At 43.9% G+C, this 124,565-nt stretch overlaps 4 protein-coding genes, 1 long non-coding RNA gene and 1 pseudogene across 11 annotated transcripts; 3 read left to right on the top strand and 3 right to left on the bottom strand.

The window, feature by feature from the left end:
• Positions 1–10,246: 10,246 nt before the first annotated feature.
• On the bottom strand, positions 10,247–25,008 carry LOC133381385 (zinc finger protein 160-like). 3 transcript variants are annotated; one of them, XM_061620454.1, is made up of 5 exons: positions 24,919–25,008; positions 21,416–21,510; positions 19,858–19,930; positions 15,308–15,501; positions 10,247–14,522 (listed from the first exon to the last, which is right to left on the bottom strand). In XM_061620454.1, the coding sequence occupies exon 5, from the start codon at positions 13,812–13,814 to the stop codon at positions 12,132–12,134; it is 1,683 nt and encodes a 560-aa protein (XP_061476438.1). In that variant the 5' UTR covers positions 13,815–14,522; positions 15,308–15,501; positions 19,858–19,930; positions 21,416–21,510; positions 24,919–25,008; the 3' UTR covers positions 10,247–12,131. The 3 variants fall into 3 exon arrangements, with proteins under 3 accessions (XP_061476438.1, XP_061476439.1, XP_061476437.1); XM_061620455.1 differs by lacking the exon at positions 24,919–25,008 and adding an exon at positions 24,795–24,875; XM_061620453.1 differs by lacking the exon at positions 24,919–25,008 and adding an exon at positions 24,724–24,806.
• LOC133381403 (uncharacterized) lies at positions 21,842–38,875 on the top strand. Of its 2 annotated transcripts, none has more exons than XR_009761673.1 (4): positions 21,842–21,914; positions 26,261–26,457; positions 30,704–30,816; positions 37,601–38,875. It is a non-coding gene; the product is annotated as an uncharacterized LOC133381403 (long non-coding RNA). The 2 variants fall into 2 exon arrangements; XR_009761674.1 differs by lacking the exon at positions 21,842–21,914 and adding an exon at positions 24,219–24,368.
• Positions 38,876–49,869: 10,994 nt separating this feature from the next.
• LOC133381372 (zinc finger protein ZFP2-like) lies at positions 49,870–61,540 on the bottom strand. The gene is made up of 6 exons (XM_061620420.1): positions 61,450–61,540; positions 57,978–58,728; positions 57,565–57,646; positions 57,167–57,249; positions 56,780–56,906; positions 49,870–51,607 (listed from the first exon to the last, which is right to left on the bottom strand). The coding sequence occupies exons 2-6, from the start codon at positions 58,410–58,412 to the stop codon at positions 50,313–50,315; spliced, it is 2,022 nt and encodes a 673-aa protein (XP_061476404.1). The 5' UTR covers positions 58,413–58,728; positions 61,450–61,540; the 3' UTR covers positions 49,870–50,312.
• Positions 61,541–68,602: 7,062 nt separating this feature from the next.
• On the bottom strand, positions 68,603–90,112 carry LOC133381401 (zinc finger protein 571-like; annotated as a pseudogene).
• A 130-nt stretch (positions 90,113–90,242) lies between these two features.
• Positions 90,243–97,773, top strand: LOC133381397 (gastrula zinc finger protein XlCGF49.1-like). 2 transcript variants are annotated; one of them, XM_061620483.1, is made up of 5 exons: positions 90,243–90,907; positions 91,259–91,710; positions 93,927–94,049; positions 95,620–95,740; positions 96,770–97,773. In XM_061620483.1, the coding sequence occupies exons 3-5, from the start codon at positions 94,020–94,022 to the stop codon at positions 97,387–97,389; spliced, it is 771 nt and encodes a 256-aa protein (XP_061476467.1). In that variant the 5' UTR covers positions 90,243–90,907; positions 91,259–91,710; positions 93,927–94,019; the 3' UTR covers positions 97,390–97,773. The 2 variants fall into 2 exon arrangements, with proteins under 2 accessions (XP_061476467.1, XP_061476468.1); XM_061620484.1 differs by having other exon boundaries at positions 90,243–91,710; positions 93,927–94,095.
• A 9,916-nt stretch (positions 97,774–107,689) lies between these two features.
• LOC133381355 (zinc finger protein 883-like) lies at positions 107,690–120,873 on the top strand. 3 transcript variants are annotated; one of them, XM_061620384.1, is made up of 5 exons: positions 107,690–108,298; positions 111,382–111,903; positions 114,806–114,925; positions 115,158–115,284; positions 118,199–120,873. In XM_061620384.1, exons 1-5 carry the CDS (start codon positions 107,972–107,974, stop codon positions 119,827–119,829), a joined length of 2,727 nt encoding a protein of 908 aa, XP_061476368.1. In that variant the 5' UTR covers positions 107,690–107,971; the 3' UTR covers positions 119,830–120,873. The 3 variants fall into 3 exon arrangements, with proteins under 3 accessions (XP_061476368.1, XP_061476367.1, XP_061476369.1); XM_061620383.1 differs by having other exon boundaries at positions 114,803–114,925; XM_061620385.1 differs by lacking the exon at positions 111,382–111,903 and having other exon boundaries at positions 114,803–114,925.
• The last annotated feature ends 3,692 nt before the right edge of the window (positions 120,874–124,565 follow it).

Raw genomic sequence — 124,565 nt, 5'->3', positions numbered from 1 at the left:
CCTTAAGGGGAGTGGTTTAAGCATAGCAGGCTGAGAACATGCATCTTTTTTCCAACCGCTAGATTCATTGCTTAAGTAGCAACATATGTAATCAGTCTAATTTTACATCAAACTGCACTTTCAGATTCAACTGTTAATGTACCCAAAACAGAAATAGAACGTAACCTCCAGTTTGAAACACAAAAGGCTGTCTTCACCATCATATGGCATTGAGCAATAAAAAGGCTTTAAAATTAATAAAAATAAATTTGATGCAGATTTCTGGGATGAATAATGAGAGAAATATAATTTTCTAGGTTAGATTCTCTGTAGAAACAGTAGTAACACAGGACAGAAACAATGTAAGAACATCAATAAACATACAAAAAGTTAATTCTCCATCTTTGGAGATGCAGTCCTGATTGCAGGTGTTGCCACCATTCACCATATGCTCAGAGGCACATGTTACCAAATATCTGTCGGCTATAGATACGCTCTTAAATTGCAAGGGTTTTTTTTTGCCTACTTCCCTGTTTTTTAATCTGAGGTAAGAAATGGGATCCTGTGCAAGTTTGCTGAGAATGGATTGATCATTTGCAAGCTTATTGAGTTGAATGGGATGTACTCCCCTGCAGTCATGCTTGGGATAAGTGAAACTGATCACAGGGAGGGGGAGAGAGGGCAGGGGAGAGGAAAGACGGGTCTGATCATTTATATACTTATTGAGTTCAATGGGATGTACTCCCCTGCAATCATGCTTAGGATATGTGAAACTGACCACAGGGGAGGAGGAGAGAGGGGGAGTCAGGAAGAGGGGAGGAGGGGGGATATGAGCAGGAAGTAGAGGGAGGGGAGGAGAAAGTCAGATTTGATTATTTACATGCTTCTTGAGCTCAGTGGGATTTACTTCCATGCAATCATGCTTTGGATAGGTGAAACTGACCACAGGGAGGAGGGGGAGGGAGGGCTGTAGTGGGCAGGGAAGGAGGAAGAAGGGAGGGGAGGGGAATGATGGGTCTGATCATCTGTATGCTTATTCTGTTCAATGGGATTAACTCTGATGCAATCACTATTAAAATATAAATGTACTGCCTTCAAGTCGATTTCCCCCACCTTTTTATTCTACAGAAGACACATGTAGTCTCCCACCCATATTTAAACCAAAGCTGTCCTTAGGCACATTCACACCAGACATTTATTGCACTTTAAACAGTCATGGCTTCCCCCCCCCAAAATCCTGGGAAGTGTAGTTTGTGAAGGGTGCTGAGTGTTGCTAGGAGACGCCCTATTCTCCTCACAGAGATACAATGCCCAGAAGAGGGGCTGACTGTTAAACCACTCTGGCCACTGGAGCTCTGATGATGATGATAACCTCCTCTAGGATGCACACCTTAATGTGGTGAGGGGGTTTGAGAGCATTGAAAAACCTGAGAGCAATGCCATCAGGAGCCTAGACCAAGAGGAGACACCAGACTAAGATGCATCCAAACTCGGAGGAAGGCAATGGTAAACCACCTCTGAATTCCTCTTACCACAAAAACCCTATGAACAGAGTATCCAAAATGCAACACGAGATAGTGCTGGAAGATGAGACCCCCAGGTCAGAAGGCACTCACCAAACTACTGGGGAAGAACAAAGGACAAGTACGAGTAGAGCTATGACTAATGACGTAGCTGGGTCAAAGCCGAAAGGAAGCCCGGAGGCTGATGCGCACAGATGCGAAAGGAGAGTCCAGAGTTATACGACACACATAATAGGAACATGGAATGTGAGAAGCATGAACCAGGGAAAGTTAGAAATTGTCAAGCAAGAAATTGAACATATCAACATTATAATACTTGGGGTGAGTGAATTAAAATGGATGGGAATGGAACATTTTCAATCGGGCAACTACAAAATATTTTATGCAGGAAATGAGAAATTAAGAAGAAATGGGGTTGCTTTAATAGTGAGAAGTGATGTAGCAAAAGCAATTTGGAGCTACAACGCAACGTCTGAGCGAGTGATATCAATGAGATTAAATGGGAAACCTATTAACATAACCATCATCCAAGTCTGTGCTCCAACGGCATAGTTGATGCTTAAGGTATCATGCTTAATGACATCAACAGAGCCTGCCCCTGTGACATCACTAAGGCCCATCCCTGTGACATCACTTGGTCCCACCCCTGATATCTCAGGGTTTAGGATGCTTCTGACCTGGTACAGGCCTGTAGGCAAATGTATAGCCGCTTCTAGGCATGGAGGCCTGTATCTCCTCCAGAGCCTTGGCATCCTTTAGCATTTAGCCTCTTTCTGGCAGCTTGGAAGATAGGTCAAAGAACGGTCAATATAAATAGTTAGCTCATAGCTCACCTGGTACCTTATCTAAGGGACTAACGAGTTTACATTTCAGGTAGCAGTCTGATGCTCTGCCAGGAAACTAGCTCTAGGATGCCAGGATACTCCGCTTACCAGCAGTACCAATTAGTGCAATGACTTACTATGCTGAGAAAGTGATAGCGTAATGCTCTGTAGCAATTAATTGCTTGTATGATATCACTGCTGTGCCTGTAACAAAGTATACTATATAAATCACTCTTGTTGCCCAGTTCAGGGTTCAGACTGGTCAATAGTTTGTGCAGGACTTTGCAGTCTGATCCGCCTATTGGGTACGCCTGTGAGCTGTAAGTTACTCATTAAACTTCTCCTTGTAAGCAAACCTGGAACTGACTTACCGCTTCCTTGGCATCCCTAAAACCTGGAAGCCCACGGCTGGGGCAACTAGGGTTGCCAGGTTCATGGCCTGAGACTGATCCTGTATCTTTAGGAGAAGAGAAAGTCAGCCAAGTGCAGGTGTTCTTGCAACTCTGTAATGGGAACTGGGGCATCACCAGCAGGGTGTGGGGGGTGCGGGTCGCACCCGGGTGACACCATGGAGGGGGGTGACACCCAGAGCCGCCCTGCCCCTAGGCACCAGTAAGAAGCAGGGCAGGCGGACGCCACGGAGGCCGGCAAGAAGAGCTGTCCCTGCGCGCGGGGGTTGCGGTCTCTCTTCCCAAGGCGTCTCCCCCATTTTGCTTTGCAGTGGGAGGCGGCAGCGGCAGGGAGGTGCAGGCGAGAGCTTTGCCGAAGCACCGCCTCTTCTTCACCTGGCCCCTTCGTGGGCAGCCTCGCTTGCTGCGATGGAGGAAGAGGCCCCGCTGGCCCCCTTGCAGAAGCCGCCGCTGCCGATGAGCGCCTTTTGACGAAGGGGGTCTATGGAGCACGCCATTCCCCGTTGCTCAGCTGCGGTAGTCCGGGTGGGGCTTCCATTCGCCTCCCCCCACCCAAGGACTCACATGCGGGGGGGGGGCTTAGGTAATTTCCTGAGTGAGGGCGCCTCCTTTTTCTCCCCTCCCTGGGCAAAATCTGACCGCTGGTGGGTAAGAGCTCCACCCCGCATCGCCTCAAGGTCATTGAAGGGTAGTGGGGGGGCTTTCACCAGGGCTTGCTTTCTTTAAACCCGGGAGAAATGACTAATGGGTAGAGTGCATAGGGTTAGGAAGGAAGGAAATGTTGTCAAGTGGATTTCCAAGTTTACTTGTTTTCTTTGAAGTACAACTGACAGTGCACCTCAGTGCACATCTACTCAGAAGTAAGCCCCATTGAGTTGAGTGGGACTTACTCCCAGGTAAATGTGTGCAGGACTGCAGCCAGGTAAGAAGGCTAATCCCACCCCAAATACGGGGCCTGTTGGAACTACAATTGTGTGTGTGTGTTGCAGAGCAGAACTGTTGTGTTGTTCTGAAAAAAGGCATTCTTAAAGATTTTGCTCTGGCTCATGCATTAAATCTTGTCTATTTAAAAAGACTTCTCATATTCCTTAGGAATATGAGAACGTCCATAGCTCTTTTTCTCTCCCCTCTAATCCTTTGTTTCCCATTGCTGACGTTTTTAGGGTACCTAAGCATTGAAAATAAGCCCCTGTTGTTATTTTTTTCTTTAATTGTATCTTTCCTAAAGCTGCTTGCATACTTTTGCATTATAATTTTTTAAAATGCAATAGATCTCTTCCCCCCTTTTGGTGCAGTTAAAAAACAACACATTTTGACTTCTCTTCCCCCCTCCTCAATTTTTCCCCACAGAAGGTAGTCTCCCGCCCGCCGAACTGCGAGTTGCTTTATAAAGTATTATGCATCCCTTTTAATTGAAATGCACAGTACGCGACCAGCAACTCCATTAGCAGAATTCATTTGAATAGATGGCACTAAACACGCAAGATGGGGGGGAGATTGAGAGAGCAAGACAGCTGGCAGGTAAGGTTTGACTGGCACGTGTGCACACGCACACCAGCATAAGGAATTGGCCCACAAAATATTTGGGGGGGTTGAATGAAACGCTGACATACATAAAAATATAATATAAATTTGACATGCATAAAAATGTAAAATGTATCTGCAGTTACAGTGTGGAGGGAGGGGGGGAAATAATGTTCCACCCAAAGAAAACGTAAAGGGACATGGAAGTAAAGTGTTACCGGAACAGCTTTGAGAAGACAACTGTTGCCAAGGTAGGAAAGGAAAGGGAGAGACAGAAAGAAGAGAGAGGGGTGGTGACATTCAGGGTATTTTAAAACACCCTTGGATTAACTGGAATGACATGCTAATCCCAGCTGGACTTCAGTAAAGCTGCAGCCTTGGTGGGTTATGCAATGATATTTTTCTCCGTATGGTCACTGTTGCAGCCTCCTGGATTGACAAAGTGCCCCTCTCCACCCCACCTCTTTGTTGTTGTTGTTATATGCCTCCAAGTTGACAACGACTTATGGCGACCCTATGAATCAGTGACCTCCAAGAGCATCTGTTACAAACCACCCTGTTCAGATCTTGTAAGTTCAGGTCTGTGGCTTCCTTGATGGAATCAATCCATCTCTTGTTTGTTCTTCCTCTTTTGCTACTCCCTTCTGTTTTTCCCAGCATTATTATCTTTTCTAGTGAATCACGTCTTCTCATGTCCGAAGTATGATAATCTCAGTTTCATCATTTTAGCTTCTAATGACAGTTCTGGTTTAATTTGTTCTAACACCCAATTATCGGTCTTTTTCGCAGTCCACGGTATGCGGAAAGCTCTCCTCCAACACCACATTTCAAAGGAGGTGATTTTTCTCTTATCCGCCTTTTTCACTGTCCAACTTTCATATCCATACATAGAGATCAGGAATACCATGGTCTGAATGATTCTGACTTTAGTGTTCAGTGATGCATCTTTGCATCTGAGGACCTTTTCTAGTTCTCTCACAGCTGCCCTCCCCAGTCCTAGCCTTCTTCTGATTTCTTAACTATTGTCTCCATTTTGGTTAATGACTGTGCCAAGGTATTGATAATCCTTGACAGGTTCAATGTCCTCATTGTCAACTGTAAAGTTACATAAATCTTCTGTTGTCATTACTTTAGTCTTTTTGACGTTCAGCTGTAGTCCTGCTTTTGTGCTTTCCTCTTTAACATTCATCAGCATTCGTTTCAAATCATGAATGAATCTGTCATCCTGACATCTCTTTTATAGAGTTCTTCAGTGTATTCCTTCCATCTTCCTTTTATTTTATCTCGGTCAGTCAGTGTGTTCCCCTGTGGATTATTCAACATCCCTACTCTTGGTTTAAATTTCCCTTTCATTTCTCTAATCTTTTGAAATGGGGCAGAGCATCGTCGCTTTGCTCGCTTCCCTTTGCAAGGGCAGCAGCTGCTTGCACCAAGCTGGCTCCGGTGCGGGTGCAAGTCACGTGTGCTCCTGATGCCAAACACACGTGCCACACACTTTTCGCTTTAATCGGCTGTGCTTCCTGTCTTTGACCTCTCAGAAGCAGGGCAGACCCTTAAAAGCGAAAGTGCTTTTTTTGCTAACATGTTCTTTTAAAAAAATGATTATGAGGCTGATGAAATCACCTCTCTTTTTCTCATTGAAATGTTATCTGCGCATTAAAATAAAAAAAGCTAAAAAGGTACCTCTGGGTTTCCTGCGGGCCCATGTGTGTTTCAGTGGCACACATGGGCTTTATAAAATAGCCAGTGGAGAAATTGGGACAGGCACGGTGCCCGCCCAGTCTTACTTAAGCCGAGTGAGGGGGTGTGACTAGTTGCTGAGTCAATGTCTCATTGCAATGAAGACGTCCCTAGTTTAACCTAGAGAGATGCTGAGTTCTGAGTAAGCCGTAGGTGGATTCATGAAGGGCACTGAACTGAAACTTTCTCTTACTTCAATAAATGAAAAAACCACAGCTGTGTCGGAGTTGGAGTTCTTTGAGTTCGGGCACGGCACCGGCATCCTATTTCACAGTGGCCAACCAGATACGTATGGGGTGGCCACAAGTAGGACTAGAGTGCGAGAGCCCTCTCACCTCCTGTGGCTTCCAGAAATTGGTATTCAGAGGCATTTACTGCCTGTATCAGTGGAGGCAGAACTGTTAGTTCTGTTAGTTCATTAGGATTAGTAGCTACCGATAGCCTTATCCTCCATGAATTTGTCTAATCCTCTTTTAAATCTATCCAAGTTGGTGGCTATCACGGCCTCTTGTGGGAGTGAATTCCAGAGTTTAACTATGTGCTGTGCAAGGAAGTGCTTTCTTTTGCCTGTCCTGACTCTTCCAACATTCATTGGATGTCCCAACCTGACTGAATTCTAGTATTCCAAGAGGGAGAAAATATTTTATTCACTTTCTCGACACCAGGATTAATTTTATAGAGTTCTATCATGCTTTACGACCTTCCATGCTTTACAACTGCTTCTCCATTCCTGATACCTTAGAGTAGCAAAACAAACAGAATCCAGTTTGCCAACCCTGCGAAAAAGAGGAATACCTCTGAGCATATGCATTTTTGCATTTTTAAATCTCATCTAAATTGCAGCACTACCATGACTACAGGAATAAAATGGGTGTTGTGCTGGAGGGAGAGATAATTGATTTAATGCATTTACACTTAAAAGTTTTTAAACTGGTGTTAAACTGAATACTGTCCAGTCCTCAGGTACAGAGGCTGATCTTAGCAGCATTACATATTTTTGGCAGACAAACAGCAATTTCACATTGGAGTTCTCTAGGAACTCTTGGGTGGATGCCACCTGGACTGGTGGTCAGCTGACCCCACCCACCTGTCAAAAGAGGTCCATGGAAGGTGGGCTTATTCTGGATCTGACCCACTGGTAACATCCAATTTCCCACCTTGGATTAGTCTTCTTATCAGTTTCCTGATGTTTACTAATATATCCATGTATTTAAACGGATTTATTTAGTCAGCTCATACCTAGTGGTCTCTAAGTGACTTACAACACATTTTAAAATCATGCAGTATAAAACTAATTTTAAAAACATACAATATACAAAAAAATTAAAAACAAAGACTAAGACAGCATACCCAAGGCCTGAGTGAAAAGGATAGCCTTTCCCTTGCATGTAAAGATGAATAAAGAAGGTGCCAGGTGCCCTGGGGACAGCATTCCACAGCCGAGTGGCCACCACTGAAAAGGCCCGTTCTTGTGCTGCCACCATCCAAACCTCCTGTCGAGGGGGCACACAAAGAAGGGCCTCAAATGACAAACACAGGGCTCAGGTTGGTTCATATGGAAAGATACTATCCTTGAGATACTGAGGTCTTCAGACACATATGGCTTTATAGGTCAAAATCAGTGCTTTGAATTGAGCCTGGAAATTAATCAGCAGCCAGTGCAGTCGTGGCGGAATTGGTGTTATATATGTGAATCGACCTACCCTGGTCACCAATCTGACCACTGTGTTCTGCACTAGCTGCAGTTTCCAAACTGTCTTCAACAGCAACCCCATATGACTTCCCAGGAGGATCCCTCCGCCTGTGCAGCTCTGAGACGGGCCCCCGTCTTGGATGAAACTTTTTCAGTAATAAATCCAGTCAGAAGGTTGTTTTTGACTGGGGATAATTTCTTCCGGATAAGGAAGAAACGTGAGATTTCCCACACAGCTTTGTTGTGATTGTTGGAGACTGGAATTCGTCAGAATTGTCTGTGAAAGAAGGTCTTCCAGCTGCTCGGGCAGAGCAAGGATTTATAGCCAGCTCAGCTGAAAAAGTGACCTTTTTTTTTCTTTAAAAAACAACGGATTAACAGGCAAGAATTCTCCTGTCTATGCTTATCACTTTCTTATCTATACAGCTAAAGAGATTTGTCAAAGACTCAGCAATTAAGATAACCTGGGTGAGCCAAAACTTTCCTTCTTTTTTACTCACGGAATTAAGGGGGAGGAAAATAAAAATAGCCTATCTTTTTGTTATTGCAAAAAGCTGACATGGAAAAAAGCTTTATAAAGATTTCAACGGATGAGGGGTTTCTGATTGGAAGAGATTTTTGATTTATAAGACTTTTGTGTGATATATGTCTGGGACTACTTTTTGATCTACTTGGTTTTTTGGGGGTTTTTTTTTTGACGAATCTGCTCATTCTTTCTGCTACTAGTTATTTGTACGCTGTGAACTAAAGCTGTTTTTGCACTTCTGGGCATATAAGAGATAAGAGCTGTCTAGAGTGTGACGTAAGTTGGTTTGAAAGATTAACTCCTTTGTAACTGGATAAAGAAATAAACTGCTTTTTGCTTGGAACATTGAAAATTGAAGGAGTTTTGTTCCTTTGGCTCTAAGAATGACAATTAAGAAGATTATGGATGTACAAGAAGGAACTTTATCTTTAGACATGTTTCAGAAAATAATGAATGGGATTAAGTCAATAAAACAAGAACTGAGAAATAATAGACAAGCGTTGAGAATTGAATTTGAAGAAATGAGACAGGAGCTGAAAGAAATTCAGGATTCTATGAAAAAGGAGAATAAAGATAGATCTGGAAAATCAAAAAAGGATGAAAGAGAAATTAAAGGCAAGGTTCAAATTATGGAGATTGGATTAAATATGGACATGAAAAAATATTTGGATTTCCTGGCTGTGATGGATCCTGGAGACAAATATTATGGTTTGGAACTCAGCGCTGTCCCTGAAGGAATTGAAGAGATTGGAGATAAAGATATTATCGGTTCAAAAAAATTCCTGGACTGGAAGGATTTGATGGAACTTGAAATGGAGAAAGTTAACAGAATTAATCCCTGCTTTGTGTCAATGGAAAAATCTTCAAGAGATGTGCTAATGTATCATGTAAAAAAGAGGAACAGAGATGTGGCTTTGCAACAATACTTCAGTGATACGTTCGGAATTGATGGCAAGAAAATATCTATGATAAAGGAAATTCCTATCAGACTTTTATTATATGACTATGACAGCAAGATTATTGGGTGCGTAAAGTTGGAAGATGGAACTAATACGGATAATGGAAGAAGAGCGATTTGAAATTACTGGACTTAGTAGACTTGATGAGTTGGATTAATTGACATGTTTATCTAGAAAAAAAATTGATGGACATATATCTCAAGGATTGGAAACTTCTCTTTGACTTTTTGTGGAAGAATAAAATGATATGATGTTAATGAGATTTGAAACCAATTAAGATAACCGCTGGAGGAAGGTGATTTTATAATCTATTTAGAGTCAGGCTTGTTATATATTATAGATTTATAGCTGAACTACGACAAATCGGAAGTCAATATTTTTATATATTTTTTCTTTTTTTATTGTGTTAGTTGTTGATTTGTGTTTTTCCTTTTTGTATTGTTTTGGTTTTTGAAATTTAATAAAAATTGAAAAAAAAAAAAACCAGCAACCCCATATATAATACATTGCAGTAGTCTAACCTAGAATTTACCAGAATATAGACAACAGATGTTAGGCTATCCCTGTCCAGATATGGGCACAGCTGGGCCACCAGTTGAAGCTGGTGGAAGGCACTCCGCGCCACTGAGACCACTTGAGCTTCAAGCAACAGTAATGGATCCAGAAGGGCCCCCAAGCTACGTACCTGCTCCTTCAGAGGGAGTGTAACCCCATCCAGAGCAGGCCATAATCCATCCATTCGGTCTAGCAAACCTCCATTTTTTCTGTTTCATAGATGACCATGTAAAGTGGTCTTCCTACTCTATGTCTTTGTGGTATGAAGTAAGGATTGTGTGTTGACTGATGATCATTTCACACTGTAAGCATTCTTTCCTGTACAGTAAGGCTTCTGTGTTTTTTTAAGACTCCATTTATGTGGTTTCTCCCACTCGTGGACTGTGTTGCTGAAGCCCTTCCCATTATCCATGAACTTATATGTGAATGTGAGGTTCTTAATTTGCCTCATTGGGCAAGAGGGTTGTGACCAGACATGAGCAAAGGCTGGAATCAGTTTGGAAATATTATTTAAACTATTTCAGTCGAAGATCATGAATTTCATTTTATTAAAGATTAAAACCTCATCTGCAAAGAAAAAGCAAAATCAAAAGCACATGATATATAGATGAATCTTGGGGAAGGTAAAATATATGGAAACAGAGTATGCAGGCAATAGTAGACTTACATGGCAAAATAATGTGGGAAACACAGTGTTAAAACATCAGGTAAAATGCCTATTACAGGGGTTGCCAATGTGGTGCCCGTGGTGCCAGTGCGCCCAACAGCACCTCATATGGCACCTGTGAAAGATCTGAATATATAGCCCCTCAAAGATCCACAATATATGCGAGACTGTCTGCTCTTCCAGCTCCCTGTTTGTACTGGCTCACCTTTTCCTACACTGAGCAAGACTCCTCAGGCATGTCCACATTTCACTGGATGCCAGGATTGGACATGCACCCTCCCACCCATTCTAAGTACAGGAGAGGTGCCGTCTTCCCACTGATGGTGGGATATGCCTACAGATTTTTATGGCCTACCTTTCCTTGATCCCCAGCCCTCTGAGAAATGACAGCCATTTTATGCAATGCCATCCCTCAACAGCAGCCATTTTTGTGATTGGCACCCCAGCACTTTCTCAGAATTAAACGTGCCCATTGGGCCAAAAATGTTGATGACCCCTGGTTACACAATTACAATTAATTACAGCTTCCATTGCTAAATTCTCCCTAAATTCTATCAGCCCTCTGGTTGATGCATACTACATTCCCAGCTATCCTAGTACAGGAGGCATAGTAAAACAACAGCACGTGGGCCACATTCGGCCCAACAAGAGTCATCATTTGGCCAATGAGGCTGTTCTCCCCTAAGGACACCTATGTAAACTCACAGATGAAAAGAAATGATTGGGAACCTTAGAGTAAGCTCCTGAATGTTCTTCTGCAAGCGGGACCGTTCATACAATACATCATTCATTCATACAGTATAACATGGAGTACACCAATATATATAACAAAATATAATACACTACAAAATATAAAAACATTACAAAATGATAATAAAAATGAGTAGCTATTCTAAAAATTATATAGTTACCTAGGCCTGTCTACATAAAAAGGTCGTCAAGAGATGTCTAGCTGGAGTTTCAGGACCAGGCCAGAGATTGGGCCACCACAAAAACACCCTGAGCTACTCTCCCACCTCATATTCCCAACCCATTGTGCCTTCCTGATTATGGTAAAGATATGGACACAGGTTATAAATTGCAACAACCCACAAAATAATTATTTTGGCAGCTCCCCAAGGGCAGATTTCCCTTAAGCCTGGCAGAAAATCCCATTGTTTACGGTTTGGGACACAAGGTGGAGATCTGAGCTCCAAAGTGCCTCTGCGCTCTCAAGGAATGCAATACAAATCTGGAAGGGGAGTCTGTGTCTCCGTGCAAACCTTGATGCAGAGAGATTCCTTCCTGCTTTTGGTCACACCTCTTTGAAATCAGAGCTGGACTTCACTTGGCCTAGTTAGGTCATTTCTGCCACCTGTTATTTGTCATAGAAGTAAGGGCTTTTTATCTCTTTAATTCAGAGGTATGTGTTAGGATAATTAATGTTACAACATACGCAATGTATGAAAATGGCTGTGCCACACATTCATTTAAGCAGTTTCTCCTGCGTGTGGGTTCTTTGATATCACGTAAGCTTTCCACTATTCCTGAAGCTCTGCCCACAAACCATGCATTTATATGGTTTCTCGCCAGTATGGATTCTTTGAAGTAAGGTAAAGCTACTACTCTGACTAAAGCTCTTTCTGCACTCCATTAATTTCTATGCCTTCATCCCCATGTAGGTTCTTTGATGTGTAGTAAGGCAATTGCTATGACTGAAACTCTTTCCACACACCACACATTCATATGATTTCACCCCGCGTGGGATTTTTGATGTCTAGCAAGGTTTGCTCTTTGACTGAAGGTCTTTCCACACTCAACACATTCATATGGCTTTATTCCTGTGTGGGTTCTTTGATGTATATTAAGTTGTCCACTAGTACGGAAACTCTTTCCACATTCCACACATTTATGTGGTTTCACCCCTGTATGGATGCTTTGATGTGAAGTAAGGCCACTACTATGACTAAAGCTCTTTCCACACTCAATACATTTATATGCCTTCATCCCTGTGTGGGTTATTTCATGTTCAGTAAGGTGATGTCTACGAGCAAAACTCTTTCCACACTCCAAACATTCATATGGTCTCACCCCTGTGTGGGTTTTTTGATGTCTAGCAAGATCCCCTGTTTGACTGAAGGTTTTTCCACACTCGACACATTTAAATGGTTTCACCCCTGTGTGGGTTCTTTGATGTTTAGTAAGGCTACTCCTGTCACTAAAGTTCTTTCCACACTCTACACATTCATATGGCTTCAACCCTGTGTGGGTTTTTTGATGTGAAGCAAGATGACTTGTTTGACCGAAGGTTTTTCCACACTGGACACATTTAAATGGTTTCAACCCTGTGTGGGTTTTTTGATGTAAAGTAAGGTTTCCCTTCTGACTGAAACACTTTCCACATTCCACACATTTAAATGGTTTCTCCCCTGTATGGGTTCTTTGATGTGAAGTAAGGCTACTCCTGTCACTAAAGTTCTTTCCACACTCCACACATTCATATGGCTTCACCCCTGTGTGGATTCTTTGATGTACAGTAAGGCTGTATCTCTGACTGAAACTGTTGCCACACTCCACACATTTAAATGGTTTCACCCCTGTGTGCGTTCTTTGATGTGAAGTAAGGTGATGTCTACGGGTGAAGCTTGTTCCACACTCCACACATTCATATGGCTTCACTCCTGTGTGGAGTTTTTTATGTGTATGAAAGTTTGTTCTGTTACTGAAGGTCTTTCCACACTCCACACATTTAAATGGTTTCACCCCTGTGTGGGTTCTTTGATGTGTAGTAAGACTATCTCTTTGAGAGAAACCCTTTCCACACTCCACACATTCATATGGCTTCACCCCTGTGTGGGTTCTTTGATGTGAAGAAAGACAGCTACTCGAACGGAAGCTCTTTCCACACTCAACACATTTATGTGGTTTCGCCCCTGTATGGATTCTTTGATGTACGCTAAGGGTTCCACTTTGACTGAAGCTCTTTCCACAATGTACACATTCATATGGCTTCACTCCTGTGTGGGTTCTTTGATGTATATTAAGGTGTGCACTAGAACGGAAGCTCCTTCCACACTCTACACATTTATGCGGTTTTACCCCTGTATGAATTCTTTGATGTAAAGTAAGGGCACTACTCTGACTAAAGCTCTTTCCACACTCCATACATTTATATGCCTTCATCCCTGTGTGGATTGTTTGATGTATAGTAAGGACATACTTGCGAGTGAAACTCTTTCCACACTCCACACATTCATATGGCTTCACTCCTGTGTGGGTTCTTTGATGTATATTAAGGTGTGCACTAGAACGGAAGCTCCTTCCACACTCTACACATTTATGCGGTTTTACCCCTGTATGAATTCTTTGATGTAAAGTAAGGGCACTACTCTGACTAAAGCGCTTTCCACACTCCATACATTTATATGCCTTCATCCTTGTGTGTGTTCCTTGATATGCAGTAAAGCTATAGCTATGAGTGAAACACTTTCCACACTGCACACATTTAAATGGCTAGACCCCTGTACTGGTTATTAGTCATAAAGCTAGCTATGACTGAAGCTCTTTACACATTCCATAAGTTTGCATGGCTTCTTCCCTGCATGGGTTTTTTGAGGCAAAATAAGTTTCCTGCTGTCACCAAAGGTCTTTTCCTACTCAACACATTAAAACAGTTTCACGCCTCTCTGGATTCTCTGATGTGAAATACAGCTTATGCTATGATTGAAGTTCTTTGCACACTTCATGCATTTAATTCATGCAGATTAATTCATGCCGTGTGGATTCCTTTATGCTCAGTTAGGCTCTGACTGTGACTTAAGCTCCTCCTACACTCAATTCACTTACATGGTTTTCCTCCCATGTGAGTTATGCAGCATCTATTGAATTTATATTTGAATATTTCCCCCTCACACTGAACACTTTTCCCTTCTGTTTTCTTTCCGGTCTTCCTGCTGGATCAAGCTTTCGTGGATGTCATCACCCTAAGGAGTAGAAGATTTCTTCCTCTCAAACGTAGGCTGATTTCCCTTGTGCCTTTTAAATCCCTTTGATTTCCAAACATTCATTTCACCATGTTCTACTTGCTTGTTCCCAATGACGGTGCAGATGGCTCTCAATAATTCTCCTTCTCCTGCCCATTCACTGCATGTGATGGGAAAAAAATTAGGAGTCCAAATCAGAAACCAGGGATTGTATCAGGGATCAAGCCCAATAAGCGGCTTCTCTTTATTCAGTTTTCCTTCTTTTGTCACTCCACTAACACTACAGAGTTTTACTCTGCTGTTCTGTACTGTAAGGGGAATCCCTCACCAGTTAACACCCAGTAAGGTGTGTATTTCACCTGCAATCTGTGAATCTAGTCTATTAAAGGCAAGTATTTATTTATCGTCCATATTTGTTAGTTGTCTCCCAACATATGTAATATCAAAATACATTTCAAAGAAAAAGTTTACATAATGTATAGTAATATAGTTCAATAATAGTTTGAATTCAATGAGAACTGCGAAAGAGAATTTAAGAAGAGCCTGACTGCTGGATCAGACATACTTAGCCTGGGTTATTTCCGGTTTATTGCAAAGTGCATGGATCCTTCAGAGTTATTGGCTGCCACAATATCATGGCCACTTACTTAGAAGGCTTGCCAAAGAGCCATCTAGTCCAGCATCCAGTTCTCACAATGGCTAACCGGGTGCCCCAATGGGAAGCCCACAAGCAGGACCTGAGGGCAAAACTGCTCTCCCTGTTTGTGATTCCCAGCGACTGATCCTCAGAGGCATAGTGCCTCCAGCTGTGGAGGGAGAACAGAGCCACTGTTGCTAGTAGCCATTGATAGCCTCCTGCTCCATGAATTTGTCTCACCCCTGCCGTAAGGAAAATGCTGTGCCAAAGAATATAGCAACTTAGGCTGCAATCCAATACGTGCTTACCTGGGAGGAACCCAACGGAGCTTACTTCTGAATAGACATGTACTGGACTACAGCCTTAATCTTCTTTTAAAACCTTCCAAGTTGGTGGCCGTCACTGCCTCTTGAGGGACGAAATTCCATAATTATGTTGTGTGTAGTTTCATTCTTCTGTCTTGAATCTTCTAACATTCAGCTTCATCGGATGGCCTCCAGGTCTATATTATGACAGAAACTTGTCTCACCCCACCGTCTCCACACCGTGCATCATCTTATACACCTCTGTCATTTCCACCCTTCCTCTTCTTTTTTCTAAACGAAAAAGCCCTCAAAATTGTTTCCTCTTTCGGGAATTGCTCCAGTCCCTTGATCATTTGGGTTCCCCTTTTTGGAACCTTCTCCAGCTCTACAATATCCTTCTTGATCAGAGGTGACATGGACATTCCTAAGCCAGGTTACCCAGAATTTGGCAGTGAGCAGGAGGGGCTTTGCACAGTTGAGGCTGATGTGCCAAGTGTGCGCCCATTCCCAGAACTCTTCAGATCTGGACATACTAGCACATCCCTTAGTTCAATCTCATTTGAAATACCTTGGGCTGGGGAACCTTTTTCAGTCCAAGGGCCACATTCCCCATTGGGGAACCTTCCAGGGGCCGCATGCCAGTGGTGGGTGGGTTCAGAGGCCAAAGCAGGCAGAAGAATGGATGTGGCTCTTCCCTTTCTACAGTAGGCTGCATTCCCACTACACAAAAGTTGGAGGCGTCTACACACACACATAATTCTCCATCCTGTGTCAAGCAAGCCAAAAAGCATTATCACAGTTCAAGGACACCTTCAAGCCATCCAAAATCACTTCGGAGGGAGAGGGTCAGGGTCAGGGAAGTGTGTGCCTTGGAGAAGTGGCATGGCCTGGGAAGAGTCCCAAGGGCCAGATAGAGAGGTCTGGGGGCCACATTTGGCCTCCAGGCTTGAGGTTCCCCACACCCGGGTTACTCTAGAGTGCTCCCTGTGGGGCTGCCTCTGAGGAGTGATCAGAAACTTCAGCCAGTTCAGAAAGCAGTGGCCAGACTTTTGACTTGTGCCAGTTATAGAGACTGTGATTACAGCAACTGCAGTGGCTCTTGTTCCCAGACACAATTACAGGGGGCTGCCTTTGAACAATGTTCACAAGCTGCAGCTTGAGCAGAGTCCCCCACAATTGCTGACAGGCTTGAGGTGAGTCAGTCACATAACGCTGATCCTGGCACAGCTGCACTGGCGGCCTGTATGTTTCCGGGCCCAATTCAAAGTGCTGATTTTGACCTATACAGCCCTGCACGGCTCAGGAACCCAACATCCCTCAGAGCGCCTCTCCCGATGTGAACCTACCCAAACCCTTCAATCTCCATCTGAGGCCCTCCTCTGGGTGCCTCCTGGGAGGAGGCCACAAGCCCCTTCAGCCCTGGTTCCCTGCCCGTGGGATGCTCTCCCCAGGGAGGTCTGCCTGGTGCCATCATTAACACCCTTTCGCCACCAATGAAAACCTCGTCTTTCCTCCCAGGTGTCTGGCAGATTGTGATGATTTTGATGTCTATTGATGGAATGCTTTTGCTGCTGAAGTTTGTGCTGCTGTTCAATTGGGTCTGTTTCATCGGGATTGCATGGCTTGTACTGATATGTATCATTCTTTTTTTATTTTATGTTATGCTCCATATCAGGGATGGGGAACCTCAGGACAGGGGCCAAATTTGTCCCTCCGGGCCTCTTTATCCAGTCCTCCCCCAGGGTCACACCCCTCACCTCCTCGCTTTGCACCCTCTGTTGACTTTTTTTGCCTGCCTAAAATGTGTCCTTGACCTCTGAAAATGCTTGGATGGCAGATAAAGAGGAGCGTGCGAATGTATACAGAAACTAGTCACGTATATCAAAGAAAGATTCACATTTGCTGCTCCGCCCACTTCTGCATCTGGCCCCACCCCCCACTGGCATATGGCCCCTGAAGGCTGCTTAGAAAGGATTGTGGCCCTTGGGCTGAAAAAGGTCTCCATCCCCAATTACACAAGTCACTTGGAGACTCATGCGGTCAGTGATTAATAAACTGAATTCATCATCATCATCATACACAATGTTGATCATGACAGTGTGATGAGCCGCAAGGGTTTGACAGTCCTTTTCCGGCATCTTGCCCTTTAGGAAGGCCCTGATCCACACTACCAAGTATCAACCAGGCCATGGCTTCTGACCATATGTGGGAACTGTCTGGAGGTTCCACCGGTGCTAGAATGAGCTGGGCAGGGCCCTCTCGTTTATCCGGAAGGGAGAGGAAGGAGTGTAGCTGCAGGATTTTACCTGGAATGAATGGAGGGAACGCCTAAAGGATATAAAATGTCTCAGAGAGGCGAAAGAAGGGCAAGGAAGTCTAGGAGAGAGGCTAGAGTCACTAGGTCTCTCAAGAGAGGGCCCCCCACCAAAAGAAGGCTTGGCTCTCACCCTAAGCTCCACTGGGTGGGGCCAAAGTGGGAATAGCTGCATGTCAGGTTCACCCAGCCACTTTCCTCCCCAGGAAGACCCTGGAGTCCTGGACTTGAGCCTGCCAAGGCCAACAGCATGGAAGCCTGTGTTTTATCTGATCTGCCTTAAGAACATAAGAAGAGCCTGCTGGATCAGGCCAGTGGCCCATCTAGTCCAGCATCCTGTTCTCACAGTGGCCAACCAGGTGCCTGGGGGAAGCCTGCAAGCAGGACCCGAGTGCAAGAACACTCTCCCCTCCTGAGGCTTCCGGCAACTGGTTTTCACAAGCATGCTGCCTCTGACTAGGGTGGCAGAGCACAGCCATCATGGCTAGTAGCCATTGATAGCCCTGTCCTCCATGAATTTGTCTAATCTTCTTTTAAAGCCATCCAAGCTGGTGGCCATTACTGCATCTTGTGGGAGCAAATTCCATAGTTTGACTATGCGCTGAGTAAAGAACTACTTCCTTCTGTCTATCCTGAATCTTCCAACATTCAGCTTCTTTGAATGTCCACGAGTTCTAGTATTATGAGAGGGAGAAAAGCTTTTCTCTATCCACTTTCTCAATGCCATGCATAATTTTATACACTTCTATCATGTCTCCTCTGACCCTCCTTTTCTCTAAACTAAAAAGCCCCAAATGCTGCAACCTTTCCTCATAAGGGAGTCGCTCCATCCCCTTGATCATTCTGGCTGCCCTCCTCTGAACCTTCTCCCAACTCTATAATATCCTTTTTGAGATGAGGCGACCAGAACTGTACACAGTATTCCAAATGCAGCCGCACCATAGATTTATACAACGGCATTATGATATCGGCTGTTTTATTTTCAATACCTTTCCTAATTATCGCTAGCATGGAATTTGCCTTTTTCACAGCTGCCGCACACTGGGTCGACATTTTCATCGTGCTGTCCACTACAACCCCGAGGTCTCTCTCCTGGTCGGTCACCGCCAGTTCAGACCCCATGAGCGTATATGTGAAATTCAGATTTTTTGCTCCAATATGCATAATTTTACACTTGTTTATACTGAATTGCATTTGCCATTTCCTCCCCCCCCCCATTCACTCAGTTTGGAGAGGTCTTTTTGGAGCTCTTTGCAATCCCTCTTTGTTTTAAAAACCCTGAACAATTTAGTGTCGTCAGCAAACTTGGCCATTTCACTGCTCACTCCTAATTCTAGGTTATTAATGAACAAGTTGAAAAGTACAGGTCCCAATACCGATCCTTGAGGGACTCCACTTCCATTGGGAGAACTGTCTGTTTATTCCTACTCTCTGCTTTCTGCTTCTTAACCAATTTCTTATCCACAAGAGGACCTCTCCTCTTATTCCATGACTGCTAAGCTTCCTCAGAAGCCTTTGGTGAGGTACCTTGTCAAAAGCTTTTTGAAAGTCTAAGTACACTATGTCCACTGGATCACCTCTATCTATATGCTTGTTGACACTCTCAAAGAATTCTAATAGGTTACTGAGACAGGACTTTCCCTTGCAGAAGCCATGCTGGCTCTGCTTCAGCAAGGCTTGTTCTTCTATGTGCTTAGTTAATCTAGCTTTAATAATACTTTCTACCAGTTTTCCAGGGACAGAAGTTAAGCTAACTGGCCTGTAATTTCCGGGATCCCCTCTGGATCCCTTTTTGAAGATTGGCGTTACATTCGCCACTTTTATCTGCTCTGCATTTTATTGTGGTTGACATTTACATTACTTTGTGCCTTTATTGCTTTTGGTGCTCATAGGCACCCTCTGTGCTAAATGCAATAAATCTAGAGAAAATGAAATCAACAGATAAAATGAAATCCACAGGAGATTCCAGTCCATCAATATTTTGTATAAATACTACATTCATTTCCCACCTTTTCCTCCAAGGAGCTCCGGTGGCATACATGGTTCCCCTCCCTCTCCATTTTATTCTCACTACAACCCTGTGAGGTAGGTTAGGCTGAGAGACTGTTAATTGGCCCAAGGTCACCCAACAAGTTTCATGGCTGAGATGGGGATTTGAACCCTGGTCTCCCAAGTCCTAGTAAGAAGCTCAATAAACAGCTTGTCTGGAGGGGCCCATAGTGTATCTTGAAGGACTTACATGCCACAATAGTTTTTCTTGTTCTTCAAGCCAGAAGATGATGTCAGATTTGGGCATCAGAGGCCCTTTTGCACTGGATAATTAAAAAAAAAAATCTGTTATCCATGGCACCTGTGATTGGGAAAATACTGAGAAATTCACAACTTCTCTCTTCCCCATCCGAACCAAAAGGCAAATGGACTGAAGATAAGTTACTTGAAAACAAGCAACATTTGGGCCCTTTTTATAATTCATTCATGAGGATTTGTGCTCATGATGCTATCGGGCAGTGATACATGACCCCACTTTCAATACTATTTGCACCTGCAAAAGTTTTTGGGCCATCATACTGCTTCGTTCCCAATCAGGAGCGTTTCCATAACTTGAAATCCCATAATTTTTCATATCGCAAATGTTTTGGGTTGGTGGGTTTGTTTGTCCCTCTTTTGTTGCACAATTGCCCTTCTGGACAGCAGTAATGCAGAATCATTGGGGAAGCATCACAGAACAACTAATATAGCAGAGTGATGTGCAGACTGCCCAGCATAAATCCACCACTACTAATCCACTATTATTATGTCAAGAACACCTTGCAGAATACACCTGCAAAGACCACCAGTCTGGAGGGACCCACTGTCAGCCTTTAGGATTTCAGTTTCATGGTAACGTGGCATGATCCAGGCCTCTTTAGTGTTCATCTTTTAGTGGGGGGGGGGCATTCTTATTGATGGGCCTTTTTGCTGTCAACTTTCTTCTTGTACTAGCACTAAAGTTAAGCGCTCTCCTCCCGCCCATGTGCACCCCGCACCATCCCCAAATCTGCTCAGGAGGGTTGGGGGAAGCCCCAGAAAAGATTTAGAGAGAGCGCAAGTGGAGGAGAGGGGGAGGTTGTTCCACCACACAAGGAGAAATCCTTGTGCTGATGGAACAATTGTGTTAGTGCTACATTGAATACAACCTTATTTGTATGTTTTTTTTCTGCGTTTTGGATTTTATATATTTGGTAAGATGTTCTACATTTTAACATTTTTTGTAATCATTGGCTCAGAAACTTGCAACTCCGGGGGTCATAATGTATGTACATATAATATCCTGGAGTGCTTCTCTGGGAGGGGGAATGTCCTTTGACTGTCCACTCCCCATTTCTCATTCACACCAGAGACAAGGAAGGACAACTTTCACTCCAATTGGTCCCCGGCAGTTATTCTTCCACCGTCCGCCCTTGCATCCCAGATTCTCTGGTCAACAACCTTAGGTCTAGCAGAGGTCTGTTGGCGGCTGCGAACGGTTTCGGAATTCACTCTGGAGCCTCTAAGTCAAGGACCAGAGAGCGAAGTCTGTCTCTGCACTTTTCTCATTCACACAGGGTCATTCGCACTCTTCCCGTCCCTCAGACCAGCCTCCGAACCAGATCCAGCCCAGCATAGACTAGACAATGTATACAAGATGGATGCCCAGAGGTGAGTCTGGACTGCTTGTTGATTCAAGGTTTGGGAGGCAGTAAGCCTACGGATGGATTTGGAGCCTACAGGCAGCCTCCCCTCAAAACCCCACAACAGAGATTGAAAAGGTCTCTCACCTTAGATGTGATGCACTGTGGTTCGAGAAGGAGTGGTCTGTGGTCCTCACCGGTTAGTCTCCAGGTGCTTGCATTCCACTGCTGACACCAAGGAACTATTGTGGAAAAAGAGGCACACAAGATGCTTATGGTAACAAGCTAGCCAGAGGCACCTTTTATTGTTGCAACAAGGGGTCAAGCACGCAAGCAAACACTGCCCGACGGCAGGGGCGCCCCCGCTGTTCCAAGCAGCTCTGACTAACAGCGAGGATTTTGTCATCTCTCAGCTGAAACAAAGCAAGGCTGCAAGGCCAGTTTACTTCCTCTTTTTAGCTACCCAATGGAAATTTCCACAGCATCAAGCACTGAAGCATTTTACTAGTTTAAATCGGCTTCTTTGTGGTTAGTGCAGTTACAGAACATCTGTGGTTTAACTCCTCCCCCCTCCTATCCATCCTGTCACATACACAACACATCCCTACATAGAGGCAATGACCGCAGGGGACTTTGCTCTTCCACAGTAAGATGTTCTATATTTTAATATTTGTTGTAAGTGTCTTTGAGACTTTTGTAAAAAGTGTTGAACAAATATATTTGGGGTGGGGGCGGGAGCAGGTGAGGCCGGGAGGTTAAAGCAATTGGCTAGGCAGCTGCTGCAAATGGAAGCTGATCCTGGGGATGAGTGAGCAGGCAGCTGGCTGGGCTGGTTAAGGCCCTTCTGAGTCCTGAGGCCCTTGACCGGTGCCTGACATGAGCAACTGCTGGTGCCAGGCGTCATTAGCAGAGCCATAAAACACAAAAGCCCCCATTCTTAAAGCGCTGGAACACCCCAGGAAAGGGTCAACAGCATCACTCATGCACATCCCAGGAGATCAAGGCGCAAACCGCCTCTTCTTCCTTCAGGCACTGAATTGCCACAAACTTTGGAGGGGGCAGGAGCAAAGCCTCCTTGGCATCTAGGCTTTGTTCTAGGCTTAATGGACAATATAAAAACTGACAAATCACCAGGCCCAGATGGCATCCACCCAAGAGTTCTCAAAGAACTCAAAGGTGAAATTGCTGATCTGCTAACTAAAATATGTAACTTGTCCCTCGGGTCCTCCTCCGTGCCTGAGGACTGGAAAGTGGCAAATGTAACGCCAATCTTCAAAAAGGGATCCAGAGGGGATCCCGGAAATTACAGGCCAGTTAGCTTAACTTCTGTCCCTGGAAAACTGGTAGAAAGTATTATTAAAGCTAGATTAACTAAGCACATAGAAGAACAAGCCTTGCTGAAGCAGAGCCAGCATGGCTTCTGCAAGGGAAAGTCCTGTCTCAGTAACCTATTAGAATTCTTTGAGAGTGTCAACAAGCATATAGATAGAGGTGATCCAGTAGACATAGTGTACTTAGACTTTCAAAAAGCATTTGACAAGGTACCTCACCAAAGACTTCTGAGGAAACTTAGCAGTCATGGAATAAGAGGAGAGGTCCTCTTGTGGATAAGGAATTTGTTAAGAAGCAGAAAGCTAGAGTAGGAATAAACGGACAGTTCTCCCAATGGAGGGCTGTAGAAAGTGGAGTCCCTCAAGGATCGGTATTGGGACCTGTACTTTTCAACTTGTTCATTAATGACCTAGAATTAGGAGTGAGCAGTGAAGGGGCCAAGTTTGCTGACGACACTAAATTGTTCAGGGTTGTTAAAACAAAAAGGGATTGCGAAGAGCTCCAAAAAGACCTCTCCAAACTGAGTGAATGGGCAGAAAAATGGCAAATGCAATTCATTATAAACAAGTGTAAAATTATGCATATTGGAGCAAAAAATCTGAATTTCACATATACGCTCATGGGGTCTGAACTGGCGGTGACCGACCAGGAGAGAGACCTTGGGGTTGTAGTGGACAGCACGATGAAAATGTCGACCCAGTGTGCGGCAGCTGCGAAAAAGGCAAATTCCATGCTAGCAATAATTAGGAAAGGTATTGAAAATAAAACAGCCGATATCATAATGCCGTTGTATAAATCTATGGTAAGGCCGCATTTGGAATACTGTGTACAGTTCTGGTCGCCTCATCTCAAAAAGGATATTATAGAGTTAGAAAAGGTTCAGAAGAGGGCAACCAGAATGATCAAGGGGATGGAGTGACTCCCTTACAAGGGAAGGTTGCAGCATTTGGGGCTTTTTAGTTTAGAGAAAAGGCGGGTCAGAGGAGACATGATAGAAGTGTATAAAATTATGCATGGCATTGAGAAAGTGGATAGAGAAAAGTTCTTCTCCCTCTCTCATAATACTAGAACTCGTGGACATTCAAAGAAGCTGAATGTTGGAAGATTCAGGACAGACAAAAGGAAGTACTTCTTTACTCAGCGCATAGTTAAACTATGGAATTTGCTCCCACAAGATGCAGTAATGGCCACCAGCTTGGATGGCTTTAAAAGAAGATTAGACAAATTCATGGAGGACAGGGCTATCAATGGCTACTAGCCATGATGGCTGTGCTCTGCCACCCTAGTCAGAGGCAGCATGCTTCTGAAAACCGGTTGCCGGAAGCCTCAGGAGGGGAGAGTGTTCTTGCACTCGGGTCCTGCTTGCGGGCTTCCCCCAGGCACCTGGTTGGCCACTGTGAGAACAGGATGCTGGACTAGATGGGCCAGTAGCCTGATCCAGCAGGCTCTTCTTATGTTCTTATCTGCTCTCTGGAAAAGGGAAGGGGAACCTGCGGCACTCCCAGAGGAGGATCGGCTGCAACTCCCCTCCCCCCCCTATCAAGACTTGAGCTTGCAAAGCCTAGAGATGAGCCTGGTCAGCTTAAAGCTCGCTCCGCTTTCCCTTGTCCAGCAGAAGGGGAAACTGGCAAGGCTCTTCGGAGGGGAAGGAAATTCAGAGCCTGTGAAATCCTCCAGCTCTCTACAAACTAAAAGAAGCACCGTTCTGCCTCCCCCGCTGCCGCCCCCCGCAAGTCTGGTGGTTCCTCTGCCTAAACTGCATAAAAATGTGAGATGTAATTTCCCCATTGCCATTTTCCAAACATTTTTATATATCACACAACCGCATTCAGTCCCTCCAGGGATCCCCATTCCTGGGCTAAGGATAAACATCCCGCTGTTACGAGAAAAGGGAGCAACGCTGTCCCTTGAACCCTTTCCTCGGTTGGTTTCTTTGAGAGAGAGAGAGAGAGAGAGAGAGAGCGCTGCCTCCCCCAGGCAAGCACGGCCGGTTCCTCTGCCCCAGCGCGCCCCCCCTCATCCCAAGGGACGAGGCTGATCATAAAGAGGGGGGGCTTCAAAGAGGACCGTGCAATGGAAACCCCGCAGCACTTTGAGACCCCGTTGCATGGCTCACCCCCTACCTGTAACTCCGAGGGGAGGATTTCCCCTTTTCCCCCCCAAAGGATCTTCTGACTCTTTCCCCCACGTTTACCTCCCTCTCCCCTGTCCTTGCATCAGCCTCGTCCAAATTTTCTCCCCAGCCCGACTTCCCTCCCTGCCTACTCGGAAGGAGGGGGCATTCCTTACGGGTTCTCTCCACTTATCAAATTTCCTACCTCTCTAGGAACCGGAGCTCAATCACCTTTGGAGGACTGAGGGGCAGCAGAGGTATTTCCATGCTCCCCCCTCTACCAAACCTTTCCCCTGCATTCAGAGTGGTGCAGACGGAGGCGGAGTTTGGCACCGTCAGCTGGCAATTAACTGGCACTTCCTGCTAAGATCTGACCCAGCTTTGGAAATTCCTATGTTCTTGGCTAGAGCGTTTTTCCTTGTGGCAAGGAGTTCCATAGCAGACTTCATAAAGAATAGAAAAACATTGCTAGACATAGTAACATCTTAGATATGAAAGATGGGGTGCTTAGGATAACAAAAGCCAGGAACATCTCACCTTTCTTCAGGCATAGGCTTGCCTAGTTTATACGACCTTGAGATAAGCACTCAGAGCCAGAGGAACAAAGGGTAGATAGGAGCAGGGGAGGTTCGGTTACAAGTGGGATCATTAAACTAAGAATTACACTCAGGTTACATTTCTGCATTTATAAGCATATGCATGTCAAGGTCTACAACCATGTAAATGAGGCATAGGCATTCTTTTGTGATACAGTTGGTAACATCATATAAGACATAGAGTATAGATATGCACAAGGAAATGGGAGGGGAACACATTTCCAGTTCAATCAGGCTTTTATTCACTTAGCCACTGGAATGTTTGGGGTCAGGTCATCGGGAAATAAACCGATATCTACTTTGTATCAAGTCAGTAATATTTCCATACCCAACAGTACAGACATTCGCTCTGGAAGTGTTGTGGCTCACCCCCCCCATTTTAGGAAGGATTTGCTCATCCTGCAGTTCTAAGTATGTACGTTTCTTTCATATTGCTCCCTTTTTGCCTCCACTTGCCTCTCACGTCCAGTCGATGCAACGATTTCTGCTTGTGGAACAGGACTTCCCCCACCTTCTTCTCCTCTCGCTCCCTAGTCCCCCCCCCAATCTGTTCCAGGGGTTCCTCTAACTGTCTGGAGCAGATCTGGGGAAAGCAGGGGGTGGAGTGGAGAGGGGTAAAAGACCCATTGCTCTGATGGGACCCTGACCTAGGCTGCAATCCAAGATATGTCTACTCAGGAGTAAGCCCCACTGGGTTCAGTGGGACTTACTCCCAGGTAAGGATTGCAGCCTTAGTGCTACTTTGGATAAAGCCCAACATATTTTCGTCCATCCTTATATTTTCCTGGCTCCTAATCTGCGAATAGGCACACTTTTCCATCCCTTCTTGGTCCTTTGACATTCACTTCTTCCTCCTAGAATGCCTTTCCTCTCTTATCCCCTCTCTTCTGTTTGCAGTTTGTTTATTATTCCCAGCTGTTTTTTAAAAAAATACCAATATTTGCCTTTCAGCTTCCTTTCTGATTTCCTGCAACACCTCCTCTGGTCCATTCTGCTGAGAAGAGGGAGACCTTTCTTCCCACCCGCCTGATCGCCCACCCACCCAGAGCTTCTTGGTCTCCAGGCCCCCTTTATTCTGCTTCCCAGGAGGGGTTGATGCTGGCATTGGTCCAACCAGAAGGCTGCGGGATGCCTAGTGGATGGTACAGGTAAGGGAGGTGGCGCAATGGGCAGGCTGTGGTGCTGGGACCCACCTGGATATAGCCCAAAGCTCCCTGGTGGCTCCTGCCTCCCCCCACTGAGAAACTCCACTCTAGAGCTCTGCATCAGGCTAGATAGTGAGCTGGGAGTTTGGGGAGTGTGTGTTTTAGATAGCCCTGCATTCTTTCTAAAGTTGCATCCCCACTGACACAAATTAAAGCCTAGTATCCCTTTTCGGTGCCATCAACAGTGATTTTGGGGTCCCCTGGGCTGTGAACATAAGGAACGTAGGAAACTGACGAATAGGAAAACAGATCATTGTTCCATCTAGCTCAGTATCGCCTACACGGACTGGCAGCAGCTCTCCAGGGTTTCACATGCAAGTCTCTCCCAGCCCTACCTAGAAATGCTGGGGGTTGAACCTAGGACCCTCTACATGCGAGGCAGATGCCGTACCACTGAGCTATAGCCTTTTCCTTAAGACACAGCCTCTAGCTCAGCATTGTCTATACTGAATGGCAGTTGGCTCGCTGTCTGCTGCAGATGGGAGCTTTGATTTGGATTCCTGCACTGAGTGGGGGGTTGGACTCGATGGCCTTGTAGGCCTCTTCCAACTCTGCATTCTAGGACTCTATGCCTGGCGTTGAGTGAGCAGGCAGCAGGGTGGGCTGATTAAGGGCTGAGTCTGAGTCCTGGGGCCCTTGAACAGGGCCTGACTTGGGCAACCGCTGGCGCCAGGCAAGCTTAGCGTAGCCATAAAACTCCAAAGGCCCCAGGCGCACAACCCTGGAACACCCCAGGAATGGATCAACAGAGTCACTCAGGCGGGGTTCAGGAGCCTCACAGTGCAAACAGCCTCCTCTTCCTTACGACGCTGAAGTTGGTTCCTAGTTCCCAGAAGTTGCTGTAGCTGTCAACTTTTCTTCTTTTGTAGTGTTTTGAACTTTCAAGCAAATAAGGAACTGGGAACTAGGAACCAACTTCAGCGTCGTCTCTTCCTTCAAGAACATTTATAGAGAGATCTCCCCTCCTTTTACTTAAATACCACCACCCGTGGAGGGGGCAGGAGCAAAGCCTCCTGGGCATCTGCTCTCTAGAACAGGGACGGGGAACCTGTGGCCCTCACAGAGGAAGATGGGCTACAACATTTGGCTGCAATGTCATCAGTATGCGGATGACACGCAGCTCTATCTCTCATTTAAATCTTCACCGAGGTTGGCTGTAGAAACCCTGTCCAAGTGCCTGGAGTCGGTAAGTGGCTGGATGGGAAGGAATAAGCTGAACCCTGACAAAACTGAGGTACTGTTTGTGGAAGACAAGGGAAGGCTGGGGGATGTGGACCTGGTGCTCAATGGGGTACGATTGCCCCTGAAAGACCAGGTCCGCAGCCTGGGGGTCATTCTTGACTCCCAGCTGACTATGGAGGCTCAAGTCTCGGCGGTGAGCCGGGCGGCGCTGTATCAACTCCATCTGATACGGAGGCTGCGCCCCTACCTTCCCAACCATCTGCTCGCACCGGTAGTACATGCCCTGGTCACCTCTCGCCTAGACTACTGTAATGCGCTCTACGTGGGGTTACCCTTGAAAACGGTCTGGAAGCTGCAACTGGTACAGAATGCGGCGGCTCGTCTGATTAAAGGCAGCCGCCGGCAAGATCACATCACTCCAGTGCTGAAGGAGTTGCACTGGCTACCGGTTGTTTACCGGGCCCAATTCAAGGTGTTGGTTTTGACCTTTAAAACCCTATACGGTTTTAGCCCAGTCTGTCTGAAGGAGCGCCTCCAGCATCGTCAGGGATGCCGTTCAACAAGATCAGCCTCAGAAGACCTTCTCTCGATCCCACCGGTTAAAACAGCTAGACTGGTGAGGACTAGAGAGGGCTTTTTCAATAGTGGCCCCCACCCTGTGGAACTCTCTCCCAAATGATCTCTGCCATGCCCCTTCTATGATGAGCTTCCGTCGGGCCTTGAAGACCTGGCTCTTCAGGCAGGCTTTTGGGGTGGGTTAGGTTTTTTACTGTTATGGTTTTAAATTTTAATGTTTTAATGTATTGTTTTATCTTGTACGTCGCCCAGAGTGGCTGGACAACCAGCCAGATGGGCGACTAATAAATTTAATAAATAAAATAATTTAATTAATACAACATCCTTACTACTCCTAACCATCGTCTGCCTTGAGACTGGAGCTTGAGATGGGCAGATCAGGGCCTGCTCCCAGTTTCCAGCTCCCACCACTTTCCCTTGCCCAGAAGAAGGGAACCCGGCAAGGCCCTTTGGAGGTGAAGGGAAGTCAAGAGGCTGTGAAGTCCTCCAGCCCTCTGGCAGACTAAAAGCAGCAGAGCTATCCCCCCTCCCCTCTCTCAAGCAAGTCTGGTTCCCAGTAGAGGTCAGGATTGGAGCACAGTAACCTGTCTTATACTGAATCAGACTGTTAGTCCATTTAGCTCAGGATTGTCTGCACTAACTGGCAGCTGCTTTCAGGCTTTCAGATGGCAGACATTCCCAGCCTCCCCTGGAGATTCCGGGGACTGACCCTTGGAGCCAGTGTTGTAGTTGTGCCAGGGCACTCTGGATCATCATTTTTGGCAGCAGGAGCCCAGCCGAGCCCTGTGTCTCCTACAAACCAATCAGCATGAAAGGGGGAGCCTGTTAGCCACTGAGAACAGTTTCCTCCCTTGTTCCTTGTCAGTTCATGCTGATTGGAGCCAATCAGAGTGGAAGGGGGTGTTACAAAAGGGCCAGACCTTATGTTTTAGGCCTGCCAATGTAGGCCCTAATTCCTTGTGCTGCTGGTCAGGAATTAGAGACGAGACCAAGTTAGCAAAAACTTGCCTTTATTGTACCTTTGCAAAGGGAGAGCACGATCTAGTGAACTCTCTCTCTTAAGCTGGCAGCCGTTACATTTATAGGCTATTACGCGTCACATACATAATCAAGCTGTTGTGTCATAAACATAATCATTAAAGCATTACAGCATCAAAGGATATTACTAATCAGGAAAGATGTTATTTTGGGTACTTTCCTATCTTGACTTTTTACAGACATCTGGTTTCTCATGGTCAGCTTCCCGGTTCTTACTCCCAGTTCCTCTATCCTTGACCTTCAGTCGATGCAACCTAATAAAATGATAGCCAAGATATGTCCTCGAGCTAAGCCTTGTGCTGCCTTAGAAGCATTTCTAGTAAGCAAAGCATCTTTATTTAAAATATAAGCAAAAAGCCATTTATATTTATGAATGCTACAGAATAAAGAGCATTATTCTACAAATTCCCCCTTAGATACTTTATTATTTCAAGAAAGTATCTTTTTATTATTCAATGGTGGCATATATGTTAGGATCTGCAGGTAGCAGGCCAGAGTTTTGAGACACATATATAGTTTGGTCTCCTGGTTCCTCATGGACCGGCGCCATTTCAGTGTATTCTCCCCTCATTTCTTGTAAAACTAACTGCTGGTACATCATCATTTTACCTTTCCTTTTCATGACTCTCACAAGCATGCCGGATACACAGGATATAATGCATGGTAGGCACATTAGCACAATCAGTATGATACAGCCAATAACAAACAGATGCTTTAGCCATGCCCAATTGGGCAACCAGTTGGTAAGCCAATCCCAGCTTAAACCTTTCCAGTGTTGATCCCCCACATATGCTGTTATTTCGGCATGATCCATTAATTGGTTAATCACTTGTGATTGATCACCAACCTCCACACAGCAATCACTGCTGGTGTTCAAGACTGCACAGAGCCCACCTGAGTTGGCTAACAACAGATAGAGACCCTGCTGGTGGATAACTAATTTCTTCCATATCTGCTCAGTCTCCTGAGCATTATTCTACAGGGGTGAGTCAGCCACTGAGGAGACCACATGCCTCCCCTTCCATGCTGATTGGCTCTTAGGAAATATCTGTTGTACCAGACAAGGGAGGAGGAAGACGAGGGGAAGTAGAAAAGGAGGAAAGTAGGATTTTGAGATGCATATAGGGTTGCCAGGCCCGGCCTCCAAGAGGTCTTCTGTATCTTTAAAAGTTGTGCAGGGAGAAGGAAGAATTCCACCTTGTGGTTTTTCCCATTACAGGGTTGCAAGAACATCTGCACTTGGCTGACTTTCTCTTCTCCTAAAGATACAGGATCAGTCTCAGGCCATGGACCTGGCAACCCTAGTTGCATAATAGCATTTTACTTCCCCCAGTACCCAAAGTAAATGTACCTTGGACAGTTAATAAACTTAATAATAAACTTTAATTTATAGGCCGCCTATCTAGCCAGTGGCCACTCTAGGCTTGGACTGCAGTGTTACAGCCCCTTCCTGTGTATGCTTACTCAGAAGTAAGTCCCACTGGGTTCAACGCGGTGTACTACCAGGTAAGTATCTATCTCAATAACAACCAGAGGAAGATTATAAGAAAACTTTGACAATGCAAAGCTCCAATCTAAAGCAGTAATTAGAAACTTTCTCCTACCTTCCTCTTTTGGAGCAATTGTAGTGGAAATTCCTTCTTATTCCACGTCAAGATGGTTTGACCCCAGGAAATTAGCGCACACGAGACTTCCAGACAAAAAGCTAGCTTTTATTACTTACGTGAGGAGACAGCGATCACGCAGACATCAGCACAGTCTTTTTTTTTTACAATAATTTTTATTCAAATTTTCATAAAACAAACAAAACAAAATCATAAAACATTCAAAGACAAAAAACAAAACAAAACAAAAATGATTAAACAAAAAAATAAAATGTTGACTTCCCATTTGTCGCAGATCAGTTATAGGTCTACAATATATAACAATCCTGTCTCTTAAATTATATTATAAAATCACTTTCCTCCAGTAGTTATCTTAATTAATCATCAAATCTCATAAACATTACTTTATTCTTTCCACAAAAAGTCAAAGAGAGGTTTCAATTCTTTAAGAAATATATCTATCAATTTTTCTCCAAATAAACATGTCGATTAATCCATCTCGTTAATAATAATAATAATCTTATTGTCATAACCATAGTCCAAATAAACATATCGATTAATCCATCTCATCAAAATCTGTTAGGTCCAATAATTTCAATAGCCATTATTCCATTATCCCTATTAATTCCATCTTCCATCTTCAATAGTCCTGTTAAGTCCAGTAATTTCAGTGTCCAATCTTCCATTATCAGTATTCCATAATAATCTTGCTGTCATAGCCATAGTCATATAATAAGAGTCTGATGGGAATTTCCTCTATCCCAAATATTTTCTTGCCATCGATTCTGAATAAGTTGCTGAAATATTGTTGTAAAGTCATATCTCTGTTCTTCTTTTTTACAAAATGCACTGGCTCATCTCTTGAGAGTTTTTCCATTGTCACATGGCTGCAGTTAATTCCATAGATTTTCTCTATATCAAGCTCCATCACGTCATTCCAGTCCAGAAAATTATCCAAGCCATTGATAACTTTATCTCTAATATCTTCATTAATTTCTTCAGGGATAACGTTAAATTCCAAACAGTAGATTTTATTTCTAATATCCATAAACTCCAGATCTTTTTCCAATTCCACATTTGTTCCAATCTCCAGGGCTTGTATCTTCCCTTTATTTTTTCTTTTCTCATCTCTGATCTCATTCTCCTCTCTCACAGGATCCCCTATTTCTTTAAGCTCCTGCGTCATTTTGCTCAGTTCAATTTTCAGCTCCTTACTGCCCTGTCGCAGGGTTTGTTTCGTTATCTCAATCTCATCCATTATTTTCTGAAACATAATTACTTCCAGATTCTCAGCCACTTTCTTGATTGCCATTTTTAAAACCACGAAAACAAAACAAAACAAAAATAAAGAAGAACCACTTCTTATTTCAGCAACAATTGGGTTAATATTCCAGGCTTGATGACATCATAATATAAACAGAGCAGCCTGCCTTATCTCTATGTTCAAGAATACAAAACAAATTTAGTTCCCAGCATCAAAACAGTTAGTGGCGTCGTGAAGAAGCAGATTCGTCAAAATAAAATAGACCAAAAAGAGAATAGTCCCAGACAATATAATGTTCCAAAGGTCATATTTTTTATTTTTTTCTCCTCGGAATAGAAATCCCTCTTCTGTTTATATCTTTAAAATGCACTTCCAAGACAGCTTTTTGCAATAGAAGCAGAGATAAGCTGTTAATTTCGTGAATAACAGAGAAGAGTTACAGCTCACCCAGAAGTTCTTTAAAGCTGATTCATTTGACAAATCTCTTTTTGCTGCAACAATTTAAACCAAGTAAAAAAAGAATAGAAAGAAGGGTGCTTGCCTGTTAGTCCGTTTTCTCTTTGAAGAAAAGATAAACGTGTCGCATTAATCAGATAGAGCTTGTTCGGAAGTCCATCCGGCATTGCTGGCTGGACCTTTTCTCATAAATTAATGAAATCCAGTCCTCCCAACAAAAACAGGCTTTTGAGGTTGATCTCTACATTTCTCCCTGCCCGGGAGAAATTTCATCAGTCAAAAAAAAAAATGTTCTGACTGATTTATATCTGAATAAGCTTCTTCTGAGGCAGGAGCCCGTCTCAAAAGCAGGCACAAGCGAAGTCACCCTTCCCGGAAGTCCAGACATCAGCACAGTCTTACATACCCTAGTGACTTTCGAAGACATGTGATCCCATACAGCAAACAGGAGAATTCTTAGCTACGTCATGCACTGCAAAGGTTGGGCAGTAATTCCCTGTTAGCCATTAGACACGGCGGGGAGTTTGAAAACTTATGATGACTCTTCAAACTCTCCACCCTTGTCTCTGCGTACCAGTACCCACACCCATCATAACAGTTATGTGGAATTTTCCACATCACAATCATGCCTTGGGTTGCAACGTTCATTCATCAGTCAAGAGCTCTTGATCACAGAATCATAGAATAGTATTTTATTTATTTTTATTCAATGTATATCCTGCCCTTCCTCCCAGAAGGAGCCTGGGGCGGCAAACAAAAACACGAAAAGCACTTTAAAGCATCTTAAGAACAAAAGACTTTAAAACATATTAAAACAAAACATATTTTAAAACGTATTAAAACAAAACATCTTGAAAACAACTTTAAAAACAGCTTAAAAGCAAGTCCAGCACAGATGCAGACTGGGATAAGGTCTCTACTTAAAAGGCTTGTTGAAAGAGGAAGGTCTTCAATAGTCACTGAAAAGATAACAGAGATGGTGCCTGTCTAATATTTAAGGGGAAGGAATTCCAAAGGGTAGGTGCCACAGTATTAAAGGTCCACTTCCTATGGTGTGCGGAACGGACCTCCTGATACGATGGAATCTGCAGGAGGCCCTCACCTGCACAGCGTAAAGATCGACTGGGTATATAAAGGGGTAAGATGATCTTTCAGGTACCCTGGTCCTAAGTCGTGTAGGGCTTTGTACACCAAAACAAGAACCTTGAACTTGGCCCGGTAGCAAATGGGCAGCCAGTGCATTTCTTTCAGCAGTGGGGTGACATGTTGATGATACCCTGCCCCAGTGAGCAGTTGCGCTGCCGCATTTTGCACCAGCTGCAGCTTCTGGACCAACCTCAAGGGCAGCCCCACATAGAGCACATTACAGTAATCCAGCCTAGAGGTTACCAGTGCATGGACAACAGTGGTCAGGCTATTCCTTCCAGTCCAGAAATGGCCGCAGTTGTCTTACCAGCCAAAGGTGGTAAAAGGCATGCCTAGCCACTGAGGCCATCTGGGCCTCTAGCAACAAAGCTGGATCGTGGAGCATCCCCCAGACTACGAACCTGCTCTTTCGGAGGAAGTATGACCCTATCCGAAGCAGGCAACTGATAAGTTATCTCAGCTTGGAAATCACCAGCCCACAGCATCTCCGTCTTGCCAGGATTTAGAGTCACGTTTATTGGACCTCATCCAGCCCGCTGCCAACGGTTTTTGGGATATATTTTGACCCCGATGAGATTTCTAATGGTAAGATGGGATTATTTTTTATCCCCAGAAACCATGGGGGGGAGTGTCAGCACAAGTGTCCTTGACAATACCCAAAGCCCCAGAGCCAGAAGACACTTATTTAGAGGAGGTGGGATTGTTCTGAGCAGTGAACGCTTGCCCCTGCATTACGCATACTGAGTAAAAAACAAAATTGCTGGACCTTTAAAAAGCTATGATTGTTATTTTTAATAACAATAACAATGTTTTAAGGTACAAAAAAGTCATGAAAACACTGTAAACTGTTTAGAAACAACATTAATTGGTTACAACAGAAAACTAATGTTGATGGTTTACTGGAGCATTTTCTGACCTCATTAATCAACATGCAAGAAACCTGCTGGCCCTGGGTGCTCTCTGATGATGTCCGTGGTTGTTCTGTGGTGGTCTGTTCCTAGAGATGTCCTCCAGGCCCTTCCATTTCTTCCTCTGGTATGCCCAGCTAGATTGGCATAAAAATTGAGGGGGGGAGACCCTACTTTTTCCAGAACAGTGGGCAGGACAGAGCTTGGGCAAAGAAAGGGGTTTATAATTCCCACCAATTCTAAAATAAGTTACTTTGCATAAAGAAGCCACGTTTTCTTCTTCCAAGAGCCAAAGTCTGTCCTTCTGCAACAAAAGGACCTTAGAGATGCAACTGCAAGTTTGTTTACTGTTTTGTCATGTGAATGCAAGCTTGTCTGCCCTTACAAAAGTGGAAGGGACAATTCCATTCCTGTGCACTCTGGCTACCTATCCCCGACCTTTCTTTCTATGAAAAAACAATTTTTTAAATCCCAATCTGCTAACATTGGCTGGGGTCAAAATGGACCCCAACTGCTAAATACAATGCATTTCTGTGGTATATTTTGACCCCAGGTGGTTTGTTAGTTTGTTTGTTTCCTGAAGGAAAATGGTAAGTGGTAACTGGCTGAAATCTGGGGATGTTGTATGGCTGACAGTTGGTAAAACACAAAATTAGATAAGCCCTATGGTCTTGATCTTTCATACCCACACACTCATGCAAGTAACTGGGGGCCAGCCAGTACTGCAGAGAGGGAGAAGAGACTTTCAGAAGGAGAGAAGGTGTATTCACAGAGTCTCAGGTGGTAGAAAACTTCTCAAATCTTCTGGCGAAGTTGGGGTGTGTTTATAGTCAGATAATGTTTTGATATTCTTTTGATATCTTAACGGAGCCCCTGTATTTCATCCATCAATCAGTCAGCTGGCACTTGTAGTGATGTCAGTCTCTTGGCACATCTGTGTTCTCAGATCTGCATCCCTTCTTTCTCATACCAGCTGGTGCCTATCAAGGGCACTGGTCATGAGATCTCTTTTAGGGTACTCAGACTTACATTAGAATTATAACATTTGTTTATGTTTGAGGTATTCCAGACACCCCCCAGTGCTGTTTGTGGGAGACAAGGGAAGGTTGGGAGATATAGACCTGGTGCTTAATGGGGTATTATTGCCCTTGAAAGACCAGGTCCGTAGCCTGGGGGTCATTCTTGACTCCCAGCTGTCTATGGAGGCTCAAGGGCAGCTCTGTATCAACTCCATCTGATATGGAGGCTACGCCCCTACCTTCCCAATCATCTGCTCCCACCGGTGGTACATGCCCTGATCACCACTTGCCTAGACTACTGTAATGCGCTCTATGTGGGGTTACCCTTGAAAACGGTTCAGAAGTTACAATTGGTACAGAATGCAGCGGCGCATCTGATTGCAGGCAGCTGCCATAGAGATCACATCACTCCTGTGTTGAAGGAGTTGCATTGGTTACCGGTTGTGTACCGAACCCAATTCAAGGTGTTGGTTTTAACCTTTAAAAAACTATACGGTTGTGGCCCAGCCTATCTGAAGGAGCGCCTCCAGCATCGACAGGGATGCCGCTCAACAAGATCAACCTCAGAGGGCCTTCTCTGGATCCCACCAGTCAAAACAGCCAGGCTGGTGAGGACTCGAGAGAGGGCCTTCTCAATAGTGGCCCCCGCCCTTTGGAACTCTTTCCCTAGTGACCTACGCCATGCCCCGTCTATAATGAGCTTCCGTGGGACCCTGAAGACTTGGCTTTTTAGGCGGGCGTTTGAGATGGGCTAGTTTTCTACTGTTTTTAAATTTTAATTGTTTTATATACTGTTTTATCTTGTATGTCGCCCAGAGTGGCAGGACAACCAGCCAGATGGGCGACTAACAAATTTAATAATAAATAAATAAAATAAAAAACAACAACCTTCAGCACCTCCTGGCCTCCAGTTTCAGACATAGCCCTAGAAAGAGAAATTCATTCACACCCACACATCCTCTACATGTTATCATAACACAGACCACGCTGTCATCAGTGGCCTTGGGTAACTAGCTGGTTCCATAGTACGTACAGGCAATGTAGCAGGCACTGCGCTTTGTTTTGCAAACAAGATGGAGAAAGTTATGAAAATTCCTGGCTTTATCTCAAATACTGTGTTTCTGACAGTTTCAGTACTAAAAGCATTTCTGATATATATTTTAAAGATACATTCATTCATTCATTCATTCATTCATTCATTGGTGATCACTCGTGGCTGAGTAAGAAGATTGTCTTCCAGGGTAAGGTCTTTAACAGTGGGTCTGTAAGTAACTGTGGAGGCCAATTCTGGATCCACACAGCCTCCCACAGTGAGGACATAGGTTTCCAGATGGAAGATGGTCACGATGAGGATTTGCTTGATGTGCCTTCCGCTTAGCTCGTTTGTCCCTTTCGCCCTGTACTCGTGCTTCTTCAAAGTCCATAGCACCTTTGATAATGGCCGACCTCCAATTGGGACGCTCATGGGCCAAGGCTTCCCAGTTCTCGATGCTTATGTTACATTTTTTTAGACTAGCTTTGAGAACATCTTTAAACCTCTTTTGCTGTCCACCGATATTCCATTTTCCATCCATAAGTTGGGAGTAAAGTAGCTGCTTTGGAAGACGGTGGTCAGGCATTCGAACAACATGGCCAGTCCGGCGAAGTTGATGTTGGAGGATCATTGTTTCAACACTGGTGGTCTTTGCTTCTTCCAATATGCTAACATTAGTCCACCTATCTTCCCAAGTAATTTGCAGAATCTGGGAAATCACTCTTTTGGAGAAGCGATTGGGAGATGGAAGTCTGGGCCCTTTCAGAAGTGCATTCAGCCTTTTTAAATAGTTTGGCTCGCATCAGTTTTGGAACTTCTGCACTTTGGTCCTGTTTTAATTTTTTACTTTGTCTTTACAGGTTTTAGCTGGAGCAGCCAGCCTAAGCGCATCCTGATTTGTGGCCACAGCATCATTTTCTGGGCCCCTTGCAGGACTAGGGAATCCGGCCTGGGTTCGCAGCTCGGCCTTAGTTGGATTGTTTGCATTGATTGGGCTGGCAGGCATGGTGTGGTATGGAGCCAGCTTCTCCCAGTTCTGCTGCAGTGGTAGCACGGTGGCTTCCTGCCCCAAGTCTTATTAGTTCACCTTGAAGAGAATGTAGAGCCAGTGTGGCGTAGCGGTTAAGGTGTTGGACTACAACCTGGGAGACCACGGTTCAAATCCCCACACAGCCATGAAGCTCACTGGGTGACCTTGGGCCAGTCCCTGCCTCTCAGCCTCATGAAAACCCTATTCATAGGGTCACCATAAGTCGGAATCGACTTGAAGGCAGTACATTTACATTTATTTACATTTTGAAAAGAATGACCTGTTTGTCAGGTAGAGCTTGTCCGCTTCCAGGCTGAAAAGGAGTTTGCTTCCATCCATTCTGCCTTCCCAGGGGTTAGAATCATCTGGTCTGACATGCTTCAGCACAGACTAGGGACGTATGGTGCCCCTAAGCAGATGGATGAAGCCAGGAGGAAGGGGAATTGTTCCTGGAGGCGTGCTCTGCTGGCTGGTTGGGATGGGTTCATTCTTCCATTCAGACATCATACACTCCTTGCCGCACCTGTACAGGGATGATGGAGTGTACGTCTCTGATGAGGGGCACGACACCTTCCTTGAAGATCTGCAGCAGGGTATCAGGCATCCCCCTTGCCTCTGGTGGAGCATGAGGTGATCTAAGCAAGGGCTAGGCCCCCTCCATGACAGGGTCAGTACAGGGTTAGGCAAAAAGGGGGTAAGTGGAAAGTTGATGAGAACCTTGAAGCACCTTCTATATGATGAAAGGGCGCTTCCTCAGAACTATCCATCAAAGCCTCAAGGCCAGATGGTGGGGACAGGAGCCCTCCTTGAGGACTGCCCAGATCACAGGCTTAGTACCTCAAGGCTGGAGCGGAGGGTGAGATGGACAGAATTCCCTACACACAGTTAATGTGCCAGCAATGAAAGGCCAGGAGTAGATAGTTCATACCACTCTGGGGCCTTGAGCCAAAGTAGCTCACTCAAAAATCCGAGAGGCTGGTTTAAGTTTCATTGCACTTAGATTTATGGGAGCCTGCACTGAGCATTAACAAAGTTTCCCTTTGCAGATCTTAATTTGGATAATGGGCTTAATTGCTTTCATTTATTATTCATTTAATTGGCTGAATTGCTGAAGAGTTCGATTGTTTTAATTGGTTCATTTGGTTCAATTTGCTTTAATAAAAATTTGCCCATGTTAAACCCATATACTGTGTTCATTTCATCATTTTGGGTGGGTCCAGGTGCAAATAAACTGCCCTATTCAGCAGTCCAGGAAGATTTAAACTTGTATGTCTCCTTATATTTAGAAAACTATAAATGGCATCAAAAGCTACATGTACACCTTTTTATTTCTGTTCAAATATTATTTCATAAAAAATGTATAACATACTATTTTTGCAAGTAGTTTTTTAAAAACCTGCGTGTACACTTTTATTATCATTATTACTGAAATTGTTTACAGTGCATGCCTAACAATATCCTGCTGTGCTGTGTGTGCTTCTTTGATCTTCTCTTTTTGACCTCATGCTAGATGTGCACAGAGATAAATAAGTGGGCGGGCAGGCACATGTGCTGCTACTGACAGATGTAGGTTTACTTTTCTCATGATATGTGCAGATGCAGACCATTAACCAATATGCAGAACAAGCAGGAGAAGGCAGCTATTTTCAGAACTTGCAAAGGGGTTTCAACAAATCCCTTGTCAATCACAGCTCTGACTTACTTTATTGGCTAAAAACCTTAAAGGGTGGGTTTTGGAGCAGCCAGCTAGCTCACTTCATAGAAACTGCAGGGGAGGGGATACAAATTTCCCTGTGTATCTTTTGTTGTAGACCACTTAGAAATGTGGTTTTTAAAGAAAGAGAGAAAAAAAGCCAGAGCTTGGAAGTAACTAGTTACAAGTAACGAATTACTTGTAATTCATTACATTTTTGAGTAACGAGTGGGTAATTCCTTTACATTTTGATTGCAATAGAACTAGGAGTAATTTTACTACTTTTGTGAAGTAATTGTAACGTTTCCAGAATTACTTTGGGGCATTACTTGGGGGGGGGGACCAGGGGAAGTCTTCTGCTCCTCTGATTTGTGGATGAAAATCATGTGCCTCAAATTGGGCTTCTGTGCAGTGTCGCTCTTTCCTCATGCGCTGTGGATGGGTAGGAGGCGATGAGGGAGGAGGCACAGAGTGAGATGGGGTGGAGTAGAAAAAACAATGATTTAAAAAATGGATAGTGGTGGTGAAGAATGGAGGGGAGGGCGAAAGGATCCGGAGGTCAAGAACATGGATAAAGGAGGAGAAGGAGGCAGCAGCAGAATGGAGATAAAGAACTGTGGAGGTGAAAGATGACAACGTGTGTGTGTGAGAGAATACTGTGTTTGCACTTGGCTCCCAAAGTGGCCTCCACCACCCTCTCTGGCTACTGTGCTGCATTTGTAGTATTTTAACTTTTTTGCATCTCAGGGGGAAATGTGTGCTTGGTGAGTGTTCCTTAGTTGGTGGCAGGGCAGGGTCTGGGAGGTGGTTAAGTGAGAGAGATTATGCTGTCTGGCTGAGTGGGGGGGATTGCACTTGGTTTGACGTGCAAAGATCTGAGTAGTGGCCTCAGCCTCAGCCTCAGCCTCCCCCCCCCTTTACCAGCAGAGAGATCACCATTGCTATCTTATGAATAAAAATAATTATTCTACTACCTCTGTATGTGTTTGTTTATTTTTAATGTTGTTTTAGGCTACTTAGATGTGCAGCAGCCAAGGCCAGCACCTTGTAGGCGTTTTTTAAAAAAAGTAACTGAAATGTAATTGTAGTGATTACTTTGGAGGGAAAGCAAAGTAATCAGTTACTTTCAGAGCAATTGTAATTGTAACGATAAGAACATAAGAAGAGCCTGCTGGATCAGGCCAGTGGCCCATCTAGTCCAGCATCCTGTTCTCACAGTGGCCAACCAGGTGCCTGGGGGAAGCCCGCAAGCAGGACCCGAGTGCAAGAACACTCTCCCCTCCTGAGGCTTCCGACAACTGGTTTTCAGAAGCATGCTGCCTCTGACTAGGGTGGCAGAGCACAGCCATCATGGCTAGTAGCCATTGATAGCCCTGTCCTCCATGAATTTGTCTAATCTTCTTTTAAAGCCGTCCAAGCTGGTGGCCATTACTGCATCTTGTGGGAGCAAATTCCATAGTTTAACTATGCGCTGAGTAAAGAAGTACTTCCTTTTGTCTGTCCTGAATCTTCCAACATTCAGCTTCTTTGAATGTCCACGAGTTCTAGTATTATGAGAGAGGGAGAAGAACTTTTCTCTATCCACTTTCTCAATGCCATGCATAATTTTATACACTTCTATCATGTCTCCTCTGACCCGCCTTTTCTCTAAACTCAAAAGCCCCAAATGCTGCAACCTTTCCTCGTAAGGGAGTCGCTCCATCCCCTTGATCATTCTGGTTGCCCTCTTCTGAACCTTTTCCAACTCTAGAATATCCTTTTTGAGATGAGGCGACCAGAACTGTACACAGTATTCCAAATGCGGCCGCACCATAGATTTATACAACGGCATTATGATATCGGCTGTTTTATTTTCAATACCTTTCCTAATTATTGCTAGCATGGAATTTGCCTTTTTCACAGCTGCCGCACACTGGGTCGACATTTTCATTGTGCTGTCCACTACAACCCCGAGATCTCTCTCCTGGTCGGTCACCGCCAGTTCAGACCCCATGAGCGTATATGTGAAATTCAGATTTTTTGCTCCAATATGCATAATTTTACACTTGTTTATATTGAATTGCATTTGCCATTTTTCCGCCCATTCACTCAGTTTGGAGAGGTCTTTTTGGAGCTCTTCACAATCCCTTTTTGTTTTAACAACCCTGAACAATTTAGTGTCGTCAGCAAACTTGGCCACTTCACTGCTCACTCCTAATTCTAGGTCATTTATGAACAAGTTGAAAAGTACAGGTCCCAATACCGATCCTTGAGGGACTCCACTTTCTACAGCCCTCCATTGGGAGAACTGTCCGTTTATTCCTACTCTCTGCTTTCTGCTTCTTAACCAATTCCTTATCCAGAAGAGGACCTCTCCTCTTATTCCATGACTGCTAAGCTTCCTCAGAAGCCTTTGGTGAGGTACCTTGTCAAACGCTTTTTGAAAGTCTAAGTACACTATGTCCACTGGATCACCTCTATCTATATGCTTGTTGACACTCTCAAAGAATTCTAATAGGTTACTGAGACAGGACTTTCCCTTGCAGAAGCCATGCTGGCTCTGCTTCAGCAAGGCTTGTTCTTCTATGTGCTTAGTTAATCTAGCTTTAATAATACTTTCTACCAGTTTTCCAGGGACAGAAGTTAAGCTAACTGGCCTGTAATTTCCGGGATCCCCTCTGGATCCCTTTTTGAAGATTGGCGTTACATTTGCCACTTTCCAGTCCTCAGGCACGGAGGAGGACCCGAGGGACAAGTTACATATTTTAGTTAGCAGATCAGCAATTTCACATTTGAGTTCTTTGAGAACTCTCGGGTGGATGCCATCCGGGCCCGGTGATTTGTCAGTTTTTATATTGTCCATTAAGCTTAGAACTTCCTCTCTCGTTACCATTATTTGTCTTAGTTCCTCAGAATCCCTTCCTGCAAACGTTAGTTCAGGTTCAGGGATCTGCCCTATATCTTCCACTGTGAAGACAGATGCAAAGAATTCATTTAGCTTCTCTGCAATCTCCTTATCGTTCTTTAGTACACCTTTGACTCCCTTATCATCCAAGGGTCCAATCGCCTCCCTAGATGGTCTCCTGCTTTGAATGTATTTATAGAATTTTTTGTTGTTGGTTTTTATGTTCTTAGCAATGTGCTCCTCAAATTCTTTTTTAGCATCCCTTATTGTCTTCTTGCATTTCTTTTGCCAGAGTTTGTGTTCTTTTTTATTTTCTTCATTCGGACAAGACTTCCATTTTCTGAAGAAAGACTTTTTGCCTCTAAGAGCTTCCTTGACTTTGCTCGTTAACCATGCTGGCATCTTCTTGGCCCTGGCGGTACCTTTTCTGATCTGCGGTATGCACTCCAGTTGAGCTTCTAATATAGTGTTTTTAAACAACTTCCAAGCATTTTCGAGTGATGTGACCCTCTGGACTTTGTTTTTCAGCTTTCTTTTTACCAATCCCCTCATTTTTGTGAAGTTTCCTCTTTTGAAGTCAAATGTGACCGTGTTGGATTTTCTTGGCAATTGGCCAGTTACATGTATGTTTAATTTAATAGCACTGTGGTCACTGCTCCCAATCGGTTCAACAACACTTACATCTTGCACCAGGTCCCGGTCCCCACTGAGGTTTAAGTCCAGGGTTGCCGTCCCTCTGGTCGGTTCCATGACCAACTGATCTAGGGAATAGTCATTTAGAATATCTAGAAACTTTGTTTCTTTGTCATGACTGGAACACATATGCAGCCAGTCTACGTCCGGGTAGTTGAAGTCACCCATTACTACCACATTTCCTAGTTTGGATGCTTCCTCAATTTCATATCTCATCTCAAGGTCTCCCTGAGCATTTTGATCAGGGGGACGATAGATCGTTCCCAGTATTAAGTCCCTCCTGGGGCACGGTATCACCACCCACAACGATTCTGTGGAGGAGTCTGCCTCTTTTGGGGTTTCGAGCTTGCTGGATTCAATGCCTTCTTTCACGTATAGAGCGACTCCGCCACCAATACGTCCTTCCCTGTCCTTCCGATATAGTTTATATCCAGGGATAACCGTATCCCACTGTTTTTCTCCATTCCACCAGGTCTCGGTTATGCTCACTATATCAATGCTCTTCTCTAAGACCAAGCACTCCAGTTCTCCCATCTTGGTTTGGAGGCTCCTAGCATTAGCGTACAGGCACTTGTAAGCAGTGTCTCTCTTCAAGTGTCTTTGGCACGATAATTACTACTTTTTTGGGCCATGTAACTGTAACTGTAATTTATTACTTTTAAAAAGTAATCTTCCAAGCTCTGAAGAAAGCTTAGAGTCTGGAGTGCCTGCTGGCCCTGGGCCCAATAGAAACAGACTCTTTCTACCTGTCTGTCAGCGGCCCTGTAAAGGCTCTTATCTCATGATGGCTAAACTTATTCTGTGTTTGTGGTGAAATATTTTATCAGAAGCTTTTTGACTGTACACAATGTTGACTGGATCACCTCTATGTTTTATTATTATTTATGCTATTTATTTGTCGCTTACTACAATTTTTTTGCCTCAAAGTGACATTCACACACACACACACACACACACACACAAACCATTCCTCCCAGTAGGTGCCCAGGGCAGCAAACAAAAGCAGTAAAAGTACTCTAAACACTTAAAAAAAAAAAACATACAATGCGAAATTTAAAATACAGCAAAAGAGAAAAGAAAAGTATTAACATAAAAAGGACAGCTGCACCCAACTAAAAGATAAACAGCATTGAAGAGCGAAAGGTCTGGGTGGATAAAAACATCTTCACACGGTGCCTAAACGTTGATAGCGATAGCACGAGGCACATCTCTCTGAGGACAGCATTTCACAGTCTGTATGTTTTAACTTTATGATCTTCATTGAGTTTATAAGCATTAAAAATGTGATGAGATGTTAACTGAAATATGTTTTATGTGTGTTGAAGGACAACTCTTCACAATTAATTTAGGAGAAACTGTCGAATGGACAGATGTTTATTGCAAGATACTGATGGCCATCAGGAGAGAGAGGTCTCAGTGAAAACACAGTGATCACAAAGAAAAGTCTCTCTGCCAATTGACTGGACACACACACACATAGTCACTCCATACTCACCTTCACATTTCCATATATAGCAGCACAGTTTACCCAACAAAGACTCGGTGAGGTGGGGTCTTCCCAGATGGATCAGGGTATACATTATTACTCATAATCATGCTCTTATGACTTCCCATATTAAATAAACGGTGTTCTTAGGATTGCAAATCTTTCTTTAACCACTTCTGCTTTTCAGCATGCACAGCTTACAGAGGATGTTTCATCCTCCACCCTCTATGTCCTAATCAGGTGCAATAATAAATGCAAAGCATGTCAAGTTGGATTAATATTAAGGGCCTGGGTATTCAAGGAAGGTTGAGGCTTTCCTTCCTCATATGCAATAGCTCTTGTGACCAATGGAACACCACAACGTGCAACTTAATAAATAGCATAAATGTGTTGTCATGTGTGTCATTTAAATCCCTTTTCAGGACTGTCATCATTCTTTCCCTCATAATTTAGTAATTGTTAGGCATAAGATTTGTATCATAGTTTTATCAAAAAGAGACAGGTCCCTGCCCTCAAGAAGCTTACAATCTAAAAGACAAGTCATAAGAACAGGGAGGGCATATGTTATTCCTTTTAGAAGAAAGATAATATGGTTATATGTTGATATATTTAGTAATTAGATAGAACTTTAGGTTAATTACTAGTAAACTTCAACCTAGGTGTGGTTTACAAATTTGTAGAACTGATATTTCTCTACTAGACCCCCACCCACTTTCTAGAAGCATGTTAAAATTTCTACTAGCTTTCTCTCAGGTGTATCAAGGAGGCAAGCCTGTCCTGATTGGCTGTCCTTAGCTATGCTGAATAGGTGGGGTCAGGGGCACCAACCTTTCTGGACCAGAGGGCACATTTCAAATTTTGAGAAGGGCTGGGGGCACCAGTCATAAAATGGCTGTCCTGGGGGTTGGCATAACACAAAATTAGAGTAGTCATGCTTGAAGCTTTTCCCATAAATGTATTTCTACACTAGAAAAGGCTTGACCTATCACATTTCTGCCTGCCACACAGCTATTAAAGGCAAAAGAACCCTGTTTCCCCCGAATGCCAACCCTAATCTTTGCAAAGTTTTCAAATTTGCCCATTTGCAGGAAGGGGATTATTTAACATTCACCCACACTTATTGTGTAGCAGTATTTGCAGAAAACAATTTGTAGGCACTACCTGTCATGACACAAACCCAGCACAGGAAAGATGCATCCTGGGTGCTAGGATAAAAGGAAGGGCAACCTATGGCAATTCCAAGGACAAAAAAAAAAAGACAGAAGCAGAACAAGTGAACTAAAAGGGAGGGCAAAACAGCAGCTCTTAAGGACCCCAGATGGCTATTATTGCCTGGTATCCAAACACCTCACTTAACAATCACAGCTCTGACTTCGCTCACTGGCTGATTACGACTGACAGGCAGGAGCAGCCAGGCGGGCTCATTTCACAGAAATCATTTAGAAGGGTATCTGCACATTTTGCTCCATAACTTTCTTTCCAGAGGAGCTAAAAATGGAAATGGACTGCCTTCAAGTCAATTGCGACTTATGGCGACCCTATGAATAGGGTTTTCATGGTAAGAGATATTCAGAGGGGGTTTACCATTGCCTCCCTCTGAGGCTGAGAGGCAGTGACTGTCCCAAGGTCACCCAGTCAGCTTCATGGCTGCATGGGGATTCGAACCCTGGTCTCCCAGGTATTAGTCCAACAGAGTCATACTCTTGTTTTAATAAAAGCTGGGCTTTCATGGGTTGGCAACCACTGGGAGGGGTCAACTAGAGATATAAAAGTTCACCTCAGGAGCTGAAGGTCACTTGCCTTGCATCAGAGGACAAGTAGAAGGTTGAAGGCAGTCTTGAACACAAATTAACTCTTCACAAAATGTAAAATAAACACCACAAATCCGCGGAATAATGCCCTTATGGGAAATGTGATTATCCTGAGCGAAAGCGCAGAAGCAGAAAGATCCCGGGAAGTACTGTTGTCAATGGAAACTTTGTTATTGTTGAGTTTGAGACAGGGAAATTGAAAAGAAAATTTACTGGTAAAAATTTGTTGTGCAAATTTGTTGGATGATCATTAATATTAAATCCTCTCCTTTAAAAAGGGAACTTCTGTGACATTCGTCTTCCCTGAAAATGATGATAAATGTTGGGTTGAAAAGAAACAAATAGCGAGGGTGTTACCATAGCAAGTATAAATTCCCATGGACTTTACGCCTTCCTACATGGACTTGATGCTGACCTGCAGCTTGTGAATGCTTAGCAAAGTGACATATGCACCAGGTCTTGCTTATGGAGGCACTTATTTGAGAGCCGGTGTAGTGTAGTGGTTAAGGTGTTGGACTACGACCCGGGAGGTCAGGGTTCGAATCCCCATGCAGCCATGAAGCTCACTGGGTGACCTTGGGCCAGTCACTGCCTCTCGGCCTCAGAGGAAGGCAATGGTCAACCCCCTCTGAATACCGCTTACCATGAAAACCCTATTTATAGGGTTGCCATAAATCAGAATTGACTTGAAGGCAGTCCATTTCCATTTCATTTGTGGGTGTCCGTCATTGTCATGTTATGTTGGTAACATTATGTTGGCCACCGGTCATTTGCCAGAAAACCTTTTCCCCCCAGTTTCTGATAAACATTACCATAAGTTTGACACTTGCCGTGAAACATTAGCTGTTCATGTATGTAGCTGCTGATGGATTTTATTTTTTAATTTGTCTCCAGGTCTAAGTTAAGGCGCTCACGCTAGTGTTTAAAGCCCTAAATGACTTAGATCCCAAATAGCTGAAAAATCACCTCCTTCCCTACAGACCCTCTTGGGGGTTGAGATCAGCAGAGAGGACCCTTTTGGTAGTTCCACCTGCCTCAGAAGCTCAGGTGATGGTGGCCTGGGAGAGAGCATTCTCTGTGGCAGCGCCTAATTTGTAGAACTCCCTCCCCACCAAGGTGCTTCTGGCAACTTCACTGTACAGTTTTAGGCAAATGCTGAAGGCGCATCCCAATACTCTGGACTTATGATGCACCCTACTTTGTGATTTTGGAATGCTTTTCTTTTAATGCTGTGTTTTAAAATTTTTGTAACCCACCCCAGGACCTCTGGGTGAAGGTTGGGTAATTAATGTATTATTGTTATTATAACCCTAATAATGATGATGATGAAGTACCTGCCACTTTATTTATTTATTAATTATTTGATTTATATTCCACCCTTCCTCCCAGTAGGAGCCCAGGGCTGCACTTATGAAACACAGGAGAGGGAGACTAATCCGGAAGCAGGAATAATGACCCATCTTGCAAAAATGAGAACAGTTAAGAAAATGAAATCCCCACAGAAGAATGGAGATCCAGCAGGAGAACTCAGGGACAAGGAATTTCTCAAGCCTCAAATCATTTTGGGCACCCCTATCACTGAGCATTGAGAGATGTCAGGGGTGCCAGCACATGCCTCTGCTTTCTTCTCTGTAGAATGAAGGCCGCTGGAGACGATGGTGTCTTTGGGGTACATGGTTTTAATTACAGTTATATTATATACAGGCTCCATAGAAGGGCTCACAGCATTCACACTCCCAACAGATCCTGCTCCCCCATTAGGTTTCAAGGGCCCCCTCAAAGCCATTGTTTTGGACTCCGCACAGAGAGCAAGTCAAACCTCACTCTCCCATCTCCAGCTCAAGGCAAGACTGGTCCCCAGCCTATTTTTCTCCAGGATTCAGGATGCCTTTTCCTCCAGCCAGAGGAGGGGGAAAGGCCTGTCCTCTTCTTCTGGAAGCATGACCAGGTAGGCATGTCTATGGCAGCACACACCCCGGCCAACTCGTTTTGTCATGTAAATAAATGGCTAACAGACTTGGTGGTGGCCATTAACAAAGGGCCTGGAACTGTAGCTCTGTGAAGAGGTCTCCTAATAACTCTCAGCACCCTGAACAATTCTAAAGAAACTTGGGGAGGAAACCCTGATTGTTAAAGTGGTATAAGAGTACATCAAAGGTATGCTGTGGATATGTTCTACGTTTGTAGATAGTCAGTAGCTAGCACACTAATTTTATTTTTTCCTTAGCTCCAAATTTTTCCTTTTTCCAAGGCCTTTGTTCACTTTCTCTTTGAGAGAAGGGACGTCTTGCTTTGAACTCACCCTTTCTTAAATTTTGAAGCGTTTTGTCACAATTTCCCTATAAACCAGTCATCTAGGGATAAACACTGTCCCATCAGCAATCTTGATAAATACAATATTCTTATTTTATTTCCTCTTATTTCCCGGTGAGGCTCAGAGTTGAGTTTTATTCTAATTTTGCACGCACGCACATACACACACATTTATATATCAGATTTTCAAGGAACTACCAAAAGAGGAAAAAGATTCAAGATGATCAGCTGTGCAATCCTGTTGTACAGCATACTACACTGGCTGTCATGTGCCACAGCTTTCTCTGCATTTGGAGGTTCTTTCACAGAGCAAACATATGGGGGGGTGGTGTTACTTCTAAGATCTTCCACAATACTACACAGGTTCACAGTTGGACCACTTGATCTGTTTGTTACAAAAAAGCCAAAATCCATCCCATGTTACAGTTGCTGTCCTCTTCCTGTTTTGAAGTGTGTCTCCACTATGGCTAACACTATTTTATTCCTAAATGATTTACCTGATTTCCTGTTTACATTTGTCTGAACCTTGCATCTGGGATACCAGACTGATCTCACCTAAAATGCATCCAAAACCACCAGGGCCTGTCCCCTGGAATTCCATTCTAGCCATGTTCTAATTTTAAACTAACAGACCATGTACTTTGGTAAGCATTAGCCTCATGTTTGACTACCAGTGTTGGCCCATTGGGGCACTTAAAGGACTTCACCTGCACGAGCATTTATACGGATTCTCCCCTCTGTGTATTCTTTGATGAGAAGTGAGCTGCATCTTCTTTCTTAAAGGTAAAGGTGTTCCCGCACTTATAGTGCAAGTTGTTTCCGACTCTTAGGGTGATGACTTGCAACGTTTACTAGGCAGACCGTATATATGGGGTGGGATTGCCAGTTCCTTCCCCGGCCTTTCTTTACCCCCCAGCATATGCCGGGTACTCATTTTACCGACCACGGATGGATGGGAGGCTGAGTGGACCTCGACCCCTTTTACCAGAGATTCGACTTCCTCCTTCCGTTGGAATCGGACTCCAGCCGTGAGCAGAGCTTCGGCTGTGTTACCACCACTTACCACTCTGCGTCACAGAGGATCACTTGCATCTTCTTACTGACACTAATATTGGTGTGCTGCTTTTCCAAGTTCAGCTCAAAGGATCTCACAACAATAGCAAACATGTACACATAAAAACCACACTTCCTAGTTAAAAAGCACACAACAAAAGCATAATGAATTGAAACAATATTTAAAAAGAAAAATCACAAAATACAATTGAATCACATTGGATATTCACTAGGAACACAAATAAGAATATAAGAAGAGCCTGTTGGATGAAGCCAACCAGAAGCCCCTGGGAAGCCTGCAAGAACACTCTCCCCTCCTAAGGTTTTCCAGTAACTGGTATTCATATTGATAATGTGTCAAGAAACAGAACTACCATTGCTCAAGTCACCCCATCTCTCAACTAGAACATATTTAGTCCTTTCCCATCTCTCACCTTGGAGACAAGTTTTCTATACTCCCTCTGTGAATTTTTGGATGATGACATTTGTTTTGTTTGAAGCTCTCTGAACAATTCAAGCACTATTTAACAATTTCTCTCTTGTGTGAATTCTCTGATGGGAAGTGAACGTTTTCTTGTAGCTCAAGCGATTTCCACATTCTAAGCATTTCTATGGTTTCTCACCAGTGTGAATTCTGTGATGGGAAGTGAGTTCGGAGCTCTGACTGAAGCTCTTTCCACATTGCAAACATTTATATGGTTTCTCCCCAGTGTGAATTATTTTGTGAGAAGAAAGGTGAGAACTGACTCTGAAGCTCTTCCCACATTCCAAGCATTTATATGGTTTCTCCCCAGTGTGAATTCTTTGATGCAAAGTGAGAGATATCTTGCGAATGAAGCTCTTTCCACATTCCATGCATTTATGGGGTTTCTCCCCAGTGTGAATTCTTTGATGATTAGTGAGATGCATCTTCTGAGTGAAGCTCTTTCCACACTCCAAGCATTTATAGGGTTTCTCCCCTGTATGAAGTATTTGATGCAAAGTGAGAGATGCCTTGCGAATGAAGCTCTTTCCACATTCCATGCATTTATGGGGTTTCTCCCCAGTGTGAATTCTTTGATGATTAGTGAAATGCATCTTCTGAGTGAAGCTCTTTCCACACTCCAAGCATTTATAGGGTTTCTCCCCTGTATGAAGTATTTGATGCAAAGTGAGAGATGCCTTGCGAATGAAGCTTTTTTCACATTCCAAGCATTTATATGGTCTCTCCCCTGTATGAATTCTTTGATGATTAGTGAGAGATGCCTTCTGATTGAAGCACTTTCCACACTCTAAGCATTCATACGGTTTCTCTCCAGTATGAATTCTTTGATGCAAAGTGAGATTCCCCTTCTCACTGAAGCTCTTTTCACACTCCAAGCATTTATACGGTTTTTCCACAATGTGACTTCTTTTGTGAGAAGAAAGGCGAGAACTGTCTCTGAAGCTCTTTCCGCACTCCAAGCACGTATATGGTTTCTCCCCTGTATGAATTCTTTCATGGATAGTAAGTTTAGAACTGGAAGGAAAGCTCTTTTCACACCCTAAGCATTTATACGTTTTTTCCACTGCATTAATTCTTTGATATGTTGTAAGTTTAGATCTGGAAGGAAACTTCTTTCCACATTCCAAGCATTCATACGGTTTCTCCCCTTTGTGGTTTCTGCTGTGGGCTTTGCAGTTTATTGTAAAATTGAGACTCTTCCAACCACCAAAAGAATTACTGGTTTTGTTTCTTTCGTTTGTTTTTTCTCGGACTGAAATCTCATGGCAGTCGCTGTCCTGGGAAGGAGAGGATTCACCCCTCCTCGTCTCTTCTGCTTCGGTTTTCCTCCTCTGCTCTTCCCTCTTTCGACATCTGTCTCTTTCCCGTGTCTCTTTCCCACATAATTCTCCCTTATTCTTGGCTTCCCATTTGTCACCTTCTGCAATGAAGAGAGGAGCAGATAAGAGCCTGAGGAAGAAATGGCATCTCAGATCATTAAACCACTTCAACATTTGTGATAACACACTCACTGAAAATTCTGTGTCACCAAAGCCCAATGCCTGGCTGAATATGAGATATTTAGAAGAAAAGGAAATTGGTTCCTCAGAGAGGATATCTGTTTCTGCAGTTCTCCCAACAACTATCCCAAGACCAGTCATCTCAAATGTCAGTAGAATGAGTCCATCGATGGAGGTAATTATATCCTTAGAGGAAGAGTCAGATGATCCAAGGAAGGGCATACAAAAAGATTATAAGCGATTAGGACATTTGAGTGCTCCTTCAGCTAACTTGATTCAACAAGGATTATTCTATAAGGAATCTGTAAATATAGGGCAGTCATCCTCCATAACAAAGGATTTGACTATCTCTTGGAACTCTATCCAGGGAGAGATACCAACTAATTCAGGATGACAAAAATGCATCCAACCAAACAAGTTTTCATCTCTTTCATGGGATATTGCTGGATGGTTAAATGAAGCTCCAGACTCCCATTTTTGGGATTATACTAATAATCAGATCGCCTTTGCTGATTTAGTTTTTCAGTACCAGGCTTCTTTTAACATGCATTGGGGCCGGAGTAGTCGGGAGCCTGGCATTGAGGTCATTCTGGGTAGGAGACGTTACAGCAGTCGGAGGTTGATTAGCCATCACAGGGGAAGGGATGTAAGACATCTTCATGCTTGCTTCCCTCCCAGTCCCCCTCCCAACCCACGGGACACTGGCAGTCATGCTGGGAACTCCCTGGATTTTACTGTTCTGCTGATGAATGCAAGGTCAGTGACTAATAAAATCACTTTAATCGAGGACTTAATCCTGGATGAGTGTGCTGACATTGTGTGTATTACTAAAACCTGGCTAAATGACCAGGCTGGAGTGGGACTTTCCCAGCTCTGCCCCCCAAGTTTTGCGGCATTCCAGGAGCCCAGATCCAAGGGACGGGGAGGTGGGGTTGCAATTGTCTGTCGGGAATCTATCTCCCCTGTCAGGTGTCCTGTCCCTAACTCCTCTGCGTTTGAGTGTGTGTGCCTGGCGTTAGCTCAGGGTGACAGAGTTGGGACTCTGTTGGTGTACTGTCCAACCCGCTGCCCAACAGTCTCCCTCCCTGAACTGGTGGAGCTTGTCTCGGAGTTGGTGTTGCGGTTTCCCAGGCTGATGGTCCTGGGTGATTTCAACATACATGCTGAGGTTAGTCTCATAGGTCCAGCTCAGGACTTCATGGCTGCCATGACAACCATGGGGCTGGCCTTAATATCTTCTGGACGAACTCATGTGACAGGATACACGCTCGATCTTGTGTTTTGTTCAGGACAAGAAGCTGGTGATCTGAGGGTGGTGGGGTTCTCGGTGACTCCGCTGTCATGGTCAGTTCACCACCTGATTCGGTTTAGACTTTGTGCCTCTGATAACCTCCACAGGGGTGATAGGCCGATTAAGATGGTCCACCCCTGGAGACTTATGGATCCTGATGGTTTCCTGAATGCTCTGGGGAATGTTCCCAACATGGCTGGCGCTACTGCCGAAGCCCTGGTCAAACTCTGGAATACGGAGGTGACTTGGGCGGTAGACATTATTGCTCCAAAATGCCCTCTCCCACCAGGGAAGGCCCATAATACACCTTGGTTTACTCAAACTTTGGGCCTGATGAAACGGCAGGGCCGATGGCTAGAGCGACGATGGAGAAAAACTCAACCTGTCTCTGACTGAACACTGGTTAGAGCTCATTTTCGAGCCCACCATGTGGCGGTGATGGAGGCAAAAAAAGCTTCTCTGCCACCATTGCGTCTGCCCAGTGCCATCCAGCAATGCTTTTCGGGTGGTCCAGGGTCTTTTGGGCTCTGGCCCGACAGCAGACTCTGAACCACCAGTTGCTCGCTGTGAAATGTTTGTGAGGCACTTCACAGATAAAATTGCTTGCATTCAGATTGACTTGGACTCCTCTTTAATTATAGTTGTGCCAGACATCCCCGTTGCTCCCTCTGGTCACTTTTCCATGGATACTTTTCTGCTTGTAAAGCCTGAGGATATGGACAGGATTCTGGGAGAAATGAGGGCCACTACCTGCTCGCTTGACCCTTGCCCATCCTGGCTAATTAAATCCTCCAGATTGGGAATAGCTGGTTGGTTGACATATCTGATTAACACCTCCCTAAGGGAAGGCTCTATGCCAACATTGTTGAAGGAGGCTGTGATTATACCTTTGTTTAATCCTTCACTAGATCCTGCTGATCTTAATCTCCCCTTTCTTGGCAAGGTGATTGAGAGGGTGGCAGTGGCTCATCTCCAAGTTTTCATTCTGTCTCCCATGCTCTTAACATTTATATGCAACTACTGTGAGAGGTCATCCGGAGATTTGGAGTGCAATGTCATCAATATGCTGATGACACTCAACTCTATCTCTCCCTTCCATCTAATGGCAAGGTGGGACTGCTCATCCTAAACCAGTGCCTGGAGGCTGTGAAGGGCTGGATGTGGGCGAACAAATTGAAACTTAATTCAGACAAGACGGAAGTGTTGCTGGCCAAGGGAAAAACTGCCCCAGGGATAGGGTTGCAACCTGTTCTGGATGGGGCTGCACTCCCCTCGAAAGGGCAGGTCCGCAGTCTGGGAGTTCTTCTGGATCCTGCCCTGCTGCTGGAATATCAGGTGGCTGAGGTAGCCAGGGGTGCTTTTGGCCATCTCAAAATGGTCTACCAGCTGTGTCCATTCCTGGAAGCAGCTGACTTGACCACAGTGACACATGCATTGGTGACATTGAGGCTTGATTACTGTAACGCACTCTACGTGGGGCTGCCTTTGAAAATGATTGGGAAACTACAGTTGGTTCAAAATGCAGCAGCCAGAATGTTAACTGGAGAACGACACAGGGAGAATATCACCCCTGTGCTTTCTCAACTCCACTGGCTCCTAATTTGTTTCCGATCCCAATTCAAAGTGCTGCTTTTGACCTTTAAAGCCCTAAACGGCCTTGGACCAGTGTACTTAAGGGACCGCTTACGTCCATATGTTCCTAGCCTGGATTTAAGGTCATCTAGTGGCTCTGGTCTCCTCTACGTGCCTGGAATGAAAGAAGTTAGATTGACAGGCACGTGGGAGAGAGCCTTTTCAATTGTGGCTCTCAGATTTTGGAATTCCCTGCGCCAAGCAGCCCGCTTTGCTCCCTCCCCGATGGTCTTCCGGAAACTTGTAAAAATTGTTTTGTTCCGGAGAGCCTTTGGTTGGGACTGATGGGTCAGCCTGACACTGTTTAAAGTCTTTTTATCTTTTATTTTTATCTTTTAAGTTCTTTTATTCTCACTCTTTTATATGTGTATGCACATATATGCATGTATGTGTGTATGTATATGCATAATGCATTTAATGTATTTTAATAGTATTTTATGCATTTTAATTTACATTTTAATTTGTGTTTTTATTGTATATTTTATTACATGTGTGTGCTATTTTATTGTAGCTGCCCTGAGTGCCCTGTTGTAGGGTGGAAATATTTTAAATAAATAAACAAACTGCAAGAGATGAGATACTGATCTTACCACAGGTTTAATGGTCTCTGTTGACTGGCATCCACTGACAATTGGATTGCTATAGACTGTTGGATTTGGACTATGGAGATCTGGGTTCAGCTCCCAGTCAGAGGTCAACCTCATTGGGTGTCTTGGGCCAATCACTGTCTTTCAGCTTAGCCACAAGGCTGTAAGATCAACCCCCACTTCAGCATCTAAAGGACCACAGAAGGAGCCCTGCTAGGCATGGCAGCTTGGAGAGACCTTGCCAGTCAGAGCAGCCAATCCTGGACTAGCCGGACAATGACCATGGCAGAGGTGCTGAGTCAGGCGCCTGGGATTCTAAGATGGTTCTCTTCTGTATTTGTACGTAGTGCAACTCTTAATGTTTCCTCGTGCTGATTAATATATTGTTGTTTTGATTATGTTGTGGTATTAACATGTTGTATTGATGTCTGAGCATTTTGTTTTTACTTCTTGGAAGTTTTGTTCAATGGAAACTGGGGGTATTAATCTTTTAAATCAATTAAAATAGATAAGTCCTTCTACACTGAAAGAAGACAGCTTGAAGTGCTGAAATTCAGGATACCAGAAAAAATGCTGTGTGTGTATGGGCATGTATAAACACACTCAGAGACTCATATTGCAGGAGGTGTGGTTCTGTATTAGACAAATCACTATCCTGTGAGAGTTCCTCTCCCCTCCCCCATGATAAATCTTGAGATATCCTGGAAGAAAACGTGAAGGGTTGAAAGAGGGGAAATGTGCAGATGTAGGGAGGCCTCTTCTTAGTGGCCAACTCCCTTTCCAGAGTGGCGCTCTCCAGAGCTTCCTGGATTCCCGTTTCCATCAGCCCCAGGCAGCATGCGCAGCCATCATGGATGATGGGAGTGTGCAGTCCTCCCCCCCCCAAAAAAAGAACAATGTGCTGCCATCACCCTGCTCCAGGTCTACAGAAAAGGATAAACTAAGAGGGAAGCTTTGTCTTCCCAAAGCCCAAAATGTCAAACGTTACATCTCGTGAGCCATCTTAGAAACCAAAATGGAGCTTAGCTATGCTGTGTTAGCAAATGGAGAAACGTTTTAGAGAGAAATTTCAGAGAATTGTCTTTAAAAGGAAATGTGAAGCGAAATATCAAAGCGTAAAAGTAATATTTAATGGGGAGTAAAGGGAAAAAAATGACAAGCAGGTTCTGAAAGAACATCTTTGAACTCCTGATCAGATGTTTCTAGGATGTCTATATTTGTGGAAATCTGAGGGCAGTAAAAACCAGTCCCTTCTTTGAGATCAATGGTTGTTGGGCCCAATCACACAATCCACCCCACCTCTCATGTCAATTGGCTTGTTGGCCAACCAGAAAATGACCAAGAGGCTAGTGCCACCTCCCTAACTACTCTGAAACATACCTCTCAAATGATATGACCAGTTTAAACCAGTTGGGCCACTGGTTAAAAAGGCATATCTGGAAGATGAGCGCTCAGAGAAAAAAGTGCAGAGAGGTAAGAATCCCAGATGAAGTAGGTGGCACTACATCAGAATATTTGGGAGCATTACATGAAGAAATGTTGGAATTTCAAAAGAGATATCACGTTCCAACAGGGAGCCTTACCAAGATAGGCCAGAGTCCCCCGATTCTCCTCCATGACTTCCTTGTGCAGAGCTCTCTGGTCAGGAGCCAGCAGGGCCCACTCCTCTTCCGTGAAATACACAGCCACATCCTTAAAGACCACTGGACCCTAAATGGAAAAAAAAATTTTTTTCTCCCCCTAGATAGCATGAAGATGATCTATGACCTACTTGCAAAAGTCAGTTAGGGTGACGTGGCTGTCATTGTTCTCAGGACTGAAACCTTAAATGGCATTCACAGCTTTTGTTGTGGGCAATTTTAAGAGAAGCAAAGAGAAGGAGAGAGATTCACTGAGGCCCAGGAAAGGGAGCAGGGTACAGAGGCACCCAGGCTGCCCCCAGCCTCTCCCCTATTGAGTCTTCCCCCTACCTGATCCGGTGTGACAGCAGCAGCTTCCCCTCCACCAGAAAGAGAAGATGGTTTAGTAGGTCTTGCCGACATCATTCCATCACCTGTGAGAAACAAAATGTGCCCAGAAGTCTTTACTATATCCTTGTCTTAGAGGTCAAGCAGTATATATCTAACTGCACATGGATCTCATCTACTGTTTCCGATTTTTGTTCACAGTTTATATTTCAGTTGTGTGATGAAACATCTCTCCCCATTTGAGATCTTGGCCACAAATCAAAGTGTTGGTTTCCATGTATAAAATCATGATGGGATGTAAATAAGAGCATTTTTTCAGCTGTGGAAAAGGCTGGAGACAAGATGAAAGGAGTCAAAATCATCAGAGAGACCAAATGGAGATACACCCCATACATCCTTACCTAGTGGCCTCTGTCTTGTGTCTGATGGAGTCCTCTCTGCCTCAGGGAAATCAGTTCCTACATCCGCAAAAAGACCCTTTCCCTGAAACAGCAATAAGAACATAAGAGTCTACTGGATCAGGTCAGTGGCCCATCTTGTCCAGCATCCTATTCACACAGTGGCCAACCAGTGGCCCATGCAAAAATAAGAACTGAAGTCATCTAACAGGGAGAAGGAATAGAAAGGGACTGACAGAGGCAAAACCCTTTGCGGGATACTGGATATCAGGGTAGCCAACGTGGTGCCCTCCAGATGCTGGTGGATTCCAACTCACCCAGCCAATATGAGTGGTCAGCGATGATGGGAGTTTTACTACAGCAACATCTGGAGGGCACCACATTGGCTTTCTCTGATCTAGATGAAACCCTCTCACCTGCTGCTCTTCCTGCTTCTTCTCCACTGCCTGGCTCAGGAGGAATCCTTCGGCCAGGGCCACCGCCTGGGAAGTGGTCTCCGCTCCACATTCCCTCACCCAGCTCGCCATCTCCGGTGGAAGGATCATCATGAACTGCTCCAGGATCACCAGGTCTAGGATCTGGTTCTTTGTGTGTCGCTCTGGCTTGAGCCACCCATGGCAAAGAAGGTGGAATCGGCTGCAAACCTTTCGAGGGCCCACCGCCTCCTGGCAGTGGAAATGCCTGAACTGCTGGCACTGGGCATCTGTGCTGAAGGTGTTCTCCCCCAACATCTTCTGCACGAATTCCAGCCCTTGGGTCCCAGTCTTGATGGCATCAGGGCCTCTTCCTGCTTCAGAGGCAGCTGGTTCTTGCTGATCCATCTTTGATCTGTAGGTAAGAAGCAGCAGCATCTGTCCTATTCATCTATGCCTTACAACTCCATTGGTTTTTTTGGAATTATTTTCTTGTGTCTGGGGTGCTGTAGAGTATGAGCTGAGCCATTTATTGTATGAGCCAAAGTTTGATTTCAGGAAGCCTTGGGGATCATTAAGCCCAGGCCGAAGGCTGGAGGAGCAGGAAGAGGGCTGGTGAAGCATCCTTGAATATGAGGATCATTTTTCCTACCATGTAATCTTTGAGATAAACCCAGTATTGGGGTGTATATCTTGCTCTGAAGACGGATGGCTGCATGATTGACAGCTCTCTGATAGAAGCTCCGAATGGGCCCTGAAAAGAGCACAATCCTGATTACCCCCATTCTTATTTTTAAAAACCCATGAAAAAGGACAAAATTCTTAGGGGATGAACCATAGCTGAGAAGTAGGACAGTATCTTGGCATGCAGAAAGTCCCAGGTTCAATCCCCAGCATCTCCAGGTAAGGCTGGAAAAGACCCCCTGCCCATAATCCTGGAGAGACGCTGCCAGTCAGTGGAGACAATACTGAGCTAATGGGTCAATGGTCTCACTCTGTATAAGGCAGCTTTCTATATTCTCTGACTTATCTCTGTGACCTATTCTAGTCTCTGCTGAAACAGAAGAGTTTTTTGTTTAATTGGGAATGAAATACCTTATCACGTTGATCCATTGATAACTTTAGTTACCTTTTGAACTACCTCTTTTCAGAGTTAAGAGTTAGGTCTGGGTTGTTTGTTTTTTAATAAAACTGGAATGCCACAGTTCCTGAGATTTATCACCTGGTTGTGATAAAGAAGCTGAAGGGTCTTAGGGTATAATGTGGAGGAAGGGAACAGAAAATCCCAAATTTTGGGATTGTCATCCTAAATGAATGAAGGACTAAGTTTGCCTTCACCCCAGCCAGCATGAGCGATGGGGCTGTCCAGTCATGCACTGTGAATGACCATTGGGCATTTGGATTGCTCTCTTCACCTATCTACCCATCTACCACAACAGGTTTTTTCCCAATTCCAGTCGAGGTCTCCTCAGTCTGATTCCTTTGATTAAAAGATTGCCCATTTTCCGTAGCACTTTCTATTCAATCTCAGAAGATCCCTTCTGCATCCCAGGGGTCTCATGTACAAATGGACACCTGTGCGTCAATCAGGAGGACTAGTAACACCAGTCACTGTATGACTAATGGGGGCATGAGTACACCTGACTAATGGGGGCATGAGTACACCTACTTGGAGTGGCAGCTGATGGCTCTGTTAGGGATAAATTGAAACCCCCAGTGCTTGTAAAACTATAATTCACTTGTCCTACCTAAACCAGCTTGGGCTTCACGGGAAATAGAACCAAAGTGGCCTTTATTTGACTTTTGATATAAAATGTCGGTTTATTTCCTGGTGACCTGACCCTTACCTACATTCCAGTGGCTCGCATAATAAAAGCCGGTTTAAGCTGGAAACTTCCCTACTATGCATTTCTGTATCACATTTATGCTTATGGCCTTGCTTATTGTTACAAATGAACCTTGCATAGAAATGTCAAACGCTATTCCAGTGTCCCACAAACCTTGACTTGTAATACTCCTTTGATATGTAAGCAAAGTAATATCATGTCTGTCTCCAGTTTAGGGGGCACCCGGTTGCAGCTGGGCCTCCCCTTGATAGTTGCCTTTGTCTGTTTCTGCATAGTGCTTATCACAAGGACATGCAAAGTATGCAGACATAGAGTCTGGGAGATAGTCTTAATGTTTCCACTCTTGTCCTTCCCCCTGTACCCCTTTACCTCCTTTCATATGCCCCAAAGCTATAACAGTTAGCAATTTCTTCTTTTGTACTTTATGACGTGAACCCGATATTGTAAACTTCGGGGTAAGCCTATATAAACTCTTGGACACCAATAAACGAGGTTCCCATGCTGGCCTGCTTTGGCTTGTAAGTATTGGGTCCCCTTTGCAAAGGTTTTTGTCTCGTGTTACTTGATCTCTGATAGTGGGTTCATTTGCACTCAACTCTGCACTCTTCCCGGGTGTAATGAGCGAGTTGGGGTTGACAGGGCGACTTGCGTGTTAGGTTTGGACCTAACAGCTCCATGTCAGGTGGGTGGTGGAATCCACTCTGTGGAGCTGTCCAAGGCGCTGAAACCAATATGTTTCAGCCCCTTGGACAGCTCCGGGGGAAAACCTGGAGTGGATTCCACTGGCTACTTAAAATCCCTCCTCAATTCAAAGCGGTGTTCTGAATTTGCAGAAGGAAGGAGGGAAGAAGCTCTCCTCCCTGATTTGGGGAGATCAGGCGAACACACCTCTTGTGCACCTCCTCTTCTGTGGCCTTTGGGAAACCCTCCAATCAAATGTGCAAAGGGGAAGGGGGCTCACCAGATTTCAGAGGGGGCCACCAGTGCAGTGCTTGGGGAAAACAGTAGCTACTTCCCCCAAGTGTGAAGCCAGGCAGGAAGGGACTTTGGACGGGGGTGCTGTTGCTTTTGTTGACAGAGCTCCCTCCCCAGATTAACTTCCTGTCTAGGAATCCCTACCCAAAACTAGCCCCGTCACACACACCACCCATTTGCAATATCATCTCTGCCCCCAATAGTTCACTAAGTGAACCAAGATCTCTTCTTTTTTCTTCCCCTTTTCTTTCCTTTTCCGTACATTACGCAGATTCATCGGCCTGGCAAAAAAAAAAACCCAAAAAGAAACATGCCACATCTCATCTCCCCAACCCAGAGTCCCGCTGCCATCATATGCACGTGTCATTAACTAGGATTGGTTTGTAAGCGGAGGGGGGAAAGGAAGCTCTGCTCCCTGATGGTGAGTGTTGCGGAGGATCCTGAAAGGGGCGGATGAACGCAGCCCACCTCCTTATGGGGTGAGGGTCTCTCCCTTGCAGCTTTTTCTCTGCCTTCACCGGCTGGAGCTTCCGATCTGGGCACCTCCCCATCTCTGCAGGGGTCTCCCAGCCCCCTCCTCGCTCCCCTGCCTTGCCGTTCCTCCTCCGCACCCTCGGGACGCCCTTTCGCCCCAATCCACAAGGGGGACTCACCAGACCCCAGAAGGGGCCGCCGATGCTGCAGCCCTTGACGCGGGGAGAGCGAGAGCGAGCCACTTTCCTCCCAGGGAAGATCCAGGCAGGAAAGGACCTTGTGCGGAGGGGAGGTGCATTTCCTTTGAAGGACACAGATGCCCTCCCTCCTCCTATATCCTTCCTCTCTAGGAATCTAGTTTCTTTCACTTTAAGCCTTAGAAAACCCAGCAGCCAAATCACCTCTCAACACAGCAGCCAAGGGGGAAAGTTGCATCTCACAGAACACAGGACGCTGCCTTATACCGAGTCGGACCATTGGTCCATCTAGCTCAGCATGGTCTACTCTGACTGGCAGCAGCTCTTTAGGGCTTCAAGCAGGAAGTCTCTCCCAGCCTTACCTGGAGTTGTCCTCTGGGGTTGAACCTGGGACCTTTTGCATGAAAGGCAGATGCTATACCTGCAGAGGTACGGCCTTTCCCCACGATTTTTAAAATTCAGATTGTTTAAATACAGCTACATTGAAGGGGACCTCCTGGCTTTGCAGAGAAAAGGAGTGAGCTGGCCTGGTCCTGCACAAAGCTAGGTAGGCTCAGGCTGATAGGCTGATTCCACACAAAGCAGCTTCCTCCGTTCCTATTTAAACAGCTCTTCATTTGGAACCATGAGGACTGGAATTGTGCTTTGTCTGTAAGGGATGGGACCACAGCTCAGTTGGGAGAGCTCCTGTTTTGGATGCAAAAGCTCCCTGGTTCGGTCTCTGGCATTTCCAGGTATGGTTTGGTAGGTCTCCCTTCTGAGACCCTGGAGTGCCACTGAATGTTGTGAATGGGGCAGGTGAGGGGAGAAAAGGAATCAATCAGCAATCTGGAGAAGATCTTGGACTTTATCACAAACTTGAAAATGAATGGAATCTCAAGAGCAAGTCAGTCCAGTTAGTTTTGTCCCTTAGAGAAGGTTAAACTCATTTTAAACAGAACAAAACAGCCATCCCCAGGAGAGTAATGTCCAGCGTACAGCTTTGCTACAAAATCTAAAGGGATGCTCTGAAAGCCTGAAAAGCCATACGCTTGGTACTGAGGGATGATGCACCCTTAGCTCTCCGCTGGAGGCAATGGCCAACCCATGAACAAGGATTACAAACAGGGAGCAGCAAACTAATTCCGCCTGGTTTCTTGTTTTCACCATCTCCTTACAGAAACGCTGAGACACATCATGTCAACCATCTATTAGTGATAACATATTACTGGCCACTCTTATGAAATACAGGAGAAGGAGATTATTCCTGAGCAGGAGTATCAACCCACCTGGCAAAACCCAGAACAGCTAAGAAGATAAAACCCAGCAGAAAAGCTGAGAGGAAGAATTTGTCAGGCCCCAAATCGAGGTAATCGGAGACAATGGTGTCTTCGTGATGAATAGGCTTGTTTACACATATACACAGGCTCCATAGAAGAGGGGAGGGCTCACAGCATTCACGCTCCCAACAGATCCTGCTCCCCCACTAGCTTTCAAGGGGCCTTCAGAGCCATGACTTTCAACTCTGCACAGAGAGAAAGGCAAGCCCCTGTCTCCCATGAATCTCAACTAGAGGCAAGCCTAGCGCTTGGCCTAGTGGTCTCCAACACTCAGGATGCCGTTACCTCCAGCTAGGGGAGGGGGAAAGGCATGTTCTCATGTTCAGGAAGCATCACCAGCTAGTCATTTCTATGGCAACACACACCTGGGCCAACTCTTTTTCTCACGGAAATAAATGGTTAACAAACTTGGCTGGGGCAATTAAGTGGACAAAAAGCCTAGAACTGTAGCTCCGTGAGGGGTCTCCTAACAACTCTTGGCATTCTGAACAAACTACAGGTCCCAGGATTCTTTGGGGGAAGGCATGACTGTTAGAGCGGTATAAGAGTACTTTAAATGGATGCTGTGGATGTGTCCCACATTTGGAGGAAGTTAGTAGCTGGCACATACTTTTTTTATTTTATTTTTTGGATTAGCTCCAAGTTTTTCCTTGTTCTAAGGCAGCGGATCCCAAACTCCCCCCCCCCATGGACCACTTGAAAATTGCTAATGGTTTTGGTGGAGCACTTAATAATTTTTCTGCTTGATGTAGCAATTGTAATTTGCCGCGCTTGATGCTGTATGATTTTTCATAGCTTTTTTTATTTCTTATATTGTATTTTATACTATTAGAACTCACGTTCCATAGAATTCAATTTGTAATAAAATTAAATACAAGATATAAAGGAAGCAATAAAAATACAATTAAAATAAATATGAATATTTAATGTGGACATGCCACAAACCACCTGGATGCTCATGGACCACAGTTTGGGAACCCCTGTTCTAAGGCCTTTGCTCACCTTCTCTTTGAAAGAAGCGATTTCTAGTCTTGAACTTGTCCCTTCTTCAGTTCTGAATTTTTTTTTATCACCATTTCCCTCTAATCCAGTTCTCAGGGGCTCAAATTATGCTTCATAATTTTTAATACACATATAAATATTTTATCTTTGCTTATTTTCAGGTGAGGCTCAGAGGTCATTATTTTATTCTAGTTTCACATATCTTCCTGTATCCATAAAAACATAAATGTCACAATGCAGTTCGCTTAGCCACAGACAGGTGGTGCTGTGAACTATAGCGTGATAAGAGTGGTGAACGGGTGGCCAAGGCAAGCCGCAGAGGGACATCCAGATTAGGCTGCAGCAGTTGCCACCCTGCTCCACTGGCTGCTTGGCCTGCCAACCTCCACATTCTTCAACCAGCTGGCGCTGCTACTGGCCATTTTCCCCTCCCTGGCAACCTTGCTTCTGCCACCTCCACTGATTAAGATGAATAGGTGGCCCAGCAGCAAGGGAAGGAGAAAAGTGGTCAGAACCAGTGGCCAACTGGCCTGGTAATCTGCTGCCACAGGGGCAGGGGGAGATAAAGGGATTATTAACCTTGTCGCTTCACTGCCAATCTGATGCTGAAGGTAGTGGGGGACCTTGCAATCTCTGAAACTCGCTTGCATGTGAAAGTTGGAGACACTGTGAGGATGATTTCCTCAATCCCTTTGCCACTTGCCTGCGTGCTGCTGAAAGCGGCAACAGGATCTTGCAAAACCCGAAAGGGCTTTTTCTCTTTGCCCTGGAGAAGCAATTGGGTTGGGTTCCCAGATTGCTTCTCTTCCGTCCGCTAGCCTGGAAAGGCTTCTGCAAGAGAGCAATGTGTGGTTGTTCCAGAAAAGAGAGAAATGCAGTTGGGTAAATAAAGAGAGGATGTGTGTGTTGTCTGTATGTCAAGCAAATCCTCATCGTGACAATCTTCCATCTGGAAACCTACGTCCTCACTGTGGGAGGCTTCCCACTTTACAAAAGTGGCGCTAAGTCCGACCCCAAAAATTTCAGGCCGATCAGTCTATTGGACATTGTGTCCAAACTTTACACTAAGTATCTTCTAGCGAAATTGGACAGGTGGGCTAACGAGAACGCCATTACTGCACTGGAACAGGCTGGGTTCGTTAAAGGTAAATCTACGATTGATCACTGTTATGTTTTATTTAATCTCATTCAGAAATATGCATTCCATAACAGAAAAGAACTATTTATTGCCTTCGTAGATTTCTCGTCTGCCTTTGATTTGGTAGACAGAGGACGCCTCTGGCAGAAACTTGGCACTACAAATATAGCCGCATCCCTTAGGGTGAGACTAGGGGCTAATGGTCAACTTTCAGAGGCGATCCCTACCTATCGTGGGGTTCGCCAGGGCTGTTTACTAGCCCCCTTTCTTTTTAACTTTTATATAAACAATATCGTACAGGAACTTTCAGGCTCAATGTATTTTCCACCCTCAATTTTATCTGTTAAACTTTCTGTTTTACTTTATGCTGACGATCTGGCCCTCATCTCAACCACTCAAGTTGGAATGAGGAGGCTGTTACACAGCCTGGGCCTATTTTGTGCTAAGGAATGTCTCTTCATTAATTACTCTAAGATGAAAGTGGCAGTGTTTGGGAAAAAATGAACCAAACACGTCTGGAGACTTAATAACAAGATTATACAACAGCAACGGAGTTACCGTTACCTGGGCCTTAATTTTACTTCCAATTTGTCCTGGAATTCCCATCTTGACTCTGTCAGGCTGAAGGCTGCCCATTCTATACATCAGCTATGCTGTTTTTTCACCCGCAAGGGAGGTAGTTTGGTTCCCCCTGCCCTGGAAATCTTTCGCAGGAAGGTAATTCCACAGCTCTTATATGGGGCAGAGATCTGGGGTTATGGCAACATCTCTTCTCTTGAAAAAGTTCAGAACGCTTACCTCAGGTTTATTCTGGCTACCCCCCGTGGCACACCAGCTTCTCTATTAAGGTTAGAGACTGGCTCGCACCCGATAGAATCGCTGGCTCATGCCGCTTTGGCTTCCTACTGGTTGCGGCTTGCCGGCATGGATGATTCCTGTCTACCTAAAAAGTGTTTTCTCGAACAACTCCAATCATCTTATCACTCTACTTGGTTAAATCGAACCAAATCTAAATTGGCCGCTTACGGGATCTCCATAGCCCTTTTACCTTCACACCTTTCTTTGAGGGCAAAAAAACTGCTGAAGGACAGGATCTTTTTATATGCCCAAAGATGGACGCTTTATTCAGCTTCCCAAACGTCCTTCTCCTTATGGTACCCTTGGTACAAGACGACATTTAGTATGGAGTCATATTTTTCCTTCCTTTCTGTTCCATCGTTGAGGAGGTCTTTTACTGCCTTACGCCTCCAAACCATGCCCTCGGCTGGCCTTGAGGGTCGTTATGCTAACATTCCCCACCACTCTCGAGTTTGTATATGCCATTTGGGTGAGGTGGAGGATGTGGCCCATTACCTTCTGAGATGCCCTCTTTATAAAGATCCCAGGTCTAAAATTTTATTTCCCATAATCCACCCTATGTCGGATAGGCCTGTCCCGGAACTAATATCCATTCTTCTGGCTGGTACAGATACTCATATAACATTTTGGGTCACCATGTTTGCTTTGGCAGCCGGGAAGATCAGGGGTAATTATGTAAAACAATTAGAGTCGGTTTGATATTGTTTTCGTTGATTTAAATTTACATGCATACGTCTACTAACGTAGGTTTTTATGTATGAATGTATATATTTATTTTTGGATGTTTTTGGTGTGTTCTGTAGTGTTTCGTGTATTTTATGCATTTTTGGTTTTTTGCGGTGGCTAATGGCTTTGAGCAATAAAGGTTATTACTTACTTACTTACTGTGGGAGGCTGTGCGGATCCAGAATTGGCCTCCACAGTCACTTATGGACCCACCGTTAAAGACCTTATCTTGGAAGACAATCTTACTCGGCCAGGGATGAATGATGTTTGAGCAACAGAAGGCGAGTCTTGCTGGGTGTGTGTTGTCAACCTTGCTTGGCTGCAAGACATTTGAATTCCCGCCCTTCTCCATTGTTTGTTTAGCTTGCTTTCGTATTTATTTCTTCAGTGAGATTCCCCTCCCACTTTCAGTCATGGTAGCAGCCTACAGAATGTGATGCAATTGGTAATCTCCATTTAGAGATTACAATTATGCCAGCTCTCAGAACCAAATGTGGAAAAATTAAATTAGAAAGATTAAACATAAAGGAAAGTTGGTGCTGCCTGCATTCGGATAAATAGCCATTCAGTTGAGTAACACTTACTCTCAACTTAAGTGGTGCATTCATTGCAGCCTAAGGGTTGTTGTTATTTAGTATGGAGTCATACTAGTTACTACTTCTATTCCGAATATATCCCATCATTTTGTCAAGCACCTCAAGGTGGCATACATAGTTTTCCTCCTCATTATATCCTCACAACAACCCTGTGAGGTATGTTAGGCTGAGAGTCATGTGAACATAATGGCTAAGTGGGTTTTTGAACCCTGATCTGTGCTGATGCTGTGTTATATAGAATACCACCAATTTTTGTCAAGCCACAGCCCTGCAGCCTGGTGCCCACGGTACTCTCCCAGAATTACCAATGTGTTTCTGCGCCCAAAAAGCTTGGTGACCACTGGTCCAAGGGGTTGGGGGGCTGGCAAGGGCTGGAAGGAGAACAGCTGTGATACTGAGGGTGCAAAGGAGAAGCGAAGAACAGCAAAGGGCTTTGCAATTATCTGCTCTTCTCCTTTGCACTTCTAACATCAGTGCACCCTTGTAAGTGGGTTGGTGAATGCAGCAAGCAGGGGCACAGCCCCTATTATATACAAATATTTCAGATTTTCAAGGAACTACAAAGCCGGGGGGGGGAGATTTAAAATTAACAATTGTATATTACTTTTGTACAGCACACCACACTGGCTATCATGTGCCATAGCATAGGTTCTTTCGCAGAACGAATGTATGGGGGTGTTCCTTCATAGATCTTCCCCAATATTACAAAGGTTCACAGAGTTTGATCTGTTTGTATAAGATACCATCCCATTCCTGAGTACTGCAATCCGAGTACTGCACTTTAAGGATGCAGACAAACTGGAACAGGTTCAGAGGAGGGCAACAAGGATGATCAGGGGACTAGAAACAAAGCCCAATGAGGAGAGACTGAAAGAACTGGGCATGTTTAGCCTGGAGAAGAGAAGACTGAGGGGAGATATGATAGCACTGTTCAAGTACTTGAAAGGTTGTCACGCAGAGGAGGGCCAGGATCTCTTCTCGATCGTCCCAGAGTGCAGGACATGGAATAATGGGCTCAAGTTGCAGGAAATCAGATTTTGACTGAACTTCAGGAAAAACCTCCTAATTGTAAGAGTGGTATGACAATGGAATCAATTACCTAGGGCCTGTTGCCTTGAATTCCATTAGCAGCAATGCTCTTCTTTTAAACTATAAGGCCATGTAGTTAGGACAGCGTTGGTACATTTTAGCTTCATAGGTCCTGTTTGACCCACTGGAACAAATTAAGGACCTCACTTGCATAAGGATTTATAAGGATTCTCCCCTCTGGGAATTTTTTATGTGAAGTGAGCTACATTTCCTTATTGAAGCTTTTTGATGTGATGTGCAGGTGGTTGGACTCGATGGCCTTATAGGTCCCTTCCAACTCTACTATTCTATGACTCTATGGTTTAATATTGGTATGCTGCTTTTCTAACAACCAAGTTGAGCTCAAAGCATCTCACAACAAAGTAAAGCATCTGCAAATAAAAACACTAATTTAAAAAAGCACACAATAAAAGTATAACAAATACAACACATTATCCAATATTAAGAGATCAAATTACAAATGAATCACATTGGACATATACTATGAATGCATAAAAGAACATAAGAACAGCCTGTTGGATCAGGCCAACTAGAAGCCCCTGGGAAGCCCGCGAGCAGGACCCGAGTGCAAGAGCACTCTCTGTTCCCGAGGTTTCCAGCAACTGGTATTCCTATCAATCCCATTTCAGCAAACTGAACCATCAAATCAAGCTGTCCCTCTCTCTCAGCTATTCAGACCCCTCCCATCTTTCACCTGGGAGACAGATGGTATATACTTCACTTGTTAACATGGTTTCTCCTCTTTTTGAATTACTGGATGAAGAAATCTGTTTTCTTCAGAAGGTCTCTCAGCACTGCAAGCATTTTCTTTACATTTCTCGCCTATGTGTATTTTCTGATCGGAAGTGAAAATTATCTTGCAGCTAAAGCTCTTTCTATATGCCAAGCATTTATACGGTTTCTCGCCTATATGAATTTTCTGATGGGAAGTGAAAATTATCTTGCAGCTAAAGCTCTTTCTATATTCCAAGCATTTATACGGTTTCTCGCCTGTATGAATTTTTTGATGGGAAGCGAGGCTGATCTTCTGACTGCAGCTCTTTCCGCATTCCCAGCACTTAAATGGCTTCCCCTATCTTTGTGGTGTTTGCAGTGGGATTTAGATTTTCTTTTAGAAATGAGACTTTTCCATTAACCAAAAGGTTAACTTTGTTTCTTTTATATGTTTTTTTCAAACCGGCGTTTCATGGCAGTCCTTGTCCTGATAAGCAGAGAATTATATAGTTCATTTCCTCTATGAATTCTTTTATGAGCAGTGGAATGCATCTTTTGACTGAAGCTCTTTCCACATTCCAAGCATTCATATGGTTTGTTGCCAGTATGAAGTTTTTTATGATTAGTAAGAGATATCTTGTGACTGAAGCTCTATCCACATTCCAAGCATTTATAGGGTTTCTCCCCAGTATGAGTTCTTTGATGCAAAGTGAGAGATATTTTGTGACTGAAGGTCTTTCCACGTTCCAAGCATTTATACGGTTTGTCCCCAGTATGAATTCTTTCATGGGTAGTAAGTTTAAAACTAGAAGGGAAGCTCTTTCCACATTCTAAGCATTTGTATGGTTTCTCTCTTGTATGAATTCTTTGATGGAAAGTAAGGTGATCGCTGCGAAGGAAGCTCTTCCCACATTCCAAGCATTTATAGGGTTTCTCCCCAATATGAATTCTTTGATGCAAAGTGAGAGATATCTTGTGACTGAAGCCCTTTCCACATTCTAAGCATTTATATGGTTTCTCCCCAGTGTGATTTTTTTTAATGGAAAGTAAGTTTAGAATGGGAAGGAAAGCCCTTTCCACATTCCATGCATTTATCTGGGATCTCCCCAGTATGAGCTATTTGATGATTAGTCAGAGATGTCTTGTGAATGAAGCCCTTTCCACACTCCAAGCATTTATTTGGTTTGTCCCCATTATGAATTCTTTCATGGGTAGTAAGCTTAGAACTGGAAGGAAAGCTCTTTCCACATGCTATGCACTTGTAGGGTTTCTCTCCTGTATGAACTCTTTGATGGGAAGTAAGGTGATCACTGCGAAGGAAGCTCTTTCCACATTCCATGCATTTATAGGGTTTCTCCCCAGTATGAATTCTTTGATGCAAAGTGAGAGATCCCTTGTGACTGAAGCCCTTTCCACATTCTAAGCATTTATATGGTTTCTCCACTGTATGAATTCTTTGATGGGAAATAAGGTGATCACGGCGAAGGAAGCTCTTTCCACATTCCAAGCATTTGTAGGGTTTCTCTCCTGTATGAATTCTTTGATGGGAAGTAAGGTGATCACGGCGAAGGAAGCTCTTTCCACATTCCATGCATTTATAGGGTTTCTCCCCAGTATGAATTATTTGATGCAAAGTGAGAGATGTCTTGCAAACGAATCTCTTTCCACATTCTAAGCATTTACATGGTTTCTCTCCAGTGTGTACTCTTTGATGCAAAGTAAGAGAGAAATATCTACTGAAGCTCTTTCCACATTCCAAGCATTTGTACGGTTTCTCCCCAGTATGAATCCTTTCATGGATAGTAAGTTTAGAACTGGAAGAAAAGCTCCTTCCACATTCCAAGCACTGATATGGCTTCTCCCCTTTGTGGATTTTGCAGTGGGCTTGACATTTTCTTTTAGAACTGAGACATTTCCAATAACCAAAAGAATTCCTGTTTTTGTTTCTTTTGTCTGCTTTTTCTCGCATTGCAATTTCATAGCCCACGCTGCCCTGAGAAGCAGAGGATTCATTCATCCTCTTCTCTTCTGCGTCAGTTTTCCTTCTCCCCTCTCCCCTCTTTTTAGATCTGTCTCTTTCCCGTGCCTCTTTCCCATGTAGTTCTCCCTCATTCTTGGCTTCCCATTCATCACCATCTGCAGCGAAGAGAGAAACTGATAAGAGGCTGAGGAAGAAATGGAGCTTCAAATCATTAAACCGCTTCAACAGATAAAGGAAAAACACCAGCCGCGTCTGCTTTAATCTAGATTCCTACCTTGAGCAGGGGATTGGACTTGATGGCCTTATAGGACCCTTCCAAATCTATGATTCTAAATATTCTTTTGTTCTATACATACACACACACTCCATATATTTTGGCTATGCTAAGGTTGAAGCAGATACATGTTATCAGTGGTGGCAACAAGTACCTGAAGGACGTAAACATCATCAGGTTACAGGGGCTCAGCTCATAGCTGTGAGTTTTAAACAGACAAAGTGTCACAGGGGCATTTGAGGCTTTCCTGGTCACCTGAGCCATTATAGCAACATGGCTGGGGGGAATATAGGAAGGACACGGCATTGCTACAGTTACTGGTGTAAAGGCAGTAAACTGTGTCCCCCTCTGCTAATAAATAAAAGTGAGTTAGTGAGGTGAAGGGGCATGACCCTTTCCCCAACTATTCTGAAACTTTTGAAATGATCTGGCCAGTTTAAACCAGTCTGGCCATTGTTTAGAAGGGCATAACGAGGACATGCATTCAGAGAGAAAACAATAGATAGCTGTCCATTCAAGGTAAATGAAGTGGGGTAAGAATCCCAGATGAAGTAGGTGGCACTACATCAGAATATTCAGGAGCATTGACTTCCCGGAAGGAGTGCTGGCTGGTGATTGTCTCTGAGAGAGCTCTATCTCAGAGGAAGCTTATTTCAGTTAAAAGCCAGTCAAGAGGAATTTTTGACTGGCGTAAATGTTCTCCAAGATAAAAGGGGAACCGAAGATTATCCACGGAACTCCGTCGAGCTGTAGATTGCTAGATTTGATCAGGAATCCCCTGAGATAAGAAGGCTTTTCTAGCAGCGGAAGACTGAGTCTGGATTTCCAACAGGCTGTGCTGAAAGTAAGCGAGACTTTTTTTCTTTCTCTTTTAAAAACGTTTTTAATGAGCTAGCCTCCTTCTGTCTAAATCTTATCAACTAACTTAAATTACTATCGTAAAAGAGACTTGTTTACGAATCGGCAACTCAGAAACTTGGGTGAGTCACACTTTTTTCGTATTATACAAAGGTAAGGAAGAAGGGAGCAATTCAAAGAACTTGCTTTATTTTTTATGACAAAAAGCTGGCTTAAAGCTGGAATTACAAAGATTAAACGGATAAGAGGCAACTTATTAGATAAGATGATTTGATTATTTGAAGGAAATATATCTGAGAATATTTTTTTTTATTTTGGATTTAATTTTTTTTTTTGAACGAATCTGCTGTTCGTGTATCTTATTAACTGCTGGATGCTGAGAACTGGAATTGTTTTACATTCCTGAATGTGCTGGAGATAAGAACTGTGTTGGTTAAACAGGCCTGGAATATTAACTTTTTTGTTGCTGGGAGAAAAGAAACTGTTTGCCTCTACATTGGCTAATAATAGAAAAGGTTTTTTTTTTTCAAGAATGACAACTAGGAAAACAGCCAAAGTTTTGGAGAGAAGAGTTTCAACTGATACACAGGAAGGGATGGACATGTTCCAGAAAATTATGGAGGGATTTAGTGATTTTAAACAAGAGTTGAAACAAGAGATGAAACAGGACAGACAACAACTTAAAGATGAATTTTGCAATATGAAAAAGGATTTTAAAGATTTACAAGATTATATTAAAACAGAAGTGGGTGAGATTAAAAATAACATTGGGCAATTAACACAGGATGTAAAAAATGTTAAAGATAAGGTGCAAACCTTAGAGAATAGAATAGATATTACAAATATGGAATTGGAAAAAAATTTGGACTATATTGCTGTTATGGAACTTAGAGATAAAGAACATTGCTTGAGATTCCGTGCAATTCCTGAGGAAACAGGTGAAGATATCAGAGAGAAAATTGTTAATGTTTTGGCAAAATCCTTCGACAGGAACGAAGATCGGATGGAATTTGAAATAGACAAAGTTTATAGAATTAATTCCAGATATGCAACAATAAAAAAATCCCAAGAGATGTGCTTGTTTATTTTTTAAAAAAGAGGACCAGAGATATGGTTTTGCAACATCATTTTAACAATGTCTTCAAAATTGACGGTAAAGAAATACAGGAGATGAAGGAAATTCCTGTTAGGCTTCTATGTAAGAGAAAAGATTACGCTTTCTTCACAGAAAAACTTAAACAATGTAAAATTCAATTTAGATGGGATGTTCCAGAGGGAGTGATTTTTACATTTAGACAACAGAAGTATTGATTAAATACCGTTCAAAAAGCAAGGGATTTCTTGAGAAAAGCTTCAAAAGACATGGAAGAAGATAAACTCAAAGATATGGATATAATTCCTGGGAAACAAAGTCAACAGAAACAGGTAGAGGAAGAAAAGGATGATGATGGATCAAAGGGAGCAACAGGCACAGACTTTTCTAAAATACATGCTTAAAAATGGATTACAAGTATCTAACTTGGAATATAAATGGAGCTAATTTGTCGCAGAAGAGAAAGAAAGTATTTCATTATTTGAAAAAATTAAAATTGGATATAATTTGTTTACAAGAAACTCATATTAAGAAGAAAGATTCTAAATATTTAATTTGTAAAAATTTGGGTGAAGAATTTATTTCGGCAGGATTCAAAAAAATGGTGTGGTTCTTTATATTAATTCACAATTGTCTCCTAAATTGATATTATTGGATGATAGTGGCAGATTTGTGGGAGTTGAAATCACCATTCAGGGTACAAAAATGTTGATAGTGGGCATTTATGCTCCTAATGAAGATAAAACAAGGTTTTATACTGGACTTATGGAAAAACTATCAGAGTTTGCATATGATCATTGGTGTGTCATGGGTGATTGGAATGGGGTAATTTCACCAAAAATGGATAGACTTTCTGAGAAAAATATTAAAGAGACACAGGGCAAATTGCCGAAGATCTGTTTCGAATTGATGGAAAATTTAGAATTGGTGGATGCTTGGAGATATATAAATGACAATGCAAAGGAATTTACTTACTTTTCAGAAAGACATAAAACATTTTCAAGGATTGATATGATTTGGATGTCTAAAAATTTAGTGAAAGATATTTCCAAGATGGATGTGTTACCAAAAACCTTTTCGGATCATAATCCAGTGATATTGACTTTAAAAAAAAAAAATCTTGGATTTAGATGGAGACTAAATGAATCTTTATTACAGAATGATAAAATAGTGCAGGAATGTAAGAAGAAATTAAAAGAGTTTTTTGAACACAATTTACATAAAGGAACAGATGAAAATATTGTTTGGGATACAAGTAAAGCATTTATGAGGGGATATTTTATTAAATGTAATTCTGAATTAAAAAAGAAGAAACAACAGAAAATGCAATTGATCTTGGAAGAAATAAAACAAAAAGAGGAAGAATTGAAAAAGAATCCAACTAAAGCTTCTACTGTAAATCAAATTAAAATGTTACAGAAACAAGTGTCAATGTTGACAGTTAGAAAAATTGAAAGGAAATTAAATTTTGCTAAACAAAGGACTTTTGAATTTGCAAATAAACCGGGGAAATTGCTAGCATATAAATTAAGAAAAGAACGACAAAAAAATCTTATTTTAAAGATACAAGAAGGAGATGAGATGTTGACAGACAATTTAAAAATCCAAAGGGTTTTCCATCAATATTATTCAACTTTGTACAAGTGTCAGGAAATTCCCTCAGAAAAAATAGAAGAGTATATATCCAAACAGAATTTGCCCAAAATTACAGATCTTCAGATACAAGCTATTAATGGTCCTATTACGTCAAGAGAAATATCTGAGGCTATAAGTAAAATTAAATTAGGAAAGGTGCCAGGACCGGATGGACTATCAGCAATGTATTACAAATGCTTGGAGGAGGAACTTTTACTACCTTTACAGTTTACAATGAATTCTATTTTACAAGAGGGGAAGATACCGGATAGTTGGAAAAATGCCAATATAACATTAATACCTAAAGAGGAGCAGGATTTAACTAAAACAAAAAATTATCGGCCAATGTCTTTACTGAATAATGACTATAAAATTTTTACAATGATTTTGGCTGAAAGAATGAAAATAATATTGCAACAATTTATTCAGGAAGATCAAGCGGGGTTTTTACCTAAAAGACAACTACGTGATAACGTCAGGAATATTTTGAATGTGTTGGAATATCTAGAACAACGAAATGACATACAAGCTGCTTTGATTTTCTTGGATGCTGAGAAAGCATTTGATAATTTGAATTGGAAATTTATGTTTAAGGTTCTAGAGCAAATGGACTTTGGAGATAATTTTATAAAATGGATTAGATCGATTTATACATCACAGAAGGCACAGATAATTGTCAATGGGGATTTAACGGACTCATGTGAAATACAAAAGGGTACAAGACAGGGATGTCCATTGTCCCCCCTTCTATTTATTCTGGTTTTAGAAGTGCTGCTTAGAGACATAAGGCAAGGCAAAAGGATTTCGGGAATAAAGATAAAAAAAGAGGAATATAAATTGAGAGCATTTGCTGATGACTTGATAATTGTATTAGAAAATCCCTTGGAAGGAATCAAAGTATTGATGGATAAATTAGAAGAATTTGGACCATTAGCAGGATTTAAGATCAATAATAAAAAAACGAAGATGCTGGTGAAAAATTTATCTTTAAGAGATCAAAAAGAGTTAATGGAGAAGATAGATTTTAAAATAGAAGAAAAGGTGAAATATTTAGGTATTATGACAAATAAAAATTCAAAGTTGTTTCATAATAATTATGAAAAACTATGGACAGAGATTAAGAAAGATTTGTTAAAATGGGATAAATTACAGTTGTCATTAATGGGTAGAATATCTGTAATAAAAATGAATGTATTGCCGAGAATGATGTTTCTATTTCAAACAATACCTGTCATATCCTCTGATCTACCTTTCAAACAATGGCAAAAAGATATTTCTACATTTGTTTGGCAGGGGAAAAAAACAAGAGTTAAATTTAAATTATTACAAGACGCCAAAGAAAGAGGAGGGCTGGGATTACCAAATTTGAGACTTTATTTTGCTGCTTGTTGCTTAGTCTGGATAAAGGAATGGATTCTATTGAGGAATAAAAGATTATTGGATTTGGAGGGTCACAACATGAAGTGGGGATGGCATGGATATCTATGGTATGATAAAGTAAAAGTTAATGTGGATTTTAATAATCATTTTATAAGACGTCCTTTGTTGAATATATGGAATAAATACAAAACAAGGTTTTTTTCGAAAATACCACTATGTGTTTCAAGTCAAGAAGCATTTTATAGAAGAGAAATGGCTGGAAAAGAGAAATGGTTAACTTACCAAGAACTATTAGAAAATGTGCATGGTGAATATATAATGAAAGAGAGAGAACAACTAATAAAGGAAGGATATAGTTCACAATGGTTTGCCTATTTACAATTGTTAGAAAGATTTAAAATGGACAAGAAAATGTATGGGTTTGAAATAAATAAATCTCATTTTGAAATAGGTTTGTGTACAAATGATGAATGCATAATTGCAAAAATGTATAAATTTTTATTAAAAATGGACATGGAAGAAGAACAAGTAAAAGAGTGTATGATTAAGTGGGCAAAAAATTTTGGTTATAATATACAAATGGATCAATGGGAAAATATGTGGAAAAAAGGTCTGAAATTTACATTATGCTATAATCTTAAAGAAAATTTTTATAAAATGATGTATCGTTGGTATATGACTCCAGAAAAGTTGTCAAAAATGTATAGTAATGTTTCTAATGTATGTTGGAAATGTAAACAACAAGAAGAATCTTTTTATCATATGTGGTGGTTGTGTAAACAGGCAAAATTATTTTGGGCACAGATAGGTAGGATGATGCAAAAATTCTTAAAGATAAATATTCAATCAAAACCAGAATTTTTTTTATTGGGTTTTATGGATAAACAAAAGGAAAAGAAATATGGAAGAATAATATTATATATGATCACGGCAGCAAGATTACTATATGCACAAAAGTGGAAAATGGAATCGATACCAACAATGGAAGAATGGCTATTGAAATTAATGGACTTAGTTGAGATGGACAAATTGACATGTCTTATTAGAGAAAAATCGACAGATACATTTCTTAAGGAATGGAAGCCTCTTTTGGACTTTTTGTTGAAAGAAAAAAATGAAAAGATGATAATGGGATTTGAAGATTAATTAAGATAGACTTTGGAAAAAAGTGAATTTCGTATGTTCTAGGAGACAGGTTTGATATATATTATATACTTATAGCTGATCTGTAACAAATCGGAAGTCAAGTTTTTCTTTTTATTTTTTTTTCTGTTGTATTGTTGTATTTGTATTTGTTTTTATAAAAATTTGAATAATAAAAAAAATTATTATAAAAAAAAAAAGAATATTCAGGGGCATTACATGAAGAAATATTGGAATTTCAAACAGATATTGCGCTCCAACGTGGAGCCTTACCAAGACAGGCCAGAGTCCCACAATTCTCCTCCATGACTTCCTTGTGCAGAGCTCTCTGGTCAGGAGCCAGCAGGGCCCACTCCTCTTCCGTGAAACACACAACCACATCCTCAAAGACCACTGGATCCTAAAAGAAAACATTTCCTTATCCTACATAGCATGTCCTCCGTGGGGCAGAGTGGTAAGAGGCGGTAACGCAGCTGAAGCTCTGCTCACGGCTGGTGTTCGATTCCAAGGAAGTCGAATCTCTGGTAAAAGGGATCGAGGTCTACTCAGCCTTCCATCCATCCGTGGTCGGTAAAATGAGTACCCGGCATATGCTGAGGGGTAAATAAAGGCAGGGGAAGGAACTGGCAATCCCACCCCATATATACGGTCTGCCTAGTAAACGTCGCAAGACGTCAGCCTAAGAGTCGGAAATGACTCGCACTGTAAGTGCAGGGACACCTTTACATTTTACATAGCATGAAGATGATCTACAACCTACATGGAGAAGTGAGTTAAAGTGAGGTGGCTGGTTGTTATTCTGAGGCCTGAAATCTGTTTATATGGGATTTACAGCTTTATAGAAGACAGCTGTGAGACAAGCAAAGAGGAAGAGATACATTCAGGCCAAGGGAGGGGAGCAGGGGGGACAGAGGCACCCAGCCTGCCCCCAGCCTGTCCCCCTACTGAGTCTTCCCCTACCTGATCCGGGGCGACAGCAGCAGCTTCCCCTCCACCACAAAGAGGAGATGGTTCAGTAGATCTGGCCGACATCATTCCACTCCCTGCAAGAAATAATATGTGCCCGGAATCCATTAATATATGTGTGTCTCAGAGTTTAAGTGATATATGTCTAACTGGCCATGGCTCTTATCTGTTGGGTGAGTCTCTGATGTTTATTCAGTTTATATTTCAGTTGGGTGATAAAATATCTCCCCCAACATACCTCTTGGCCACAAATCAAAGTGCTGGTTCAAAATTGCGATGTTATATAAATAAGATCTGTGGAAAAGGCTGGAGACAAGGTCAAAGGAGTCAAAAGTAACAGAGAGAGACCAAATGAAATGCACCCCATTAATCCTTACCCAGCGGCCTCTGTCTGGTCTCTGATAGAGTCCTCTCTGCCCCAGGGAAATCAGTTCCTATTTCTGTAAAGAGACACTTTTCCTGAAATAGCAATAAGAACCAAAGTCATCTAACAGGGAGAAGGAATAGAAAATGACTGACATAGATAAAACCCTTTGGAGGTACTGAATCTCAGGTGCAGCCAACATGGTGCCCTCCAGATGTTGATGGACTCCAACTCCAGCTACTGCCAAAATGATGAATGGTCTGCAATGATGGGAGTTTTACTACAACATCTGGAGGGCACCATGTTGGCTTTCCCTGACCTAGATGAAACCCTCTCACCTCCTGCTGTTCCTGCTTCTTCTCCTCTGCCTGGCTCAGGAGGAATCCTTCGGCCAGGGCCACCGCCTGGGAAGTGGTCTCCGCTCCACATTCCCTCACCCAGCTCGCCATCTTTGGTGAAAGGATCCTCAGGAACTGCTCCAGGATCACCAGGTCCAGCATCTGGTTCTTTGTGAGTCGCTCTGGCTTCAGCCACTGACAGCAAAGAAGATGGAGTTGACTGCAAGCCTCTCGGGGCCCCACAGCCTCCTGGCAGTGGAAATGCCTGAACTGCTGGCACTGGACACCTGAGCTGACGGGATTCTCCCTCAAGATCTTCTGCATGTTTCTCCCCGATTCCTCCCCATGGGTCCCAGTCTTGATGACATCAGGCTTTCTTCCTGCTTCAGGGGCAACCGAATCTGGCTTTTCCATCTTTGATCTGTGGGTAAGAAGATGCAGCATCTGTCCTGCTGATCTAACCCTCACAACTCTGTCTCTCCTGTTCATTCTCCCTCTCTTGGCCTTTCACTGAGCCCTCATCCCTTTTGTTACTTGTGTCCTTTTTTGGGATTATTTTCTGGGTTCTGAAGTACTGTACCAAAGGAGGAGAATCACTTACTGTATGAACCAACATTTGGTTTTAGAGAGCCACGGAGATCATTATGCCTAGCTGGAGGACCAGGAAGAATGCTGGCGAAGCATCCTTGAACGTGAGGATTATGAATATGAGAAAGAATATGGGGATTATTCTTCCTAACAAATACTCTTTGAGATAAACCCAGTGATGGGACCTATATCTTCCTTTGAAGATGGGCGCCTGGATGATTGATAGCTCTCTTATAGCAGCTCCAGAGGGGCCCTGAGAGGAGCATGATCCTGAATACCCCCTATTCTTATTTAAAAAAAAAAAAACCAAAGAGAGAACTTTTTTGGGGAAGGACCATAATTTTGTGGTAGAGCAGCTGCTTTGCATGCAGAAGGTCCCAGGTTCAATCTCCAGCATCTCCAGGTAGGGCTGGAAAAGACTCCCTGCCTGTAATAGTGGAGAGAAGCTGCCAGTCATTATAGACAATACTCAGCCAGTTGGTCAACAGTCGGACTCATTATAAGCGAAGAAGAAGAAGAAGCCGCCGCCGCTGCCTTTTTGGTATTTTGGATTCTTTGGCTAATAATTCTTTGGTACAGAACGTAGCAGTGCGCCTGATCAAAGGCAGCCGCTGGCGAGATCACATCACTCCAGTGCTAAAAGAGTTGCACTGGTTACCAGTTGCTTGCCGGGCCCAATTCAGGGTGTTGGTTTTGACCTTTAAATCCCTACACGGATTTGGCCCAGTCTATCTGAAGGAGCGCCTCCAGTATCATCAGCTATGCTGCCCAACAAGATCAGCCTCAAAAGACCTTCTCTCCATCCCATCAGTCAAAACAGCCAGACTGGTGAGGACTAGGGAGAGGGCTTTTTCAATTGTGGCCCCCACCCTGTGGAACTCTCTCCCAAATGATCTCTGCCATGCCCCTTCTATGATGAGCTACAACCGGGCCTTGAAGACCTGGCTCTTCAGGCAGGCTTTTGGGGTGGGCTAGATTTTATTATCATTGTTTTCAGATTTTTAATGTCTAATGTATTTGTATGTCTATTTTGTACGTCGCCCAGAGTGGCTGGTTATCCAGCCACTCTGGGCGACTAATAAATTCAAATTCAATAAATAATAATAATCCAGACATTGTCATCAAACTGGCTGACAAGGGTGGAGCTGTAGTGATTTTAATTAAAACGGAATACTGTCAGGAAGCGTTACGCCAGCTGAGAGATTCTAATTATAAACCTACAGATAAAGATCCTACCAGAGAAATGCAATTTGTCATAAAGACACTATCTCTATGGGCTATATTGATCAGAGCCTAGGTCAATGTCTTACCAAGGATTTTCCTAGGACTCCTGTTTTTTATATCTTACCTAAAATACATAAGGAAGGTTTTCCACCTCTTCTCTAACCTTCCCTAAGGAAGGTTTTCCACTCATTGCCTCAGGCTCTGGCTCAGGGCTAGAACCACCAGCCCAATATCTAGATTCTTTTTTGATAGCTAATGTAGTACAAATAGCTTCTTACTTCAGATAGAAAACCTTTGTGTGGAAAATCACACGTGCTTAATTATGTTAGATGTGAATTCATTATGTATCTCCATACTACATAAAGGTGCTAGGTCAACTATTGAATATGTTTTAATGTCTCGTTCATCAGTCCATCTCACCTACACATTTTTTGTTGGATTTATTGGATATTATCCTAGAGAAAATTATTTTTGATTTCTTTTTTCAAATTAAGGGAGATTAGCTATGGGCTAATCTATACTTGACAGAGCTGGAGAACACCATCATCTTGAATCCTCTACGCAATCCCTTTAAAAACTATTTTGGGTATTATGCATGATACATAGATGACATTTTTATTTTATTTGCTGAGATTTCTAAGGTGGATGAATTTTTTGAGTGGGTTAATTTGACTGATGGCAATATTAAGTTCACGTGTCACATGGACCCTATGGAAATTCCTTTCTTGGATGTAATAGTATATATCTGAACAGGGTAGTTCATGACAGATGCTCTTGGAGGTCACTGATCCATAGGGTCGCCATAAGTCGTAATTGACTTGAAGGCATATAACAACAACAAAGAATATTCTTAGAGTGACAGGATATACAAAAGCCACCGACAGGAACTCATTGTTACGTTATCTCAGCAATCATCCAAAACAATTGGAAGTATAATTTGTCATATGGTCAATTCCTGCGTTTAACAAAGAACTGTACACTAGAACAGGTTTGTAACCTAGAAGCTGACCAATTTTCTCAGGACCCGTATAACAGGGGTTTCCCTAAATGGGTGGTACAAGAGTCTAGATTAAGAGCAGACAACATCAGTAGGCAGGCATTGTTTACAACTAGCTCAAAAACTAAAACAGATTGTTTTAGTCATTAAATTCAATCATTTAGCATACAAGATTGAACATATTGTTCAGAAACAGTGGCACGTGGTACAGGATCTGTTGGAGTGTCAACAACCCTTTATTTGGTTTTTGTGTGGCTTGTAATTTCACAGATGAATTAGTCCACTCAGATATTTTACATACACCACCTCGTTCACATGACCCCACTGGACATTCTAAGTGTGGCCACTGTGCTTGTTGCACTCAGTCCTTGGAAATCAAATAACTTATTCATCCATTTGACAATAGGAAGTTCATATTAAAGTTTTTTACTAGTTATAATTCATCCAATGTGATTACATTATACATTGGTTAGATCACCAGATCACTCAGACTAAGGATCACTGAACATAAGTCCAAGATTTGTAGTGGCAATCTAGAAGCTTCTTTAACTATAGATAGTGATTTAAAGTTTTTTGTAATAGAAAAAAATTCAACCTGTTCCTTACAACAGACTTTTGTTAGATCTGTTACTCTCTTGTAGGGAGGCTTTTTGGATACACGCACTAAACACAGCTGGTCTGAATGATAACCTGGACCTATCTGTATTCCTACAAATTCTCTGTAATTTTATAAACTTTTGTATCTGTGCTACTATTTCATAAAGATTGTTCTATAAAGATCTTATAAAAATTATTTATATTTTTGCATCGTTGTATCTGACCTTGTAAGACTATCAGACCCATTTCCCTTTTAAAAATGCTGTATTCCAGAGCCAGTCATTTCACTGTTGAGAAACACAGCTGTAGACAAAATGGGGTGTGAGTTCTTCTTGTTGTTATGTGCCTCCAAGTCAACTATGACTTATGGCGACCCTATGAATCAGTGACCTCCAAGAGCATCTGTCATGGACCACCCTGTTCAGATCTTGTAAGTTCAGGTCTGTGGCTTCCTTTATGGAATCAATCCATCCTGTTTGGCCTTCCTCTTTTTCTACTCCCTTCTGTTTTTCCCAGCATGTTTCCCAGAGTGTTGAAGAAGCTAAGAGCAATGCCGTCAGGAGTCTAGACCAAGAAGCTGGACTCCGAGCAGGGGCACCCAAGGCGGGATGGTCAAAGCGGAGACACCAGACTAAGATGCATCCAAACTCAGAGGAAGGCAATGGTAAACCCCTTCTGAATATCTCTTACCATGAAAACCCTATGAACAGAGTGGCTTCTTATCTCCTATATAAGGCATCATCCAACTTATTTCTTCAGGCATTTGAATTTTTTTCTGTGAAATTTTCACCCACTAGTTTGTGGTTTGTATTTATTTATTATTTAATAAGTATAATTTTTGATATGGCTTATTATCTGATATTGACTTTTCATTTTATTACTGCGGTTGAGGACATAACCACTGAAATTATTCAGGGGCACAGGATATAAATTCAGAAGAGCAAAATTACCACAGGCCTAACCACAAGTGCCAAAGACACTTGAAGAGAGACACTGCTTACAAGTGCCTGTACGCTAATGCTAGGAGCCTCCGAACCAAGATGGGAGAACTGGAGTGCTTGGTCTTAGAGGAGAGCATTGATATAGTGAGCATAACCGAGACCTGGTGGAATGGAGAAAACCAGTGGGATACGGTTATCCCTGGATATAAACTATATCGGAAGGACAGGGAAGGACGTATTGGTGGCAGAGTTGCTCTATACGTGAAAGAAGGCATTGAATCCAGCAAGCTCCAAACCCCAAAAGAGGCAGACTCCTCCACAGAATCGTTGTGGGTGGTGATACCGTGCCCCAGGAGGGACTTAATACTGGGAACGATCTATCGTCCCCCTGATCAAAATGCTCAGGGAGACCTGGAGATGAGATATGAAATTGAGGAAGCATCCAAACTAGGAAATGTGGTAGTAATGGGTGACTTCAACTACCCGGACATAGACTGGCCGCATATGTGTTCCAGTCATGACAAAGAAGCAAAGTTTCTAGATATTCTAAATGACTATTCCCTAGACCAGTTGGTCATGGAACCGACCAGAGGGACGGCAACCCTGGACTTAATCCTCAGTGGGGACCGGGACCTGGTGCGAGATGTAAGTGTTGTTGAACCGATTGGGAGCAGTGACCACAGTGCTATTAAATTAAACATACATGTAACTGGCCAATTGCCAAGAAAATCCAACACGGTCACATTTGACTTCAAAAGAGGAAACTTCACAAAAATGAGGGGATTGGTAAAAAGAAAGCTGAAAAACAAAGTCCAGAGGGTCACATCACTCGAAAATGCTTGGAAGTTGTTTAAAAACACTATATTAGAAGCTCAACTGGAGTGCATACCGCAGATCAGAAAAGGTACCGCCAGGGCCAAGAAGATGCCAGCATGGTTAACGAGCAAAGTCAAGGAAGCTCTTAGAGGCAAAAAGTCTTTCTTCAGAAAATGGAAGTCTTGTCCGAATGAAGAAAATAAAAAAGAACACAAACTCTGGCAAAAGAAATGCAAGAAGACAATAAGGGATGCTAAACAAGAATTTGAGGAGCACATTGCTAAGAACATAAAAACCAACAACAAAAAATTCTATAAATACATTCAAAGCAGGAGACCATCTAGGGAGACAATTGGACCCTTGGATGATAAGGGAGTCAAAGGTGTACTAAAGAACGATAAGGAGATTGCAGAGAAGCTAAATGAATTCTTTGCATCTGTCTTCACAGAGGAAGATATAGGGCAGATCCCTGAACCTGAACTAACATTTGCAGGAAGGGATTCTGAGGAACTGAGACAAATAGTGGTAACGAGAGAGGAAGTTCTAAGCTTAATGGACAATATAAAAACTGACAAATCACCGGGCCCGGATGGCATCCACCCGAGAGTTCTCAAAGAACTCAAAGGTGAAATTGCTGATCTGCTAACTAAAATATGTAACTTGTCCCTTGGGTCCTCCTCCGTGCCTGAGGACTGGAAAGTGGCAAATGTAACGCCAATCTTCAAAAAGGGATCCAGAGGGGATTCCGGAAATTACAGGCCAGTTAGCTTAACTTCTGTCCCTGGAAAACTGGTAGAAAGTATAATTAAAGCTAGATTAACTAAGCACATAGAAGAACAAGCCTTGCTGAAGCAGAGCCAGCATGGCTTCTGCAAGGGAAAGTCCTGTCTCAGTAACCTATTAGAATTCTTTGAGAGTGTCAACAAGCATATAGATAGAGGTGATCCAGTGGACATAGTGTACTTAGACTTTCAAAAAGCGTTTGACAAGGTACCTCACCAAAAGCTTCTGAGGAAGCTTAGCAGTCATGGAATAAGAGGAGAGGTCCTCTTGTGGATAAGGAATTGGTTAAGAAGCAGAAAGCAGAGAGTAGGAATAAACGGACAGTTCTCCCAATGGAGGGCTGTAGAAAGTGGAGTCCCTCAAGGATCGGTATTGGGACCTGTACTTTTCAACTTGTTCATTAATGACCTAGAATTAGGAGTGAGCAGTGAAGTGGCCAAGTTTGCTGACGACACTAAATTGTTCAGGGTTGTTAAAACAAAAAGGGATTGCGAAGAGCTCCAAAAAGACCTCTCCAAACTGAGTGAATGGGCGGAAAAATGGCAAATGCAATTCAATATAAACAAGTGTAAAATTATGCATATTGGAACAAAAAATCTGAATTTCACATATACGCTCATGGGGTCTGAACTGGCGGTGACCGACCAGGAGAGAGACCTCGGGGTTGTAGTGGACAGCACGATGAAAATGTCGACCCAGTGTGCGGCAGCTGTGAAAAAGGCGAATTCCATGCTAGCAATAATTAGGAAAGGTATTGAAAATAAAACAGCCGATATCATAATGCCGTTGTATAAATCTATGGTGCGGCCGCATTTGGAATACTGTGTACAGTTCTGGTCGCCTCATCTCAAAAAGGATATTATAGAGTTGGAAAAGGTTCAGAAGAGGGCAACCAGAATGATCAAGGGGATGGAGCGACTCCCTTACGAGGAAAGGTTGCAGCATTTGGGGCTTTTTAGTTTAGAGAAAAGGCGGGTCAGAGGAGACATGGTAGAAGTGTATAAAATTATGCATGGCATTGAGAAAGTGGATAGAGAAAAGTTCTTCTCCCTCTCTCATAATGCTAGAACTCGTGGACATTCAAAGAAGCTGAATGTTGGAAGATTCAGGACAGACAAAAGGAAGTACTTTTTTACTCAGCGCATAGTTAAACTATGGAATTTGCTCCCACAAGATGCAGTAATGGCCACCAGCTTGGACGGCTTTAAAAGAAGATTAGACAAATTCATGGAGGACAGGGCTATCAATGGCTACTAGCCGTGATGGCTGTGCTCTGCCACCCTAGTCAGAGGCAGCATGCTTCTGAAAACCAGTTGCCGGAAGCCTCAGGAGGGGAGAGTGTTCTTGCACTCGGGTCCTGCTTGCGGGCTTCCCCCAGGCACCTGGTTGGCCACTGTGAGAACAGGATGCTGGACTAGATGGGCCACTGGCCTGATCCAGCAGGCTCTTCTTATGTTCTTATGTTTGTAAGGCAACAGGAAAATTTATTGTATTATTGATGTCTTTCCACAAACAAATTTAGTTGTGAGGTGATTAATTGCATGTTATACTTTTTCAAGATTTAATCTTGGGACAGATTCCAGATGAAAGAAATGTGCAGATGTGGATTTGCAACTGGATATAGTCTTAGGACATATTCCTGAAGAAAGAAATGTTTTGTCAAGAATTTAAGGCAATAATCCCAACACAAGTCTCCATTTTCCATCTGAGGAAGTACGAAACAAGATGCCATCCAGGAGATCATGTTAACAACTGGAACATTTGGACAACTATGTTTATGTAGTAGCTTATCAATGATTTATTATCTTTTCATGTTTTGGTTCTTTCTTGCCCATATTATCTTAGTTCTCATTAACAGCACTTTATGCTTGCCTATTGCTTCCTGTATTGATTTCTTCTTTTTTGCTCTCACACTGAGGACCTTCCTCTTGGTTTGGTTGCTAATTATATCTCACTCAGTATAAGGCAGTTTCCTATATTCGCTGACTTATCTCTGTGATTTATTCAAGCCTCTGCTGGAACACAGAATATTTGTTTAATTGGGAATGAAATGTCATTCTGATCCAATGATGTCTTTGGTAATGAACTGCCTCCTTGCAGAGCCAGGAGTTAGCAATGTTGTTGTGTTATAATTAAACTGGAACACTGCAGTTCCTGGAGGTTATGACCGAGAAGAGAATCCAACATTTTGGAACTGGCATAAATTAATGAACTAATTAATGAATTAATTTACCTTCACCACAGCCGGCATGAATGACGGGGCTATGGACACAGAGGTGGCTGCCCTGGAGGCACTTGGATGGCTATCTTAACCTATTTACACTTTTAACACAAGAGGGTTGTTTGCTTTCAGTTGGGGTCTCCCGAGTTTGACTCATTTGATTAAAAGTTGCCAGTTTTCAATAGCACTTTCTGATGGACTGCCTTAAAGTCAATCCCAGCTTATGGCAACCCTATGAATAGGGTGTTCATGGTAAGCGGTATTCAGAGGGGGTTTCCCATTGCCTCCCTCTGAGGCTAGTCCTCCCCAGCTGGCTACAGCCTGCTCAGCTTGCCACAGTTGCACAAGCCAGCCCCTTCCTTGTCCGCAACTGTCAGCTGGGGACAACTGGGCTCCTTGGGACTATGCAGCTTGCCCACGGCTGCACAGGGGGCAGGGCACGTAACCCCTGAGCCACTCCCTGTGGGGATGATCTTTAGCTGGGCCTTGACACCCAGGAAATAGGAGCGGGGATTTGAACTCACAGACTCTGGACTCCCAGCCAGGCTCTCCTCCTCACTGTGCTATACCAACCTCAAAGGATCCCTTCTGCATCCCAAGGGTTGCATGTCTGAATGGGCATACGCGTGTCAGCCAGGAGGACTGATAACACCAGTCAGTGTGTGGGAAAGGGGTCACTAACAGACTATTTGGAAAAAAACCCACCCAAATTCAAAGTGCTGCACTAGCTTTGAGGAGAGAAGGGGGAGAAGCTATGCTCTCTGATTTAAATGGATAAGATGAACAGGCCTCCTATGTGCCCCCCTCCCTGTGGCCCTGGAACACCCTTCAATCAAATGTGCAAAGGGGGAAGGGGGGTCAGCAGGTTTCAGAGGGGACCACTGATGCAGTGCTTTGGGGAAAAGAGTGCCTACTTCCCCCCCAAGTGAGAACCCAGGCAGGAAGGGACTTTGGACAGCGGTGCTTTTCCTCTAGGAGACACAGACACACACACCCCATTCATTTCCTCTCTAGGGATTGAGTTCAGGTGATTTAATCCACTGATGTCTAGTATGCTGCTTCTGTACATGGAAGCTCCATTTCCCACCCAAAAGAGCTCCCATCATACACACCACCCATTTGCCCTGCCCCTAATTGAAACAAGACCGTCTCTCTTTTTTCTTCCCCCTTTCTTTCTTTTTCCATATGTTATTATGCAGACTCATCGGCCAGAGAAAAACACACCATATCTCCATCCAGCTTCAGTCTACCACCATTACATGAATGTGCTTGAGGATTAGATTGGGTAATGGCCTTGAGTGGCACAGGGAACTGATTTGATAGGGATAGGATAGAAATGGGGGTGCCACAGAATCTGATTGTCCTTATGTGCAACCTATACTCTGGACAAGAGGCTACTGTAAGGACAGAATATGGAGAAACAGATTGGTTCCTCACGTGAAAGGGGGTGAGACAGGGTTGTATTTTATCACCCTATTTGTTTAATGTATACGCAGAACATATCATATGGAAAGCGGGATTGGACCAAGATGAAGGAGGTGTGAAAATTGGAGGGAGAAATATCAATAATTTAAGATATGCCGATGATGCCATACTATTAGCAGGAACCAGTAATGATTTGAAATGAATGCTGATGAAAGTTAAAGAGGAAAGCACAAAAGCAGGACTACAGCTGAATGTCAAGAAGACTAAAGTAATGACAACAGAATATTTATGTAACTTTAAAGTTGACAATGAGGACATTAAACTTGTCAAGGATTATCAATACCTCGGCACAGTCATTAACCAAAATGGAGACAATAGTCAAGAAATCAGACGGAAGCTATGAGAGAACTAGAAAAGGTCCTCAAATGCAAAGATATATCACTGAACACTAAAGTCAGGATTATTCAGACCATGATATTTCCAATCTCTATGTACGCATTTGAAAGTTGGACAGTGAAAAAAGTGGGTAAGGGAAAAATCAGCTCATTTGAAATGTGGTGTTGGAGGAGAGCTTTGCACATACCATGCACTGTGAAAAAGACAAGTAATTGGGTATTAGAACAAATTAAACCAGAACTATCACTAGAAGTTAAAATGATGAAACTGAGGTTATCATACTTTGGGCACATAATGAGAAGACATGATTAACTAGAAAAGACAATAATGCTGGGGGGAAAAGAAGGGAGTAGAAAAAGAGTAAGGCCAAACAAGAGATGGATTGATTCCATAAAGGAAGCCACGGATCTGAACTTACAAGAGGTGAACTGGGTGGTTTATAACAGATGCTATTGGAGGTTGCTGATTCATAGGGTCGCCATAAGTTGAAATCGACTTGAAGGCACATAACAACAACAGGGCTTGGGCAGTAATAATAATAGTAGTTAAACATAATATATCCCGCCCTTCCTCCTGAAGAAATCTAGGGCAGCAAACAGAAACAAAACAATTTAACAAAACGAAGAAAAACACATTTGTCAAAAAATTCCAAAGGGCGATTACAATTCAAAATATTCTAAAATACAGTTTATAATGTTATAAACACAGTTTAAAATATTCTAAAACAGAGGTGAAATCATTCCTTCATGAGTGACCTTCAGCGTCTGACAGGAGACAGATGGGGCTGAGTGACAGTCAGAGGCTGTCAGGGTCTGGCTTAGAGATGGACGGAGCCGGCGTAGGGTCAGGTCCAGTTAGGACTGTGGCGCCTCCCTGGGCTATTCTGATCAAATGGATCAGTGCTGATCTCTTTTGTTTCCGTCCTCCCGTGCCTCACGCTCGGTTCCTGAGCAGGGAGGGAGGGAAATAGAGCATCACGTCAAGAGTCCGCCCAAAAACTCACATCTGGACCTCCGAGGGGAAGGTCCTGGCGGCAGCAAAGCACGGGGGGGTGGGGTTGGGAGGCGCTGCCTGTGGTGGCAGAGGCCTGCAAGGCCAGGACATTTGGCCTTTGAAAGGGAGCAGGGATGCACCGGGGGCTCGCCACCGAGGCTGCAGCGCTTGTGGGCGGGGGAGCCAGAAACAGCGTTCCTCCTAGGCAGGAAGTGACGTACAGGAGAGGGGAGGCGCATTTCCTTTGAAGGGCACAGATACTCTCTCTCCTCCTATATCCTTCCTCTCTAGGAATCTCGTCTCGTCCATTGTAACCCTTAGAAGGTCACGCAGCTTGGTCTTCTCTCAAAGCGGCAGCCAAAGGAGGAAGGGGGCACCGCACAGAACACAGGAAGTTGCTGTATACCGATTGGGCCATCTAGCTCAGTATTCTGGACACTCACTGGCAGCAGCTCTCCAGGATTTAAGACAGGGAGTCTCTCCCAGCCCAACCCGGAGATGCCCTTGGGGACTGAACCTGGGAGATGCTCTACCCACTGATCCGTGGCCTTTCCCCACTATTTCTTTTTTTATTCAGCTTTTTTAAATACTGCTAAATTCAGTTCAAGGGGACGTCCTGGCTTTGAACAGAAAAGGACTGAAGTGGTCCAGTGCAGAGCGAGGCGGACTAATAGTCCTACTCTGCATAAGGCAGCTTTCTTTCTTCCGATTTAAACAGCGCTTCATTTATAACCATGAGGACTGGCATCTTGTTTTATCTTTAAGGGAAGGGACCACAGCTCAGTTGGGAAAGCACCTGTTTAAGATGCAAAAGGTGCCCTGGTTCAATCCCCAACATCTCTGGGTAGGGCTTGGAACTTCTTCCTTCTGAAACCCTGGAGATTTGCTGCCAGTCAAGACAATAGTGAGTTAGATCTGACTCCATATAATGCAGCAGCTGGTATAGCACAGCGGGGAGGAGAGCCTGGCTGGGAGTCCAGAGTCTGTGAGTTCAAATTCCTGCTCCTGTCTCCTGGGTGTCAAGGGCCAGCTAAAGATCACCCCTACAGGGAGTAGCTCAGGGGTTATGTGCCTTGCCACCTGTGCAGCTGTGGGCAAGCTGCATAGTCCCAAGGAGCCTCGTTGCCCCCCAGCTGGCAGTGGTGGATAAGGAAGGGGCTGGCTTGTGCAGCTGTGGCAAGCTGAGCAGGCCCTAGCCAGCTGGGGAGGACTAGCCTCAGGGAGGCAATGGTAACGCCCCCTCTGAATACCGCTTACCATGAAATCCCTATTCATATGGTAGCCATAAGTCGGGATCGACTTGAAGGCAGTCCATTTCCATTTTGCCTTACGACAGGATTCTGGCAGGAGAGGGAAGAGATTCTTCAGCAACAACTAAAGACAGAAGACTCACCTGGCCTGAAAGGTAGAGAAGTCCCTGACACCATTCAGGGTAGAAACTCTGAAGAACACAGGGGTGGAACTATGAAGTTGATTCTCAGTGTGGACACCCTCAATTGTGCTGTGCAGTGCCACCCTTTCAGGCAGTTCTGCTACCAGGAGGCTGAGGGACCCCGAAAGGTTTGCAGTCGACTCCACCATCTCTGCCGTCAGTGGCTGAAGCCAGACACACGCACAAAGATTCAGATCCTCGACCTGGTGGTCCTGGAGCAGTTCCTGGCTGTCCTTCCCCCGGAGATGGAGAGCTGGGTCAGAGAATGTGGAGCGGAGACCAGTTCTTAGGCAGTGGCCCTGGCAGAAGTCTTCCTCTTCAGCCAGCAAGGGGTCAAGAAGCAGACAGAGGATAAGGTGAGAGAGTTTCATCCCAGTAGTTCCCAGGGGCTGAGATAGTGTGGTGGTTAGAGTGTTGCGCTAGGACCTGGGAGACCAGAGTTCAAATCCCCGTTGAGCCGTGAACCTCCCTGGGTGACCTTGGGCCAGTCATTGTCTCTGAGCCTAACCTACATCACAGGGTTGTTGCGAGGCTAAAACGGAGAGGGAGAATCATGTACACCATCTTGAGCTCCTTAGACAAAAATAGAGGTGAGATACAAATCAAATAATAAATATATAATAATACTATTGTAGAAGAAAGTTGGGAGCAACATAGAAAGGTGCCTTATCCCAAGTCAGATCACTGGTCCATCTAGCTCAGTATTGTCTCTACTGGCTGGCAGCAGCTCTCCAGGGTTTCAGACATGGAAAATTTGTGCCATCTGGTTGGCCACTGTGAGAACAGGATGCTGGACTAGATGGGCCATTGGCCTGATCCAGCCGGCTCTTCTTATGTTTTTATGACATTCCAGGCCCTATCTGGAGATTGAAACTAGGATTTTCTGTGTGCAAAGTAAATGCTGTGGTCTTTTTCCTTAAAACATAAGTAAGATTCTAGTCCTCATGGTTGAGCTACTGAAATGGGAACAAAGGAAGCTTATACTGAATCAGACCATTGGTTTGTGTAGCTCACAGTTATCTACCCTGACTAGCAGTGACTTTCTGGGATTTCAGGCAGGGGTCTTTTCCAGCCCTACCTGAGAATACCTTGGATTAAACCTGGGACTGTCTGTGTTTGCATCCTGTGAAGCTGCCAACATAAGACCAGGTCTTAAGCATGTGATTCTGTAGTGAAATGACTGCTCCTGAAGGAACTCTTGTTACTGGAGTCTTAAGAGGCAAATGGCACAGTGTGGAAAATAACAATGGGTGGTATTCAAAGCTACTCCTACTCAGAGTAGGTCCTTTGAAATTTGTGATCCTAAGTTAGTTATGTCTGGTACCTTCAATGGGTCTACTCTGAGTAAGTCACTTGAATACAACCCAATCTTTGGTCAATGCAGTGACTGTTAATGAAAAACTCTGTCTCTCTGGCCACATCCATACCACACATTTAACATACTGTGATCTCTCTCTTACCAGTCATGGCTTCCCCCAAAGGATCCTGGGAAGTGTAGTTTGTGAAAGGTGATGAGAGTTGTCATTCCTCTCACAGAGCTACAGTTTCTAGAGTTTCCTGGGAAGAGGGTTTGAATGCTAAACCACTCTGAGAATTGTAGCTCTGTGTGGGGAACAGGAGTCTCCTAACAGTTCTCAGCACCCTTAACAAACTACAGTTCCCAGAGCAGTTTAGCAATCAATTCCTCTTCCCGGGGAACTAGAAATTGTAGCTCTTGTTGATGCTTGGCGGTTCTTGCGTGAAACAACACGTTACGTTTGGATGTAATATGGTAAAGAATCATCACAGAGGCCTGAGAAAGTTTAAGAGTCTTTACTTAGACATTAAGGCCAAAGGCTTAAAAGTAGATACATGTAGAGTTTCCCCCCCTTCTAGGAGAAGTTCTCAGTTCAGAGACAAGACACAGACAGCACAGCACAGCAATAGAAAACAGTTAGCACTTTTTCCCAAGCTGTTATCACCCATTTCCATGGCAACGTGTCTGTTTCCCAGGCCAGTCTTAGCTGATAACGCTGCTCCTTCAGACACATGCTTGTAACTCTTTCAGACCTGATGAAAACATCCTTAGGCAGTACGGCCTAATGCCAACAGCTCTATGAGGGGAATATGGGGTCTCCTAACAACTCTCAGTACCCTTAAACTTTGGGGTTCTTTGGGGGAAGCCATGCCTGTTTAACGGGGTATAATAGTGCTTTAAATGTACGGTGTGGATGTGGTCTATTTGTTGTCAGATAATAATCCCATATCCCAATATTTAATTATGTGTTTTAAATCATTGTTGTAACCCACCCTGGGACCTCTGGGTGAAGGGCTGGTAATAAATTCTAATAATGATAGTAATAAAATGGAGGAGCCTTCCGTCGCTCAGAAGACTTCCAAGGGGAACCTAAAAATCTCCTCCAGTTGCTCAGTTTCTTCTGGAAATCATCCAAGGAGGAGAATGCCCACCACTCTTCCTTGTGTACTATTCCTTTCCTAACCTCTCTCTCTCCTTCTCTCTCTCTCTCTCTCTCTCTCTCTCTGTCTGTCTGTCTGTCTGTCTTGTCCCATGGGATTCCTGCTGGTCTTTCAGGAGCTGAGCAAGTTTGCAGAAGCAGCCACTGACATCCCTGAGGCAGAGGAGGCTCCATGGAGGCCGGAAATATCATCTCTTCCTTGTGGTGGAATGGAAGCGGCTTCTGTGCAACTGGATCAGGCAAGAGGGAATGATCACTTTGGAGTCAACAAGCATATAGATAGAGGTGATCCAGTGGACATAGTGTACTTAGACTTTCAAAAAGCGTTTGACAAGGTACCTCACCAAAGACTTCTGAGGAAGCTTAGCAGTCATGGAATAAGAGGAGAGGACCTCTTGTGGATAAGGAATTGGTTAAGAAGCAGAAAGCGAGAGTAGGAATCAACGGACAGTTCTCCCAATGGAGGGCTGTAGAAAGTGGAGTCCCTCAAGGATCGGTATTGGGACCTGTACTTTTCAACTTGTTCATTGATGACCTAGAATTAGGAGTGAGCAGTGAAGGGGCCAAGTTTGCTGACGACACTAAATTGTTCAGGGTTGTTAAAACAAAAAGGGATTGCGAAGAGCTCCAAAAAGACCTCTCCAAACTGAGTGAATGGGCGGAAAAATGGCAAATGCAATTCAATATAAACAAGTGTAAAATTATGCATATTGGAGCAAAAATCTGAATTTCACATATACGCTCATGGGGTCTGAACTGGCGGTGACCGACCAGGAGAGAGACCTTGGGGTTGTAGTGGACAGCACGATGAAAATGTCGACCCAGTGTGCGGCAGCTGTGAAAAAGGCAAATTCCATGCTAGGGATAATTAGGAAAGGAACTGAAAATAAAACAGCCGATATCATAATGCCGTTGTATAAATCTATGGTGCGGCCGCATTTGGAATACTGTGTACAGTTCTGGTCGCCTCATCTCAAAAAGGATATTATAGAGTTGGAGAAAGTTCAGAGGAGGGCAGCCAGAATGATCAAGGGGATGGAGCGACTCCCTTACAAGGAAAGGTTGCAGCATTTGGGGCTTTTTAGTTTAGAGAAAAGGCGGGTCAGAGGAGACATGATAGAAGTGTATAAAATTATGCATGGCATTGAGAAAGTGGATAGAGAAAAGCTTTTCTCCCTCTCTCATAATACTAGAACTCATGGACATTCAAAGAAGTTGAATGTTGGAAGATTCAGGACAGACAAAAGGAAGTACTTCTTTACTCAGCACATAGTTAAACTATGGAATTTGCTACCACAAGACGCAGTAATGGCCACCAGCTTGGATGGCTTTAAAAGAGGATTAGACAAATGGAGGATAAGGCTATCAATGGCTACTAGCCATGATGGCTGTGCTCTGCCACCCTAGTCAGAGGCAGCATGCTTCTGAAAACCAGCTCCCGGAAGCCTCAGGAGGGTAGAGTGTTCTTGCACTCGGGTCCTGCTTGCGGGCTTCCCCCACGCACCTGGTCGGCCACTGTGAGAACAGGATGCTGGACTAGATGGGCCACTGGCCTGATCCAGCAGGCTCTTCTTATGTTCTTATGAGCTGAGGAAGGGACAGCCTGAGTGCTTCTGCCCCCCTGCCCATCTCTGCAGACCTGAACCAATCTGTCCCTTTCTTTCTTTCTGGCAAAGTTGCCCACCTATGAATACCCCTTGTAAAAGTTTAGATCCTGCAGGGCAATACCCAATGACCTCCCCCGAACTGTCTTTCCTGAGTGTGCCCAACAGGGAAAGAACTGCAAACCGATTTTCTTTCTTCCTTCAGGTGACCTTCAAGGAGGTGGCTGTGCATTTCGCGGAGGAGGAGTGGGCCCTGCTGGATCCAGACCAAAGAGACTTGCACAGGGTAGTCATGGAGGAGACCTGGGGGATCCTGGCCTCTCTGGGTAAGATCCCCTTTTCCTCGCGGTTGATAAGAGTAGCTTACAAGTACCAAAACGGCAAGACAACACTGTGGCCTGTTTTTGCACTCTTGGTGCATTTCATCCCCCTGAGTTTTCCTCTTCAAGCCTGGCTGGCTTCTGGGGTCCCTTCCAAGGAGTGGCAGGAGATGGAACATGGGACTTCCTGCATTCACAACAGAAAGGTGCCCTAACCCTGAGTTACAACCAGGGCTATGGAGTCGGTACACCAAACCTTCGACTCCGACTCCTCTATTTTTCTACTGTCCGACTCCGACTCCTTCATAAATGGCAAACGTATATTAACTAGTAATAACAAATTTACTGTAGTAAAATGGTAGCACAAGGCATTTCATCACCACCATGTGAATCATCAGGCTAGATTGATAGAACATAAAATATATTTATTTGATTAAAATTTCTGAACAAGAAAGCTTTCCTAAATTCCTCTGAAAGTTTTTATTTTGGAGTCGGAGTCGGTACATTTCTACTGACTCCGACTCCACCCAAAATTGCTTCCGACTCCACAGCCCTGGTTACAACTCCTCCCAAGAATCCGTTTCTCTCTAGATCATCTGGGACATAGGAGAGGCTGAGAAATAGCAACTGGGCTAAGGCCACAAAATGAGCTGCATCTCTGGGAGCTCATCTCTGGTCCCACACGAACCAATCAAGCTGCCTTATAACGAGTCAGGCCATCAGTCCATCTAGCTCAGTATTGTCTACACTGACTGGCAGCATCTCTCTAGGATAACAGGCAGGGAGCCTTCCCCAGCCTTCCCCGGAGATGCTGGGGATCGAACCTGGGACCTTGTGCATGCAAAGCAGATGCTCTACCGCAGTCTGCACTAGTCCTCAGTTAATGCCAGTCATTATAGTCTGTTTACTGCATTGCCGGATCCTCTTCTTTCCTGTTCTGTCATTCCTAAACGCAACTAACTGTGCTAGTTCTTGTATTTCAGTCTCCGTTTCTTCCTCGGGATCTTACCAATTAATTGTCTGTCTTCCTTCTAGGAGATGATAGGCAGGTGACTAAGACTGATGGAGATCCGCGTAGGGTGTCGTCAGAAACATCCAGATGGAAAGCTGGAGAAGAGCAGAGTACAAAACCTGCAGCAAGACAAATGAGAAGAAATGAACCCTCTGCTTCTTGTGATGGTGACATCTATGAAATCCCAGACCGAGAAAAAATAGACAAGGGAAAGGAAAGGAATCAGTGCTTCCTGTGTGGGAGAAATTTCCGTTGGAAGTCGAGACTTAAAGTTCATTTGAAAATCCACACAGGGGAGAAGCCATTTCAGTGTTTGCAGTGTGGAAAAAGCTTTGGGCAGAAGATAAATCTTGCTACGCATCAAAAGACGCACAGAGGAGTGAAACCGTATACATGCCTGGAGTGCGGAAAGAGTTTTACTGATGAGACACATCTTACTGCACATCAGGTCAATCATACAAGAGAAAGACCTTATAAATGCTTTGAGTGTGGGAAAAGCTTCACTCATAAGTCGCACCTCACTAGACACCAAAGAATCCACACAGGAGAGAAACCATACAAGTGCTTGGAGTGTGGAAGGAGCTTCACTCAGAAGGCACATGTCACTACACATCAGAGAATCCACACAATGGATAAAAGTTAGAGCTGCAGAGGAATGTATAATTGCCTTCCATCCCAATGCAATCCTGGGGTCGCACCTGGCGTGTCTGATGGTGAATCTGCTGAAACACCAGACAGATGGAGGTGCTATTGGTTGGGGTACTGGTGAGCCTGGGGGGGAGAGTAAGTGTCCATTCTCTTTTAGGCAAGAGTTGCTCTTCCTCTCACGTAGCAGGTCTAAAGCCTAGCATTGCTCCTCTGTGGTCTGTTCCCATTCTCAGGGCCGGCTCCAGGCATGCGGGGGCCCTTGGGCATCAGCTTGCCCTGGCCCCCCAGTGTGTGTGAGTGCGCGAGCGCTCCCCGCCACGGCCCCCGTACCTGTCTAGTCTTTACCATTGCCCTTAATGAAGATGGCGGCTGTGGTTTCCCTAAGGGGAATGAAGCCTCCGCCGCCATCTTTGTTGATGGCACACGTGCGTGCTACGCGCGCACATCTCTGCCATCAACTAAGATGGCGGCAGCGGCTTCAGTACCTTAGGGAAGCTGCGGCTGCCATCTTCATTAAAGGCAATGCTAAAAAGCCGGCTGACAGGTAAGTGGGGTGCATGGGGGGGTGCAGATCGCAGAAGGGGAGCGGAGGACCCCTCAGGGGCTCCTGTAGCTCCGGGGCCCTCGGGCCAGTGCCCAACCTGGCCACCCTTTAGAACCGGCCCTGCCCATTCTGTTGGAAATAGGATGCTCGACTAGGTGGACCTTTGGCCTGATCCTGGAGGTAGCAGCACTGCGAAGAGAGCACCTTGTACTTTCTTCAGCTAGACCACTGCCCATGCTCTGTCCTTGAGCAACCAGACTTAGCTTCTGTTGCTCATGCTCTGATCCTTTCTATGTTAGACTACCATAATACTTGCATACCCTTTGGAAACTGCAATTGTTCAAGGCTGCCAGTTTTTTTGACTGGAGCGGGCAATTAGCACCCATCATTCCAAATTTATATCATCTGCACTGGCCTCTCTTTAATTCTAGTTTCTATTGTAAGTGTGGATCTTGACCTCTTAAAAGCCTAAAAACTCTGGAGTAAGAGTATCTTCAAGATCACCTCTACCCCAAGAGTCTTCTGGGCTCCTCAAATGATCTATAGAGGTGCTGCACCATGTTCTGAAGTGTGGCAGGTGGGCAAGAGGAACGGGGACTTTTATGTGTTGGCGTGAAGACAGTGGTATCCCCTGGTAAAGGAAGCTTCTCCAGCCTCATCGCTGCTCATCGTTTGAAGCAAATGCCTCTTCTTCATATTTTTTTTTTTGTGGACTCTTTACAGTGCCACTTTTAACATTGTGTCTTTAATTGTTGCCATTTTTATTCAGAACTTGATTTTACTGCTGGTTTTTTGCTAAATTATTGTGGAAATAATTGTGTGGTTTTTAAAAATTCTTTATATGTGTTTTTAGCCACCTTGGATAGCTGTTCAGGAAGATAGGGTAATTATTTTTAAAAAATAATCAATCAAAACATTTCTTCCACATCAATGAAGCCACTCAGGCACTGGAACATAGGAAGCTGCCCTAGTATAAGTCAGGTCAGTGGTCCATAGAGTTCAGTATTGCCTACACTGACTGGCAGCATCTCTCCTAGATTTCAGGCACGGGGTATTCCTCAGCCCAGGTGCTGAGGGACTGAACCAGTGACCTTTTGCATGCAAAACAGATGTTCAGTGGATTGTGTAAATGATTTCCAGGAAAAGAGCCACACTGGTCTGCTGTAGTTTGAAGAGGCTTTTTCGTGTTCTGTATTTACCTAAGGCTGCTGTCATGCAGCAGTTCTCTTGGCCACCGACAGCATGATGACAGACTTCTGAGAGGTGCTGGGATAGCGGAGGGGGGAGGCAGAGGCAGGAAGGTGTAAAGGGAGGAGTGTCTTTGGCCGAGGGGTAAACGGAGGGGTGGATGGCAAGGGAGTAGGTGGGGTTGGTAAGCAAAATAAAAAATTTTGGAAGCAGAAGAGAGGCATCTGATCTCCCCCACCCCCAAATACAGAGCTCCAGGGAAGTAATTCTCTCTGTTACAGGGAGACAAGGTATTCCTCACTGGTGTTTCTGAAGATGGCTTAAGTTGCAGTCCAAACTCCATGATACCCATCACTAAATGCTTGAGATGTAGATACCGTATAAAAGAACACTTTGGGAAAAGTTAAACCCACAGCTTGAGCTGAAAGGGGTATCTTCGTCTCTTCTGTAACATCTGGTGGAAGGATGCCTTATGCCATAGGAAGCTGCCTTATGCTGAGGTGGACCATAGATCCACCGGTATTGTTTACACAGCCTGGCTGTGCCTCTTGGCCGTTTCAGGCAAGGAGTTTTTTTTCTCAGCCCTACCTGGAGATGCCGGGGATTGAACTTGGGGCCTTGTGGATGCAAAGCAGCGGTTGTACCACTGCGCGACAGTCCTTCCCCTGACATCCCTTAAAAACGATACTGTTCAGACAGGACTTTGGAACTTGAATTTTCTTTTTACCAACCAGTTTACTGATACGTTTTGCTGACATTATTGTAGCGTTGTGTTTTTATGTTGTGCACCATCTTGTTATGTTTTCTATGGAAGTCTATAAATATTTCAATAAAATCAGCAACTGTGAGAATGTCTCGTGCTTGCCTGGATCAAAAGATGCGTGTAGAAACCTCTAACTTTTGCATGGCTGGAAGGTAGCCTTCTGTGCAGTTTAAGAATCGCATGTGTTGCTCCACCCACTTTTGCTTCTGACCACACCCATCACTGGCATGTGGCCCCTGGAAGGTTTTCCCATGCGACAATGTGGCCCTCAAGCTGGAAAAGATTCCCCACATACTTTAAAAGGTGGGGTATAAACAAAAATGTAATACATAAATAAATATCGGCACCAGGTCAAGACTTTCCTCTTCTCCCAGGCTTTTCAGCATGTGTTTTTTTTAAAAAAAAAAATAATTTTTTAAAAATTGTGTTTTTAAATTGTTTTTTGTGTTTTAAAATTTCTATATTGTTTTTTATTGCTGTAAACCGCCCAGAGAGCTTTGGCTATGGGACGGTATATAAATGTAATAAATAAATAAATAACCTTTTTCTCCCTATCCAACTGTCATAACTGCTTTGGAACGCTCCTGTCCATCACATGAAGGTCCTCGCAGACTTTCTAAAAGAGCTTGGGCACCGCGAATCCTTTTCTCGCTTTTTATGTCATCACTGCCACCACCTGGTGCCCATGCTGGGCTGGGCTCCCGTGTGACTTGGCTTCGATACAGTCCCATCACAGTGTGGTTGGTGGTAACAATGGGTCATAGACTATACATACATGCACACACACTATCCCATTCACAGGGGGACACAAATACACAGGAAAGTTGACGGGCGATTAGCAAGCCTTTTTTACACCACCATCAATCCATCAAGTGTTGAATGTGAAATTGATCCAAGGGGGATTAAACTGCCTTTGGCACCTTCCTCTTTCTGCCTCGGTGTAGCTCAGTCAGGATCCAGCTGGGGCTCTTGCCACCCTGGCCTCCTTTGGGAGGAAGGGCAGGATATAAATTCAGGTAGTAATAATAACAGGACCAGGAACCACCCTAGTCGTACATGAGAGCTGCTGTCCAGAGTGTCTTCCTGTCTGGGAAGAGTTCTCAGGGTCTGGCTAACAATCTAAAAGGAATATTTTTTAAATTTTTATTATTTTATTATTTGTTCTTTTCTGCCCTGGGCTCCTTCAGAAGGGCGGCATGTAAGTTTTAATTATAATAACAATAATTAATAATCAATGATGACAAGGAAAATTCCTGCCAAAAAAGTGGGATTCCTTTGATTCACTGCAGCAGGACCACGGTATCCCGGAAAAGGGCACTTTCACCAGTCTCTGCCTTGCCGCTTTAAAAAGAGAAAGGGAGCCTAATCAATTTCCCACATATGAACATAATCAATTTCATACATATGAACATAATCAATTTCACACATAAGAACAATCAATTTCATACATATGAACATAATCAACTTCTCACATATGAATATAATCAATTTCATACATATGAACATTATCAATTTCACACATAAGAACATAATCAGTTTCACACATAAGAACATAAGAAGGGCCTGCTGGATCAGGCCACTGGCCCATCTAGTCCAGCATCCTGTTCTCACAGTGGCCAGCCATACACCCATAGGAAGCCCATAGAACATTGCTATGTGTCCTGTTCAGAGTGGGATTCATGAGGCTGAGATGCTGGTGCAATTAAATCTTGTTTTATTAAAGTAATGGATACATCAAAGGCGATGCGCTTCACAGAAACCTCTAAGCTAGCTCACTAGAATTCTCTAATGGCACTCTAGACATGCTCTGCAACATGTGAAGGAAGTTGACTCAGCAGCTCAAGCCAGAGAGCTGCAGTCTTAAGTAGGGAAAGTTTTCGATCGTAATTTCTGACTCCTTCGCAAGTCCTGCCTCTGTCCCATCCGCTTCTCGCAGCATCGAGAGCGGGGTGACAGGGGGCGCGCTTCCAATGGCTCATCAGAAAGAACCATCTCCTTAGCGACCGGCTCGAGGTCATGGGGTGGTGATGTGCTTGAAGCATCCCAAGAGCTGCTTGGTAAAGGGGGAGTCAACGCGCACTCCAAAATGGGTAGATGGTTCTCCTCCAACTCTGCAGGACAAAAACTGCAGGGGCATGTTCCACCCCCATCAGGAGACCTCTTCCCACGTATACCCCATGAGACTGGAGGAAGCTCTCAGCCTGTAGGAAGATCAAGTAATAGAGACCATGTAATCTGGGCCTCACTTTGCACTTGGGTTGTCTGGATCAGCACCATGTATGGTTCTGAAGGGTTATAAAGCAGTGGTGAACCTCCAGCCTAATTAAGCCTGGCAGGGGTCCTCATTTAGCTCACAATGCCATTTTCCCCAAACCATGCCCACCTGCCCCACACCTAATGTCATGTATGATGACAAGTGTGGGGCAAGTAAAGACATGGACTGTTAAGATGCAATCAGGAACAGAAAGTGTGCTCCTGATTGTTCCTCAGCAAGCAGGGCTTGCTGATAGCGAGCCCCGCTGGGATTGACTGCACTAGGACAGCGCGCCTTCAAACAAGCTTGCTCTCAGCACCAGTGGTTACTCGCAGGTGGTAGCTCCGCCACCTCTCAAAACTGGCCTGGTAGCTAGATCCAGTACCCTATCCTGGCTACAAAGCTATAGCAAACTGATTGTTTAAAAGTACTGAGAATACCTTTGCCATGATGTCAATTTTCCCCCCATTCCAGATGGGCAGATTTAGAAGGCGCATCACTCACCAAGTACCTTTTGTTGATACGGAAAGCTGAGAGTTAGGCACACAATAGCGGCTGGGAAGAGTGAGCAGATTTTTCCTTTGCCTAGTTGTCAATCATGTTATCTATAAATGTGGAATTTAGGCTTTTCAGTTCGTTTTCATTTGTAATATTTTTATTACCTGATGTTCAGGGTATAATTTGTTTAGTCGTTTACTATGTTTTACAATGTGGAATTTCCCTTGTATTTTTGTAGCTGATTTTTATGTTTAATGCTTATTTTGATACTAAACAGGATGCTCTATTTGATTGTTAATTGTGTTTTATAGCATGTGGACATTTTTTGACGTTTTTGGTATTTGTCTTTCATTTAAGACGAGTACCCTCATACCTGGCATTGCTGGGGACAAGAAACTCCCAGTTTTGTGCAGATTTGAAATCAGTGGTTAAAATCAGTGCAGGTTAGAAAGGCTCAGTCTGCCAACTTGATTCAAAATGGCATCCACTAGCATCCAAGCCTAGACAGATACCTGCTCCTTGATCTCAGGAGCCATCATGCAAACTTTGGTTATGATATCTTAAGATGTTATTAGATGTTCAATAGTTTTATTGCTTGTGTGTTTGCCATGCTGGGTTTCTTTGGGAGGAAGTGGGACATGATTATGATTACTATTATTGTTGTTATGTGACTTCAAGTCAATTACGACTTATGGCGACCCTATGAATCAATGACTTCCAAGGGCATCTGTTATGAACCACCCTGTTTAGATCTTGTAAGTTCAGGTCCCTGGCTTCCTTTATGGCATCAATCCATCTCTTGTTTGGCCTTCCTCTTTTTCTACTCCCTTCTGTTTTACCCAGCATTATTGTCTTTTCTAGTGAATCCTGATGATGATAATGTACTGCCTTCAAGTCGATCCCGACTTATGGCGACCGTATGAATAGGGTTTTCATGGTAAGTGGTATTCAGAGGTGGTTTACCATTGCCTCCCTCTGAGGTTGAGAGGCAGTGACTGGCCCAAGGTCACCCAGTGAGCTTCATGGCTGTGGGGGGATTTGAATCCTGGTCTCCCAGGTCATATTAAACCTTCTCCTGCTGTTGTCCTCCAGCAACTAGTATTAATTAGCTTACTATTTGTTCAGTGAAGTTCAGGCAAACTAAAATTTCCATGATTCTGTGGTGGGATTCATGTGCTTCAAATGTGTGTTGAATGTACTATAAATGAATGGTGTGGATTTGCCCTAGGTATGATGTGCATTCAAGGGTGAATTGCAAAGAACAATTTTAAAAGGGGGAGCTCATTGGTAGGGCATATGCTTTGCATGCAAGGTCCAAAATTCAATTCCTGGAAAACACTATTGCCTGGAATCTTGGAGCGCCAATGCTAGTCCATGTCATGAGTACTGAGCTAGATGGTGCAAAATGGCCTGAGTCAGTATAAGGCAGATTCCTTGATTCCTAAAAGTGGGAAGAGACTCAAGGGCCATAGTGACTCCAACGTTTATTTATGTATTTTTATTTACAACATTTATATACCGCTTTATTGTAAAAAATCTCAAAGCGGTTTACAGAAAGAATTAAAACAATAAAATTATTGGCGAAAGCGTTAAGGACAGATATTTAAAAACATTCAAAATAATAAAACCAACAATGAGTTAAAAACAGATTTAAAAACACAATAGCTTCTACATGCCTGGAGAGGCTTGCCTCAAGAAAACTGATTTTAGCAGGTGCTGAAAAGAGGCGTCTGCCTAATGTCAATAGGCAAGGAGTTCCAAAGTGTAGGTGCTGCCACTTTACAGGACTGATTTCTTACAAGAGCAGAACAAGTACTATGTGGCACCCATAACATAGAAAGCACAGCTTGAACTTGGCCTGGTAGCAAATCAACAACCAATGCAGATTTCAGAGCAGAGGTGTAATGTGCTGATAGGATCTCACTCATGTCAGCAATTGTGCTGCAGCATTCTGCATTAACTGCAGTCCCCAGGTCAGGTTGTGCTGCATGGGGATTTCTGTGACCTTGGCTGACTGGCTGCTAGGATTTTTTTAGTTTGGGTTTTTGGTTACGAATCCTGACTGGTTGTGGGATACTGAGTTTTCTGCCTTACTCATAAGAATCTTGTTGTGGTTGGTATGGTATTGCATTTAGGAAAGTGTTACTGCCTTTTGTGTTGTTGTTTTTTCTATTTGCATTTCACTTACCTTTAACCTCACTCCGTTACAGCCATAGAAGCAACAGCAGTGGTTCCATGTGCTCAGGTCAACCCCCTTAAACCCACTGATGATGCACCTTGTCGGTTGCATGACAGTTTGTTTCTTGCCGAATAATGGTAAAAGAGAATTCACATATTTGGAAGTGTGGCTACAACTGTTGTTCCCAAGCTGCTGCCTATGAAAGTAGACCAAACCATGTGTGTTTTCTCTCTGTCCATTATTACTCACTGGAATTGGGTTGGCTGTCAAAGTGAGTTTATAGCAGCCCACAGGATAGACAGAATGGGTAGAGAATCTTATTACTCTTACTCATTTCTCAGACCTCTTTCTGAAGGGTCAAATCTATTAAGAATTTTGGAGCAGCCATGTTAAAAGATAGGGGCAGGGCACTGCAGGCAGGGGGTTGCCAACCCTGCTTGGATATGGATGTCTTTGCAGAGGATCCCTAGTCAAGGTTTGCCAACAGCACCATCCAAACTATATCTACTCAGAAGTAAGTCCTGTTCAGTTCTATGGGGCTTAGTCCCTTAGTACGTGTGTTTAGAATTGCAGCCTTTGGGGGCATCCATCTTTACTCCCGAATGCTCCCATCTAACATCTCCACAACACTAGGCTCCTTTCTTCCTACAATGGCCTTCTGGTGACTGGCCTGGCCTGGGGCACTTAAACCCTTCTTGCTGAAAGCAAATGGGCTAGATTAAATGTTCCCTACCCGGGCTCCATATTTTAGCTAAGATTTCTATCTTAATTTCCAATCAGAGAAATGTTTTTTCCCCTTGTATGCTCTAAACAATTGTGATTGATGCTTAATGTATCATGCTTAATGACAGCACTAGGGCCCATCCCTATGACATCACTCAGGTGTACCCTCTGACATCACTCAGCAGTACCCCCTCTGGCCCGCCCCTGAAATTTCAGGGTTTGGGATGCTTCTGACCTGGCAACCCTAATTCCCACCTTCCATTGTTCTTAGCAGATGAGGGACACCACAGTTGTCCTGGAAAAATGAAGAATTGTAGTCTGCTTGCCTGCTGCATCTGCAGAATCTAGCAGTTTAGAAACCTGCACGTTCCCATTTGATGGACACATGCAGCTCCACCCCTTGCCCATAGACTTTCTGGTTTAGTCAGCAAGGAGAAGCAGCTTTCATCTCAGTTGCCTCTTTCTCAGGATACGTGTCTTAAGTGGTGAATGCAATGGGAGGGTCTGCCTGTCATCATGGAGGATGGAATAAAAGGGTTTGATTCCCCCAAACACTTCCTCCCCTGAACAGATACAAGATATAAAAGCAAACCTCTCTGTAGAAAAGGCAGTGATACTAGCATTTGCAATTTTCGGCCCTGCATCCACCTTGTTAAATGGTGCTTACTCCTAAGTAAAGTTGCATTGGAATGCTGCCTCACTCACCCTGTTGCCTGACAGGGCCTCTGTTCAGCAATTCAGAAAAGGCTAAAAAGTAGTTTTTGATACATACCCTTCTTCAAAATGACTGGCAGGCATCTCTCCACCAAAGATCACCCTACTTCCATCTCCCCAGGGATGGAGATGTGTGTGTGTGTGTGTGTGTGCACGTATACCTACACACATGTATATATATACATACACACACAGGCGCTCCCTCTCTCTGCGCATATATTCAATGCAGTGGGGGGGTGTAACCTTCCCCCCCCCTTAAGACTAATAGGAATGGAACAGCTACCCTGTCTAACGCTGCCACAGCTTGCCAGGTCTCTAGAATTCACTGCATTTTTATTTTCTTTTTAAAAAAAGAGGTGCCAGCACCCAGGTCTCCACCATGTTCCAGCCTTTATCGTAGAAGGCTGCATTTCCCCTTTGTCTGATCAGATATGTGAGAATCGGTGTACTAAAGACACTTCTTACATGCTCAGACATGCTCCCTTTAGATAAGATGATTGACAGAACTGATAATATTGAAATCTTGATTTCTATCTGTGTTAAAAGTGGTATGATTTTTATAGTGCTGCATTGACTTGTTTTATGTTTGTTGTGTTTGTATTGTTTTGACATTGATTGTGCATTTTTATTGTTTTTCCTATGTTTGTAAGCTGCCCTGAACTCCGTTTTTAACAGTGGAAAGGCAGGATATCAATCCTCTTAATAAATACATATTCCATAATAGGCATTTAAGGTTGAAAATGAAGGATTTTTTTAAATCTTCAAATCCTTCCCCCGTTTTTGGTGGTAATTGCTAGGCACAAAACAAAACTGGACAATGCAACTTTTAATATGATTAATTTGCCTAACCAGGACATGATTTGCATAATATGCAAATTACACAACTAATTTATAATTTGCATAATATGCAAATCAGCCTGCCTGGATTTGTGGAATTGGAATATGGCAACCCTAGGCTAAAGCAATTTGAATAGTCGGAATATGGTGGGATTTGGCATTGTTGTTCATAGGGGCAAACAGAAAAGAGGTAAGATCAGAGCAGAGGTTGGTCTGCAAAAGCTAGTCCTACTCAGAGTAGACCCATTGCAGTTAACAGACATAACTAACTTAGGTTCATTCATTAATTTCAGCGGGTCCACTCTTGAGGAAAATTTAGCTGAAAGCAACCCAGTCCAGGATTAATCTAAAACTATGCTTGTGTCATTGAATCTTGCCTGGAAAGCAAAATTATTTGCATGCTTATTCACATGTAGGTCCAAAATGAGGCTTAAATCCCAGGGAAGTGGGTATCTGATTCCTAAAAGACAGAGATATGGTTTGCTGTTTGGTCTTCAAAGGGTTACAATGAAGCTAAGGAGATGGATTCCTAGAGAGGAAGGCAATAGGAGGTCCTCCAGAGCAAGTGCCCTCCTCATCCCGCCTTGCAGAGAAGCTGGGAGTTGATGCAGGGAGCTAGGGCAAAGAGGCCAGACCGGCTTCATGCTGCTACCCAGAGCCAGAACCGCTTGGATCAGGAGCTGAAGATTTTGCCCACCTCTGGTCAGCCCTCTTGGCCTTGGCCTCCTCGCTCATTTGACCACCCTTTGCCTGAAGGCAGAGTCTGGCAGAAGAGGATATCCTCTACCCAAGTTGGAAGAAGGCGACTTGGCTGGCCTGGAAGTTAGAAGAGCCCCAAGTACTGCCCCAGATCCGTGGGGAATTCTGGGAAAGAACCATGCAGAAGATCCTGGGTGAGGAGGACCCCATCTGCTCAGATGTCCAGCTCCAGCGGTTCAGGCAGTTCCGCTACCAGGAGGCCGAGGGACCCCGAAAGGTTTGCACCCGACTCCACCATCTGTGCCATCAGTGGCTGAAGCCAGACACACACACAAAGACTCAGATCCTGGACTTTGTGGTCCTGGAGCAATTCTTGGCTGTCCTTCCCGCGGAGACGGAGAGCTGGGTCAGAGGACATGGAGCGGAGATCAGTTGTGAGGCCCTGGCCCCTGCGGAAAGTTTCCACCTGGGCCAGGCAGAAGACCCAAAGCAGGAACAGCAGCAGGTGAGAGACAGTTTCATCCTGGGATTTCCCAGGGCCGGAGAACAATGGCAGCTGCTGCGTTTTGGAACGGATGTAGCTTAAAAGGAAAAAGGGCCGTAGCTCAGTGGTAGGGGATCTGCTCTGCATGCAGAAGGGCCCAGGATCAATCCTCAGTGGGCATCTCCAGGTAATGGGAATGTCCCCTGTCTGAAACCCTGGAGAGCTGTTGCCAGTTAGTGTAGGCAATATAGAGCCAGATGGACCAAAGGTCTGACTGGAGATAAGGCATTTTCCTATGCAGGGGGGGGGGGCAACTGTGCAATTTCAAGTCCTGTGAGGCCTCATTCACACCTGATATTTGTTCCACTTTTATTCCGCTTTAAATAGTCATGGCGTCCCCCAGAGAATCCTGGGAACTGTAGTTTGTGAACGGTGCTAAGTGTTATTTGTTGTTCTTATGTGCTTTCAAGTCAGTTACGACTTATTGAAACTTTATTTTTACCCTGCCCTTATGGCGACCCAATAAATCAGCTACCTCCAAGAGCATCTGTCATGAACCACCCTGTTCAGATCTTGTAAGTTCAGGTCTGTGGCTTCCTTTAAGAAAGTGGAGTCCCTCAAGGATCGGTATTGGGACCTGTACTTTTCAACTTGTTCATTAATGACCTAGAATTAGGAGTGAGCAGTGAAGTGGCCAAGTTTGCTGACAACACTAAATTGTTCAGGGTTGTTAAAACAAAAAGGGATTGCGAAGAGCTCCAAAAAGACCTCTCCAAACTGAGTGAATGGGCGGAAAAATGGCAAATGCAATTCAATATAAACAAGTGTAAAATTATGCATATTGGAGCAAAAAATCTGCATTTCACATATACGCTCATGGGGTCTGAACTGGCGGTGACCGACCAGGAGAGAGACCTCGGGGTTGTAGTGGACAGCACGATGAAAATGTCGACCCAGTGTGCGGCAGCTGTGAAAAAGGCAAATTCCATGCTAGCAATAATTAGGAAAGGTATTGAAAATAAAACAGCCGATATCATAATGCCGTTGTATAAATCTATGGTGCGGCCGCATTTGGAATACTGTGTACAGTTCTGGTCGCCTCATCTCAAAAAGGATATTATAGAGTTGGAAAAGGTTCAGAAGAGGGCAACCAGAATGATCAAGGGGATGGAGCGACTCCCTTACGAGGAAAGGTTGCAGCATTTGGGGCTTTTTAGTTTAGAGAAAAGGCGGGTCAGAGGAGACATGATAGAAGCGTATAAAATTATGCATGGCATTGAGAAAGTGGATAGAGAAAAGTTCTTCTCCCTCTCTCATAATACTAGAACTCATGGACATTCAAAGAAGCTGAATGTTGGAAGATTCAGGACAGACAAAAGGAAGTACTTCTTTACTCAGCGCATAGTTAAACTATGGAATTTGCTCCCACAAGATGCAGTAATGGCCACCAGCTTGGATGGCTTTAAAAGAAGATTAGACAAATTCGTGGAGGACAGGGCTATCAATGGCTACTAGCCATGATGGCTGTGCTCTGCCACCCTAGTCAGAGGCAGCATGCTTCTGAAAACCAGTTGCCGGAAGCCTCAGGAGGGGAGAGTGTCCTGCTTGCGGGCTTCCCCCAGGCACCTGGTTGGCCACTGTGAGAACAGGATGCTGGACTAGATGGGCCACTGGCCTGATCCAGCAGGCTCTTCTTATGTTCTTATGTTCTTATGTTCTTAATCCATCTCTTGTTTGGCCTTGCTCTTTTTCTACTCCCTGCTGTTTTTCCAAGCATTATTGTCTTTTCTAGTGAATCACATCTTCTCATTATGTGTCCAAAGTAGGATAACCTTTTATCATACTTTTGCCGCCCTGGGGTCCTGCTGGGAGGAGGGGCAAAATATAAATCTAATAAATAAATAAATAAAATAGAATAAATAAAATCTCAGTTTCATCATTCTTTGTTTGGATATATTCATAGGGTTTTCATGGTAAAAGGTATTCAGAGGTTGCCATCCTCTAAGCTTACAGCACTGAGTGATCTCCCATCCAAGTGCTAACCAGGCCTAACCCTGCTTAGCTTCCGAGATCAAACAAGATCAGGCGTGTTTAGGGTAGTATGGCCATAGGTGCCTGTTCCCCCCACAGTACAATTGCCAGTTCTCTGGGAAGAGGGACCGACTGTTAAACCACTCTGAAAATTGTGTTTCTTTGAGGGGAATTTGGGCCTCCCAAAAACTCTCAACAACCTTCGCAAACTACTTTTCCCAGGATTTTTTGGGGGAAGGCGCTACTGTTTAAAGTGGGATAACAGTGGAATAAGTGTCTGGTGAGAATGTGACCTTATTCAAGTGCAGTTTCAGCACACCTGCACATTTTTTCTTGTGCCCATGTCTGCTTTTCCTATACCAACCCCACCCCACAGCCATCCCCACCCCACTTCTGCCTTTTGCTGCAGAGTTTCTTCTCGCCCCCTTCCCTTGTGCATTTGTGTGAAGGGGATCTGCAGAGGAGGGTGGATGGAAATCGAAGCTGTTTGGAGCAAGTGGACAGAGGAGAAGTCTTTCTCCCTCGCTGCTAACACTAGAACTCCGGAACATATAACGAAGCTGAATGTTGGAAGATTCAGGACAGACGCAAGAAAGTCCTTCTTCAGACAGCGCATAGTTAAAGTATGGAATTCGCTCTACAAGAGGCAGGATGGCCACCAACTTGGATGGCTTTATATAGAGAGAAAAGAGAGAGGTGGAATAGTTTTGTGTCTACTGTGATTCCATAATTGCATATTATGAAAATAATTTATCCACATGTAAAATATTACTACTTACTGTTTAAACGGCGACAGTATGTTAACACAAAAAAGCTGTTAAAGGATCATGTGACGCACTGTGGGAGGCTGTGTGGATCCAGAATTGGCCTCCACAGTCACTTATCTTGGAAGACAATCTTACTCAGGCACGAGTGATCGCCAATGAATGAATGAATGAATGATCCCTTAGAAACGTCTGGAAACTGTTTATGTAATTATTTTTTTATTTGGGGAGGGGAATTGCATGTGCAAATGAATCAGTCAATCAATCCTGCCTCAAGGTCAATCACAGAACATCTTTGTGGCTTTTCAGGGCAAGGTATCATCCCCTCTCATTTCAACAGTCTTTGCCTTCGGGCAGAATCTGACAGAAGACGAAAGTGGTTGTTTGGCCATGTTGGAAGCTGGCTGGCATCACGAATTGAAGTTGGAAGGCCAAGAATTGCCTGGACCTGAAGCAGTAAAAGACCCTTGTCCTATTCAGGCTGGGGAATTCTGGGAAAGAACTGTGTGCAAGATCCAGGGTGAGGAGGACACCCTCAGCTCAGATGTCCAGCACCAGGATTTCAGGCAGTTCTGCTACCAGGGGGCCAAGGGCCCTCATGAGCTTTGCAGCCGACTCCACCATCTTTGCCGTCGGTGGCTGAAGCCAGAGCGACACACGAAGAATCAGATCCTGGACTTAGTGATTCTGGAACAGTTCCTGGCTGTCCTTCCAGTGGAGATAGAGAAATGGGTCAGCGAATGTGGAGTGCAGACCACTTCCCAGGTGGTGGCCCTGGCTGAAGGTTTCCTCCTGAGCCAGGCAGAGGAGAAGAAGCAGGAAGAGCAGCAGGTGAGAGAGTTTAATCTTGATGGTGCCTAGGGGTTGAGAACAGTGGTGAATGATGGGCCCTAGCGGGGTACACGTATGTCCTGTTTTCCTAATGTGCTGCTTCAGTGCGCTTATTCGTTTTTCTTGTGCGTGTACATGCTTTCGGGCACCCTGTATTTCGCTCCCACAAGAGGCGGCGATGGTCACTGACTTGGATGGCTTAAAAAGACAATTAAGACAAATGCATAGAGGATAAGGCTATCTATGGCAACTAGCCACAATGGCTGTGTTCTGCGTCCACTGTCGGAGGCAGTAAATGCCTCTGAATGCCAGCCACTGGCTTCCCATTGAGGCACACTGAACACAAGCACTTAAACAGGGGTCAGGGGGAGAGATATTTTTCTGGGAGAGGGTCTAGCATTTAGCCCATTCTGCCATCTGTTTTAGTCTGAAAATGACATTTGCAAAAGGTCTTACAAACCAGTTGAGAAGTGCTCCTGATGGATTCACTTATTCGTTTAGACAAATATTTGTATGCCGCAATTTCATTAAAAAAAAATAAAGGTGACTCACACAGAAATATAGTGGAAATTCAGAAGTGCGGGGTCCCTTCATGTTAATTACAGTCACATCCCCACTTTTTTGCTACAGGATTGAGAATGAGACCGTTGTTAATTCCTTCTCTCAGAACAACTGACTCCCTAGGAGTCAATCAGCACGAAAGGGGAGAGTGTTAGTTCCTGAGAAGAGTCTTCTCGGTGGCTGACTCACCTCCTTTCATTCTAATGGGCTCCAATCAGCAGCAAAGGACAAGGAAGCATGTGAGAAGACTCTTCTCAATGGTTAACACATTCCCCTTTCTTGCTGATTGGTTCATAGGATGATGAAGACATAGGGACCCTGCTCCCAAAAAAGTAAGGGGTCTAAGACTCCCTGAGACTCTGGATGACTACACCCCTGGATTTACAACATTTATAATACAATAAAACACACACAGACACAAGTTAAAACAGATCACCAGCTGACTATTTTGAGCTTGAAAACCTTTCTGGAGATGTTTTTGCCAGGGCTGATTACTTAAGATACCAATTTTAAAAAACCGATAATTGCAGTGTTATTTATTTATTTAGTTATGTCATTATTTATTAACATATTTACATACTGTTTTTTCATTTTTAAAAAAATCAAAGCAGCTTACAACAGATAAAAACTGTACCATAACAACCATAAAAAATACAATAAAAACAAAGGTCTTAATTGTCTGCATAAGTCTGGTGGGGCAGAGAGGTTTTCAGCAGGGGGGTTAACCGTTAAAGCAGAAGGCACCTGCAGAGAACTGGGCCAGTCACGCTGAAGGCTCGATATCGTGCCTATGTTAAGTGAGCCTCGCCAACCCAGAGGACGACCAATGCTGTTTCTACAGAGGATTTTAGGGATCGAGCTGGGATATAAGGGTTCAGGGTCCCTAAAATACCCTGGACCTACGTTGAAGCGTGTTTACCGCCATCTTTAACTGAAAAGGTTCTCACAGTGGCCTGTAGATCAATTAAAAGAAGACAACTTCAGCTCTCAGGCTTTCAGTCTAAGAGACATGATGAAGAAAGGGATGGGGAACACTGCTGGGCTGTGATCCTTCCACTCGTGGTAAGGAGTATTTGCAGTGAGAATCACCTGCCCACACCCACAAGCCGCAACCGCCTGGCCTGGCTGGAAACGTCACCCAAGGGCAATGATCCTTACGGAACTGTGACTCCTGTGAGGACCCCAAGCGCTGGAGAAAGCCAAGGGGTCGAGAGAAGATAGAACGCCTGTGAGACTTCCAAAAGAAGGCCAGGTTTTATCAACTTTCTTTCTTGGTAAACCTTTCCTTGCTCAGGTTTCAGGGGAGGACTGCAATGAGATGGACATTGCGATAGGGTAGTTGGATGGCTGTGCTGTTAAATATTCCAAGAAAACTAAATAAATGGGGGGGGGGAGAGAGAGAGAGAGAGAGAGAGAGAGAAGAGTGAGGGCTCATAATGGTACTGAAGATCATTCTTTAACAAATAGTATTAGTTCTTGTGTAACTCACTAAAAAGCCCAATGCCTTTTGCTTGATGAGACACCCTTCTTCAGTGCCCGGAGCACAAGGTTTGTCCTGTCAATGCGACAGCTCTCAAAGAGATTCCCCCACCCTCTTATTTTTCTCCCTCTCTTCAGTAGCCTTCTGGGCCCACCATTCTGGAGCCTGAATGAGACAACACAGCAGCGGTTAACACAAAGCTCATTCTTTGTTGTCAGGGGAAGCACAGCCCAAACTGGAAGAGCCTCCTGTGGCTGGGAAGACTTCTGAAGATATCCTGAAACTCCCTTCCCAATAATCATTTTTTTTGGGAGATCATCCAAGAAGGGGATAGGCCGCATCCCGGCAAGGTCATATGATGGACCATCCCTTTCCTTCTCCCGCATTTCTCTCTCTCTCTGAGAATCTCAGTGGTGCTTTAACAATCAGTCCTTCTTCCCAAGGAATTCTGGGAATCGTAACTCTGAGGGGAATAAGCGGGTCTCCTAACAACCTTCAGCACCCTGAACAAATACAACTCCCAGATTCTTTGGGAGAAGAAACTAGGACTGTTGAAAATGTTATCGTAGTGCTTTAAATATATGATGTGTTCTATATGTGCTCTTGGAGGTCTCCGATTCATGGGGTTGCCATAAGTCATAACTGACTTGAAGGCACATAACAACAAGCGGATGTGTTCTAGGTATTTGTTGTCGGGGAAGCTCAGTCCCACAGGGGGATCCTAAAAATCCCCACATCATCTAAGGAGGAGATGGTCTACTACTCGCCCACATCTAGTCTTGTCTCCCATTCCTTTCTAACCTCTCTCTCTCTCTCTCTCTCTCTCTGTGCTGCCTGGGATCCTCACTGATCTTTCAGAAGCTCGGCAAGTTTTCAGATGTGGCCACAGAAATCCCTGAGGCAGAGAAAGCTCCTTGGATGCTGGAAATATCATCTCTACCTCATGATGGAGTGAAAGCAGTTTCTGTACAACCGGGTCAGGTAAGGGGGAGCGATCACTGGAGACGGCCTGGGTGCCTCTGTGCCCTGAACATCTCCCTGGAAGAATCTGCCTTTCCCTTTCCTTCGGTCAAAGTTTCCCACTAGCGGATGCCTCTTACGAAGGCTCAAATCCTACAGGGCAGCCTCACCGTAATTGTCTTTTCTGAATTTGGTGATCATGGGAGGAGCTGTTTCATTAAGTGTGACAGGGAGATATTCTCTTCTCTCCCAGGATCTGGTGAGCTTTGAGGAGGTGGCTGTGCATTTCACCGAGGAGGAGTGGGCCCTGCTGGATCCGGACCAAAAGGCCCTGCACAGGGAAGTCATGGAGGAGAATCGGGGGATTGTGGCCTCTCTAGGTGAGACTTCCTCTTTGTCGCACTTCATAAGATCCATTTACAAGTTCTAACAAATTTTTGGAGCCTTCTCTTCTGCGCTCTTGCTACATTTCATCAACCAGAGTCTTCCTCTTCTAGCCCAGCTGGCTTGATAGGTTGCCACACAGAGGAGGGCTGGGATCTTTTCTCGATCATCCCAGAGTGCAGGACACGGAATAATAGGCTCAACATACAGGAAGACAGATTTCAAGTGAACATCAGGAAAAACCTCTTAACAGTTAGAGCAGTATGACAATGGAAACAGTTACCTAGGGAGGTGGTGGGCTCTCCAACTCTGGAGGCATTCAAGAGTCAGCTGGAGAGCCACCTGTCGGGGATGCTTTAATTTGGATTCCTGCATTAAGCAGAGGGGTGGACTTGATGGCCTTAGAGGCCCCTTCCAACTCTACTATTCTGTGATTCCCAGGAATCTTATGGGTGGCAGGCCTTTGTCAAAGCTACAGCAAATGGTGTCAGGTGTGGATGTCAGAGGCTGCTTCCTTCCTTGCATCTGGAGAGAGGGGGGTGATGCTTCAGGGCTGCAATCTCATATGTATGCTTAAAAACGTTAGAAGTGCCCTGTTTTTGTTCAGGCCAAAGGTCCATCTTGCCTAGCATTGTAATGCATCCCACCCTGACCAACCAGGTGCCTCTTGGAAGCTCATAAGGAGGGCACGTGTTCGTTAGCTCCCTTCCATAGTTGCTTCTGAGCAGGTGGAATTTCAAGAGATATTGAACACGGAGGTTCTAATAGAATGCAGCTTACCTGCATAGGATGGCACTCTTAATAGGGCTCTGCTGTCACTGTGCTAGATCACAGATGAGGAGCTTCTTCTGGGAGGAAGGTTGGGGTATAAATTTAATAAAGAAAATAATAAATAATAAAATAAGCTTACTAGGGCGTTCTGATTCTTATAGAGTTAGACTGTTGGTCCACTAAGCTCGGCATTGTTTATGTTGGTTGGCAGGGGTCTCCTAGCCACGCACCAAGCGTTTGGCATGCAACATGTGTACTTTATCAAAGAGACACGGACTTCTCCTCTGTGACTACTTTATTATTTATTTATTTATTACATTTATACCCTGCCTTTCTTTTCATGATAGAAACCCAAGGCGGCTTACATATGGTTCCCAGGCGGTCTCCCATCCAGGCACTGACCAGACTTGACCCTGCTTAGCTTCTCATGTGCCTTCAGACCATAGCCTGGGACTTTATTATTTATTTATTAAATTTCTGTCCCGCCTTTCCTCCCAGAAGGATCCTAGAGTGGCAAACAAGAGCCAAAACGTCTTTAAAACATCATAAAAATGAATCCTCTTGAAAACATTAAAAAAATCTTTAAAAAGCAAACCCATCTTAAAAGCAATTCCAACTCAGACGCAGACTGGGATAAGGTCTCTACTTAAAAGGCTTGTTGGAAGAGGAAGGTCTTCAGTAGGCACTGAACAGATAACAGAGATGGTGCCTGTCTAATATTTAAGGGGAGGGAATTCCACAGGGTAGGTGCCACAACACTAAAGGCCCACTTCCTATATTGTGAGGTATGGACTTCCTGATAAGATGGTATCTGCAGGAGGCCCTCACCTACAGAGCGCAGTGATTGACTGGGTGTATAAGGGGTAAGACCGTCTTTCAGGTATTCTTGCTACCATTTCAAACCCAGCTGGGCAAGCAGTGATCCCATTCCATTGCCAGACGGATGGTGAAAAGCCAGAGGCAGCCTGTGTGTTGTGGGATGAAGCTGACTTCCTTTTTTTAATTGCTTTTTTTAAAATAACGCTTAAATGAAGAAAGCAAATAAAGGTGAAAGAAAAAAAACCATCAGTGCAGCCATCTTATTTTAAATATATAAATCGATGTGTCATCCAAATATCCAGATAGGTATCCAGACAAAATTGATGTTTAAAGAAATGTGTTCAAATGTAGCCAGTGCAGTGAAATCCTCAGACCATTGTGTAAGAGGCAGTGGGTGTTTGTCCTTCCATGATCAAAGTAAAAGTTTCTTGGTGACCTGAAAGGCTTGCAAAATCTGCTTTTGTTGCCCTGCCTTTAATCCCCAAACGACAGGATGATAGTTTAAAAATACATGGGCATCTGCAAATATCAAGGATTTCTGCAGTACAAAATTGATATCGACAATAACTTCAGACCAAAAAGAATTTGTCACTGGACATGACGCATACCTTCCTGAAACACACAGGCATCCGTTTACCTGGATGGGGATGGGCCAAGGTGGCAGTGAAGTTGAGGTTGTTCACAGGGACCAGTAGTAGTGCCAGATTGGCTCCGCTGGTATGCCCATGCAATCCTGACCGCACCACCTGCCCTGTCTCATCAAGGTATGCTGCAGCAATGCTGGTGTAAGGAGGGCAGCTAATGTGAAAGGCTAAGACAGGGAGGGGTTCCTCCAGATGTTGATGCACTACAATTCTGATCATCCTGGATCATTTTCTCTGGTGGCTGGGGCTGATAGGAGTTGTATTCCAACCACATGTGGAGGGTCACAGTTTTCCCATCCCGGACTGGCTTAAGAGATACTGACTGGTCTAAGGCAGTGTACTTCAGCCCTGGATCTCCAGATGTTGGTGGACTACAACTCCCATCATCCCTGACCATTGACCATGCTGTCTGGGGGTGATGAGGGTTGTAATCCAACAACATCTGGAGACCCAAGGTTGAAGAACAGTGGTCTAAGGTCACCCTTCATAGTCAGAAGCTCAGTCCCAGTCTCCACAGTCTCAGTCCTTTTACACAATACCAGTTCTAGTTAATGCTAATCAACATAGCTTCTCCTTTTACGTTCTGTTTCTTGATAACAGCTACTTGTGTATGTTCATTGATGTCAGGCTCCCTTTCCCTCTTCGGTTCTCACCAATTGCATCTCTCTTTTTCCAGGAGCTGATGGGCAGAAAAGTGAGAATGAAGAACCATGCAGGGTGTTGGAAAGAAATGGACATAAAGAGGAGGAAGAGCAGAGAAGAAAAACTGAAGTAGGACAGAGCAAGTCCTCTGCTTCTCAGGGGGATGACATCTTTGAAATCCCAGTCCAAGAAAACACAGTCAAAGGAGAGGAAAGGAATCAGTGCCTTGTGTGTGGGAAGACCTTCAGTTCCAAGTCGAGCCTCATTGCTCATTGGGAGATCCACACCAAGGAAAAACAATTTAAATGCTCAGAGTGTAAGAAGAGCTTCTGTAATAAATCAGCCCTGAAAAAGTACCTGAGAATCCACACAGTGGAGAAACCATTTAAATGCTTGGAGTGTGGAAAGGGCTTTAACAGGCAAGACGCCCTTATGTTACATCAAAAAATTCATACAGGAGAGAAATCGTATGAATGCTTACAATGTGGAAAGCAATTTATTCACAGCAAAAGCCTCACTTACCATGAACGACTTCATACAGGAGTGAAGCCATATATATGTTTGGAATGTGGAAATAGCTTCAGTAGAAGCAGCAGCCTTACTTCACATCAGAGAATTCATACAGGGGAGAAACCATTTAAATGCCTGGCATGTGGAAAAAGCTTTAGTTTGACCTCAAGCCTCACTTCTCATCAAAGAATTCACACAGGAGAGAAACCGTATTCGTGCTTTGAGTGTGGAAAGAAATTTAGTGACTGCTCAACTCTTACTTCACATGAAAGAATTCACACAGGAGAGAAACCATTTAAATGCTTGGAGTGTGGAAAAACCTTCAGTAGAAGCACCAACCTAAATTCACATCAAAGAATGCACACAGGAGAGAAACCATATAAATGCTTGGAGTGTGGAAACAGCTTCACTAGGAGTACCAGCCTTACTTCACATCAAAGAATTCACACAGGGGAGAAACCATTTAAATGCTTGGAGTGTGGGAAGAGCTTCAGTCAGAGCTCAAGCCTCACTTCTCATCAAAGAACTCATGCAGGGGAGAAACCATATACGTGCTTCGAATGTGAAAAGAGATTCAGCACTAAAAAAATCCTTGCTTTACACAAACGACTTCACACAGGGGAGAAACCATTTAAATGCTCAGAGTGTGGAAAGAGTTTTAATAGGAGAGATGCCCTCCTTTCACATCAAAAGATTCACACAGGGGAAAAATTATATAAATGCTTAGAATGTGATAAGAGCTTCATTTTGACCAAATATCTCAATAAACATCAAAGAATGCACACAGGAGAGAAACCATATAAATGCTTGGAGTGTGGGAAAAGGTTTATTGATAGCAAAAGTCTCTCTTACCATCAGCAACTTCACACAGGAGTGAAACCATACAAATGCTTGGAATGTGGAAAGAGCTTCCATCAGAGTTCAGACCTTACGTCCCACCAAAGAATTCACACAGGGGAGAAACCATATAACTGCCTGATGTGTGGAAAGAGCTTCCGTTGGACTAACTCCCTTACTTTACATCAAAGGATTCACACAAGAGAGAAACCACTTAAATCAACGCAGGGTGGAAAGACCTTCTGCTTAAAATGTGGAAAGAGCTTTAGTCATAGCAAATCCCTCACTTCCCATCTTCACACAGAAGAGATCACATAACTTGCCACTAAAGAATTTGGAGAAGGGAAAAAATGTAAATGCCTGTAGTGTAGAAAGGACTCTGCTCAGAAGACAAACCTCCCTAGACATCAAAGAACCCACACAGTTGAGAAGCCATAATGGTACATGTAGAGTAGAACGAGCTTCAATCACAACACAATTCTGAAGTCAAATTGGGAGTAGATGCTGGTGAATGTACTGAATCTTAATCCAGACAAGCTGGTGCTGCTATTAAGAACATATGAAGAGTCCTGCTGGATCAGATCAAGGCCCCTTCCTAATCCAGCATCCTGTTCTGACAGTGGCAAACCAAATGCCTATGGGAAGCCCACAAGCAAAACCTTGAGTGCCAGATCAACTGGTATTCAGAGGAATACTGCCTCTGACACTGGAGGGAGAGGCCATGCAGATGTCCCTCCACAGTGCCATCGTTCCTGATCTCTGTCGTATCTGAGTACTTACCAGCCTTCAAATCTGAGTACCTGCCCATTTTTATTTTCTTTTAAGAGGATGAGGCAGGCTGCAACCTTGGATTGCTTCCCCTAGAACCTTTTTTTTTATTCTCCATAACCCCGGATTGTCCTGAGCATGCAGATATCTCCTCCTTGTTCCGTGGTGGCTCTGTTTTGGCTTTAATGCTATCTGCACAGGGTCACCAAGTTCGCTGTTAGGAGATATAATATTGACTGTGTGCTATTGAGAACACTGTCAACAGCTCTGCTCACCCCATCTCAAAACAGATATGGTGTAGATGGGAAATGAGCAGAAATGACTAAAAGGAGTGTTGGGAGTAAAGCACCAGTGCTTGCAACAAGTAACCTTAACCAGTGGCAGCGGGGGGAGAGGGTGATAGACAGAAAGACAACCTATTTTTCCCTCGCTGATTCCTTCTTTAAAAACCACTTGTTGATTGCTTTTCTCAGGCTTTACTTCCTTCCTCCTGCATCTTGTTAGTGTTCGTGTGTGTACTTGTTAACCTGCTGACTCCATAATGGCCACATGTATGTTTATACTCAGAATGGCGTTATTTCCCAGGAGTAATAAACTTCTTTATTCTTATTCTTTCAACCACCAGCATTACAAGACTACTCATTTCTGCCCTCCGCTCCAATACATACCAAACTCCATTTGGAAGTGGGTGGGGCAGAGCACCTTCCCAAGTGGGGAAACTGCGGCTCTCCAGGTGATATCGGCCGCATTCACCCCAGACATTTATTCCACTATTATTCCACTTTAAACAGTCACGGCTTTTCTCAAAGAATCCTGGGAAGTGCAGTTTGTGAAGGATACTGAAAGCTGTTAGAAGGCTCCTCTTCCCCTCACAGAGCTACAATCTCAAGAGTTTTCTGGGAAGAGGAAATGGCAGTTGAGCCACTATGGCAAATTGTAGCCCTGTGAGGAGAACGGGTCTCCTAACAACTCTCAGTATCCTTCACAAGCTACATTTCCCATGATTCTTTGGGGGAAGCCATGACTGTTTAAAGTGGAATAATAGTTGGCTAGATTTTATCTTCATTGTTTTTAGTTTTTTAATGTCTAGGTATTGTATGCCTTATTTTGTACGTCGCCCAGAGTGGCTGGACAGCCAGCCAGATGGGCGACTAATAAATTCAATAAATAAATAAAAATAAATAGTGGAATAAATGTCTGGGGTGAATGTGGTTGGTGTCAGGTTCCAGCTCCCTTACTCCCAGCCAGCATGGCCAGCTGTCAGGGATGATGCACGTTGCAGTCCATCCGCATCTGGTGAGCCACAGGTTCCCAACCCTTAGCTGAAAGCGCTTGGAAACCTTTGGTTTGGGGGAAACAATTGCTTTGCAAGTAAAGATCCCAGGTTCGATCCCTGGAATCTCCAAACAGGGCTGGGAATGTCCCCTGGCTGAAATTCTGGAGACCGGATGCCAGTCAGTGTAGACCAGGGGCGGAAAACCTCAGGCCTGGAGGCCAAATACTGGCCTTCAGGCCTCTCTGTCTGGCCGTTGGGACTCTCTGTTTCTGCCTGGCTGGAATGCGTCCTTGAACACTGAGGAAGCCCCTCGCTGGGCCGGATGGAGGACCGAGAGGGGTGTGTGCATGCATGTAGTAACGAGCCTCCTGAACAAAGAGGAAATTTTACATTCATGGGTCTGCTCATTTTTTTTCCTCTGCCTCCTCCCACCACTGACATGTGGCCCCTGGAAGATTGCCCAGAAGGGAATGTGGCCCTCAGGTGGAAGAAAGGTTCCGCACCACTGGTTCCTCCTGAGCTAGGCGGACCGTGGTTCTGACTCGGTGTAAGGCAGCTTCCTCGGGTCCTTGTTCAGCAATGTCTGTAGGGGACCAGATTGGAGAAGGCTGCTGTGTGACCCTGTGAATAACACCCCCCCTTGCCCCTGGTCTTTATGGTAAAGATGTGGAGGCTGGCTGTAGGCCATCAGTGAATGTGATGGCAGAGAAGTGTGTGTGTTACATCCCTAAACTTTGCTTGTCCGCGTCCCTCCTGAGACTGGGTCAAATGCCCCCCCCTCTGCGCCCCATGTTCTCTTTTTAAGTTCGCTGCTGGTTTTAATGATCTTTTAAATGTTTTTCATTGATTTATTTTTAACTCTTTTTTTCACAGACACTTTTCAATATTTCTTGACAACCCCTTAGAAGTTTTATTACAGTCAGACTTGGTGTATCATTTTTTGTTCAATAAATAAAACGGCCCATTGAAATTAAGGATCCCAAGGATAACTTCAATGGGTGGGTCTACTCTGAATAGGACTACCATTGGAGACAATGGGACCCACCCTATTTTGTAATTTTAGGTTTCTAATTTTTTAATGTCATGTTTTAAAATAGTTGTAACCTACCCTGGGACCTATATCACCACCGCCACCGTATATTACCTCAATCCATTCATGGAGGAGTACAAAGTCCACAAGGAAAAGATAGTTTAAAAGTATTTTGACTTAAAAAAACATATATATTGAGAGCACTTAACCCAGCCTTCCCCAACCCAGTGCCCTCCAGATGTTGTTTGGCTCCAACTCCCATCAGCCCCAGCCAACATGACTAATGGTCAGGGATGATGGGAGCTGCAGTCAAACTGCATCTGAAGGGCACCAGGTTTGGGAAAGCTGACTTAACCCTAATAATTTTGCTGTGGGTTTGTTTTCTAACCACCATAAATTGCTGGAAATAATAGTGGTGTTTACCCTTTTTTCTTTTAGCAGCAACCTAGCAGATCCTCATAGATAGTTGAGTTTTGTTTTTTAAATAGGGGAAGCTACCAAATCCATCACGTGTGCATGGCTTGCACCACAGAAACCACAGATAGCCACTGTGGTGCAAAAGCTTTGGGTGGTGGTTTTCAATGCTAGTCCTACTCAGACTAGAGAAACTGAAATTAAGGAACCTAAATTACGTTCATTTAATGGGTGTACTCTGAGTAGGACTAGCATTGGATGCAATGCATGGATCCCCTGCATTCTTAGAAAGCATCCCCAGAAAAACCACCTTCAGATCACACACCAAATCTTTTTTTTTGGGGGGGGGGGGAAACCGCAGCTCTCCTGCTTCTTAGGACTACCATAGTAAAAAACCTGAATCCCAAGCACAGATCCTTATGGTTCCCCTTGGTTTCTACAGGAGATCTCCCGGAAATTGCTGTCAAATCATTGATCACAACTTTAGTTTGGTTTCTACCTACGGGGCTGCTACCAGACAGTCGGATTTGGGGGAGGGGGGACTTCTGCTGAACAGCATCTGGCTCCGTCCCCTATGTTATTTAACGTCGATATGAAACTGCTGGAAGGAGTCATCTGGGGTTCTGAAGTGTGGTGTCAATAGCTGGCCTTGGTCCTGAATCCTGTCAGTTTCTGCTAGTTCTGCCTTCTGCTTTCCGCCTCTGATCCTGGTAGCCCATCAGTCCTGACCACTGACTTGTCTGATGGCCCCGAACCACCTCAGACTGCTGATCATGGCCCAGCTCAGCCACCATCATCCTACCCAGCAGTATAATATCAAGGACTGCCAGCCTTTTTAGGGCCAGTAGGCACATTTGGGAATTTTGCAATAGTTGCTCTTTGTTTTTACTATATTTTAACTGTTTTGTTTTTAACTTGTAAACCGCTTTGATGTTTTTAAATGAAATGGTGGTCTACAAACACATTTATAAATAAAAATAAAATTTTTGAGAAAGTGCTGTGGGCACCAATCACAACAAGGCTGCAGGGGGTAGGGTGTGGCATAACACAAAAGGGCTGCCACAGTCAGAATAACGGGGGGGGGGGAGAGGCAGCACCCTGGAATAGTACGGATATCATCATCATCATCATTGCATTGACTTATTTATAAACCTATTTGCATATACCGCTATTTCATTTCAAAAGCATCCAAGTGATTTAACAACGTATAAAAGCCATAAAAAATAAAACCCATTAAAAATACAGTAAAAACAAAGGCCAACTACAGTGATGAGAAATCTTCGTATTATTGTTACTATGGAATTAATTATTCAACTTACTGCTTACATGCCAGAATGGCTTCTAATTGTAAAAGCCATACATACTTTAAAATACACAGGAAACAAGCCTATCAAAAAGCAGAACAAGTAAAACAGGTAAAGGAGCTGTTCGAACAGTTGGATCAGGACGTTCAGGTTCAGGGGTATGTTTGCCCAAACTGGTGTGTCTTCAAGAGATGGGGTCCTCTCATGTTTCCTCCCCATCAGCGCCCCCCATCAATAGGGAAAAAGGTATCTACATCAGCCA

This window comes from Rhineura floridana, chromosome 3, assembly GCF_030035675.1.
Source record: "Rhineura floridana isolate rRhiFlo1 chromosome 3, rRhiFlo1.hap2, whole genome shotgun sequence".
In the NCBI taxonomy this organism is placed as follows: Eukaryota; Metazoa; Chordata; class Lepidosauria; order Squamata; family Rhineuridae; genus Rhineura; species Rhineura floridana.
The sequence above is the reverse complement of the archived record's forward strand: the minus strand, read 5'-3'. Positions and strand labels throughout refer to the sequence as shown.

What these genes read in the sequence shown, in the direction of transcription:
- LOC133381355 (XM_061620383.1), top strand. Translation starts at nt 107,972, where the DNA reads ATGCAGAAGATCCTGGGTGAGGAGGACCCCATCTGCTCAGATGTCCAG. An exon ending in AGAAGCAGGAAGAGCAGCAG is followed by an intron (nt 111,904 to 114,802) that starts GTGAGAGAGTTT and finishes CTGATCTTTCAG; the next exon opens with AAGCTCGGCAAGTTTTCAGA. An exon ending in TTTCTGTACAACCGGGTCAG is followed by an intron (nt 114,926 to 115,157) that starts GTAAGGGGGAGC and finishes CTTCTCTCCCAG; the next exon opens with GATCTGGTGAGCTTTGAGGA.
- LOC133381372 (XM_061620420.1), bottom strand. Translation starts at nt 58,412, where the DNA reads ATGCTGCTGCTTCTTACCTACAGATCAAAGATGGATCAGCAAGAACCA. An exon ending in AGAAGCAGGAAGAGCAGCAG is followed by an intron (nt 57,647 to 57,977) that starts GTGAGAGGGTTT and finishes TTGCTGTTTCAG; the next exon opens with GGAAAGGGTCTTTTTGCGGA. An exon ending in CACAAGACAGAGGCCACTAG is followed by an intron (nt 57,250 to 57,564) that starts GTAAGGATGTAT and finishes TGTTTCTCACAG; the next exon opens with GTGATGGAATGATGTCGGCA.
- LOC133381397 (XM_061620483.1), top strand. Translation starts at nt 94,020, where the DNA reads ATGGAAGCGGCTTCTGTGCAACTGGATCAG. An exon ending in CTTCTGTGCAACTGGATCAG is followed by an intron (nt 94,050 to 95,619) that starts GCAAGAGGGAAT and finishes TTCTTCCTTCAG; the next exon opens with GTGACCTTCAAGGAGGTGGC. An exon ending in GGGGATCCTGGCCTCTCTGG is followed by an intron (nt 95,741 to 96,769) that starts GTAAGATCCCCT and finishes TCTTCCTTCTAG; the next exon opens with GAGATGATAGGCAGGTGACT.
- LOC133381385 (XM_061620454.1), bottom strand. Translation starts at nt 13,814, where the DNA reads ATGAAGGCATATAAATGTATGGAGTGTGGAAAGCGCTTTAGTCAGAGT.